Below are 144,179 nucleotides of genomic sequence, written 5' to 3' on the forward strand. Positions count from 1 at the left end.
AGTATAGATGAATATAAGAAACTGTGTAATATATCTTATCATGCCTCATTATTCCCCCCACACACACACATCCTCTCTCAGAAACTAACATTCTCTACTAACTCTGTCTTGAGACAGAGGACGAACTATCAGATGACTGAAGGGCCAGATTACAGGGTGCCCACAGAAGTCTGTGTAGAGAGGAGGGGGAGGAATGAGCTGCTAGCGGGAGACAAAGGCATCTTTCTCGTTAACTTATAATACAACATTTCTGGTTATGTGTTGTTTTTTTTTAAATGAGCCTCTAATGCATTTTATAGACAAAATGCTTCCAGAAAGTTTATTCCAAAAATGTAGTCAAAGAAACACAACAACTCAAAGTTGCTAAAGAGAAAGAACAAAAATAATTGCAGAAATTAATCACAGTCACATTGAAATATGGCTGTATTATTTATTGGGATGAAACATTTTCTCGAATAAATTGTTTTCTTTTCTGTGTAGAACTGGAAATGCTCTGTTAAAGGGAACCCGACACATTGAAAATGCAGTGCAATCTGCAGGTGGCATGGTACAGAATAGGAGCAGCCTGAGCGGATTCATAGGTAGTTTGTGGGAAAAGATTCAGTATAACTTGTATTTTAATCATTAAAATCCTTGCTCATTCTGGGCTTAGGAGTCCAGTGGGCGGTACTATTCAGTGATTGACAGCTGAGTAGGACTGCCTATGGAAATCCTAAACCCAGAATAAGTAAAGTTTTGCATGAATAAATTACTAGTTCTATTGAATATTTTCCCATATCATTCTGGCATTGACCTATTCACTTCCCTAGACCACCAGAGAAGCGAGACTTAACACCTCCACCACCCCAGACCACTGGAAAAGCTAGGATTAATGCCTATGCTACCCTAGAACACCAGAGAAGCTGGCATTAACTATTCAACTTCCTTATTCCACAATGTATGTTGACAAGATGCCAATTCTGGACCACAGAAAACTTTCCCTTTACCCCTTCGCAACCCCAGACCACTAGGCAAGCTAGAATATATGCCTTCAATATCCTAGACTATCAGGGAACATGGGATTGACCTATTCAAAGCCCTAAACCATCCTAGACCACCAGAGATGTTGTGATTAACCCCATTAAACTCAGACCAAAGAAGGCGTTAACATTAACACCTTTACAACCCTAGACCACCAGGAAATCTGAAATTAACCTCTTCTGTTCCCTTCACTACCAGTGATATTGGAATTAACCTCTTTAGTACTCCAGATTATCAGAGAAGTTAGCATGAACTCATTCGTTATTCTATACCACTAGAGATGTTTCCTTTAACCACCCAATTGTATATCAGTTTTAATACAGAAATGTTGGGCTATTGAAAGTATGTCCAGTATATGCATTCAATACTTGATCTGAGCTCCATTTACATGAATTACTGCATCAATGTGGCGTGGCATGGAGGCGAACAGCCTGAGGCACTGCTGAGGTGTTATGGAAGCCCAGGTTGCTTTGGTAGCAGCCTTCAGCTCGTCTGCATTGTTGGGTCTGGTGTCTCTCATCTTCCTCTTGACAAGTCCCCATAGATTCCCCAGACAAGTTTGCTACGCCAATTAGGCATGGTGATACCATGGTTATCAAACCAGGTATAGGTACTTTTGGCAGTGTGCCGATGCCAAGTCCTCCTGGAAAATCAATCAGCATTTCAATAAAGCTTGTCAGCAGAGGGAAGCATGAAGTGCTCTACATTTTCCTGGTAGACGGCTGCGCTGACTTTGGACTTGATATAACATAGTGGACCGACACCAGCAGATGACACAGCTCCCCAAACTATCATTGATTGTGGAAACTTCACACTGGACATCAAGCAACTTGGATTGTGTGCCTCTCCACTCCTCCTCCAGATTCTGGGACCTTGATTTCAAAATGAAATGCAACATTCATTTTTATCTAAAAACAGGACTTTGGACCACTGAGCAACAGTCCAGTCCTTTTTTCTCCTTGGCCCAGGTAAGATGCTTCTGACGTGGTCTCTGGGTAATGAGTGGCTTGACACAAGGAATGCGACAGTTGTAGCCCATGTCCTCTATACGTCTGTGTGGTGACTCTTGAAGCACAGACTCCAGCCGCAGTCCACTCCTTAAGAATCTCCCCCAAAAATTTTTGTGGCTTTTTCTTGGCAATCAAAGCTGCGGTTATCCCTGTAGCTTGTGCTCTTTTTTCTACACACGCTTTTTCCTTCCACTCAACTTTCCATTAATATGCTTGGAACAGCCAGCTTCTTTACCAATGAACTTTTGTGGCTTCCTCTCCTTCTGCCAATGACTGTCTTCTGGACAACCGTCAAGTCAGCAGTCTTCCCCATGACTGTGTATCCTACTGAACCAGACTGAGGGGCCATTTTAAGACTTAGAAACCTTTGTAGGTGTTTTGTGTTGATTAGCTGATTAGAGTGTGCCACCACGAGTCTACAATATTGAACTTTCTCACAATATTCTAATTTTTTGTGATCCTAACTTTTGGGTTAGCTGTAAGCCATATTCTTCAACATTAAAATAAATAAACTCTTGTAATAGATCACTCTGTATGTAATGAATTTGTATAATATTGAATATGAGCTTCACTTTTTGAATTGAATTACTGAAATAAATTAACTTTTCAATGATATTCTAATTTATTGATATGCACCTGTAGATCTACTCTGTAAAATCCGCTGTGTTGGCGATCTCCATTAGATGGCAATTAGTTTTATTATAGTAGATGTTTACTTGCTTTGTATGAGGCTTCACCTGGTTCGTATTATTATTATATATGAGATATTATCAGTGTAACATATCTATATTTTTCCAGCTTTCCCAATTTAGTACAAATGAGAAATGAACTAAGTGTAGACGGCTCCAGTCAGCGAGACCTAGATCGTGTCAGATGAAGTTATGTTACGCCATGCGGAAAAGATCAATAATGAGCTAATTAATTGGAGCAGCTCTTATCGCGAATCATGGTAATTACTTTAGAATTAGTATTTAGGAGCTCGTTGTGGGTTCTAATGGCAGAAGCTGGTGCTAATACGATCAGATAAGATTCCGACAGTTCTACCAATCACAGTTCATCTCATGTAGCACGGTGGCCTCAGAGACAGTTTGATTTAGTCAGCTGGTCTGTACTGGATTATTCGACAGCCATAGAAATATAATACAAAACGTACGTGTAGAGGGACATTCCAGTTAAGTTAGATTTTCTATTATGAGGCATTATTGAGAACTGGACTGGTAAAGGAGTCCTCCAAGATCGTGAGCCCCCTTTGGGATGTGCAGGCTGGGTGCAAGGTTTAAAAAAAAAGACTATCCTTTCACCGGCGCTCAGTTTCACCGCAGAGTTCTCTTCTCTGCTTCTGGTCCCTGCTGGACCAGAAGTGTGACACTATACACGGAGGTGTGCAAGCACAACACGTCACCACTGACCAGGGGCGAATTGGCCATAGACCTTACAGGGAAATTTCCCAGTAGACCGATGGCCATGGGGCCGCCTGAGCCCTCCTCATGGCCAGCCAGTGGAAGTTTTTGGGGATGTATTTTGTGCTCCTAGTAGTATGTTGGGGTGGTATAATGTGCCATAATATGGTATTGTTGGCCCTGTCTTCCATCAACCTAGACCAGACTACAACTTGGGGCCACTTTAAGTTCCCAGTCCGCCCCTGACACGGACACTGATCGGCCGGCAGTCGCAATGGGCATAAAGACTGCATGTCACACTTCTGGTCCAGTGGGGACTGGAAGCAGATGAAAAGCTTGGAGCTCGGCACTGGAAGATATTTTTTAGATTTAACCCTTGCAGCCAGTCTGCACATATCAAAAGGGGTTCCCAATGTCAGACAACCCATTGAAGGGTATATTCAGATGTGGCAGATTTGTTACAGAAATTTCTTAAAATCAGTTCCATCCTTGTGAATGTCAGTGGAGAGGATACAAGAAGGATCGTGGATACAGCGCTGCCCGTGATTGAAGGCTTTTATTTTGTAGCAAGCAGTTTTAAAAAAGTCCAATGCTAGGGATGTAGGTGGCATCAGTCTGGGGATCACTGAGAGGTCCAAGAGGAGCGCTGCTGACCAGAGCCTGCAGCTGGGACGCAGGAACCTTGCACATGGATTTCTGTAAGCCCCATTTATCTGAATGGTACAGTCATAGACATATCTGCAACAAATCTGCTGTGTGTGAATATACCGCTTCCAGTCTGAAAGATATTTGCCTGCGAGGCACCAGTGCACTAGAAGTTGCGTAGGGCAAAGCTGAGATTCTCAGGCAAAAGATCCTCACCATTTATAGTTTGTCTCCAAATAGGGAGAGTCTGTAATTAGAGGGGTCCTGGAAAAGCATCATAGGGCGGTAGTATGACACTGGAGTGGTAGATCACATCAACTGCTGATATTGAGCCCAGTGTCTGTAAATGAAGGTGCCTCTTCTCTTGATGTCCTTGGCACTTTAATATCTTGCATATAGTTCAGCCTTTATCGGCACAATGAAGGGATTTTTTATCTTTTTAAACTTACCGATCCTGTGAATTATGAACAGCACATCCTACAAATACCTGAACATGTAGTGTAGATCAATAAATGAGAAAGTTATGAAAGGCTGTTCTGCCATCTAGTGTCAAAAAGATCAACTACAGCATGCAGACCATTTATGTTGTCCTCTGCTGCCATCCTGTGGAAATTCTTGAAAATGCCGAAAGCTACTGTATATATTCAGATTCGAAATAAAATTATTTTTGACTATGTAAAGAGATTTGAATACCTGGTTAGTGATTAAGAAAATGTATCTGTCAAGGCTCCATTGTGTAAAGTATAGAAAAATGTTTCTTATGTAGTTGTTTTTGGATCAAATCCTGATTTTCTCAGTTAAAAAATCATGCTATGCGGCTGTCCGGACATGTAGGAAATTTCAGTTTTACAACAGATGGCGACTGAGAATGAAGTATTATCTGCTGGGCACCAGAACCAATGGGCTGTCTGGGTAACACTGGATCAGCCAAAGTGAGACCCTCCTTTTGAGGCTGCTCTTCTCTCTGGTTAATTATAGGGCTGTGGTAAAGTACAGGTGCATCTCAAGAAATTAGATCATGAAAAGCTTAATTTATTTCAGTAATTCATTTAAAAAAGTGAACCTCATATAATTTATAGACTCATTACACACAGAGTGTTTTTATTTTATTTTAATGTTGATGATTGTGGCTTACAGCTAATTAAAATCCAAATGTTAGTATCTCAGAAAATTTGATTATAAGGCCAATTAAAAAAAACTGATTTTTAATACAGAAATGTTGGCCTATTGAAAGTATGTCCAGTATATGCACTCAATACTTGGTCAGGGGCTCCTTTTGCATCCTTTATTGCATCAATGCAGTGTGGCATGGAGGCGATCAGCCTGAGGCACAGCTGAGGTGTTATGGAAGCCCAGGTTGTTTTGATAGTGGCCTTCAACTTTGTTGGGTCTGGTGTCTCTCATCTGCCTCTTGACCATTCCTCATAGATTCTCTATGGGGTTTAGGTCAGGGAAGTTTGCTGGCCAATCAAGCACAGTGGTACTTTGGTTATTAAACCAGGCATAGGTACTGCTGGCAGTGTAGGCTGATCCCAAGTTCTGCTGAAAAATGAAATCAGTATCTCCATAAAGCTGGTCAGCAGAGGGAAGCATGAAGTTCTTTAAAATGTCCTTCTAGACAGCTGTGCTGACCTTGGACTTGATAGAAGACAGTGGACCAACAGCAGCAGATGACATGGCTCCTCATTCCATCACTTTGGAAACTTCACACTGGACCTCAAGCAACTTGGGCTGTGCTCCTCTCCACTCTTCCTCCAGACTCTGGGAACTTGATTTGCAAATGAAAAAAAACAGGACTTCTGAGAAACAGCCCAGTCCTTTTCCTCCTTAGCCCAGTTAAGTCCATGTTCACTTAGGAGATCCAGTGCAAATGCCGACTGACAGCCGACAGACAAAAAAAAACAAAAAAACCAAAAACTGCAGGCCAAAACCCAGCATTTACTCCGAAATCGACTGGATCACCACCGAACCTCATTGCAGGCAATGTGGACCTGGTGGTGAAGTAGAGGATCTGGCGCGCTACTCTGTGCTGGATCTCCTAAGCGGAGATGTGAATGCGGCCTAAGATGCTTCTGATCCTGTCTCTGGGTCATGAGTTTTAAACTTCAATGTCGGACGTATATCTAAATTCCGCTCGGGAACGAGGGGAAGAGAGAAAGAAAGAGGGGAGGGGGCGCACAATAGGGTGGTACGTTCAATATAAATAAATGAAAATAAAAGGGCAACCCTATTGTAGACTTGTGTATTTTAGACCTTTTTACCAGGACTGCAGCCACAGAAGGAATTTCTTTGGTAGTCGGATGCCCAGTCCGCCAAAGGATACTTGTATACTGGGTCATGAGTGGCTCGACACGAGGAATGACAGTTGTAGCCCATGGCCAGGATGTGTCTGTGTGGTGACTCCACCTGCAGTCCTTGTGAATCTCCCCTCATATGAGTCAATGATATGTCTGCTGACTGCAGTTACTCTGAGGAGCGCTGTTCTTGCCTAGTGCTATAAGATAAGCGATCGGTTCAAAAAATTTATAGATTTATACTTTTTTTTTTGCTCTCTCCTGTAAGTGATTTTAGTGTCATCAATTAGACACAATTCTGATCCTGTAGAAGAGGCTTATTAATATATTTTTTTAAATGTTCCCGAGCAGCCACATTGGAGACACATCCCTGCTTTTTCATCATTGTCTGTATACACCAGGGATCAGCAACTCCGGCTGTGGTGAAACTACAACTTCCAGCATGCATACTTGCTCGGCTGTTCTTCGAACTCCCATAGAAATGAATGAAGCATGATGGGAGTTGTAGTTTCACAACAGCTGGAGTGCCGGAGGTTGCTGTCCCCTGGTATACACAGTGCACTGATAAGGCTGCAACAGCTTATTTCTTATTCCTACCAGTCAGATCACGGCCAGACATGGAGGACATCTACTTTAGTGGATTTTACTGCGAATCTGCATCAAGGCTGCAATGAAACTTCAGCAAAATCTATATTTGCAGTGCAAATGGTGAAACCGGGTGTGAAAATCCAGAACTTAAATGCCCTGGTTTCTGAGCAGATTTTGTGGTGACCCTCACCCACATGCCCTGTGCTGTACATCGCAATGGATTTCCAATCCAGAATCTCCACAGAAAACCTGCAATGTGTGAATTTGGTTTCACTTTTTTTTTTTTGTCCCATAAAAGCTGATATGGATCTACAGCATCTCTCATCCCGAACTTCATGGCTACACATTAGGAAGCAGCAGGATGAGGTTTGGAGTCTAACGAACCTTTCTCATTCTGTGATGGACCCTGTGGGTATCATAATGCTTCCATGTGTGACTGTCACCAGGAATGATAAGAATGATTGTGCTGACAGGACAAAACCTTTTCCTATGTTCTATAAGGTAAGATGGACGTCATTATGGGGGTGGCTCCTCTCTGTCCAGTAGGCACTGGCTCTCCTGTCTGCCCTGTAGAACCAGCTCTTGGTTGCAGATATTATAAAAGAGACTAGAAGTGATTGTAACAATGTTTATTACATTAAAACATTTCTGCTGATGTTTAATAGGAGCAAATGTCACATGAATACGTAGGGACACGGTCGTCCCCAATTCCCTATAAAGTGTATCCTGGACACACCACGGCCTTTCAAGGTGAGGTCCAGGAGGTGAGGTCTGAGCAATTTATTCACTATCAGATGTTCTGGTCTAAGGCATCCTCGTCCATTAATGTCCACCCTTCAGCATGGATTCCAAGTCACCGCTTTCTTTCATCTCCTGTATAAAGAAAACATGGAATCAAATTAACAGAGATCACAAAGTAAAGCAATAATCAGATCTGTATACGGGAGGTTACAGCCTCCAGAGCTGCATTTGCAATTCTGCAGCTTCAAAAGTAGAGGTTGAATTTCAGAATGAATATGTAAAGTGTAGATATCCTTAAATGGGGTTTGAGGAGACTTTTATACTGATGACCTATCGTCTGGAGCGGTCATCAGTATCTGATCGGTGGGGGTCCGACACCCGGGACCCCTGCTGATCAGCTGTTGGAGAAGGCACCACTGCTCACAGTAGCACTGCAGCCTTCTCTCAGCTCACCAAGCACAGTACCAATGTATAGCGATTATGTTTGGCATCACTTGACTGGAGCTGAGCTGCGACTAGGCCATGTGACCAATGAACGTGGCGAGAAGGCCGCAACGCTATTGCAAGTGCCGGTGCCTTCTGATCGGCAGGTGTTCCGGGTGTTGGACCACCACCGATCAGATACTGACCTATCCACAGTGCCGTACATTTACAGCGCTGGTGGGATGGAGCGGCTCAGGAGTCATTTTCATATCTTGAATTTGGGATTCAGTTTTGGACTCCAAATACTAAAAAGAATATAAAAGCACTAGAAAGGTTTCAGAGACGGGTGACCATCAGGCTTGCTCATCTCGGGGAGAAAAATAATAATAAAAAAAGACACCTTAGATGCAATCTTATTTACATGTATTAATACACGTGTGGTCAGTACAAAGCACTAGGACATGGTTTGTTCGTTCCAAAGACTTTACAATGTGGAGGGAAGGTGATTTAGACATCAATACAGGATTCTTTACAGTTAGAGCAGTCAGACAATGGAATGCCCTACCCCAGAGGTAGTAATGGCAGATACTAGGTCAGCATTTAGAAAAGGGCTAGATGCTTAACTAGTAGCAAACGACTACATCTAACAAATGTCATAATTGATCTGAGAAAGGATGAACATGATGGACCTGTGTCTTTTTTTCAAATCTATGCAATAATTAGTGTAGTGTATTACTGAAACAATCAAATGATCACAAGGCCAAGAAATGAAAAGGAATGTGCCATCAAAAAATGAACTATTGCTTAAATCACATTTTTATATTAAACATTTTAAAGAATTTTTGGTGGTGTTATTTTCATGGTCACTATCTATATTTAAAAATAAATAAATAAAAAAAAACACAGTTTTCGGATAGTCCACTAGGTCTAATAGTAGTGCCACTTCCTGTTCTGTATGGATCACTTTTCAGCAGTCATCTCCTAGTCAGGATTAGAATGACAAAGATATATATATGTCACAGGTCAGTGGTGGCGAACCTATGGCACGGGTGCCAGAGGCGGCATTCAGTGCAGTCTCTGTGGGCACCCGCACCCTGGAAAAAGTATATAGAGTACCAATATGCCTTAGACTTAGGGCGCACTATGAACAGCACAGGCAGCGCACTGATTGTAGGCTGGCTATTATAGCTAAATAATAAAGTACATGGAAGATATACTATATTGGTATTCAGGTGAAATTGACGTGTTGGCACTTTGCGATAAATAAGTGGGTTTCGGGTTGCAGTTTGGGCACTCGGCCTCTAAAAGGTTCGCCATCACTGTCATAGGGGATATAACAGCATAAGGGCTCCTGCACATGGCCGTAGCCATTCTTGCAGTCCACTAAATGCGGATCCGCAAAACACAGATACTGGCCAAGTGCCTTCCGCATTTTGCGGAACAGAACATCCTGGCTCTACAGAACTGTCCTATCCTTGTCCGTAATGCGGACAATAGGACATGTTCTATTTTTTGCAGGGGGCGCAGAATGGAACGGGTGTGCTATCTGCATCTTTTAGGGCCCCACTGAAGTGAAATACGTTCATGTGGATGAGCCCTAACAGTTCTCCTTGCTGACCTCTGCACAGGTGACAAAGCATGCCTAGAAGACTCTCCCACAGAAGTCAGAGGATCCTCCTGACCATTGTGTCTATGGCGCATGGTGGCGGCAGTGAAGAACATCTCTAAATGCATGTAACAGCAGCAAAAGCAAGATGCCTGCCCCATAATCATCTCCAGGAAATATAATTTAAAAAATAAATGTTTTTTGGTTCCATTCGCCTTCCAAAAATGGGAGTAGAAGTTGATCAAAAAGTCAAAAGAAACCTAAAATGGTATCAATACAAATTTACAAGTTCCCCTGCAAAAATCAAACCCGTAGCTCTGGGAATGGTCAGATAAATATGGTATGGGTCTTAGAATATGGCCGCTAAAAAAAAAAATTGTTTTGATTATGAAAAAAGTTGTAAAAAATGTAAACAAGACTGTATAAATGTGGCATCACTAGGGATGAGCGAATCGACTTTGGATGAAACATCCAAAGTCGATTCGGATAAAACTTTGTTTCAACCACACTGAACAGCTTTTAAAAAGGAAAAGAAAAAAAAGCTGCCTCCTTTCTTCATCTACCAGCTCTTTCCTGTTCCCAAACTTCTCTCTTGAGAGAATGAGACAGACTTAAGCTCAGTAAAGCATCAGACTCATGCTGCTTATTAAAGTCTATGGAGAAGGAATGAGCAGACAGTCAAGTTTCTACTTCTCAAGACGAATAATATTAATTTAGGGTGGAGGGAAAAAATAGCAAAGAGGCATTTTCCTCTGATAATATATATTACACATTTTCTTATATTCACCTATACTATTGATTTATGCAAAGTGGTGTGAAAATATAGTGTTCATTTAAGGGGTTAAAGTGAACACAATTAAGCAATTTAATGATCTTTCTGCTCACACATGGGCCATCTTGTATCATGTACAACGGCCGTTGTGGTATATCGTGTCAGAAGTCACATAGCCACATGGAAGGGAATATGAGAAGTTTATATGTTGCTCTGTGCTTTGCCATGGTAATGGGAGTGACTGATCTCTGTCTGGAGGGTTCCTCAGGATGACAAAACTATTTCCACAGGTTCCTTCATGGTATAAAGTTTTGGGATCACTGCTTTAATCCTTTCAGACACAATGAAAATAGTCATAGGTTACCTTGACAATGTCCAAGCCTCCTAGAAGTTCTCCATTTACGTACAGCTGTGGGTAAGTTGGCCAGTTAGAATATGTCTTTAATCCTTGCCGTACCTTATGGAGAAAATGGAGAAAACGACCATTAAGAAAATCACACACAGCGCCCACAGCCAGCATCTCAATCAATCACTGCCTTAGTAGAATCATACAGTAAACTGACATATTACATACAATTGTACGAAAAAACCCTCAGTAAATATAAGCCATCCTCTGTCATAGCAATCACGGAGAAGCATCAGACCAACAAGATAGGGACTAATAACCTGAGCAAGCAGTGGACACCTACTTCCCAGAACCTGTGTTCTTCAGGCTCCACACTTTATCATCGATGCTAACCATTGTTCAACCTCCACTGGACAAACCAAATTATACCAAGATCTCAGAGTAGTCAAACACATGTGCCCAGGTATCTAAAAGGGGTTTTTCAAGTGTTTAATATTGATGAACTATCCTGAGAACAGTTCAACAATTTTTATTTTTGGAGTCCAACTCTCAGCATCCCTGTTGAAAGTGGTCATGGCGTCCAAATTGTGTGCTGGGCCTCTTCCTCCGCCAGTGACGTCACAGTCCCATGGACTTGCGGCTGTGTAGTACCATGTATGGCGGTGTGCTCGGTCTACTATGAGCTCTGCCGACCCACTTATCTGCTGGAATGCAGGGAGTCTGACCCCCATCTACATGACCTATCCTGAGGATAGGTCATCAATATTACTGGAATATACGACCACTTTATAATCAGTCTGGGTCCAACCTGTGAGACCCCCACCAATACTGAGACTAAATGGGACACAGCATTAGTGTAGCAGTGTGAAGCCCCCAGGAGCACCACTGTGCAGGGAAAACGCAGAAGGCGATTCAGCGCTACAGCAGTTCTGTGCCCCCTTTACTCTCAGGATCGGTGGGGGTGCCAGAACTTTATAAGATGGCATTTCACTATTAAAACATATTAATGAATAGCATTTTACCATTTTTATATATAAATGATCTGTGCACCCTTTATATCTTTTAAAAAGTTTACATACACTATATAAAAAGACACATATGCAGGTTTTTCTCAATATCTGACATGAAATCAGAATAAACCTTTTCCTGTTTTTGGTCAATTAGAATTACCATAGAAACTTGGATGTGTCGGCAGATAAGAACCATTTGGCCCATCTAGTCTGCCCAATATATCTGAATACTATGGATAGCCCCTGGCCCTATCTTATATGAAGGATGGCCTTATGCCTATCCCATGCATGCTTAAACTCCTCCACTGTATTTGCAGCTACCACTTCTGCAGGAAGGCTATTCCATGCATCCACTACTCTCTCAGTAAAGTAATACTTCCTGATATTACTTTTAAACCTTTGCCCCTCTAATTTAAAACTGTGTCCTCTTGTGGTAGTTTTTCTTCTTTTAAATATGCTCTCCTCCTTTACCGAGTTGATTCCCTTTATGTATTTAAAAGTTTCTATCATATCCCCTCGGTCTCTTCTTTCTTCCAAGCTATACATATTAAGGTCTTTTAACCTTTCCTGGTAAGTTTTATCCTGCAATCCATGTACTAGTTTAGTAGCTCTTCTCTGAACTCTCTCTAGAGTATCAATATCCTTCTGGAGATATGGCCTCCAGTACTGCGCACAATACTCCAAGTGAGGTCTCACCAGTGTTCTGTACAGCGGCATGAGCACTTCACTCTTTCTACTGCTTATACCTCTCCCTATACATCCAAGCATTCTGCTGGCATTTCCTGCTGCTCTATGACATTGTCTTCCCACCTTTAAGTCTTCTGAAATAATTACTCCTAAATCCCTTTCCTCAGATACTGAGGTCAGGACTGTGTCAAATATTCTATATTCTGCCCTTGGGTTTTTACGCCCCAGGTGCATTATCTTGCACTTATCCTCATTAAATTTCAGTTGCCAGAGTTCTGACCATTCTTCTAGTTTTCCTAAATCCTTTTCCATTTGGTGTATCCCTCCAGGAACATCAACCCTGTTACATATCTTTGTGTCATCAGCAAAAAGACAAACCTTACCATCGAGGCCTTTTGCAATATCACTTATGAAGATATTAAACAAAATTGGTCCCAGTACAGATCCCTGTGGAATCCCACTGGTAACATGACCTTGTTTTGAATGTTCTCCATTGACTACAACCCTCTGTTGTCTGTCACTCAACCACTGCCTAATCCACTCAACAATATGGGAGTCCATGCTCAATGACTGCAGTTTATTGATAAGTCTTCTGTGTGGGACAGTGTCAAAAGCCTTACTAAAGTCTAGATAAGCGATGTCTACTGCACCTCTGCCATCTATTATTTTAGTCACCCAGTCAAAAAAATCTATAAGATTTGTTTGACATGATCTCCCTGAAGTAAACCCATGCTGTTTTTCATCTTGCAATCCATGGGATTTTAGATGTTCCACAATCCTATCCTTTAGTAGGGTTTCCATTAATTTGCCTACTATTGATGTCAGACTCATTGGTCTATAGTTGCTCGATTCCTCCCTACTACCTTTCTTGTGAATGCGCACGACATTTGCCAATTTCCAATCTTCCGGGACGACTCCTGTTACTAATGATTGGTTAAATAAATCTGTTAACGGTTTTGCCAGCTCACCACTAAGCTCTTTTAATAATTTTGGGTGTATCTCATCAGGCCCCTGTGACTTATTTGTCTTCACTTTAGACAGCAAACTTAGAACATCTTCCTCTGTAAAGACACATGCATCAAACGATTTAATAGTCATCCTTTCTAGTGGAGGTCCTTCTTCTTTTTCTTTTGTAAAAACTGAACAGAAGTATTCATTAACCATAATTATTATTATTTGCCAAATGCCAGAGTAATGAGAGAGAGAGAGAATGTTTTAAGGCATTTTAATTACTTTCTGCAAAGTCAAAAGTTTACATACATTTCATAAATATTTGGTACCACTGCCCTTAAACTGTGTGACTTGGGTCAAACGTTTTGGAAATCCTTCCACATGATTCTCACAATAGTTAATCGGAATTTGGGCCCATTCCTCCTGACAGAACTGGTGCAACTGAACCATGTTTGTTAGTCGCCTTGCTCGCACCTGCCTTTTCAGCTTTGCCCATACATTTTCAATCAGGCCTTTGTGATGGTCACTTCAAAACATTGACCTTGTTTTCCTTAACAACTTTGTAACCAGTTAGGCAGTATGCTTCGGGTCATTGTCCATTTGTAAGACCCATCCCACCCAAGCTTTAACTTCCTGGCTGATGTCTTGAGATGTTGCTTCAGTATTTCCACATAATCTTCTTTCCTCATGATGCCGTCTATTTTGTGAAGTGCATCAGTCCCTCCTGCAGCAAAACAACCCCACAACATGATGCTGCCACCCCCATGTTTCACAGTTGGGATGTACTCTTAGGCTTCCAAGCATCTCCCTTTTTTCTCCAAACGTAACGATGGTCATTATGGCCAAAAAGTTCCATTTTAGTTTCATCAGGCCACAGGACATGTCTCCAAAAATGTAGGTCTTTGTTCCTGTGTGCATTTGCAAACATTATTCTGAAATGTATATGTGTCTTTTGTAGTAATGGCTTCACCCTGGCAAAGTGGCCTTTCAGCCCATGTTGTACTCGTTTCCCTATGGATATTGACACAATCTTACCAGCTTCCGCAATCATCTTCACAAGGTCTTCTGCTCTAGTTCTTGGGTTGATATGCACATTGGACCAAAACACGTTCATCTCTGGGACACAGAACCAGTCTCCTTCCTGAGCGGTATGATGGCTGGACATTCCCATCTTATTTGTAGAATTTACTTGTACGACTGTTTTTACAGATGAACGAGTCACCTTCAGGTATCTTGAAATTGCACCCAAGGTTGAGCCAGACTTGTGCAAGTCCACAATTCTCTTCCTGATATCTTGGCTGATTTCTTTAGACTTTCCCATGATGCTACACAAAGAAGCAGTGTGTTTCAGGTGTGCATTTAAATACATCCACAGGTGTGTCTCTAATTAACTCAGATGTCGCCAACAAACCTAACAGAAGCTTCCAAACACATTACATCCTCATATGGGCAGTCCAGAATTGTTTAAAGGCATAGTAATCTTAGTGCATGTAAACTTTGTAGACATTGCAGAAAGTAATAAAAATGCCTAAAAACATTCTCTCTCTCTCTCATTACTCTGGAATTTGGCAAATAATAATAATTATAGTAATCCTAATTGACCAAAAATGAAAAAACATGCATATGTGTCTTTTTGTTCTGGTTTCAACTGTCCAGCATGGCTTGTACTCCAGACCTGCACTGACGCCTCTGATAGTTATCGTAAACAGCCAGCAAGCTTGTCATTAGAACTACTAGAAGACAGTGGGGGACTTACACTGGCCATACACTTAAAGGGGTTTTCAGGCTTAGAAAAACACGGTTGCTTTCTTCAAGAAACAGCGACACACGTGTCTATGGGTCGTGTCTGAAATTAGAGCCCAGCTATACTGAAGTGAATAAGGTTGTGCTGCAATACCACACAGAACCTGTAGACAGGTGTGGCACTATTTATGGAAAGAAGTAGCTTTATTTTTCTAATCTACTTATCATTCAGGCGGCCATCTTGCCCATTTTGCTAGTTTTGGAGAGAGCTGCTCCTCCTGGCTTCCCCATAGATGTGATTAGTTCAGCAGAGCAAGCATGCTTATCAATGGGGGAGGGGAATGAACTGCTGTCGGACACCTCTGGAACAAAGGATCAGGCATTATACCATCCAACCTGTCCAATCCGTCACCAGAGGAGAATCAGAAGACCTCCATACACATCTAATATGCATGGTCAGCACCACGTCATGGTTAGTTGCTATTCATACAGTGCCTGGTATAACACCGGTACTTCCCACAATAATAGTCACCAGACCAAGCTCTGTGCTGAGAAGGACTTGGGAGGTTTCAGTTTTTAAGCCTGCAGAATTATAATTACAGCTCAGGAGTATAACATAGCTTTTAAAGGGAAAGTGTCACCAGAAAATGACTTATTGTTTAAATCAAGATTTTATAATAAACATTTTTAAAGGGCATCTGTCAGCAGATTTGTCCTTATGACACTGGCTAACCTGTTACGTGTGCGCTTGGTAGCTGAAGACATCTGTGTTTGTCCCATGTTCTTATGTGTCCGCATTGCTGAGAAAATTATGTTTTAATAAATGCAAATTAACCTTGAGGAGCAACGGGGGCGTTACCATTACACCTAGTCTCAGCTCTCTCTGCAACTGTAGCATTGTCTCCACTATGATTGACAGGGCCAGGCAGAGACATCATCATAATGCCTGGCTCTGTTAACCCTTTCACGCCCGATGACGTACATGTACTTTATCGGGCGTGTGTTTAAAGATGGCGCCCGCTCCTGCCTGCTGCGGGCACAATAGTCGCGGGTGGCCGCCCGCTTCTTTTAGCAGACACCCGTGGCTCATGTCTGCAACCAGCATTAATGCCGATCGCGGATATTTAACCCCTCAGATGCCGTGGTCAATCCTGACCACGGTATCTGAGCGCGCTGGTTGTGTGGCGATCGGAGGAGTCGGAGCTTGTGTGCAGCAGCCCCTCTCTCTGTAAATGACAGGAGGCTGCTGCATAGTATTTCCTATGGAGCCCTTGCCTGTAATAGGGCTCCATAGGAAAGTACTAAAATTATCACAGATTCCAATGCAAGTGCATTGGAGTCTATGATAATAGCAATCAGATGATTGATTGTTATAGTTCCCTATGGGAACTATAAAAAATTAATAAATAAAAAAAAAACATTTAGAAAAAAAAATGCATAAAAAAAATTATTCAAATTACCCCCATTTTCCCCCAAAAAAAAAAAAATACACCATGGGTGCCGCGATGTGCGAAAAACGCCCATAGTATAAAAATAAATTCCCCATACGGCAAACAGCAAAACGGAAAAAAGCATCCAAGTGGCCGATTCGTCGTTTTTGGTCGCTTCATTTTCTACAAAAAAAAATTATAAAAAGTGATCAAAAAGTCATACACACCCCAGAATGATATCAATGAAAAATTCTGATCGCCCGCGAAAAAATTAGCCTCCATACACATAATTATAAAAAAGATATAGGGGTCAAAATATGGCGACAAAAAAATTAAACAGATTTTTTTTATCACTATCAAAATGCAAGAAAAACTATACATACAAGGTATCACCGGATTCGTACTGACCTGTACAATAAAAGTAACCAGTCAGTTTTATTGTACATTGAACGTCGTAAATAAAAAACCTGTAAAACTGTGGTGGAATTGCTTTTTTTTTTTTTATTTGCAATTTCACCCCATTTGTAATTTTTTTCCCGCTTTGAACTACATCATACGGCTATGTCAACATACAAATAAAAAAGTTATGGCTCTGGGAAGGCATGGAGCGCAAAATGAAAAAACGCCAAAAAAATACAAAAAAAAAAAAAAATAATAATCCGGGCTTGAAAGGGTTAAAGGCTAGGGGGCGTGGCAAGTGAAGAGAGAGCAGAGTCTGTCTAGTTTTAAACAAATTCTAAAATTCTGCAGTTTTCACACTGGCCACTAAAACTAATAGGCGCCACTTCTTGGTCTGTACGGGTCACTTTTTCAGCAGTCATACCATTATTATAAGAGGCAGGATTACAAATGATGGATATCACCTCTGTATAAATAACACAGGATCCATTCACAGTAGGTGATGTCACAGCTTCCCCATACCATGACCTCTGCAAGTCACAGGGCATGCCTAGAAAACTCCCATAGAACTCTATGACCTATGGAGGCTGCTTTAAAGCATAACTATAAGGGTACATTCACATGACCGTATAATTTTATCCGCATCCGTTCCGCATTTTGCGGAATAGATGCGGATCCATTCGTTCTATGGGTGAATAAAATGTAAGGACAACTGTCAGTATGTTGTCCGTATCCATGTTTCCGCATTTCTAGTCCGCAAAAATATGAAGCTTGTCCTACTATTGTCCGCACAGATCTGTCCGCAGCCCCATTCAAGTCAATGGATCCATAAATTGCGGATGACATACGGAATGGTTTCTGTATGTCATCCGTTTTTTGCGGATCCGTTTCCATATTTTTGAAGGCCTTAATAAAAAAAAAAATTCTCTCTCTCTTTTTTCCTTCCGTTTTTTGGGCAATGTAAAAAACGGAAGACATACGGAACACAAATGGAAGTCATTTGTCTGCAAAATACGGACACACGGTTCCGTTATTTGCGGACCGCAAAATGGAAAGGATTACACACGGTCGTGTGAATGTACCCTAAATGCGGTAAAGAACAGTTCAGGAAAGATGGCTGCCCAAATAATCATGTTCAGGACACAGATTAATTTTTTTTTTATAATCTACAATAAGAAAATAAAAACATAAAAAAGGATGTGTGTCGCTATCTGGTTTTAACTGGCAGAAAAAAAAAACATATAGGTGACATTTCCTTTTAACTTCTACAATGATCTTGTAAAGTTCTTTAAACTTCTGTAGAAATATAAGGTATTTAACGACAAAAATGCGTATAAAACTGTAGTAAAATAAATGTGGATCACTAGACCCAATGAAAACAAATTGATTCTGTTCATTTCTCACCTCTTCGTCCTCCAAGATGTCAAAGGTTTCATAATCCACACTGAAAGGGAGGAGAACATGTCATTACACATCAACATCTCACGCCTTCTGCTCCATGTAAGGAGTTGTAGGCTGTGTCCAATATTCTTCTACTGGGTTGATTAAAGAAGTCTAAAAAACCACCTGCCCCTATAAGAAAACTCTAGTTCTGCAAACCCCTTTAAGAAGAGCCCCCATTAGTTATATTTTGTCACATTAATCCTAAACATAAAAGGACAAATGTTAGACCTCCCTGGTGTAAATTAGGGGTGCACCGAAATTCCGGCAGCCGAAAATATGGTTGGTTATATACGTTCGGGCGGCGCCCCTCATGCTGTGCCTCCTAAACGCTTGCCGCTCTAAAGAATCTCCGGCTCAGTGCTGCGCAGCCTGCTGTGTCTGCTCTGTGCTACTGCTGTTGTTAGTGTAGCGTGGCCGAGCTCTGTTCGTTCCGCGGTACAGGAGCTTTTGTTTCCTGTACCCGGCCGGACTGACAGGAAGTGCTCACTTAGTGTGCACTTCCTTTCAGTCCGGCCGGGTACAAGAAACAAATGCTCCTGTACCACGGACCGAACAGAGCTCGGCCACGCTACACAGGCTACACTAGAGGTGACAAGGGAGGGGGAGGGGGGGGTCTAAAATGAGAGTGACAAGGGAGGGGGGGTAGAATGAGAGTGACAAGGGAGGGGGGGTAGAATGAGAGTGACAAGGGAGGGGGGTAGAATGAGAGTGACAAGAGAGGGGGGGGGAGTAGAATGAGAGTGACAAGGGGGGGTAGAATGAGAGTGACAAGGGAGGGGGTAGAATGAGAGTGACAAGGGAGGGGGGGGTAGAATAAGAGTGACAAGGGAGGGGGGAAATGAGAGTGACAAGGGAGGGAGGGGGGGGAAGAGAGTGACAAAGGAGGGGGGGAAGAGAGTGACAAAGGAGGGGGGGAAGAGAGTGACAAAGGAGGGGGGGAAGAGAGTGACAAAGGAGGGGGGGAAGAGAGTGACAAAGGAGGGGGGGAAGAGAGTGACAAAGGAGGGGGGGAAGAGAGTGACAAGGGAGGGGGGGAGAGAGTGACAAAGGAGGGGGGGAAGAGAGTGACAAGGGAGGGGGGGAGAGAGTGACAAGGGAGGGGGGGGGAGAGAGTGACAAAGGAGGGGGGGAGAGTGACAAGGGAAGGAGGGGGGGAGAGTGACAAGGGAGGGAGGGGGGGAGAGTGACAAGGGAGGGAGGAGGGGGGGGAGTGACAAGGGAGGGAGGAGGGGGGGAGTGACAAGGGAGGGAGGAGGGGGGGAGTGACAAGGGAGGGAGGAGGGGGGGAGTGACAAGGGAGGAAGGAGGGGGGGGAGTGACAAGGGAGGGAGGAGGGGGGGGGAGAGTGACAAGGGAGGGAGGGGGGGGGGAAGAGTGACATTTTTTTAAAATAACCACTTTGGGTGGCATTGTGTGTATAATATCTATGTATCTGTTTAACTTTATATTTTAATTCACTTTCCTTTTTTTTTACTTAAAAAATGTATTTTAAAAGTATTTGGGCAAAAAGGCAGTTTCGGTTTCGGTTTTCGGTCAAGGGTATCCTGAATTTTCGGTTTCAGTTTCGGACCAGAATTTTCATTTCGGTGCACCCCTAGTGTAAATCCTTTAAAGGGCATCTGTCAGCAGTTTTGTCCCTATGACACTGGCTGACCTGTTAGGCTACTTTCACACTAGCGTTCTGCTGTCCGCTCGTGAGCTTCGTTTGAAGGGGCTCACGAGCGGAGCAGAACGCTTCCGTCCAGCCCTGATGCAGTCTGAATGGATGCGGATCCGCTCAGACTGCTTCAGTCTGGCGGCGTTCAGCCTCCGCTCCGCTCGCCTCCGCACGGCCAGGCGGACAGCTGAACGCTGCTTGCAGCGTTCAGCTGTCCGCCTGGCCGTGCGGAGGCGTGCGGATCCGTCCAGACTTACAATGTAAGTCAATGGGAACGGATCCGCTTGAAGATGACACCATATGGCTCAATCTTCAAGCGGATCCGTCCCCCATTGACTTTACATTGAAAGTCTGAACGGATCCGCTCAGGCTACTTTCGCACTTAGAAATTTTTCTAAGTTATTAATGCAGACGGATCCGATCAAACGCAAGTGTGAAAGTAGCCTTACATGTGCACGTGGCAGCTGAAGGCATCCGTGTTGGTCCCATGTTCATATGTGCCCACATTGCTGAGAAACATGTTTTATTATATGCAAATAAGCCTCTAGGAGCAACGGGGGTGTTGTCATTACACCTAGAGGCTCTGCTCTCTCTGCAACTGCCGCATCCTCTCCACTTTGATTGACAGAACCAGGCAGTGAAAACATCAGCATACCTGGACCTGTCAGTGAAAGTGGAGAGGTAGCAGCAGTTGCAGAGAGAGCCGAGCCTCTAGGTGTAATGGTAACGCCCCTGTTGCTCCTAGAGGCTCATTTACATATAATAAAACATTTTTCTCAGTAATGCGGACACATATGAACATGGGACCAACACGGATGCCTTCAGCTGCCAAGTGCACATGTAACACGTCAGCCAGTGTCATAGGTAGTAAACTGCTGACAGATGCCCTTTAACCCTGTGACACCCCTTAGTGAAATTGTCCTCTTTTTATTGTAGACGTTCAATTTAGGTCTGAAAAAAATACAACTGGCAAATAATTCAGGACCCTTTAAGAGCAAATTAACACCTGAAAGATGTCACGGACTTTGGCCAAATAATAATTGCTCGCCTCCTCCATTTGGTCAGACATGAAGTTTTATTATTTTTGCGAGACGAGCTGTGAATTATTTTCGTAAGATTTTCTAAGATATATACAGTACCAGTCAAAAGTCTGAAGACACCTTCTGTCTCCACAGTTTTCTTGTGTTTTTTTTTCTACACAGAAGATTTATATTGAAGACATGAAAGCGATGAAGGAACGCACGTAGAATTACATTCCCCTTTAGCTTTGATGACAGCATCATGAGGTAGTCACCGTACGTGTCCCTTCATGGTTCTCATGTCTTCAAGAAGTTAAAAAGGAGTACAATAGTGCAAAATGGCCTTTTAGACAGTTCGCTTGTCTCTTGATGCTGAAAGACCTGCCGAAGGACCTGCGCTCAAGTGTGATGACGTCACCATGGGAGAGCATGGTGACAGCACGCTTGAGCGCAGGTCCTTCAGCATCAAAAGACAAGCAACTACCCCCCTGCGTGTGCAGGTGTATTAATGTAGTCTTTTTTTGGCTTACAAAAAAAAACATTATTACTGCTGGGGACGACTCTGGGGAACATTATTACTGCTGGGGACGACTCTGGGGAACATTATTACTGCTGGGGACGACTCTGGGGAACATTATTACTGCTGGGGACGACTCTGGGGAACATTATTACTGCTGGGGACGACTCTGGGGAACATTATTACTGCTGGGGACGACTCTGGGGAACATTATTACTGCTGGGGACGACTCTATGGGGAACAGTATTAGTACTGGAACTACTATGGTGGACATTATTACTGCTGGAGGCCATTATTACTGCTGGAGGCCATTATTACTGCTGGAGGCCACTATGGGGAACATTATTACTGCTAGGGACGACTCTGTGGAACATTATTACTGCTGGGGGGCACTATGGGGAACACTATTACTGCTGGGGGCCACTATGGGGAACATTATTACTGCTGGGGGCCACTATGGGGAACATTATTACTGCTGGGGGCCACTATGGGGAACATTATTACTGCTGGGGGCCACTATGGGGAACATTATTACTGCTGGGGGCCACTATGGGGAACATTATTAATACTGGAACTACTAGGAACTACTATGGGGGACATTACTACTGCTGGGGACCACTATGGGGGACATTATTACTGCTGGGGGCCACGTACTGGGAACATTATTAATACTGGGACTACTAGAACTACTATGGGGAACATTCATTACTGCTGTGGGTGCCCACCTATGAGTAACATTATTACTGCTGGGGTGCCACTAAGAGTAACATTATTACTGCTCGGGGGCCACTAAGGGGGACATATTCGCTGGGACAGCAGGGTTTGGTTTGAAAAAACGCCAAGGAAAGAGACAGATTTTTAATGGCCGTTAAAAACAGATGCAAAACGGCCTTTAAAAACGGCCAGACCGCCAAAAAATGAATGTAAAACTGGTTTAAAAATGGCCATGAAAAACTGAGTGTGTCCACTGTGTGATCACTATACATGGGGATACTAACATTCTAAATATGCATGTCATTTTTAAGCTTTATTACATAGTATTTTATATATTTTCTTGGAATGGAGCAGCAGGGAGACTGAATTCAGGAATTTGAAGAATACAGCAGCAAGAAGGCAAAAAAAAACTAAAAACTGGAGGAGAGTTAGGGTACTTTCGCACTAGCGTTATTCTTTTCTGGTATTGAAATCCGGTAAAGGATCTCAATAATGGAAAGAAACGCATCAGTTTTGTTCCAATGCATTCTGAATAGAAAGCAATCCGTTCAGTAAGCATCAGGACGTCTTCCGTTCCATCCCTTGTATGGTATTCGATCGGACAAAATGCCGCAGCCAAAATTCTGGAACACTACCGCACTTGCCGGATTTCCATTGAAATGTATTAATGCCAGATCCGGGACCAAGTGTTCTGGAAATTGTCGCATCGCCGCATCCGGTTTTCTGGTCTGCGCATGCGCCAGGCTTTTGATTTGATAACATTTTTTAATACCGGATCAATTATTCCAGATGATACCGGAAAGACGGATCCGGTATTTCACTGAATATGTCTAACGGATCCGTATCCGAAAAAAAAGATATCCGTTTGCATACAGATTTCTGGATCCGGCAGACAGTTCCGGCAACAGATTCTAACAACGCTAGTGGGAAAGGGGTTATTCCTACTTGCGCTGAGCTCCCGCGAGGCGGCTATTTCCTGGATCACGTGTTGTACGTTTGGCAGATGGTCCTAGCCTGGTTTTTAGAACCCACAGCGTATGCGTGAGAATGAATTGCTAGCCAAAGCACTAGTGAGAGATTCATTCTGACACATGTGCTGTGGGTTCTAACTCCAGGCTAGGGTCACATGACCCCAGAAGCAGTCGCCACACGGAAGCGCAGTGCAAGTCGGATACCGCCTTTAAGGCGATGTTGGTAAAGTCTTTTCCCCCTAAATCCCAATAGTGATAAAGAAGATTTTTATAGAAACAGTGCCACGCATGTCCATGTTTTTTTTTTTTTAACTTAAAGGGGTATTCCAGTTACCAGAAATATAACTTATGTTTTAGACTAATTCTTCATCAATATTTACCTAATATAATGTACATTTCACATATTTACCATTCAGTAGTTATAAAAGTAGTTTTCTTCCTCCGCTACCCACTGTGTTTCCTCATAAATTACCATGGCCTCGACCTGTAGTTCTGAGCCTTTGCTAGGTCGAGCATGCTCAGTGTGCTGCTATCAGTTCTCTAGCTAAATGGGCGTGTCAGTGTGCTGGTGATTACTGCGTAGACGGGGCGTGACCGGACTGTGTATCAGGCAGCCAATCAGTAAACATCAGCACTCGCAGCAGGAAAGCTCAGGATTGTGGGGATTGTAGTCTTTGAAGTTTTGTGAGGGAAGATCAGCCGCCATGATACTCTGTGTGTTGCAGGCTCACACAGGCGCTAGACAAATGGATTGCAAGGTAAGTTGAAACTCTAGTTATAGGTAGAGGTATGGGTTCTGGTTGGGTCACAGCTTGCAGCCTCAATGCAGTTTTGTAAAAATTAAGTTACTTTACTGGAATACCCCTTTAAAGTGGTTGTCAGAGTTAAATAAAAACTCGGTTAACCCCTGTACTTATGGTAAAATAAAAAATAAAAAAACCTCTTTTCGCAGCCAGGAAGATGAGGTCACTTATATGGGTCAGCACTCTGGAAGGCCGGTTTCGGAACAGAGACACGGAACCACTACGCGGTACCTCCGTGGGGTTCCGGTTTGTGCCTCCGCACCGCAAAAAAATGAGAACATGTTTTGCGGTGCGGACGGATCACAGACCTATTCTATTGAAGTTGAGTGGGCCTGGATCCGTCGCGGCAGCTGCACGGATGGTGCCCGTGCATTGAGTCCCCCCAATCCATGGAATAGCCGAACAATGGCCGTGTAAATTAGCCCTTAGAAGGGGAGAGTATCGATGCTTTTGTTACTTTACCATTTGAAGGCTGCCCAAGTTTTTGTCTAGTTGACAACCCCTTTCAAGTTAAAAAAAAAAATAATAAATAAATAAAAAATTCTGCGGAGCCCTAATACCTTCCAACACAAAAAATATGAAATGTACAACATGGAATAAAATGCAACTGAACAACGAGAGAGAGAAATCACTTTCAGAAACAAAGATGACATTTCTTCAATAAGCCGAGCAGAACATTAGTATTTACAAGGGGCAAACAAAGCCCATCAATAATTCCTCACGAGTCCCAGCATCCGGCAGCTCAGCGTCTACAACGTACCCCATGTTGTTCAGGATCTCCAGAATCTGTCTGCTGAATCCACATTTAGCCATCTGGAAAATACATTGTGGTTATCAGTCTTCTATTAACAAGGAACACAACAGTCGCACTTCCATCCGTCCTACCTGTTTGTTCCCCTTCATGAACAGGGTGACGTGGGCTTTATTAATAAGGGCTTTAAGTCTGAAAAACAAATCGTTTTAGTTATCTGCATCGTTCTTTGCTGGAGACCAGATACCTGACAACACAAGCCATGACCTGCAGGGTCTCTGGGGTGCTTTGCCCAGTGCTCCGTGTCAGCGATAGTCACTTACAGTTGAAGGGGTTGGCCAATTTACAATGTCATTCGAGTAGGGTTTCACCGGGTATCGAATAATCGATACCCAATCGAAACTTTTGTACCGTTATCAATGGCGCTACTTTCACAGAATATGGAAGGCGCCATGGTCCCTCAGTAGCACAGGGGAGGAGAAGTCACTCTCTCTCCCTCCCCCCTGTGCCGCTGCTACCAATGACCGGAGAGAGAGGCGGAGGAGGGGAGGGACAGTGGCCACTGTGCCACCAGTGAAGATAACTAAACCATTAAAGGGGTTGTCCCATCTAGCAATTTCATAATCACCAGCTGCGCTGTTCACTTCCTGGTTTCCGTCTGGCTGCTGGGCGGGCTTAGTGAGCTTGATTGAAGGCTTATCCCGGCCGGGCATCGCTGTCTTGAACGTGCAAGCCGCCGTCCAGTATTAAATCATTGGTGGTGCAGTGCGCCCCCAACCCCACCAGTATTAAATCATTGGTGGAAGTGGCCACAGGGTCCTCTCCCCTCCTCCTCATTGGTGGTGCAGTGGCAGTTGTGATCGGAGCCCAAGAAGTGAAATCGCGGGGCTCCGATCAGTTACCATGGCAGCCAGGTAATCTCCCTGCTGCCGTGTGCACAAAGCCCAGGGCAGCAGGGAGAGTGTAAAGTCCTATTCACCCTAACAGAGCTCTATTAGGGTCTATCCACACGTCCGTATGTGTTTTGCGGATCCGCAAAACACAGACACCGGCAATCTGCAAATCGCTAGCAATTGCGGACAAGAATAGGACATGTTCTATTTTTTTGCGGAACGGAAGTGCGGATCCGGACAGCACATTCCGGCCCCATCGAAAATGAATGAGTCCACACCTGTTCCGCAAAATTGTGGAACGGATGAGGACCCATTTTGCGGATGTGTGAATGGACCCTTTAGGTGAATAGGACAAGGGATCAAAAGATCCCAGGTTCTAGCCCCTAAGGGAGAAATAGTTATTAAAAAAAATAATAATAATATATCAAGTATAAATCACCCCCTTTCCCAATTTTACATATAAAATATATAAACAATAAACATATTACATATCGCCACGTATAAAAAGTCCAAACTATTAAAATATTTTAAAAAAATGTAACAGAAAAAAAATAAAAATAAACTGCGATTCGCCATTTTTTATTCACCTTGTCCCCCCAAAAAATAGGATCCGACTGTGCTATTATGGGCCGGACATTCCATAAAGTGCGGAATGCACGCAGCTTTTTTTATGTTTTATTGTTTTCGCTTGGTATTGAGTATCGCAATACCTTTTTATGGTATCTAAATCAAATCAAAATTTTGGTATCGTGACAACCCTACATTCGAGTGCTTTCCGCGTCCATATGTCCGTTCCACAAATGATGGAACATGTCCTATACTTGTCCACAAAAAGTAAACACTATGAAATTAACGGATCCGCAACAAACAAAAAAAAAAAGCGTACAGCACACGGACCGCTTCCGTGTTTTGCGGATCCGAGGTTTGCAGCTCTTTAGTCGTGTGCATGAGGCCTAAAGAGCATTTAAGACTGTTTATGACGTTTTGAGAAATGCCATTGTAAACTAGTCAACTTCTTTAAATTTAAAAAGATGGAAAAAGGGTAAGGAATTTGAATACCGTATTTTTCGCCCTATAAAGTGTGGGGGGGGGGGGGAATGTCAGTGCGTCTTATGAAGTGAATACTAATAAGGACACACAGCCAGATGAAGCGCATTTAGCACGAAACGGTCGCCGCTGTTTGGTGTGTGTAGTTGTCTGTCTGCCCCATGCCATGTCTTTTGTGGAATAAAGCATCGATTCGACACAGTACACTGGTGAGTGCCGCTGACTACTTTCTTCGTTGCCATTGTTTATGAATACTAATAAGTGCCTCCGTTATGGAAGCGCTGATTAGTACAGGAGGAGCGTTGAATAAAACGCTCCCTGTGCAGGCTCTGTACTCACAGCTTCCTGCTCTTCTCCTGCAGGGCTCCGTGTGCTATGCTGTGACCTGTGCAAAGCGTGATGACATCGGCCTGCTATATGACTTCATGCTGTCAGGTCACAGCAGAGCGTGGCAGGAAGACCAGGAAGAGCGCTGGATCTCAGAAGCAGCAGCGGCGTCCGAAAAAGGAGAGATAATTTTATTTATTTATTTTTTCTGCTCTGAGGTCTAGTTAACAAGGGGGTCTGATATGAAGTCTGAATAGGGCTCTTAGAAACATTGGGGGTCTGATCGGAGGTCTGACTGGGGCCTTAACATTGGGGGTTTGCTTGGGGCTCTAAGCTGAAGCCTGAGTAACACTGAGCTTCTGATCTGAGGTCTAATGACAATAACGTAATTCTCTTCTCTGGTGAAAAATATGGTAATAAAAAAATAAATAAATCTGAACTCCCTCTTTTCCAGTACTGTTGTGCCTATCCTATCTGCCGATGCAGCCATGACATCATGTTTTTGGCTGCAGAGGTGACATAGCCATATACTGCATAAAACCACTGCAGCCAAATCACTGGCCTGAATAGTATACAGAACAAAACTGCTGAGGCTATTGACTGGCTGCAGCAATCACAGGTAGTATACAGCACGTCACCACGGCGGTAAAAAAAAAGCAAAACCCAGCGGGAGGGATTAGGGCTGCGGAGCTGGAAGGAGAGGGTTCGGAATAGTGAACATTTTTTTATTAGTCTAATGCCTTCTCTGATTTTTCAAAAATGGAAGGTATTAGGGAATTCTACGTTAATAGTGGAATCTCTTGTCTTGTATTAAAAAGATAACCCATTGATTTGAACATACACTGTGTAATGTTCTCTTGTGGTTGCGCTGCAAGGAAACTGAACACTTCCTGCCAGGGTTCCCCCACAAATTACAGCTGATCGCTGGGGGTCACAGTAGGAGGACACTTTTTGATCATCATACTATCAAGGGACTGTCTTAACAAGCAGCGATTGTCAAAAATGGAGAACCTCTTCAAACAATAGTAGCAACTGCTACTACTTACTGTAAGCAACCACCAGAGCCAGTTTTAGTTACTATCCCTGACATGACATTTCTGGCATAAGGGGCACTATGGCCGTCATGGGGCATTAAAGAGAGGAGCTAAAGATTAGCTGTATAATCTTAAGATTCGGAAAGCATTGACTCATTGCAGGAGAATTATCAAGAGTGGCATACCCACACGCCAGTCTTGATGTCCCTGCGCTGGCGTGAGATATGCCTAATTTATTAGGAGGCAGATGCTTCTTAATAAATGAAGCGCATGTCTGCTCTGCCATTTAATAAAGGTCCCTCATTATGTATGAAAGAATTGACAACTGGATGTTCCCATTTCGGGGCATGTCCCTCCATTGTCCAATCAAAGCTGCAACTGTCACTCTATGAATCTTTGTCGAATTGAACGGTAATTCCCAGTAGTCAATTTGCGCACAAATATTCAGGAGGAATAGCAGCGGAACCGTACAATGCGAGTTATGAGAAAAGATGTCGCAGTACTGCTACTTCATGGGAGACGCTAAAACGGGCAATGTTGGGAGTGGTGACAGGACCTCTAAAAGAAGATTGGATGGGGGGGGGGGGGGACATGGTTGCCATAACAGTCAATTATGGGAAACTAATTTATTAATGTATTGGAAAATGGGCTTGTAATAGGACAACTGGATATAAAATATAACAAGTACCAAGCGCAGCTGTATATCACATTAGTAAAAGTCAAAGGTATGACTCCACTATGCTCCAGGATATGTACTGTATACGCACACATATATATATATATATACTGTATACGCACGCACGCACACACACATACATATATATATATATATATATATATATACACTGTATACGCACACATATATATACTGTATACGCACACACACACATATATATATATATATATATATATATACTGTATACGCACACATATATATATACTGTATACGCACACACACATATATATATATACTGTATACGCACACATATATATATATATATACTGTATACGCACACATATATATACTGTATACGCACACACACACATATATATATATATATATATATATATATACTGTATACGCACACATATATATATATATACTGTATACGCACGCACACACATATATATATATATATACTGTATACGCACACATATATATACTGTATACGCACACACACACACACACATATATATATATATATATACTGTATACGCACACATATATATACTGTATACGCACACGTATATATACTGTATACGCACACATATATATATATATACTGTATACGCACACATATATATACTGTATACGCACACATATATATACTGTATACGCACACACACACACATATATATATATATATATATATATACTGTATACGCACACATATATATATATACTGTATACGCACACATATATATATATACTGTATACGCACATATATATATATATATACTGTATACGCACATATATATATATACTGTATACGCACATATATATATATACTGTATACGCACACACACATATATATATATACTGTATACACACACATATATATATATATACTGTATACGCACATATATATATATATATATACTGTATACGCACATATATATATATACTGTATACGCACACACATATATATATATATATACTGTATACGCACACATATATATATATATATATATATACTGTATACGCACACATATATATATACTGTATACGCACACATCCTACCTGTCTTCCAAGCTCTGGGCCTTGGGGCACATTGTATCCAGCTCCCCTGATGCTTCCATTTCCTAGAAGTGAGAAGACTGGTTATAGACATGAAACTTGTCTCCTCGTGGTGCCCCAACGCCTGGTGCTTGCGCCAACCGCTCACCTTGACAATGTCCAGGCCTCCAATTAGTTCCCCTTTGACGTACACCTGGGGATAAGTGGGCCAGTTGGAAAAGGTTTTCAGCCCCTGCCGTACCTCTTCATCGGATAAAATATCAAAGCTGCTAAATTGGACTTTGTGTTTGTTAAGGATATCCACGATTTGTCTGCTAAATCCTGCAAGAGAAAAAAAAAGGCAGAGGTGGTGTTATCGTTACCTATGGTAGATTACTGCGTTATTCTGGCTGTGGCACCGTGTGCTTATATTTAGGGGGGGGTGGTCAGGTCTGTTCGATCCCTATTCTCCTGCTGGATACCCTTCCATCTAGCTAATCTTGGGGGTCTCATGGCTTGAACTACTGTGTAGGCTTCCCATGCAGAGAAGGACAGAACCTGTGTTAGGGTACGTTCAGACAGAGGATTTAGTGATTAGCTTCCAGAGAGGATTCGGTGCCGAAAAACCGGGCCAAATCTGCGTTGGAACCGCCTCCCACCATGATGCAGTTCATGAGGCCGAGGATTTTCACTGCGCAGTTTTCAAGATAGCGCCAAGAAGGTAAATATCATCCTTGGCGCAGTTACCGTACGGACCCCTCACAACAGCAGGAGCTAAAACTAGGGCGGATTTGCATGAAAACCCACGGCAGATAACGCAGCACATAGAAGTGGTTTCTGCTGTGGAACAGGAGGCGGATTTTCGTGGACAAAATATTTCGTCTGAACATACTCTTACACTACAAGCCATGGATATCAATAGACCACGGTATATAGAAAGATTCTCTCTCTGCAGTTGCTCCTTTGCTGTGGCTTATGGAGGCATGGAAATAAAAGCCACAAAAAAAAAGGAAAAAAAAAAAAGACCGTGCCAAAAGATAAAAGTATCACATATTTTTATTAGTACAAAATATCAAATATAAAAAAGTATAATGTTGCTGTATATTGTTGAAGACAACCCCAACAATGCAGAGTGCACACAGCAGTGCAATCCACATCATGTCACAACGGGCATGTATATGAATAATAATAATATTATAATTTTTTCATTAATAATAATAATAATAATAATAATAATAATAAGTCAAGATGTGCAGAATATAAACTATACCTAAAATAGGTGGAAGGCTATATTGCCGAAATCTGATGTATAATCAGATGGTTAGTGTATTACATCTGACAATATGAGGAATGCACATAAACTGACAGATTATTCTTGGAAATTTGAAAGTAAACAATATCCCCAAATAGAATAAAGAACGAACTCAGGATCAAAATCAATCCGAAAAACACATACCCTGCCACATGATAAGAATGTGGCGTCACACCGCTAGACTGGAAAGTCCACCTTGACACGCGTTTTACTGGCTTCGTCAGGAGGTGTGTGTTTGTTAAAATACTCAGGTATTTATAAGCCCCCAAACTGGAGTAATAAATCAAGCCCCATTGTGCTCACTTGTAGGACTACTTTCACACCAGTGTTTTTGCTGGATCCGTCATGGATCAGCAAAAACACTTCCGTCACGATAATGCAACCATTTGCATCGGTTATGAACGGATCCGGTTGTATTATCTTTAAAATAGCCAAGACGGATCCGTCATGAACTCCACTAAAAGTCAATGGGGGACGAATCAGTTTTCTATTGTGTCAGAGAAAACGGATCCGTCCCCATTGATTTACATTGTGTGTCAGGACGGATCCGTCTTGGCCCGCATCACATCGCGGACAGAAAAAAGCTGCATGCGCCACAGAGGTCTGCGCCCATGCCGCAGCGTGTTTCCGGGTCACGTGACATTGACGTGATCCAAAACGCACGCCAGCCCTGCGTGCCCCGGCCAATGGAACGCAGAGCACCTATGATGTGCATCTACACATGTAAGTAAATGAACTATCAGAAGATGATATACTCCACGTGTGCTTTTATTGTGTAAAAAAAAAAAGCAATTTGATACATATGCAAATTAACCTGAGATGAGACCTGTCCGCGAGATGAGTCTGCATATGTATCAAATCCGTTTTTTTACACAATAAAAGCACACAGAGCTATGGGGACTGGGTATTGCGGATGTGCTAGCGGCCATCTAGCAACCCATGTCCTCAGCTCTATACCCAAAATCCAGGTGACAGGTTCCCTTTAAAGGGAATGTATCCCCTATACTTGTCAATTAAAAACAAAAACGTTATTTCTTTTTCTAATGTTTATATTTTTCATTCTGTTTTCTGTACATGGATTATGGGCGCTGTCATCTTCCCCGAGCTGTTGTTAAAAGGGTTATCCAAGATTAAGACAGACCTCACAGAGAGGCCGACCCGCAGTGGAGATCCTACGTACCTGGTTGCGCAGCTGGGTTTAATGTCTAACTCACCCAGGCCGGCTCTTCCCCTCCCTGCCACACTGAGATCCACATCCGTAGATGGGATACGCAGCCGCTGCAGCCATGACCGGCTCCCCTTGCATCAGGTGACCGCTTGTTTTGACGCAAGGAGAGCAGGTCACCGCTGTGTCCTGTGTTTGCTTGAAGCAGTCACTTCTGTTTCCGTATTTACGTTCCGTTCATAGATAGAACATGTCCTATCATTGCCCGCAAATCATGTTCCGTGGCTCTATTAAAGTCAACGGTTCCGCAAAACAAAATAACTGAATAAATACGGAAGGCATCCGTATGTCTTTTGTATCCGTTCCATTTTTTGGGGAACCATCCACTGAGAATTTTATGCCCAGCCCAATTTTTTTATGTACTTACTGTTTAACCATTATTGTATGCTTCCGTTTGCGATCCGCAAAACACTGATCACAAACGGAAGCAAAATGGAAAAACTGAACGGAAGCACTGCTGAAACAAAAAAACTGAGAAACGGATCCGTTTAAAACGGACCACAAAATACAGAAAAAGCCATACGGTCGGGTGCAAGAGGCCTTAATCTAGGACAGTTTTGCAGGCATGCTCTGTGACGTGCAAAGATCATTGTGCAGGGAGGGGGGTATATAAGCTATGGCCATCACCTATTGTGAATGGAGTATCCTGTGTTATCTGTACAGAGGTGATGTTTGTCATTGTAATCTCGCCTGCTATGATAATGAGATGACTGCTGAGAAGTCATTTCTACAGAACAGGAAGTGTCAGACTAATGTGAGGTTCAGTGGTCAGTGTGAAAACTGCAGTAATTTAGGTTTAATTTTTTTTTTTTATATATAGATAGTAACATGGAAAATGTAAAAAAAAATATCACCAAGAAACACTTGTCCTAAACAACAGGTCATTTTATGATAACACACTGACTTTAACCCCTGCCCAACATCTGCTTTGATGGGAGGCCTTTAAAGCCTGCTGGCAGTGCCCGATATCGAAGGTAATTCTGAGCAGTCATTTTGAAGATGGCCCTTCTGTGAAAGGCTTAATAGGAACATAGAGATTTTGCCATATACTGTAGAAGTAAACGATAATAGTATATAGTAAATTGGAGACGTATACCACTATTAAATATCTGTCATAGCCTGCCTGTAAAGACTGCTTCAGCTTTTCCCACCACATACATTAAACAGAAAAAAATGTGGTATGAACAGGGCCTTAAAGGGGTTATCCAGTAATATATAATGGTGAACTATCCTCAGGTTAAATCATCAGATAGGCGGGGGTCCGAGTCTCTGCTCTCCCACCGATTAGTTTTTACGGGGCGCCACCGCACTCAGCAGAGCTCTGTTTAGTGCAGCCGCGGCCGGCATCTCTCCCAAGCATGGTGCATAGTGCAGAGGCTGTGCTTGGTATTGGCATTGAAGTGAATGGGGCTGAGCTGCAACTAGACCACATGACCGATGTACGGTGACATCACAAGGCATAGGAAGAGGCCGCAGCGTTCACAGAGTACCGACCTATTAAAAGAGCTGATCGGCAACCCGTGATGATCTGATATTGATCATCTATCCTGGGGACAGGTCATCAATATTTTTTTACCGGATAACTCCTTTAATGATTAGGTTAAAAAAAAAATTATATATATATATATATATATATATATACAGACGTGGACAAAATTGTTGGTACCCTTTGGTCAATGAAAGAAAAAGTCACAATGGTCACAGAAATAACTTTAATCTGACAAAAGTAATAATAAATTAAAATTCTATAAATGTTAACCAATGAAAGTCAGACATTGTTTTTCAACCATGCTTCAACAGAATTATGTAAAAAAATAAACTCATGAAACAGGCATGGACAAAAATGATGGTACCCCTAGAAAACACAGAACATAATGTGACCAAAGGGACATGTTAATTCAAGGTGTGTCCACTAATTAGCATCACAGGTGTCTACAACCTTGTAATCAGCCATTGGGCCTATATATATGGCTCCAGGTAATCACTGTGTTGTTTGGTGATATGGTGTGTACCACACTCGACATGGACCAGAGGAAGCAAAGGAAAGAGCTGTCTCAAGAGATCAGAAAGAAAATTATAGACAAGCATGTTAAAGGTAAAGGCTATAAGACCATCTCCAAGCAACTAGATGTTCCTGTGAGTACAGTTGCACATATTATTCATAAGTTTAAGATCCATGGGACTGTAGCCAACCTCCCTGGACGTGGCCGCAGGAGGAAAATTGATGACAAATCTAAGAGACGGATAATCCGAATGGTAACAAAAGAGCCTAGAAAGACTTCTAAAGAGATTCAAGGTGAACTTCATGCTCAAGGAACATCAGTGTCAGATCGCACCATCCGTCGTTGTTTGAGCCAAAGTGGACTACATGGGAGACGACCAAGGAGGACACCATTGTTGAAAACGAATCATAAAAAAGCAAGACTGGAATATGCCAAACTACATGTTGACAAGCCACAAAGCTTCTGGGAGAATGTCCTGTGGACAGATGAGACAAAAATCGAAGTTTTTGCCAAGGCACATCAGCTGTATGTTCACAGACGAAAAAATGAAGCATATCAAGAAAAGAACACTGTCCCTACTGTGAAACATGGAGGAGGCTCTGTTATGTTCTGGGGCTGCTTTGCTGCGTCTGGCACAGGGTGTCTTGAATCTGTGCAGGGTACAATGAAATCTCAAGACTATCAAGGAATTCTAGAGAGAAATGTACTAGCCAGTGTCAGAAAGCTTGGTCTCAGTCGCAGGTCATGGGTCTTGCAACAGGACAATGACCCAAAACACACCGCTAAAAACACCCAAGAATGGCTAAGAGGAAAAAATTGGACTATTCTAAAGTGGCCTTCTATGAGCCCTGACCTCAATCCTATTGAGCATCTTTGGAAGGAGCTGAAACATGCAGTCTGGAAAAGGCACCCTTCAAACCGGACACAACTGGAGCAGTTTGCTCATGAGGAGTGGGCCAAAATACCTGCTGAGAGGTGCAGATGTCTCATTGACAGTTACAGGAAGCGTTTGATTGCAGTGATTGCCTCAAAAGGTTGCGCAACAAAATATTAAGTTAGGGGTACCATCATTTTTGTCCATGCCTGTTTCATGAGTTTATTTTTTTACATAATTCTGTTGAAGCATGGTTGAAAAACAATGTCTGACTTTCATTGGTTAACATTTATAGAATTTTAATTTATTATTACTTTTGTCAGATTAAAGTTATTTCTGTGACCATTGTGACTTTTTCTTTCATTGACCAAAGGGTACCAACAATTTTGTCCACGTCTGTATATATATATATATAATAATGATATATAATAATAAAAAAAATAATATATATATATAATTTATTATTTAGCCTTTCGTTTATGAAATTTTTGTTATTATGAGGGCTACGTTTGGCCCCGAACGGTATTAGATTAATGTGTGTCTGTATCAGCTGGCCATGACCAAGGCAGAAGTCAAACCTCTGGATATAAACCAAGAAAGTTTAAATTTATTGACTACAAGCAGAGGTCTTAAAAGCAGAGAGAAACTAACACACAAAGTATGTTAGAAAGTTTTCATTACACAATAACCATATGAATAGCTTTCGGTTGATGCTGGCAGTGGAACGAACATCTGATCGGGGGTAAATCTTTTTCTGCCGGTGTAGCTCTGGTGTATATGTTACCGCTGATGACGAGTGGGCGAACATCCTCTGTAGTTTCCCCTTGTAACATAAATCAGGCATCTTCACTATGAAGTCTCCTTTGTCTGCCCGGGCCCCGCATGTGAATAGCCTCTGTGTGACCTCCCTTCCCATACTCTCAGCTATATTCTGGCTTTTCCTTCCAGCGCTGATGCAGTGCTGCCATGATCTGCATGCGGTGGAGGTGTGTGATGTGTGCGCCGTTATTTATTCTCAGCTGCTACTCAAGTGTTAAGTTCATGTACAGCCCGGAGTGAAACACTGATCCCGAAATGTGTCATTCATCTGGGAGTTCATTAGCAAATAGCTGAAGGCCGAATGCTTTTGGTTATTCTGCTTCCAATACAGTCAATCATTTTTGCTGTACCGGGCCCCACCACAAAGCTTTGTGTGTGCTTTACCGGGAAGATGGATGGCGTGGACTGCAATTTTTAAGGGTTAATGCGGCGCAATGTAAATGTTGTGCTCGGGGACAGAAATGCGGTGAAAGTAAGAAAAATGAATAAGCAATCATAATATTACATGCGTTTTCTCAGGTCTCACATATGCACTTGAAAAGAACATCTCAGATCTTTATACTGTTGTAGTCACTCAATCTCTAATCGGAATAGTCAATGGGCCTAACTTATCACAAACAGACGCCGGTTTTCTGGGGTGTAAAAAGTAGCAAACTGCGCGTTTGCGACTTTAAACAATACTTGCAAAAATGTTTTGCTTAAAGGAGTTGTCCTGGTTCAGAGCTGAACCTGGATATGAGCCCTTCCTTCCCCGCTCACCCCCTCTGACATGAGCATGGGAGTATTTCATGCTCCGATGCTCTCCCTCGCCCTGCACTGAATCGCGCAGGGCAAGGGCTTTTTCTGGAGATCCGGGCTTTCCATGGGTAAGCTAGGCGGATGCTTTCGCCTAGCAGTGAGCCCGGTGACGTCATCAGCATTAACAGGTGGGCTTTAGCGCTGCCCTAGCTTGAAAAACTGCTAGGGCAGCGCTAAAGGCGGCCCATCAGTGACGGTGACGTCACCGGGAACACTGCTAGGCGGAAGCCTCCACCTAACTGTGTAAAAATGTAAACAAAAAAGCCCTTGCCCTGCGCGATACAGCGCAGAGCAAGAGAGAGCATGAACGCTCTGTAAAACGCTCAACAGGCGAAAACCCATGTTTCCCTATGGGCATGGTTCTCACCTGCACGTTTTACAGCGCGTACGAACGCGCTGTAAAACGCCCTACGCCCAAAGTACAGGAGCTTCTTTGGGGCGTATTGTCAGGCATTCTGTACATAAACACCTCTGTTTTTCATTGAACGCCTCTGTGGTCAATCGCAAAAACGCGGGTACGACGCGCGGTTCCTATTTCCAAAAACGCACTGTAATACGCCCCGAAAGTGTCAGACAAAAACGCTTGTAAAACGTGCGTATCAAATACGCTCAAGTGTGAACCAGGCCTAAGTGGTGCTTCCCCGACACCCGGGGCTGGAGTAGATAGCAGTATAGGAGCACAGACTGCGACTCATTTATGAGGCTTCTGCCTCTTCATAAATTAGGTGGTCTCCAGCAGTGCACCCGGTTATCATAGACCAGCGTACGCAGCCGGTCTATGATAAATCTGCCCCAATAACTCTACAGCCTTTAGTAAGGGAAAAGTGTTCTCCACATACAGTACCCCATCTCACCTTAACCCACAACTGCACGACTGATCACAGAGTTCCTGGGCACAAATGGACGAACAGCTACATCCACTGAATGACACAGGCATAGAAGCTGTGCCCAGGTGTACAGCAGCGGGTGGCAGTGTAATATACAGGTATGTCCAAATGTAATCTTTCCTAAACAGCATTACCTTATATAATGTGGTATGATAATGATACCAATTCAATTATGAATCCAGTATGGAAAAAATAAATACATCTCCAAGACTTCTCCTAAGCTGCACCAGTTCTCTGGAATGCACTTTCCCAGACAGCCAGGTTAACTCCGAACAACCACCGTTTTAGACGTGCCCCATCACATTCCCTAATTTAACTCTGCTCCATTCACCCCCTTATCAATATCATTCTTCAGAACCTGATCCCTTCACCCAACAGTATCTGTCCCACCTGCACCCCATGCCCTCAAATTACACTTCATACCGGTGCATACACATATACTGGCTGGTGTCTGGTACCACACGTTTAAAGGGGTCTTCCAGGATTTTGATACTGAAGACCTATCCTCTGGCAGGCACCGGCGCTTTAGGTAGCGCCACAACCTTCTTGCAGCTTTGCCTAGGCAATGTGACACCACGGTTGTCGGTCACGTGGCCCAGCCGCGGCTCAGCCCTACTGAAGTGAATGGGGTTGAGCACGATACCAAGAACAGTCACTTTACAATGTACAGTGCTGTGCTCTGAAAGCTGCGAGAAGGCCGAGGCGCTCACAGGAACGCATGTGCCTTCTCAAACAGCTGAACGGCTGAAGTCCTGGGTGTTGAACCCCCACCGGTCAGAGACGGATGACCTATTATAAGGATAGGTCATCAGTATCAAAATCCTGGAAAACCCCTTTAAGTACATGGAAATATTGTAACGTTTGTTTTACATTTTCCCTTCATCAGCCATACAAGGGCTTATGTTTTTCGGTACAAGTTGTATTTTTTATGATGCCATTCAATACAACATAGCTCGTACTGGAAAACAGGAAAAAATTCATTGTCGGGAGCAATTTAGAAAAATGCAATTACGTAATTTTCTATTTTTGGGGGGGAAGGGGGGGGGTGTTGTGTTTATGCCTTTCACTATGTGCTCAAAAGGACATGACAGCCCTATTCCACAGGTCTGTACGATTACTGAATTTTTATACTTTCTATTATGTTTTACTGCTTAAAAAAAAAATGTAAAACATTTTTCTTTGCATAGCCAAAGAAAAACAGCCATAACTTTTTCATTTTTCCATCTGCAGAGCTGTATGAGGGCTAACTTTTTGATCACTTTTCAACAAACAGAAAATCGTTATTTTGTTTTTTTTTCTCATTACGATGTTCACTGTACACGATAAACATTGTCATATTTTAATACATTGGACATGTTTGGACAAGGCGATACCAATGGTGTTTATTTTTATATGTAAAACTGGGAAAAGGGATAATTGGAATTTTTTTATTTTTTTGTGTTTTATTCCTTCAAAAACAAAAAATGTTTTACTGTATTTTAAAGGGGACTTGAACATGCGATCTTCTGATCACTTAGATGACATAGAATACTCCTGCACTCTATGGGATTCTCACTGGCTGTCCGGCCATGCCTCGGGCAAAGCTTTTCAGGCAGCTCGCCATGACCCTGGAACCAATTAGGAACCAATTAGAGCACCACAATTTCAGAAGGCAGAGGAAGACCAATCCCCCTGTCTAACCCTACAGATGCAGTTGCTATTGAGCACGGCATCTAAGGGTTAAACTCCGATCCTGGCCCCGTAACTCCTTGCCGCAGTCAATAAGAACCTCCATATTCAGATGGTCAGACAGAGGGAGGGTGCTCTTCTTTTGTCTCCCCATCGGGAGGGCTGCCATGACCTAACAAAGGCCGTCAGGTCTGCCATGGCTATATACCATGAGTATATAGGCCTGTCAACTTGTTACTGAGTGGCAATAATGCTTTGGCATGCTATACACAACGCATTAAAGAAGCAATCAAATGACCGGATTGTGAAGTCAGTAAAGGGGAAGTTGTTACGTGTCACAAAGCTTTAAGCTGCTCCATCCATGTACTTACCACATCTGGGCTCCTGAGGAGAACCTTTTATGAATAGCATACAAGGAGCTACGCTGATCAGCTTCTTCAGCCTCACGTTGAGGTCTTCCTTAGGAGCACTGCTGGAGGTAGCTGGGAAAGAGGTGTTTGATGCATGGCGCTGGACTCGCTTGGTCAACTCGGGTGCATGGGCCCCATCCAACTTGTCAATCTTCTGAGAGTTCTGGGAGAGGAGACACAATCTGAGTGATAAGAAACCTGTACATCAAGTGCAGATACGAGGGGGAACAATACTTCTTGGGGTTACATTATTCATACTCACTTTCCAATTCGAAAATTTACTCAAACACAGAAAGTTCATTTTTAACATTTTCCTTGTGTCTACATTATGTTGGCATGATTTATGAAAAGTACCTTTTTTTTTTTTGGCGGGGGGGGGGAGAGACATTAGAGGGCTTAGTTTAGCAGCAATTTTACAGATTTTCAAAATTCTATTTTTGTAGGGACCAATTTAGTTATGAGAGGCTACTTACCAGCTACCAGGCACCCATGTCCCACCGTATCCATGCATGGCCGCCGCTAAGCTAGGGAGGCATGTCACTGTGGCGGTCTGCTATTGGCTGCTCCCCCCCCACCCCATCGCCGGATGCTTTGATCCACGCAACGGGGAGAAGCAGCAGCAGCCGTGCAGGAATCAGGAAGGATTCGGGGACCAGGGAGCAGGTGAGTATTATCCATACAAAGGGCCCGGGCATTCTGGGGGTCATTAAAGGGATTGGATAACCCTTTATGGTGTTTTACAGGAATTACCGGTAATGCAAAATGGAGGTGAAATTTAAAAATCCATATTTTTAGCACAGCAAGTGACAAAATTAAACTAATACTCAAAATGTATTACCGTTATTCTGCCGTTAGAAATATCCCATATGTCCCTAGAGTGCTACTTGACTAAAATACGGGCTTCAGAATTAATGGAGCACCTTGTGGATTTTGGAGCCCCCATTTTTTTTAGGAAGTTTTTCAGACACCATTTCAGATTACAGAGGCCTTGTGAAACATCCCCATTTTGGAAACTACATCTCTCAATATAGGGGTGTAGTAAGCAATGTAAACCCCTTTTGTGGGGTACAAGGTGTTTTATACATCTTATTTACAATTGGAACATGAAAATCTAAAATTGCATGTTAACAATTATATGTAGTTTTAACTCAATATTTTTCATTCTTACAAAAGTAGTAAAAAAAAACACCCAAAATATTGTTGTAATACCCCACATGAGGTTGTGGCACAAAGAAAGGCTCAGACAGGAAGGAACACCATTTGGCTTTTGAAACCCAGATTTTACTGGAATGGATTTGGATGCCATGTCAAACTTGCGAAACCTAATTTTTTAAACTACACCCCTCAAAGAATTAAAGGGGTTGTCTCATCACAGACCATAGGGGCATATCGCTAGGATATGCCCCCATTGTCTTTTAGGTGCAGGTCCCAGCGGGTCCCTATATCGAGAACGCATCCGCGAAAGTGGTAGAAGACACACTGCGTATGCTCAGCTGCCCTCCATTCATTTTTTATGGGGCCACCAAAAATAGCTGAGCACTGGCTCATCTATTTCCATTAGGCCCATAGAAGTGAATGGCAGCACTGGTCGGTCATCTGCCGTGCACGCCCATTCATTTCTATGGGGAGCACGTTTGGTGGTGGCCGGACCAGAGTCCTCCAGCCACCACTTTGCGGGGCTACATTCCTGATATAGGGGCAGCGATATGGCCCCATTGTCTGAGATGAGAAAACCCCTTTAAAGGGAACCTGTCACCAGGATTTTGTGTATAGAGCTGAGGACATGGGTTGCTAGATGGCCACTAGCACATCCGCAATATCCAGTCCCCATAGCTCTGTGTGCTTTTATTGTGTAAAAAAAAACGATTTTATACATATGCAAATTAACCTGAGATGAGTCCTGTAGTGAGATGAGTCAGGGACAGGACTCATCTCAGGTTAATTTGCATATGTATAAAATCGTTTTTTTTACACAATAAAAGCACACATAGCTATGGGGACTGGATATTGCGGTGTGCTAGCGGTCATCTAGCAACCCATGTCCTCAGCTCTATACCCAAAATCCCGGTGACAGGTTCCCTTTAGGCCTCTTTCAGACGGGCGTTGCGGAAAAATGTGCGGGTGCGTTGCGGGAACACGCGTGATTTTTCCGCGCAAGTGCAAAACATTGAAATGCGTTTTGCACTGGCGTGAGAAAAATCGTGCATGTTTGGTACCCAAACCGGAACTTCTTCACAGAAGTTCGGGCTTGGGATCGGTGTTCTGTAGATTGTATTATTTTCCCTTATAACATGGTTATAAGGGAAAATAATAGCATTCTGAATACAGAATGCATAGTAAAATAGCGCTGCAGGGGTTAAAAAAATAAATTAAAATAATTTAACTCACCTTAGTCCACTTGATCGCGAAGCCGGCATCTCCTTCTGTCTTCATCTTAGCTGTGTGCAGTAACAGGACCTGTGGTGACGTCACTCCGGTCATCACATGATCCATCACCATGGTGATAGATCATGTGATGGATCATGTGATGACCGGAGTGACGTCACCACAGGTCCTGTTCCTCCACACAGCAAAGACAGGCAGAAGAGATGCCAGGCTGCACGATCAAGTGGATAAAGGCGAGTTAAATTTTTTATTTTATTTTTTAACCCCTCCAGCGCTATTGTACTATGCATTCTGTATTCAGAATGCTATTATTTTCCCTTATAACCATGTTATAAGGGAAAATAATAATGATCGGGTCTCCATCCCGATCATCTCCTAGCAACCGTGCGTGAAAATCGCACCGCATCAGCACTTGCTGGCGGATGCTTGCGATTTTCACGCAACCCCATTCATTTCTATAGGGCCTGCGTTACGTGAAAAACGCACAAAATAGAGCATGCTGCGATTTTCACGCAACGCATAAGTGATGCGTGAAAATCACCGCTTATGTGAACAGCCCCATAGAAATGAATGGTTCGAGATTCAGTGCGGGTGCAATGCGTTCAACTCACGCATCGCATCCGCGCGGAATACTTGCTCATGTGAAAGGGGCCTTAAGCTAGCAGTTTTTCCAATAGCATGTTACTTTAGCCCCACATTTTTTATTTTTGCAAGGGTTAGGGTCCATTCACAAGTCCGTAGAAGGGGTCCGGATCCGTTCCGCAACGGACCCATTCATTCTCTATGGGGCCGGAAGAGATGCGGACAGCACACAGTGTGCTGTCCGCATCCGCATTTCTGGAGCGCAGCACCCAATCTTCCGGTCCGCGGCTCCCCAAAAAAATAGAACATGTTCTATAGGCAGTTCTATGGGGGTGCCAGCCGGATCTGCAATACACTACGAACATGTGAATGGACCCCAAGGCTCCATTCACACGTCCGCAATTCTGTTCCGCATAACGGAATTGAGGACCCATTCATTTCTATGGGGCCGCATGATGTGCTGCCCGGATCCGGAAATGCGGAACCGCACTTCCGGGTCCGCATTTCCGTTCCTGAAAAAAATAGAACATGTCCTATTCCGGTCCGCAATTGCGGACAAGATTAGGCATTTTCTATTAAGTGCCGGCGATATACGGTCCGCAAAATGTGGAACGCACATTGCCAGTGTCCGTGTTCTGCGGATCCGTGGATCCACAAAACACACACGGATGTGTGAATGGACCCTTAAGGGTACTTTTACACTAGCGTTTTTCTTTTCCGGCATAGAGTTCCGTCCTAGGGGGCTAAATACCGGAAAAGAACTGATCAGTTTCCTCCTAATGCATTCTGAATAGAGAGTAATACGATCAGTATGCAGCAGGACGTCTTCAGTTAACGCTGGGTTCACACCTGAGCGTTTTACAGCGCGTTCAAACGCGCTGTAAAACGCTCAAGACATGAAAACCAATGCTTCCCTATGGGAATGGTTCACACCTGGGCGTTTTACAGCGCGTACGAACGCGCTGTAAAACGCCCGACGCTCAAACAAGTACTTGAGCTTCTTTGGGGCGTTTTGACGCGCGTTTGTGGCCATAGGACACTGCAGTCAATGACACAAACGCGCGTCAAACGCGCGTTTACTATTACAAAAAACGCGCATAAAAACGCGCGTTTGAGAAACGCTCAGGTGTGAACCCAGCGTTAGGCTACTTTCACACCTGCGTTCAGGTGTCCGCTCGTGAGCTCCGTTTGAAGGGGCTCACAAGCGGCCCTGAACGCAGCCGTCTGGGCCTAATGCATTCTCAGTGGAGGCGGATCCACTGAGAATGCATCCGTCTGCCAGCGCTCAGCCTCCGCTCCGCTCAGTGAGCGGACACCTGAACGCTGCAAGCAGCGTTCGGGTGTCCGCCTGGCCGTGCGGAGGCGAGCGGATCCGTCCAGACTTATAATGGAAGTCAATGGGGACGGATCCGCTTGAAGATGACACCATATGGCTCAATCTTCAAGCGGATCCGTCCCCCATTGACTTTCAATGTAAAGTCTGAACGGATCCGCTCAGGCTACTTTCACACTTAGAAATTTTTCTAAGTTATAATGCAGACGGATCCGTTCTGAACGGATGCAAACGTCTGCATTATAGGAGCGGATCCGTCTGATGAAACATCAGACGGACCCGCTCCGAACGCTAGTGTGAAAGTAGCCTTAGTCTTTTTGACTGATCAGGACAGAGATAAAACCACAGCATGCTACGGTTTTATCTCCGGCACAAAAAAAAAAAAAAAAAGAACACTTGCCTGAATGCCGCTGAATGCATTAGTGCCGGATTCGTCCTTCCGGTCTGCACATGCGCAGACCGAAAAAAAATTGAAAAAAATAAATGGACATATTGCAACTTTGGTAACCACTGCATGACACCGGAAAGACGGATCCAGTCTTTCAATGCATTTGTAAGACGGATCAGAATCCTGATCAGTCTTACAAATGCCATCAGTTGGCATACGTTTTGCCGGATCACTCTTCCGCAAGTGTGAAAGTACCCCATCAATCTGTTTCTGAGTACAGAAATAACTCACATGTGGTGATAAACTGCTGTTTGGGGAAACGGCAGAGCTCAGTAGGGAAGGAGCGTCGTCTGGATTTTGTAACATGGAATTTGCTGAAATAGTTTTTTGTTGAATGAGCTGAGTGAGGGGTCTTTTTTTTTTTTTTTTATCAGGGTGGGCTGTAGTATTTAATGGTAACATTTTGGGGTACATATGACTGATTACTTTATATACCATTTTTGGGGGAGGCGAGGTGATAAAAACATTAATTCCGTTATTGTTTTATGTTTTTGCTTTATGGGTTTTTTTTTTTTTACACTGTTCACCACACAGGATTGTTATAGATAATGTTGTTGCAGCAATACCAATTACATGTAGTTTATTTTAATTTTATTTTTTAACTAATTATAAATGAGCAGATATGGGGAAAAAGGGCAATTTTCTTTTTATTTAAAATTTTTACTTATTTTATGTATATATTTTTTTCGTTTTTTTTAAGTCTCACTTGGGGACATCATCTATTGTAGTATATTGGATTGTTAGTTCACACTGAAACTTGGCCTCATCAGACCCTGGCAGATTTCCATACATGGCAGCCCCAGAGGTCTTTACAAAGCATCCAGCTGCCACTGTAACAATTTGGACTCTGTGATCGCAGCGTGGGGGCTCGATGAGGCGAGAGGAAGATCGCTCCCTATGCAAACCCCTGCAGCGTTTGCTAAAGACTGTGGCATCTAAGGGGTTTAATTGGCCAGGATCGGCGCTAGCACTGATACTGGCCTTTGCAGTCAGGTGTCAGCTGTATTTTACAGCTGATAGCGGCTCTGTCCTTAAGCTGCTGCCATCTCCATGATGTAGATGTATGGCATGGTGCGTTAACGTTCGGCTTGCCGTGCACTGCACTTACAGCATGGAGACAGAAGGGGTTAATGGAACGATCCAAGCAAAACTGACACCGGGAAAGATTTACTAAGCAAAATGTGCCAGAATTCTGGCTTAAATTGATCCAACTTGCATGAAATTATATCTAAGGCTACTTTCACACTAGCGTTCGATCGGATCCGTTCTGAACGGATCCGATCATAATAATGCAGACGGAGGCTCCGTTCAGTACGGATCCGTCTGCATTATTTTAGCATATAACAGCTAAGTGTGAAAATAGCCTCGTACGGATCCGTCCAGACTTTCAATGTAAAGTCAATGGGGGACGGATCCGCCTGAAGATTGAGCCATATTGTGGCATCTTCAAACGGAACCGTCCCCATTGACTTACATTGTAAGTCTGGACGGATCCGCACGCCTCCGCACGGCCAGGCGGACACCCGAACGCTGCAAGCAGCGTTCAGCTGTCCGCCTGTCCGTGCGGAGGCGAGCGGAGCGTTCAGCTGTCCGCCTGTCCGTGCGGAGGCGAGCGGAGCGGAGGCTGAACGCCGCCAGACTGATGCAGTCTGAGCGGATCCGCTCCATTCAGACTGCATCAGGGCTGGACGGCTGCGTTCGGGTCCGCTCGTGAGCCCCTTCAAACGGAGCTCACGAGCGGACCGACGAACGCTAGTGTGAAAGTAGCCTTAGGCACTTTGGGAGTCATTTATTAATATCAGCGCTTTAGACGCCGGTCATAACAACCCCGATGCTGGCGGTTGATCCACCGAGGTTATGAAGAGGCGCTGACCTCTCCATAATGTCGGTGTATCCAGCGCCAGTCTAAATGTAAGCCAGCTTCCTAGCGGTCTTACATTTAGACTATTTTCTACGCCTGCCTCCCCTTCCCCGCCATGCCCACTTTTTTAGACTTCGACTGAGAGTGGAAAAGTTGCAGATTGCGGTGCTAATAACCCTTGCTCCTCAATTTGCACCAGAATCACGCCTAATATACCGTATATACTCAAGTATAAGCCGACCCGAGTATAAGCCGAGGCCCCTAATTTTACCCAAAAAAATTGGAAAAATTAGTGACTCGAGTATAAGACTAGGGTGGGAAATGCAGCTATAATGCAGAGTGTATGTGTATATAATGCACACACTCTACATTATATACACACATCTGCAAGAGGGTGACTCAGATTGATGGGAGTCTGACTCTGACTCCCTGTATTTAATGCAAAGTGTGTGCATTATATACACACACACTCTGCATTAAATACAGGGAGCCATCCACAGATCTCCCCCCTAAACAGTGCCATCCACAGATCCCCCCTAAACAGTGCCATCCACAGATCCCCCCTCCCCTAAACAGTGCCAGGATGGCACTGCCATCCACAGATCCCCCTACAGTGCCATCCACAGATCCCCCTCCCCGACGCTCACAGCAGTATATTTAAAAAGTAGTATTTATCAGTATTCTTTATTCTTTATTTATCAGTATTCTTTGGATATCTTACTTTATCGTTGCTCCGGTAATAGCAGGCAGGGCGGGCAACGGCGCTTACTCACTGACGTCACGCGCCTGCTCCCACTAGGCGGAGTGAGCGCCGCCCCCCGCACTGCCTGCTATTACCGGAGCAAAGACAAAGTAAGACAGACTCGAGTATAAGACGAGGGGGCTTTTTGAGCACAAAAATATGTGCCCAAAAACTCGTCTTATACTCGAGTATATACGGTAAGTGTATTTCTGGACAGTAAATGGTATGTTTCACTATCTTTTAGTCCCCGGCTTATTTCTTTGGGCTGAGGTGCAGACGGGATACCGTGCGCTGCTGCAGGCAATGACCCTCAGCGGTGATAATTCCCCAAGCAGTACCTCATTGCTGGCTCCCGTGACGTTTGGGGACACGTCACCTCTGAGGTCAGTCATTGGCTGCAGCGATGCACATGATCCAGTCTGTACCACAGCTAGAAATAAGCCAGGAATTGGAAGATCGCCGATCTGAGACAGGGAACAGCATGGAAGCTGGAGGGAGCAGGTTAATAGGATTCCTTTCTTAGGTATTACATGCTAGGGGGCCTTACTAAAAAAGGGATAAAACCTCAGAAACCCTTAAGGTGTTGTGACTATACGCCAGAACAAGGAGACCGGTGGGGGACCCAGGAAGGGTGGGCACAGGAATGGAAGAAGATTGGTAAAGGGTGTATTATTCCTATTTTCTAGAATGTAAACAGTTTGTAAAAAAAATAAAAATTAATAAAAACTATAACAATTTATATGGTTGGAAAACCCCTTTAAAACGGCTTGTATCCTTAAAATATGAGAAATAAACTTCAGTAAATATCAGTCTATAGAGAACTGGGAAACAGGATGACAAACAATATCAACCTGACATCTGCAATGTCACCCAGCTGTGCCAGACGCCAGCACATAATACAGCACAAACTATCACTCATGGATCTGGCCACAACTATTAAAGAGCCGAGTGTCCTCCAGGGGTTTACAAAAAAAAAGTAAATGCAAACATTTTCAATGTATGAAAAGAAAGCACAGGAGAAAGTTATAGACAGCGACGGCCAACAGAGGGGGATCTACACCCACAAAACACAACGCTGCCGAAGAAACGAGCCCAAACTCTGACATCTGAAGAGAAAGCATTCGGCTTAGAGATTAACAAGAAAAAATACATAGTTTCAGTAAATTTACATTTGAAAAATTTTAGATAAAAAAACTTGCGCATTGTGTCAATGAAAAGTGCTACAACTTTGTAACCAGCACAATGCTGCAAATCATGTCACCCCGCCAGCTGATGTGTGTGATGTACAGACATGATGAATACACAGACCCTACACGTATGGACTCCTATACATAGACTTGTGCACACATGGTCCATAGACTCTCTGTATGGACTTGTATATATAGACTTGTGCACACATGGTCCATAGACCCTCTGTATGGACTCCTATACATAGACTTGTGCACACATGGTCCATAGACCCTCTGTATGGACTCATATATAGACTTAAGCACACATGGTCCATAGACTTTCTGTATGGACTTGTATATATAGACTTGTGCACACATGGTCCATAGACCCTCTGTACGGACTTGTATATATAGACTTGTGCACACATGGTCCATAGACTCTCTGTATGGACTCGTATATATAGACTTGTGCACACATGGTCCATAGACTTTCTGTATGGACTTGTATATATAGACTTGTGCACACATGGTCCATAGACCCTCTGTACGGACTTGTATATATAGACTTGTGCACACATGGTCCATAGACTCTCTGTATGGACTCGTATATATAGACTTGTGCACACATGGTCCATAGACCCTCTGTATAGACTCCTATACATAGACTTGTGCACACATGGTCCATAGACCCTCTGTATGGACTCTTATATATAGACTTGTGCACACATGGTCCATAGACTCTCTGTATGGACTCTTATATATAGACTTGTGCACACATGGTTCATAGACTCTCTGTATGGACTCCTATACATAGACTTGTGCACACATGGTCCATAGACCCTCTGTATGGACTCTTATATATAGACTTGTGCACACATGGTCCATAGACTCTCTGTATGGACTCCTAAACATAGACTTGTGCACACATGGTCCATAGACCCTCTGTATGGACTCTTATATATAGACTTGTGCACACATGGTCCATAGACTTTCTGTATGGACTTGTATATATAGACTTGTGCACACATGGTCCATAGACCCTCTGTACGGACTTGTATATATAGACTTGTGCACACATGGTCCATAGACTCTCTGTATGGACTTGTATATATAGACTTGTGCACACATGGTCCATAGACTTTCTGTATGGACTTGTATATATAGACTTGTGCACACATGGTCCATAGACCCTCTGTACGGACTTGTATATATAGACTTGTGCACACATGGTCCATAGACTCTCTGTATGGACTTGTATATATAGACTTGTGCACACATGGTCCATAGACCCTCTGTATAGACTCCTATACATAGACTTGTGCACACATGGTCCATAGACTCTCTGTATGGACTCCTATACATAGACTTGTGCACACATGGTCCATAGACCCTCTGTATGGACTCTTATATATAGACTTGTGCACACATGGTCCATAGACTTTCTGTATGGACTTGTATATATAGACTTGTGCACACATGGTCCATAGACCCTCTGTACGGACTTGTATATATAGACTTGTGCACACATGGTCCATAGACTCTCTGTATGGACTTGTATTTATAGACTTGTGCACACATGGTCCATAGACTCTCTGTATGGACTCGTATATATAGACTTGTGCACACATGGTCCATAGACCCTCTGTATAGACTCCTATACATAGACTTGTGCACACATGGTCCATAGACTCTCTGTATGGACTCGTATATATAGACTTGTGCACACATGGTCCATAGACTCTCTGTATGGACTCGTATATATAAACTTGTGCACACATGGTCCATAGACTCTCTGTATGGACTCGTATATATAGACTTGTGCACACATGGTCCATAGACCCTCTGTATAGACTCCTATACATAGACTTGTGCACACATGGTCCATAGACTCTCTGTATGGACTTGAATATATAGACTTGTGCACACATGGTCCATAGACTCTCTGTATGGACTCATATATATAAACTTGTGCACACATGGTCCATAGACTCTCTGTATGGACTCCTATACATAGACTTGAGCATACATGGTCCATAGACCCTCTGTATGGACTCTTATATATAGACTTGTGCACACATGGTCCATAGACTTTCTGTATGGACTTGTATATATAGACTTGTGCACACATGGTCCATAGACCCTCTGTACGGACTTGTATTTATAGACTTGTGCACACATGGTCCATAGACTCTCTGTATGGACTCGTATATATAGACTTGTGCACACATGGTCCATAGACCCTCTGTATAGACTCCTATACATACAGTCATGTGAAAAAATTAGGACACCCTTTGAAAGCATGTGGTTTTTTGTAACATTTTTAATAAAAGGTTATTTCATCTCCGTTTCAACAATACAGAGAGATTAAAGTAATCCAACTAAACAAAGAAAACTGAAGAAAAGTCTTTTCAAGATCTTCTGTAAATGTCATTCTACAAAAATGCCTATTCTAACTGAGGAAAAAGATAGGACACCCTTGCCCCTAATAGCGAGTGTTACCTCCTTTGGCTGAAATAACTGCAGTGAGACGGTTCTTGTAGCCATCTACCAGTCTTCGACATCGGTCTGAGGAAATTTTACCCCACTCCTCAATGCAGAACTTTTTCAGCTGTGAGATGTTTGAGGGGTTTCTTGCACGTACAGCCCTTTTCAAGTCACCCCACAGCATCTCAATGGGATTCAAATCTGGACTTTGACTTGGCCATTCCAGGACTCTCCATTTCTTCTTTTTCAGCCAATCTTTGGTTGATTTACTAGTATGTTTTGGGTCATTGTCATGTTGCATGGTCCAGTTCCGCTTCAGCTTTAATTTTCTAACTGATGGTCTCACATGTTCTTCAAGCACCTTCTGATACACAGTAGAATTCATCGTGGATTCTATGATGGTGAGCTGACCAGGTCCTGCTGCAGCAAAGCAGCCCCAAACCATGACACTTCCACCTCCATGCTTCACAGTTGGTATGAGGTTCTTTTCTTGGAATGCTGTGTTTGGTTTACGCCAAACATGTCCTCTGCTGTTGTGTCCAAATAATTCAATTTTGGACTCATCTGTCCAAAGAACATTATTCCAGAAGTCCTGGTCTTTGTCAACTTTATCTCTGGCAAATGTCAGTCTGGCCTCGATGTTTCTCTTGGAAAGCAAAGGTTTCCTCCTTGCACACCTCCCATGCAAGTTAAACTTGTACAGTCTCTTTCTGATTGTAGAGGCATGTACTTCTACATCAACAGTAGCCAGAGCCTGCTGTAGTTCTCGAGATGACACTTTAGGGTTTTTGGAGACCTCTTTTAGCATCTTGCGGTCTGCTCTTGGGGTGAACTTGCTGGGGCGACCAGTCCTGGGCATGTTGGCAGTTGTTTTGAAAGCCCTCCACTTGTAGACTATCTTCCGGACAGTGGAATGGCTGATTTCAAAATCTTTTGAGATCTTTTTAAATCCCTTCCCAGACTCATAGGCTGCTACAATCTTTTTTCTGAAGTCCTCTGACAGCTCTTTTGCTCTCACCATGGTGCTCACTCTCACTTCAACAGTCAGGAGCACACCAAACTAAATGTCTGAGGTTTAAATAGGGCAAGCCTCATTCAACATGCAGAGTAACGATCTACTAATTATGTGCACCTGGTGTGATATACCTGTGTGAGATCTGAGCCAATTTAAGAGGGAATACATGTGAGGGTGTCCTATCTTTTTCCTCAGTTAGAATAGGCATTTTTGTAGAATGACATTTACAGAAGATCTTGAAAAGACTTTTCTTCAGTTTTCTTTGTTTAGTTGGATTACTTTAATCTCTCTGTATTGTTGAAACGGAGATGAAATAACCTTTTATTAAAAATGTTACAAAAAACCACATGCTTTCAAAGGGTGTCCTAATTTTTTCACATGACTGTAGACTTGTGCACACATGGTCCATAGACCCTCTGTATGGACTCGTATATATAAACTTGTGCACACATGGTCCATAGACTCTTTGTATGGACTCGTATATATAGACTTGTGCACACATGGTCCATAGACCCTCTGTATAGACTCCTATACATAGACTTGTGCACACATGGTCCATAGACCCTCTGTATGGACTCGTATATATAAACTTGTGCACACATGGTCCATAGACTCTTTGTATGGACTCGTATATATAGACTTCTGCACCCACGGTCCATAGACCCTCTGTATGGACTCCTATACATAGACTTGTGCACACATGGTCCATAGACCCTCTGTATGGACTCCTATACATAGACTTGTGCACACATGGTCCATAGACCCTCTGTATGGACTCCTATACATAGACTTGTGCACACATGGTCCATAGACTCTCTGTATGGACTTGAATATATAGACTTGTGCACACATGGTCCATAGACCCTCTGTATGGACTCCTATACATAGACTTGTGCACACATGGTCCATAGACTCTCTGTATGGACTCATATATATAAACTTGTGCACACATGGTCCATAGACTCTCTGTATGGACTCCTATACATAGACTTGAGCACACATGGTCCATAGACCCTCTGTATGGACTCATATATAGACTTGTGCACACATGGTCCATAGACTTTCTGTATGGACTTGTATATATATAGACTTGTGCACACATGGTCCATAGACCCTCTGTACGGACTCGTATTTATAGACTTGTGCACACATGGTCCATAGACTCTCTGTATGGACTCGTATATATAGACTTGTGCACACATGGTCCATAGACCCTCTGTATGGACTCGTATATATAAACTTGTGCACACATGGTCCATAGACTCTTTGTATGGACTCGTATATAGACTTGTGCACACATGGTCCATAGACCCTCTGTATAGACTCCTATACATAGACTTGTGCACACATGGTCCATAGACCCTCTGTATGGACTCTTATATATAGACTTGTGCACACATGGTCCATAGACCCTCTGTACGGACTTGTATTTATAGACTTGTGCACACATGGTCCATAGACTCTCTGTATGGACTCGTATATATAGACTTGTGCACACATGGTCCATAGACCCTCTGTATAGACTCCTATACATACTTGTGCACACATGGTCCATAGACCCTCTGTATGGACTCGTATATATAAACTTGTGCACACATGGTCCATAGACTCTCTGTATGGACTTGAATATATAGACTTGTGCACACATGGTCCATAGACTCTCTGTATGGACTCATATATATAAACTTGTGCACACATGGTCCATAGACTCTCTGTATGGACTCCTATACATAGACTTGAGCACACATGCTCCATAGACCCTCTGTATGGACTCTTATATATAGACTTGTGCACACATGGTCCATAGACTCTCTGTATGGACTTGTATATATAGACTTGTGCACACATGGTCCATAGACCCTCTGTATAGACTCCTATACATAGACTTGTGCACACATGGTCCATAGACCCTCTGTATGGACTCGTATATATAAACCTGTGCACACATGGTCCATAGACTCTTTGTATGGACTCGTATATATAGACTTGTGCACACATGGTCCATAGACTTTCTGTATGGACTTGTATATATAGACTTGTGCACACATGGTCCATAGACCCTCTGTACGGACTTGTATTTATAGACTTGTGCACACATGGTCCATAGACTCTCTGTATGGACTTGTATATATAGACTTGTGCACACATGGTCCATAGACCCTCTGTATAGACTCCTATACATAGACTTGTGCACACATGGTCCATAGACCCTCTGTATGAACTCGTATATATAAACCTGTGCACACATGGTCCATAGACTCTTTGTATGGACTCGTATATATAGACTTGTGCACACATGGTCCATAGACTTTCTGTATGGACTTGTATATATAGACTTGTGCACACATGGACCATAGACCCTCTGTATGGACTCGTATATATAAACTTGTGCACACATGGTCCATAGACTCTCTGTATGGACTCGTATATATAGACTTGTGCACACATGGTCCATAGACTCTCTGTATGGACTCGTATATATAGACTTGTGCACACATGGTCCATAGACCCTCTGTATAGACTCCTATACATAGACTTGTGCACACATGGTCCATAGACTCTCTGTATGGACTCGTATATATAGACTTGTGCACACATGGTCCATAGGCCCTCTGTATAGACTCCTATACATAGACTTGTGCACACATGGTCCATAGACCCTCTGTATGGACTCGTATATATAGACTTGTGCACACATGGTCCATAGACCCTCTGTATGGACTCGTATATATAAACTTGTGCACACATGGTCCATAGATATAGACTTGTATATATAAACTTGTGCACACATGGTCCATAGACCCTCTGTATGGACTCGTATATATAGACTTGTGCACACATGGTCCATAGACCCTCTGTATGGACTCGTATATATAAACTTGTGCACACATGGTCCATAGACTCTCTGTATGGACTCGTATATATAGACTTGTGCACACATGGTCCATAGACCCTCTGTATGGACTCGTATATATAAACTTGTGCACACATGGTCTATAGACCCTCTGTATGGACTCGTATATATAGACTTGTGCACACATGGTCCATAGACCCTCTGTATAGACTCCTATACATAGACTTGTGCACACATGGTCCATAGACCCTCTGTATAGACTCCTATACATAGACTTGTGCACACATGGTCCATAGACCCTCTGTATGGACTCGTATATATAGACTTGTGCACACATGGTCCATAGACCCTCTGTATAGACTCCTATACATAGACTTGTGCACACATGGTCCATAGACTCTCTGTATGGACTCGTATATATAGACTTGTGCACACATGGTCCATAGACTTTCTGTATGGACTTGTATATATAGACTTGTGCACACATGGTCCATAGACTCTCTGTATGGACTCGTATATATAGACTTGTGCACACATGGTCCATAGACCCTCTGCATGGACTTGTATATATAGACTTGTGCACACATGGTCCATAGACCCTCTGTATGGACTTGTATATATAGACTTGTGCACACATGGTCCATAGACACTCTGTATGGACTCGTATATATAGACTTGTGCACACATGGTCCATAGACCCTCTGTATGGACTTGTATATATAGACTTGTGCACACATGGTCCATAGACTCTCTGTATGGACTCGTATATATAGACTTGTGCACACATGGTCCATAGACCCTCTGTATGGACTAGTGTATATATAGAACTGTGCACACATGGTCTATAGACCCTCTGTATGGACTCCTATACATAGACTTGTGCACACATGGTCCCCAGATTCTCAGTATGGACTTGTATGCAGGACTTGTATGCAGAGATTTGTACACAGATGGTCCATAGACTCTCATATACACAAACTAATGCAAAGATTGTCTATAGACTCTCTGTATGGACTTATATACATAGACACTTACATAGATGGTCTATAGACTTTCTGTATGGACACATATACAGAGACTCGTACACAGATGGTCCACAGACTAATGCACAAATGGTCTACAGACGCTCTGTATGGACTCGCATATATAGATTTGTACACAAAAGGTCTATAGACTCTCTGCATGGACTGTGCACCTCCTTACAGCACAGACCTCAGCTCAAGAACTGCAGTGAAAGTAAGAAGTTTCCAAGCTGACACCTAGGTGTTCTGAATGCAGTCCAGCTGTGTGAACAAAACCTTCCGGTAGCACATGGGGTCCCTGCAGTACTGAATATTCATTATTAGGGAGTTAGTGCCCGGGAGTCCTGATATTCATGAGTTCTCACTCTCTGACAGAGGACAGCTGTCACTGAGCAGCGGGGAGACGCAGGAGCTCATGGATATCAGGACTCTCGGGCTCATGCAGTGTCCTCAGCAGATTCCAGCACTTGCCTCGCACTGGGGCTGCTCAATACAGAGTTTAGATCTGATTTTACTCCGGGTCTCTGTGGCTGTATAAAACCATGGACAGATTCTATTTTTCAAAACCTGCTGAATTCATTTTAGAAAACTTGTTGCATTCTAACAATCTTTCCAAAAAATGTTCCACTTTCCCTTAAAACCGGGGCTTCTTAGTCTATGTCCCTATCTGCACCTCCATGCAGATACCTCAGAGGAACCCAAAAGACCCGCCTGTAAAGCCTCATTCCCACGTCAGTGTTTCCCGAATGTTTGCTGCAAGGACAGCGCACGTCCCCATTCATTTTAATGTGTGTATTCACACATCAGTGTTTTAGCACGGTCCATGTTTTTAGAACTGCTTTGTTCGTGTTCACGGATCCATCACGACAATTATAGTCTATGGGTCCGTGAAAGCCAAGGATGCAACATGGATGCTATCCGTGTTGCATCGGTGTTTCACGGATCATTAGGAAGAGATACTTTGAATTATTTTTTTTTCAGCTGTGCAGGGTCAGTGAAACATGGATGGCACATGGACAGCAAAAAATGGACACGGACCCAACAAGGATGCTTCATGGACAGCTTTACGGATGCATCACTGACTACCTTCTCATGGATTGGTGCACGGACACGGACGTGCGAATGAGGCTCAAGTCAAATGGGTTCCACAGGCGTCGTATCCTGCAGTTGCGGTTTCTGTTATAAACCGTAAAGCACAATGCAGGTGTGAACAGAGCCTCAGTTTATGTCAGGGTGGACATTAGAAAGATTTTCTGACATATACCGTACCTCAGACGGATGCCTCATAGACAGTGATATATATTGCCCATTGACCGCCATGTAAAAAAAATGTATAAATGTGTGTGTCTGTATATATATATACAGTCAGGTCCATAAATATGGGCTCTATACACCACCACAATGGATTTGAAATGAAAAGAACAAGATGTGCTTTAACTGCAGACTGTCAGCTGTAATTTGAGGGTATTTACATCAGAATCAGGTGAACGGTGTAGGAATTACAGCAGTTTGCATCTGTGCCTCCCACTTGTTAAGGGGCCAAAAGTAATGGGACAGAATAATAATCATAAATCAAACTTTCACTTTTTAATACTTGGTTGCAAATCCTTTGCAGTCAATTACAGCCTGAAGTCTGGAACGCATAGACATCACCAGACGCTGGGTTTCATCCCTGGTGATGCTCTGCCAGGCCTCTACTGCAACTGTCTTCAGTTCCTGTTGTTCTTGGGGCATTTTCCCTTCAGTTTTGTCTTCAGCAAGTGAAATGCATGCTCAATCGGATTCAGCTCAGGTGATTGACTTGGCCATTGCATAACATTCCACTTCTTTCCCTTAAAAAACTCTTTGGTTGCTTTTGCAGTATGCTTTGGGTCATTGTCCATCTGCACTGTGAAGCGCCGTCCAATGAGTTCTGAAGCATTTGGGTGAATATGAGCAGATAATATTGCCCGCAACACTTCAGAATTCATCCTGCTGCTTTTGTCAGCAGTCATATCATCAATAAATACAAGAGAAGCAGTTCCATTGGCAGCCATACATGCCCACACCATGAAACTACCACCACCATGCTTCACTGATGAGGTGGTATGCTTAGGATCATGAGCAGCTCCTTTCCTTCTCCATACTCTTCTCTTCCCATCACTCTGGTACAAGTTGATCTTGGTCTCATCTGTCCATAGGATGTTGTTCCAGAACTGTGAAGGCTTTTTTAGATGTTAGAATTGTGTCGATGTCCCAATATTTATGGACCTGGCTGTACATACCCACACACACTAAACAGTTTAGTATAGCCCATTCATCTATTTCATTGGGTGATCATAAAAAATATTAATGCAAAGTCGAGCATTATATAGACACAAACAAAAGATACAAAAAAGTCACATACACGCCATACACACATAATATTATGCATTTCAGTCACGCTTCTTACCTTAAAAAACAAGAACGTTGGCACAGAGGAGATCTCGTACTTTTCCGACACTTCAGGAATGGCTTCGGCTTCAAGCTTCAAATAATAAAATAAAAAAAGGGAAGAAAAAAAAATGAATAAAAAACAAAACAAAAAAAAACACAATGTTGAAGTAATTTTATTTTCATGTCCCTTTTTATGGCACGTGTTTAGAAAACCCTCGCAGGGATACTCAGGATGCTTAAAATGGACTTGAATGCAAAAACTTTGCAAGTCATTTGCATTTAAATGAGCCTCGCCGGGCTGCCCCTGTCATCCACTGAGCTTGCACTATGACAAAACAGGTTCAAGGGTTCTTATTTTGTTGCACATTTCAAGAGATGCCCCGAGGCGGCAAATAAAATTTTTGGTGCACTAGTGACCTAGTAAATTTTCAATCATATGCAGCTACTACTATATTGAAATCCATAAATCACTGACCCCAGTTATGTCATGATTACAGTGCTTATTTTCTGCCCAGAGCAATTCTCGCTGTTTGCTCTATTGACTAATTCCGAGAGGCAGTACATCAAGGCTGACATTTGCAGCTCTCTGCAAATTATGAAGCAAAAAAAAAAAAAAAAAAGGGGGGAAAGGAGTATTTCTTCAATAAGCTATTGATGTCTTGTAAATTTTACGCTTAACCCTTCGCGCTGCAGCTCGTTTCTGAGCAGAGCAATGAGCAATAACATTCGGTGACAAATGGCAGCAGACAATCGAACATCAGTCCGGGAGGGAAGGGGGGGTTTATTAAAGGAGAGAGCAAGGACAGCCTTGATGTCAAAAAGTTTCTCCATCTTTGAATCTGCCCTTGCCTTCTATGGTGTACTGAGGCGCGCTCACATTTCCATGTCCGTGAAAAAACCGTCTGTGTTTCATCCATGAACAATCAGTGTCCGTTTTTTTCCCCTGCATGTGTCAGCCATATCCCACGGACACCGCTTATTCACTTCCAGAGCATCTCCTACGAAACACGGACAGAACACGGATGCCATCCCTATTGTCAGCCCAAAGACTTCCATAGGTGTATGTACTCCGCATCAGGGACTAAAGTAGTGCACGTCTGGGATTTTTTCACTGACACTGATGAAACACAATGGGGAACATTTATCAAGCGCTATACGCCACAACTGCGGTGTAAAAAAAGTCGCACATTAAGGCGCACGCCATCTGTGCACCATAATGTATGACTTTTTGAGCTTCTCGGCACTTTCCTGAAGTGCAGCAAAAAGGGGCTTAGCGGAAGGGGGGCTGGCTTCGGAAGCTTTAGCTGAAGTGTACGCCTCCCTGTAGCTGGCGTAGACTTCACTTTATGGCGCCCAGCAGGGCAGTGATGCGCCCGATTTATTAAGAGGCTTCAATTGGAACTTCAATTAAGCTGCACAATAGCGAAAAACAGACAGACAATCTCATTATCGAACCGAACCAGGTATAAAAAGTATGGAGACTTCAATACCCACTGCATCCCTAATGACACACTGCAGATTTAACCACTTGTGGACCGTCACTAGCTTCACCCCTGGCAATCCTAAACTACATACCCCTATAGAACTAAAGAGGACACAAATGAGAGAATTAAAGAATTTTAGTTGCACTTTGTGCCTTTAACCCTTTCACCCCCGGAGGTTTTTTTGTTGTTGTTTTTTGCGTTTTCGCTTTGCGCTCCCTGCCTTCCCAGAGCCATAAGGCCCCTTTCACACGGGCGAGTTTTCCGTGCGGGTGCGATGCGTGCGGTGAACGCACTGCACCCGCACTGAATCCTGACCCATTCATTTCTATGGGACTGTGCACACGAGCGGTGATTTTCACGCATCACTTGTGCGTTGCGTGAAAATCGCAGCATGCTCCTCTTTGTGCGTTTTTCACGTAACGCAGGCCCTATAGAAATGAATGGGGTTGCGTGAAAATCGCATGCATCCGCAAGCAAGTGCGGATGCGGTGCGATTTTCACGCATTGGGTTCTAGGTGACAGTCTATTCACTGTATTATTTTCCCTTATAACATGGTTATAAGGGAAAATAATAGCATTCTATATACAGAATGCTTAGTATAATAGTGCTGGAAGGGTTAAAAATAATAAAAAAGTTAACTCACCTTCTCCTCTTGTTCGGGTAGATGACGGTCTGTTCTTTAGCTGTGGGCTGAAGGACCTGTGGTGATGTCAGATCACATGCTCCATCACCATGGTGATGGACCATGTGATTGGAGCATGTGATCTGACGTCATCTCAGGTCATTCAGTCCACAGCTAAAGAACAGACCGGCATCTACCCGAACAAGAGGAGAAGGTGAGTTAACTTTTTTATTATTTTTAACCCTTCCAGCACTATTATACTAAGCATTCTGTATATAGAATGCTATTATTTTCCCTTATAACCATGTTATAAGGGAAAATAATACAATCTTCAGAACATCAATCCCAAGCCCGAACTTCTGTGAAGAAGTTCGGGTTTGGGTACCAAACATGCGCGATTTTTCTCACGCGAGTGCAAAACGCATGACAATGTTTTGCACTCGCGCAGAAAAATCGCGCATTTTCCCGCAACGCACCCGCCTCTTATCCGGGCAAAAAACATGACGCCCGTGTGAAAGAGGCCTAACTTTTTTTATTTGTCTGTTCACATAGCCATATGAGGGCTTGTTTTTTGCGGGGCAAGTTGTACTTTCCAAGGCCACCATTTAATACTGCATCCTTAAAGTCCAAATGGGGTGAAATAGCAAAAAAAAAAAAAAAAAAAAAAATCTACCACAGTTTTACAGGTTTTTTATTTACGACGTTCGATGTGCGATAAAACTGACCGATTACTTTTATTCTACAGGTCAGTACGAATCCGGCGGTACCTTGTATGTATAGTTTTTCTTGTGTTTTGATAGTGATAAAAAAAAATCCATTTTATATTTTTGTCACCATATTTTGAACCCTATAACCTTTTTGTTATTATGTGTACGGAGCTGTATGGGGGTTCATTTTTGCAGGGCGATCTGAACTTTTCATTGATACCATTCTGGAGGGTATATGACTTTTTGATCACTTTTTATTTAATTTTTCATGTGTATTTTTAAATTGTTTTAACTTTTTTTTTGTTTTTACACTTTTTATAGTTCCCATAGGGAACTATAACAATCAATCATCTGATTGCTATTATCATAGACTCCAATGCACTTGCATTGGAGTCTATGATGATTTTACAACTTTTCTATGGAGCCCTATTACAGGCAAGGGCTCAATAGGAAATACTATGCAGCAGCCTGCTGTCAGTCACAAAGACAAGGGCTGCTGCACACAAGCTCCGACTCCTCTGAACGCCACACGGGGGTGCCGGAGCACCACCGAAAGCGCGTGCTCTCAGTTTTCAGCGCGCTCAGATGCAGTGGTCAGGATTGACCACGGCATCTGAGGGGTTAAACGTCTGCGATCGGCATTACTGCTGGTTGCAGACATTAGCCGCGGGTGTCTGCTTTAAGAAGCAGGCGGCCACCCGCGGCTCAGGAGCGGGAGCCATCGTTAAAGACCCGCCCAGAGTCATACTATTACGGCGCTGGTTGGGAAGGAATTAAAAAATAAATAGGAAAAAAATTGAAAAACAGACTGCATTTTCTTTTTTACTAAAATAAAAAACGACTGAAGCCCTATGTATCAAAAAGTATTTAAATAACTGAACGGAAAAAAAAGTTATTGCTTTCGATGCCGCATGCACTAAAGTGAAAATGGGTCTGGTCGTGAAGTTAGTTAAAACAGCTTTGAAATGGTCTCGAACTGGATAAAATCCGCACCACAAGTAAATTTGCGCTGCAGGTTTTTCTCCGCAGTGTATGGAGGAGATTCGCTGGAGGTCCAAAGTCAAACCAATAACTACTCAAAAATTCACATGAAACATGATGTTTTTTTATTGCTTCTGCAGACGCCAGGGTCAACTGAAGATGGAAGCTGGACCATAAGTATCCGGAATATATAAGGTCATAAACCTATACATAACACTATACCTTTACAAATGTGACTTCAGGCTGGATCTTGGCCAGTTCAGCCATAACTTCATTCATCTGTGAACACTGAGGAGCCCATGGTGCCCAAAAATGTACAACCAGCAAAGACCTGAAAAACAGAATTAGATCATATTAGGCAATGGGGAAAGAGTTACAAAGTGAAATGCACCAGAAGCCAATTTCATAGACCCTACATTAAAAGACAGGGGGGGGGGGGGTACTCTGTTCAGAATACTTATGTCTTGACCCTAGTGCAGAGCTGTTAAAAAGTTTGGGGGTCATTTACTATCCAGAAATACGTCGTCTATATTACGCAGATTTCTGGCTCAGATTGTGGCGCAAAGGTAATTTGCGCCGCAATCTGCGACTTTTCCCCATTCACGCCAGGTCTAAAAAAGAGGGCATGACGCGGGAGGGGAAGGGTTCAGGCCGGTAGATTCATTATTTTCTATGCCTATTTTAGGCGTAGAAAATGGTCGAAATGTAAGACAGCAAGGAGTTGGCTTACAATTAGACTGGCGCTAGAGAAGCCGAAGTTACAGTGCTGCCCAGAATTCTTCATACCCCTGGCAAATTTTGACTTAAAGTTACTTTTATTCAACCAGCAAGTAATTTTTTGACGGGAAATGACATAGGTGTCTCCCAAAAGATAATAGGACGATGTACAAGAGGCATTATTGTGGGAAAAAACATTTCTCAGCTTTTATTTACATTTGAGCAAAAAGTGTCCAAGCCAAAATTATTCATACCCTTCTCAATAATCAATAAAAAAAGCCTTTATTGGCGTTTACAGCAATCAAACGCTTCCTATAATTGCAGACCAGCTTTTTGCATGTTTCCACAGGTATTTTTGCCCATTCATCTATAGCAATGAGCTCCAAATCTTTCAGATATTATCGGCCGATATTCAGGATTTTGAACACTATCGGTATCGGCATTTATTTTGCCGATATTCCGATAGCGTATGGGGAACACAGATCGCGCTGCTGACAGCGCTCTCCGTGTTCCCTCAGCAGCAGCACAGGGGAGAAGGAAGCAGTGTCTCCTCCCCCTGTGCTGCTGCCGCCAATGAAAGGACAGGGGACAAGAGGAGGGGAGGAGCTATGGCCACTGCGCCACCAATGAAGATTAATCTCTCATTTATTCATATACAGGAGGCGGGAGCTGGCTGCGCAGGATCACATAGCCGGCTCCCGACCTCTATGAGCTGTAGCTGCGATCTGCGGTAGTTAACTCCTCAGGTGCCGAGGATCGCAGCTACTGCTCATAGAGGTCGGGAGCCGGCTATGTGATCCTGCAGCCAGCACCCGCCTCCTGTATATGAATGAATTAGAGATTAAGCTTCATTGGTGGCGCAGTGCGCCTCCCCCCCAGGCCCCCCCAGTATTAAGCATTGGTGGCGCAGTGCGCCTCCCCCCAGTATTAAGCATTGGTGGCGCAGTGCCCCCCCCCCCCCCTCCCCCTCCCCCCAGTAATAAGCAGTGGTGGCGCATAGGGCCCCCCCACCACAGTTGCAGTGCGCCCCCCCACAGGATCCCCTCTCCCCTGCTCCTCCGATCGGAGCTCTAGCAATGTAATCCTGGGGCTCCGATCGGTTACCATGGCAGCCAGGACGCTATTGAAGCCCTGGCTGCCATGATGAGCTCCATGCTGCTGTGTGCACAAAGCACACAGCAGCAGGGACAGTGTGAGCTCCTATTCACCCTGATAGATCTCTATCAGGGTGAATAGGACAAGGGTTCTAGTCCCTAAGGGGGCTAAAAGTTAGTTAAAAAAAAAAAAAGTTATAAAAATAAAAACACCAAAATATTAAATATAAATGAAAAAGAAAGATTTACAAAAAAAATAAAATACACATTAACAATAAACATTAATTTTCAGCAGATTTGTGGGAATTTTTTTATTTTTTTTCAAAAATGAAAATTCCCAGAATATCGGTATAAATTATCGGCTATCGGCCTGAAAGTTCACAAATTATCGGTATCGGCCCTAAAAAATCAATATCGGTCGATCCCTACTCCCTCCACAGATTCTCTATTGGATTCAAGTCTGGACTCTGGCTGGGCCTCTCCAAAACGTTAATGTTGTTGTCTGTTAACCATTTCTTCACCACATTTGCTGTGTGTTTTGGGTCATTGTCATGGTGAAATGTCCACTGGTGCCCAAGGCCAAGTTTCTCTGCAGACTGCCTGATGTTGTCCTTGAGAATCCTCATGTGTTGCTTTTTTTTCATGGTGCCGTTTACTGTGATTAGGTTCCCTGGTCCATTGGCTGAAAAACACCCCCAAAGCTTTAGGCCCCCTGCACACGATCAGGATTGCGTGCGGATTTTCCGCGCGGATTTGCGTGCGGTAAATCCGCACCGTAGGTCATGTCCATTGTATTCTATGAGAATTTGAAATTCTCAATGCACACGATGCGGATTTTGACCTGCGTGCGGATTTTAAAATCCGCGACATGTCAATTAATTTTTTTTTTCCTGTCCGGATATCTTGCGGATTTTCTCCATTCACTTCAATGGAGAGGCTAAAATCCGGATGGTACACGCACACAGTGCGGATTTTGATGCGGATCCGCATCAAAATCCGCATGTATGTAATAGGAAGGGGAATCAGCCACCATTTTGTGTCTGTTCATTGCAGCAAGAGAAGGAAGCAATATACTACATATAGTATATGGAGACGCAATATACGTCTCCGTATACTAGAATGTACTGTCGGATTTGAGAATTACTGTACGTTGAAATCGCGATGCGATTAATTTAACACAAAATAATCGCATGGCGATTTCAACTTAGTACTGCTATATTCCATATTCGCCGAATATGGAATATAGCAGTACTAATGGAGCGTCCCCATCACCATGGGAACGTCTCCATATACTAGAATGTACTGTCGGATTTGAAACGTTGAAATCGCGATGCGATTAATATAACACGAAATAATCGCATGGCGATTTCTACTTAGCACTGCTATATTCCATAGTAGGCTAGAATTAACGAATATGGAACATAACAGTGCTTAAGTTGAAATCGCCATGCGATTATTTCGTGTTAAATTAATCGCATCACGATTTCAACGTACATTAATTCTCAAATCCGATTCTCAAATGATGTCACAGGAAATGATGTTAAAAAAGGGTGTATTTTTGTTCTAGAGAGATGTTGAAAAAATCCGCATGCAAATCCGCATGCAAATCCGCATGCAAATCCGCATGCAAATCCGCACCAATTAATGCGGATTGACCGCACGGATTTGCCTGTGAACACCTGCGGATTTCAGTGCGGATTCTCCGCACATGAATCCTGAACGTGTGCATGTACCCTAAGGTTCCCACCACCATGTCTGACAGTGGGGATGGTGTTCTTTGGGTTGAAGGCTTCTCCTTTTTTATGCCAAATGAAGAAAACATCATTGTGACCAAACAATTCAATTTTTGTTCCATCTGACCATAACACAGAAGACCAGAAGTCTTCTTCTTTGTCTTCTCTGTCCAGATGAGCTTTTGCAAAGGTCAAAAAATTACTTGCTGGTTAAATAAAAGTAACTAAGTCAAAATTTGCCAGGGCCAGGGCCATAAATAATTATGGGCAGCACTGTATATACCCCCATAAGTGTGCCACTTGTATATACCCCCATAACAGTGTGCCTCCAATATACACCCCCATAAGGCTACTTTCACACTAGCGTTCGGGCGGATCCGTTCTGAACGGATCCGCTCATATTAATGCAGACGGAGGCTCCGTTCAGTACGGATCCGTCTGCATTAATAACTTTAAAAAAATTCGCAAGTGCGCAAGTGCGAAAGTAGCCTGCGCGGATCCGTTCAGACTTTCAATGTAAAGTCAATGGGGGACGGATCCGCTTGAAGATTGAGCCACATTGTGGCATCTTCAAACGGATCCGTCCCCATTGACTTACATTGAAAGTCTGGACGGATCCGCACGGATCCGCACGCCTCCGAACGGCCAGGCGGACACCCGAACGCTGCAAGCAGCGTTCAGCTGTCCACCTGTCCGTGCGGAGGCGAGCGGAGCGGAGGCTGAACGCCGCCAGACTGATGCAGTCTGAGCGGATCCGCCTCCATTCAGACTGCATCAGGGCTGGACGGCTGCGTTCGGGTCCGCTCGTGAGCTCCTTCAAACGGAGCTCACGAACGGAAACCCGAACGCTAGTGTGAAAGTAGCCTAACAGTGTGCCACTCCATGAGGACGAGTCAGGTGGGAGCAGGAGGTCTATGGAGGATGTGACTGGCGAGGGTGGTTGTGGTGGAAGTGATTGGACCTGAGCCTATTTCTAAGGGCTCATGCACACGACAGTATTTTGCGTTCAGTATACTGGACGTTTTTTTAGCTCAGTATGCGGAACATATACTGAACCATTCATTTCAATGGTTCAGCAAAAAATACTGAAGTGTCTCAGTGTGCATTCCGTTTCAGTATTTCAGTATTTCCGTGCCGTGAAAAGATAGAACATGTCCTATTCTTGTCCGCAAATCACGGTGCTTGGCTCCATTCAAGTCAATGGGTCCGCAAAAAAAACGGAACACATACGGAAATGCATCCGTATGTCTTCCGTATCCGTTCCGTTTTTGCTGAACCATCTATTGAAAATGTTATGCCCAGCCCAATTTTTTCTATGTAATTACTGTATACTGTATATGGCATACGGAAAAACGGAACGGAAAAACGGAAAGGAAACGGAAACACAACGGAAACAAAAAACGGAACAACGGATCCGTCAAAAACGGACCGCAAAACACTGAAAAAGCAATACTGTCGTGTGCATGAGGCCTTAATATGTGATTACTATGTCTGGTGCCCGTGTAAGAGGACTCATAATATTGTACCACAAGGCATTTCTAAAGAGAGTTTCCTGCATTCCAATCCTTATTCTTGCTATGCCCAGAGATGGGCCCCCTTCACAGAGTTGTAATGCCCAGATGGGCCCCCTTCACAGAGTTGTAATGCCCAGATGGGCCCCCTTCACAGAGTTGTAATGCCCAGATGGGCCCCCTTCACAGAGTTGTAATGCCCAGATGGGCCCCCTTCACAGAGTTGTAATGCCCAGATGGGCCCCCTTCACAGAGTTGTAATGCCCAGATGGGCCCCCTTCACAGAGTTGTAATGCCCAGATGTGCCCCCTTCACAGAGTTGTAATGCCCAGATGGGCCCCCTTCACAGAGTTGTAATGCCCAGATGGGCCCCCTTCACAGAGTTGTAATGCCCAGATGTGCCCCCTTCACAGAGTTGTAATGCCCAGATGTGCCCCCTTCACAGAGTTGTAATGCCCAGATGTGCCCCCTTCACAGAGTTGTAATGCCCAGATGTGCCCCCTTCACAGAGTTGTAATGCCCAGATGTGCCCCCTTCACAGAGTTGTAATGCCCAGATGTGCCCCCTTCACAGAGTTGTAATGCCCAGATGTGCCCCCTTCACAGAGTTGTAATGCCCAGATGTGCCCCCTTCACAGAGTTGTAATGCCCAGATGTGCCCCCTTCACAGAGTTGTAATGCCCAGATGTGCCCCCTTCACAGAGTTGTAATGCCCAGATGTGCCCCCTTCACAGAGTTGTAATGCCCAGATGTGCCCCCTTCACAGAGTTGTAATGCCCAGATGTGCCCCCTTCACAGAGTTGTAATGCCCAGATGTGCCCCCTTCACAGAGTTGTAATGCCCAGATGTGCCCCCTTCACAGAGTTGTAATGCCCAGATGTGCCCCCTTCACAGAGTTGTAATGCCCAGATGTGCCCCCTTCACAGAGTTGTAATGCCCAGATGTGCCCCCTTCACAGAGTTGTAATGCCCAGATGTGCCCCCTTCACAGAGTTGTAATGCCCAGATGTGCCCCCTTCACAGAGTTGTAATGCCCAGATGTGCCCCCTTCACAGAGTTGTAATGCCCAGATGTGCCCCCTTCACAGAGTTGTAATGCCCAGATGTGCCCCCTTCACAGAGTTGTAATGCCCAGATGTGCCCCCTTCACAGAGTTGTAATGCCCAGATGTGCCCCCTTCACAGAGTTGTAATGCCCAGATGTGCCCCCTTCACAGAGTTGTAATGCCCAGATGTGCCCCCTTCACAGAGTTGTAATGCCCAGATGTGCCCCCTTCACCAGAGTGTAATGCCCAGATGTGCCCCCTTCACACAGTGGTAATGCCCAGATGTGCCCCCTTCACACAGTGGTAATGCCCAGATGTGCCCCCTTCACAGTGGTAATGCCCAGATGTGCCCCCTTCACAGTGGTAATGCCCAGATGTGCCCCCTTCACAGTGGTAATGCCCAGATGTGCCCCCTTCACAGTGGTAATGCCCAGATGTGCCCCCTTCACAGTGGTAATGCCCAGATGTGCCCCCTTCACAGTGGTAATGCCCAGATGTGCCCCCTTCACAGTGGTAATGCCCAGATGTGCCCCCTTCACAGTGGTAATGCCCAGATGTGCCCCCTTCACAGTGGTAATGCCCAGATGTGCCCCCTTCACAGTGGTAATGCCCAGATGTGCCCCCTTCACAGTGGTAATGCCCAGATGTGCCCCCTTCACAGTGGTAATGCCCAGATGTGCCCCCTTCACAGTGGTAATGCCCAGATGTGCCCCCTTCACAGTGGTAATGCCCAGATGTGCCCCCTTCACAGTGGTAATGCCCAGATGTGCCCCCTTCACAGTGGTAATGCCCAGATGTGCCCCCTTCACAGTGGTAATGCCCAGATGTGCCCCCTTCACAGTGGTAATGCCCAAATGTGCCCCCTTCACAGTGGTAATGCTCAAATGTGCCCCCTTCACAGTGGTAATGCTCAAATGTGCCCCCTTCACAGTGGTAATGCTCAAATGTGCCCCCTTCACAGTGGTAATGCTCAAATGTGCCCCCTTCACAGTGGTAATGCTCAAATGTGCCCCCTTCACAGTGGTAATGCTCAAATGTGCCCCCTTCACAGTGGTAATGCCCAAATGTGCCCCCTTCACAGTAGTAATGCCCAAATGTGCCCCCTTACAGTGTTTTGCATTTCTTTCTGGCAAAGTTACCTGGTTCTGCCCCGCAAAATTTATACCAAGTCTAGTGCAGCCCTCAGACAAGAAAATGGTTGGGCACCACTGACCTATCCTGAGGCTAGGTCATCAATACAGGAAACCGGCTACATTAGGCTGAAGTCACACATCTGCTGGCGTTTTCCACAGTTTTGCCTTTTCAGTGGTGTTTTTTGTGGTAAAACACCAGCTCCAGATGTTAGCGGAAGGTCTTTGGGAAATAGGAAATGCAGGGCAGACAAGCGCTCTGGTTCATTAAGTGGTGGGGGGGGGTCCAAAACACAGCACGCCGGGGCTCTTGGTGGTTTTATCAGGCATTTTGATGTCCCCTTTTCTATAGGGCAGGGATGCCCAACCTGGGGGGGGGAGCTGTCGGAGGATGCGCCTAAATTATGACGAGGCGTGCATGCACCTGAGGTAAAGACTACTCCAGTTTTTACTCCTCTTTAATGTCCATTTTCATACATAAATGATAGTAAATTTGCCAGTGACGAGGACAGCTAACAACACCTGTGTGACAAAATATTGGCACATGGCCATTCAAGTTACAAAAAGGATGGCCAAAAACGAGCATAAATGTTTCCACAAAGAAGTCTAAAAAAACAAATAGCGTAGCGAAAAATAAAATAAAAATCTGGTGTTTATTCTTGCGTTTTTACAACCCCCCAAAAAAAACACCAATTCCAAATTAGTGCTTGTAGGGACCCTTATAATGTCATATACTCCATTCACAGCCACAGCTGCACCAAACAAATCCTCCTGCTGTTCTGTACCCCCCCCCCCCCCCCCCCATTATACATTGATAGCCTATGCCAAGAATAGGTCACCAATGCAGAATCCTAGAAAACCCCTGGTGTTAGAGCAGTATAGACGCACTCCAGTTACTGGCCAGCATTCTGAATGCAGCTCTGCAGGTGAATAGAGCGTAAGACATGAGAGCAGCACAAGTAAAGCGACTACAGACTTAGGCTCCATTCACATGTCCGCAATCCTGTTCTGCATTTTGCAGAACAGAATTGCGGACCCATTCATTTCTATGGGGCCGCACAATGTTGTTGCAATTGCGGACAAGATTAGGCATATTCTATTATAGTGCCGGCGATGTGCGGCCCGCAAAATGCGGAACGCACATTGACAGTGTCCTTTTTTTGCGGATCCGCAGATCTGCAAAACACATACGGATGTGTGAATGGACCCTTAGGCGTCTTGCACACGAACATGCCGTGTTTTGCGGTCCGCAAAACACGGATGCCGCCCGTGTGCCTTTCTGCAATTTGCGGAACAGAACAGACGGCCCATTATAGGAATGCCTATTCTTGTGCGCAAAACGGACAAGAATAGGACATGATCTATAATTTTTGCGGGGCCACGGAATGGAGCAACGGATGCAGACAGCACACTGAGTGCTGTCCGAATCTTTTTCAGCCCCATTGAAGTGAATCAGGTATTAGGCCTCTTGCACACAAACGTATTTTCTTTCCGTTCTTTTTGCGGAACCATTCATTTCAATGGGTCCACAATTAAAACGGAAGGTACTCCGTGTGCATTCCGCTTCCATATTTCCATATTTCCGTTCCGCTAAAAGATAGAACATGTCCTATTATTGCCCACATTACGGACAAGGATAGTACTGTTCAATCAGGGGCCAGCTGTTCCGTTACGCAAAATACGGAATGCACACGGATGTCATCCGTATTTTTTGCGGACCGCAAAATACACACGGTCGTGTGCAAGAGGCCTTAGAGGAGACACGTTCCAAGGGGTTTTCCTACTGCAGTTACTTATGCCCTGTCCTCAGGATAGGATAGGCGACAAGGGTCTGACCGCTGGGGTCCCAGCTGATCACGAGAACAGGGGCCCGTGCTCTCCGTTTGATTGGAGCTCCATTCACCTCTATGAGACTGATGTACGAGCGATCGGCTATCTCTGGCGGCCCCAAAGAGCTGGACGGTGCGGCGGTGTGCATGTTTTTTGACACCGATCCATTCAGAAGGGGGGGGGGGCATGGGCTCCCAATCTAATGATCACCGGGGCCCCAATGGTTAGACCCCTGCTGATCAGACCCATCCCCGATCCCAGGGGTTGGCAACCTCCGTCACTCGAGCCGTTCCGAAACTACGACTCCCACCAGAATCTTCCTTTCACTTCTAATGGAGTTGCAAGAACTGTCGAGTAAGTGTGCACATTGGGAGGTTGCCAATCGCTGCCCTACCCGATGCATGCATCAGGGCACGTATCCATAAGCCCCACTTTGCACCCCATTTTGTGGGATACCATGGAGTCTACGTCTTTGTTCACACTGTATTACAGAGGCTGGAAATGACGTGTCGGCGTCTGACATCCACAGGTTTTCAGGCTTTTTTTCTATTTTGCGTGTATATTTTACCGCCTGTTCGATGCCGACCATCTTCAGAGCGTGTTCCAGGCAGGACGCACACGCGCATCACTCTCATCTTCAGAGCGTGTTCCAGGCAGGACGCACACGCGCATCACTCTCCTTTTACAAACGTGTCCCTAATTTTGAAATCAGCGCCATAAAAATATGCGCCGTGTGGACGACAGCATGTACCTGCTGGTGACATCATAAAATATATGTTATGTGAACCATGGCGATCATGAGTGACGTATGCGGCACCTGTCAGAGGTAGACGATGACATACCTGCAATGTGCAGCGCAGTGTGAACAGCGCCTTATAACGCTATTGTACCCAGCGCACTGTACACATGCGGAATGGGGCACAGAGGCATGCTGGGACTTGCAGTTCCACAATACGCAAAGGCCAAAAGTCAGACAGCCCTATAGTGCCCCCCTCATGGCTGCCGCAATGATATCACAGAGGGGACGCCTCATGGTGGTCTCCCCTCCTCATACACAGTCTGCCCCATTTCCGCCGCACACGTACTTGTCACTCTTCTGTAAAAGCTCCTCAAAATGCCTCACGGAGCCGACCTGCAACACCGCCGCCATGTTGCCGGGAAGTACTGCACAGCAGAGCGCCGAGCGATCGATCCGGTGTCTAGAAGTGTCTGTGCGCCTGACCGGAGCCCCGCCTCTAGGACAGCCAGACCTTGCTGGCCGAGCGCAGAGATCGGGATGCGCTGTGTGTGCTGCGGTGCAGGGAGGTGACTTCTACCACTTCCCACATCTGAGCAATGAAATAAAGCTTGGGGGGGACTTTCTTGACACGGGGTCCTCTCCTGACACGGGCCTCTCCTGACACGGGGTCCTCTCCTGACACGGGGTCCTCTCCTGACACGGGGTCCTCTCCTGACACGGGGTCCTCTCCTGACACGGGGTCCTCTCCTGACACGGGGTCCTCTCCTGACACGGGGTCCTCTCCTGACTCGGTGTCCTCTCCTGACACGGGGTCCTCTCCTGACACGGGGTCCTCTCCTGACACGGGGTCCTCTCCTGACACGGGCCTCTCCTGACACGGGGTCCTCTCCTGACACGGGCCTCTCCTGACATGGGGTCCTCTCCTGACATGTTCCTCTCCTGACATTGGCCTCTCCTGACATGTTCCTCTCCTGACATGGGCCTCTCCTGACATGGGCCTCTCCTGACATGTTCCTCTCCTGACATGTTCCTCTCCTGACATGGGGTCCTCTCCTGACATGTTCCTCTCCTGACATGTTCCTCTCCTGACATGGGCCTCTCCTGACATGGTCCTCTCCTGACATGTTCCTCTCCTGACATGTTCCTCTCCTGACACGGGCCTCTCCTGACACGGGCCTCTCCTGACACGGGCCTCTCCTGACACGGGCCTCTCCTGACACGGGCCTCTCCTGACACGGGCCTCTCCTGACACGGGCCTCTCCTGACTTGTCTGATTTAGTAAATACTTATGGGTTTCCCATGAAATAACACTTCTATAGTATCTTTTCAAAACTTTGTGCCCTATTGTTCCTCCTGGAAATGAAATTAGATAAACTGAAAACTGGGTGTTACCATTCCCCGTGTCAATAGGGCTGAGGGTCACCCCATGTACCTGTTAGCACCGATCGGACTGCGGAGGGCTTCCTCTATTGACAAAAGTAACACCCAGTTTTCAATTTAGCTATACATTTCCAGGAGGAATAATGGAGGAACAGCACCACATTATTTCATGGGAAATACAAGTAATAAGCATAACAGACATCAGAAGGATGTGGCTTTCTTTTCTTCTTTTTTTTTTTTTTTTTTACATATCTGGAAGCTGCTTACAGGCGTCACATAGACTAGCAGTGACAGAACGGCCATTACTCCAGCCTGGTCTCCTCCATTAGGCCACCTTGTGACCCCCCCCCTTCCTTCCCATCAGATATGGATGTACCAGAGTGGAGTCCGGTGAGGTTCGGTCCACACTATTTGGGCACCACACTTGACCTTTAGGGCTCATGCCCACGAGCATAATGGCTCAGCCAGTCCACAATATACGGGCGCCGGTCGCGTCCACTCCATGATGCGGCTGCAGACCCATTGACTTGAATGGGCTCGCAATCTGCAACCTACGACCGAACATAGGACTTCACTGATGTTTTGCGGAGCAAAGGCACAGAGCGGAAGCGCTTATGTCGACTTTCGGGTCCTCCGCGCCGCAAAAACATAGAACATATTCTGTGTTTGGCCGTATCTTGCGGAACGAGAACCCATTCAAGTCAGTGTGTTCAAGTCAACACAGCGCATTGCGCTCCGCAGCGTGGGCACGGGGGCCCTTACTCTCGTGGGCATGAGCTCTCAGGCATAATACAGAACTGCATGAAATGAATACAACACCTTCAAGGCTTCAGGCCTTTTCACATTGTTATGTTGTGACCTTGTGCTAAAATAACCCCGTTTCCCCATCATTCTGCACTCAGTACTTCATGAGAAAGTGAAAACTATTTTATTAAAAAAAAAAAAAATTGCAAACAATTTCTGCTGCGCTGAAAGTTCCCAGGAGCACAGCGGCCTCCATAATTCTAAAACTGAAGAAGTTTGGGATAACCAGGACTCTTCCAAGAGCTGGCAGCCTCCCCAAACTAAGTCATTGGGAGAGAAGGGCCTTGGTGACCCAACAGTCACTCTGGATGAGCTCCAAAAATCCTGTGTGCAGATGGGAGAAACGTCCAGGAGGTCAGCCATCACTGAGGCACCAATCTGGGCTTTAGGGGCTGAGGGGCCAGGAAGAAGCCTCTTCTCAATAAAAGACGCATGAAAGCCGTCTGGAGTTTGCAAAAAAGCACTTAAGGGGGTATTCCGATAGGTAAAACTTATCCCCTATCCACAGGATAGGGGGTTAACTATCAGATTGTTGGGGGTCCTACCGCTGGGACCCCCCACCCAACACGAGAACGGGGGGCCCGTACCTCCTGCAGCTCCCCTGAAATGACTGCACACATCCAGAGATAGGTGAGCGCTGAACTCCCATAGAAATGAATGGAGCGGCCGCGCACATGTGAGACCGGCCACTCCGGTCATCTCAGGGGAGCTGCAGGGGGTACGAGGGCAATACCATATTGTGGCACATTATACCACCCCAACAGAGCCAAATACCACAGTCCATTACAAAATACTGCTAGGAGCACAAAATATATCCCCAAAAACTTCCACTGGCCGGCCGTGAGGAGGGGTCAGGCGGCCCTGGAAAAAAATACTAAAAGTGGCCCCCACTTTTTGGCCTCAATTCTAAGCGTCATGTCTGGAGGTCGTCACCTGGCTAAGACCATCCCTAAGTGAAGCATGGTGGTGGCAGCATCAGACTGGGGGGACAGGGAGACTGGTCAGTGTGGAGGGAAAGTACTAAGGCCACCAGGGATGAGCGAATCGACTTCGGATTAAACATCCGAAGTCGATTTGCATAAAACTTTGTTTCAATACTGTACAGAGAGAGCGTCCAATGTATTGGCTCCGATGAGCTGAAGTTATTACTTTGCGAAGTCTCGAGAGGCTTCGGGTAATAGCTTCAGAAATTAATTTCTGCTGTTAAAAACCTTTTACCGAACCTGGTACCTCGGAGTCGAACTTGAGTTCGGGAAATGGCTTTTAACAGCAGAAATTAATTTCTGAAGTTATTACCCGAAGCCTCTCGAGACTTCGCGAAGTAATAACTTCAGCTCATGGGAGCCAATACATTCTAACGCTGTACTGAACGCTCTCTCCGTACAGTATTGAAACCAAGTTTTATGCGAATCGACTTCGGATGTTCCATCTGAAGTCGATTCGCTCATCCCTAAAGGCCACTTTCACATCTGCCGTAGCTGTGTTCTGGATCCTGGAGGATCGTCCGGACACCAACCACAGCATGCAACGGTTTGTGTCCTAATGGGCTCTCCGCTTGTCAGCCGGAGGCGAACGGATGGTTTGTCGCACCCCATTATACTTCAGCGCCAGATTTAGTTAATTCCGGCAGGCTGTTCTCTGACTGAATAGCCTGCTGGAATGAAATATGCAGATGTGAAGATAGCCTAAGATATTCGTAATGAAAACCTGATCTAGAGGGCTCTGGACCTCAGACTGGACCGAAGGTTCACCTTCCAAAAAACCCTAAGCACACCACCAAGACAACACAGGAGCGGCTGAGGGACAACTCTGTGAATGTCCCTGAGGGGCCCGGCCAGAGCCCAGGACCTGAACCAAATCAAACATCTCTGGAGAGACCTGAAGATGGCCGTCCACCGATGCTCCCCATCCAACCTGACAGAACTTGAGAGATCTTCAGAGAAGAATGGCAGAAAATCCCCAAATCCAGGTGTGCAAACCTTGTGTCATCACACCCATTAACCCCCTCACTACAGTAAGCTACCAGGCATACATACCTTACCGCCTTCCCTGTCACCAGGGATTCTGACATTAACGTCTTCACTGCCCTAGACCACCAGGAATATTGACATTAACCTTTTCTCTGCCGCAAACCACCAGCGATACCGACAGCAATCTATTTGCCTTCTTCACTATCATAGACCACCAAGTATTCTGACATTAACCTCTTCACTGCTGTAGTCCACCAGAAATATTGACATTAACCTATTCACTGTCCAAATTCACCAGGGATGCCAAGAGTTACCTCTCCACTGCCTAGAAGACCAGGAATATGATCATTAAACTTTCCCCTGCCACATACCACCAAGAATATGTAATACCCCCAAGAGTTATTCCCATTCCTACACCCTGCTACTGTCTCTAATGGGCTAGCCATAATGTCATCTGTGTATTTATTCCAGGGCCTCTTACACTGTGTAACTGTTGTTATATTACATGTAATATGCTTGGTTCACCAGCAGGTGGCAGTGTATATGGCAAGAGATCTTTAGATAGAATGGAACTTACCGTTCCATTCTCCCCCTTTTGGGCAGAAGTGGGCCAGTCCCGTTTCCTACCAAGGGAGGGGCTGCAGGAAGTTTTCAGTCTGAGGCCTTATTCACACATCAGTTATTTTCCATCAGTGATCGTGAGCCAAAATCACGTGCGGCTCTAAGCGCAGAACAGGAACAGATCTTTCCCTTATACCTTATGTCTGTGTAGCCTCCACTCCTGGTTTTGGCTCACAATCACTGATGGAAATCACTGATGTGTGAATAAGGCTTTAGTCTAGTCTAGAGTTGGAAGGAGAGGAGAATCACCCTGACTCTTACAGATTTACAGACTGAGTATTGCGAGGGTCAACAGGCACCCCACTCCAAGGGTACAAGAACGGTCCTAAAGTCCAGCGATGAAACTAAAGCTGAGTTTAGCACAGCAGAGAGATAAAGCAGAATATTTAGGTGTGTCGGCCAGTTGATGCCCAAAAAACCTGCTGGAACCAAGAGAAACACCACTTCTTGTACGGATACAAGTTAATGCAAGTAAAGCTTTTGAACTTTATAAAAGTCTGGACTTGACTATTTCTCCACCTCCACCCGTACCCTCCCCTTTATTGCTTCGGAGCCTAACCCTGGGGAGCAATGGTATCCAGGTAGGAGCACCGTGACACACACAGAAAACTATTGAGGCCGCACCACATCACTCAGCATTCTGATAAACCTGGGACACGATCGGCCCTGGGGGGAGCGGCACAATGCTGATACAGACCTAACCTATTTGCCTGGATGTTACATGGCCCTGTATATCTGGCTGCTACATGGTTAATTACAGTGCATTCAGAAAGTCTTCAGACTCTCACTTCACTTTATATTTTATCTTGTGGCCTTGTGCTAAAGTTAAAACAAAAATTCAACTGTTTCCCCATCATTCTGCACTCAGTATCTCGTGTGCAGTGATTACAGCCTCCAGTCTTCTTGGTATGATGCCAAACGGTTTTCACACCTGGATTAGGGGTTTTTCTGCCATTCTTCTCTGCAGATCCTCTCAAGCTCTGTCAGATTAGAGGGGAACTGTCGGTGAACAACCATTTTCAGGTCTCTACAGAGATGTTCAATTGGGTTCAGGTCAGGACGCTGACTGGACCATTCAAGAAAATTCTGAGTTGTCCCTAAGCCACTCATATGTTGTCTTGGCAGTGTGCTTAGGGTCATTGTCTTGTTGGAAGGTGAACCTTCAGCCCAAATTGAGGTCCAGAGCCCTCTGGATCAGGTTTTAATTTAGAATATCTCTGTACTTTGCTCCATTCAGCTTTCCCTCAACCCTGACCAGTCTTCCTTATCCCAGCCACTGAGAAACACCCCCACAGCATGATACTGCCACCACCACCAATCTTCACTGCAGGCAAGGGATTGGGCAGGTGATGAGCAGGGCCTGGTTTACTCCAGACTTGACGGCTAGAATTGAAGCCAAAAAGTTAAATCTTGGTTTTATTAGACTAGAGAATCTTGTTTATCACAGTCTGAGAGCCCTTAAGGTGCCTTTTTTTTCATGTGTCTTTTACTGAGGAGAGGCTTCTTTCTGGCCACTCTGCTATAAAGCCCAGATTGGTGGAGTGCTGCAGTGATAGTTGACCTTCTGGAATTTTCTCCCATCTCCACACAGGATCTTTGGAGCTCAGCCAGAGTGACCATTGGGTTCTTGGCCACCCATCTTCCCAAGGCCCTTTCCCCCGATTACTTAGTTTGGTCAAGTGACCAGCTCTGGTTATTCCAAACTTTATCTATTTAAGAACTATGATGGTCACTGTGCTCTTGAGAACTTTCAGTACAGCAGAAATGTTTTTCTCCTCTTCTCCAGATCTGTGCCTCCACACAATCCTGTCTCTGAGCTCTACGGGCAGTTCTTTCCACCTCATGTCTTGATTTTTCCTCTGATATGCATTGTCAGCTGTGAGACCTTATGTAGACAGGGCTGTGTCTATCCAAACCATGTCCAATCAAGGTATAGAAACATCTCATAGATGACACCAAGAGAAATGGGGGACCCCCAGAGATAAATTTTAACTGTCATGACAAAGGGTATGAATTCTTATGTCCATGTGAAGAATTATGGAGGCCACTGTGCTCTTGAGACCTTTCAGTACAGCAGAAATGTTTTTCTCCCCTTCTCCAGATCTGTGCCTCCACACAAGCCTGTCTCTGAGCTCTAGAGGCAGTTCTTTCCACCTCATGTCTTGGTTTTTCCTCTGATACGCATTGTCAGCTGTGAGATCTTATATATATATATATATATATATATATATATGTCTGTCCAAATCATGTCCAATCAAGGTGTAGAAACATCTCATAGATGATTAAGAGAAATGGGGGACCACCAGAGATACATTTCAAGTGTCATAGCAAAAGGTATGATTTCTTATTTTACTTACGTCCATGTGAAATTTTAGTTTTTTCTTTTGAATAAATTTTCAAACATTTCTAAAATTCGGTTTTCACTTTCTCATTATGGGATATTGAGTGCACAAGGCCGCAACTAAATGTGGAAAAAAAATGAAAGGGTCTGAAGACTTTCTGAACTCATTGTAAAATAGTAATAAATTGTAAACTCTAAGCATGAAATAATTTGCTTCCTTCCACGTCTTCCCGAGCGACATTCTCCAGGATACTTCTCATTGAGCAATCTGGTGCAGGGGACAAGCCTTTCTCCGTCTCCCCAGCGCATATTGATCAAAGATGCAGCAGGGGAAGCACATCTGGCCATTCCTCAGAGGTGGGCGAAGCATCCAGACACATACCAGTCAGTAGGGTCGTTTTTTTTATGCAGACTGTGTCATTTTGATATTTTCGCAATCCCTCATCTCATTACCTAATTTATTACAGGAAATTGAAAGGTTCAGAAGCCTCTCTGGAATTAAAGTCAATTATGACAAGTCTAATATTCCTATCCAAATCTTTCTTCTCACAAAGGAAAGTGCATCCAAATTAACACTGTCTAGAAAATATCTGGGGATAAATAATATTAATCCCCCATTCCACTTCATACGGCATTCGTCTCTGCCATCACTGCAAGCTGGAAATGTCTTCAAGGTAGACTTTGAGGATATTACGATGTGGGATGGCAGTGTTTGGTTACATAGAGATTATTATGCTGATGCGCTGTTTTAGTGACAGTTATTAAAATGTGAAAAAGTCACTTTTACTTAGCTTCATGTGATTCAGCTCTTCACTATATATTTTAATTTATGAGATTATGGGAAGCTCTTAACCTCATGGCTGATCCACTTTTTAAAGGTGGCTTTCAACCTTGTCGGAAACTCCATCGTGGCCGATGGTCCCCTTTTGGCTTTACTAGGCCATAATCATGATGTGCTACGCTCCTCATAGTATACCTAGGGTTAAGATGAGGAAAATCAGAAAAATTATATTTGTAATTAGACCTCAGATCAGACCCCCAGTCTTCATCAGACCTGAGATAGGACCCCTGATCTGTATAAGACCTAAGATCAGACCCCCAATCTTCATCAGTCCCCCAGTGTTCATCAGCCCTTAGATCAGACCCCCAATCTTCATCAGATCCCCAGTGTTCATCAGACCTAAGATCAGACCCCCAATCTTCATCAGATCCCCAGTGTTCATAAGACCTCAGATCAGACCCCCAGTCTTCATCAGACCTGAGATAGGACCCCCAATCTGTATAAGACCTAAGATCAGACCCCCAATCTTCATCAGTCCCCCAGTGTTCATCAGCCCTAAGATCAGACCCCCAATCTTCATCAGATCCCCAGTGTTCATCAGACCTAAGATCAGACCCCCAATCTTCATCAGATCCCCAGTGTTCATAAGACCTCAGATCAGACCCCCAGTCTTCATCAGACCTGAGATAGGACCCCGAATCTGTATAAGACCTAAGATCAGACCCCCAATCTTCATCAGTCCCCCAGTGTTCATCAGCCCTTAGATCAGACCCCCAATCTTCATCAGATCCCCAGTGTTCATCAGACCTAAGATCAGACCCCCAATCTTCATCAGATCCCCAGTGTTCATAAGACCTCAGATCAGACCCCCAGTCTTCATCAGACCTGAGAAAGGACCCCCAATCTGTATAAGACCTAAGATCTGACCCCCAATCTTCATCAGTCCCCCAGTGTTCATCAGCCCTTAGATCAGACCTAAGATCGGCCGATATTCAGGATTTTCAATGTTATTAATATTGGCATCTATTTTGCCGATAACAAATTGGGAACAAAGATCGAGCTGCTGTCAGCGCGATCGGTTCCCTCAGCAGCACAGGGGAGAAGGAAGCAGTGTCTCCCTCCCCCTGTGCCGCTGCTGCCACCAGTGAGAGGAGAGAGGAAAGAAGAGAAGAGGAGGGGAGGGGCTGCGCCACCAATGATGTTAATTCACTCATTCATATACAGGAGGCGGGAGCTGCAGAATCACATAGCCAGCTCCCGACCTCTATGAGCGGTAGCTGCGATCTGCGGTACGGCACCTGAGGGGTTAACTGCCGCAGATCGCAGCTACCGCTCATAGAGGTCGGGTGCGGCTGTATGATTCTGCAGCCAGCACCCGCCTCCTGTATATGAATTAATGGGCGAGTTATCTTCATTGGTGGCACAGTGCGCCCCCCAACCCCAGTATTAAAGACATTTGTGGTGCAGTGCACACCCCCCAACCCCAGTATTAAAAGAATTGGTGGCGCAATGCGCCCCCCCACCCAAGCCCCCCAGTATTAATCATTGGTGGCAGTGGACACAGGGTCCCCTCCTCCTCATTGGTGGCAGTGGCAGCTTCTGATCGGAACCCCAGCAGTGTAATCGCGGGGCTCCGATCGGTTACCATGGCAGCCAGGACGCTCCTGAAGCCCTGGCTGCCATAGTCAGCTCCCTGCTGCTGTGTGCACAAAGCACCGAGCAGCAGGGAGAGTGTAAAGTCCTATTCACCCTAATAGAGATCTATTAGGGTGAATAGGACAAGGGTTCTAGCCCCTAAGGGGGGCTAATAGTTAGAAAGAAAAAAAAAGTTTAAAAAACCCCACAAACACCAAAATATTAAGTATAAATGAAAAAGAAAGATTTACAAAAAAAAAAAGATAAACGTTAACAATAAGCATGTTCATTTTCAGCAGATTTGTGTAGGAATTTTTTGTTTTTTCAAAAATGAAAATGCACAGAATATCAGTATAAATTATCGGCTATCGGCCTGAAAGTTCACAGATTATCGGTATCGGCTCTAAAAAATCAAAATTAATATCGGTCTATCCCTACTACATTCTGTGCAGTCAGGACACAGTGCTTTGTGCAGCCCAGAAGAAGACCAAGGAGCGGTGAGTACAGCCAGTGCTAGCAGCGCTACACTCACCATTCTCCACACCTCCTGCATACTAATTTGGGAAAAAAAGGTGTGTCTTATAAACCAAAAAATACGGTATATATCGCTCATCAACACTGCAGCCAGTGATCAGTTGCTGTGATGGCTACAGCATGTCACCATTGCGAACAGACCAACATGGGACCATGAAGCAGTAGGGTGGTAATGTCCAAATTTGTACTTTTGGCAAACAAAAGAGGTACCAAAAGTGAAATCACTTGAGCAACGTCATGTACAAAAACATAGGAAACGTATTAGTATACAAATAAATTCTTATGCATTAAGGGTACAGCGACACTAGTATACGGCCAGGTTCCCAGAGTAGCGGTGATCCCGCAAAAATGCGGCGTGTTGGATTTCTTGCAGTCATTTTTATGGGATCACCGCTACTCTGCGAGCCTGGCCAGGACAGCGTCTCATCTCGCATGTAGTCGTATCCTCAAAGCAAAACATTTCTATCTATAGGTGAAGAATTTCTCATTTAAAGTTATTTCGACTATTTTGATGCAAAAAAAAATTAAAATCCACTTTTATTTTAATCTATTTGAGCTTTATTACTCACCTCTCTGCAGCAGTGGTCTCTACACTTTCTGTAGAGGCAGCAGCCCTATCAGTGTGACCATCAAGTACCTCTATCTCCCAGGAGTGGTTTGTAGATGTCTCTTGCAGACCCTGCTTCCCCAGTTGATGAAGCTCTGTTTTGGGGGGTCTTCCTTCTCTGGATAGAAATAGTCCCTCCGCTCATAAATTGCACTATGGTATGCAGTCCCCCCATTTTCTTCTCCGGTAACAAGAGAGATATAACATATCCGACTCTGAAGGCAGGAGGGCGCTATCAGAGAGGAAAGTGTACATAAAAGGCCTAACAATATTTTGTAGCATGTACTGTATATTGCTATAATACATTTGAAATGTCCTGTTCGTTGCATATTAATATTTTTCCTGGGTTAACCCCTTTAAGGCTACTTTCACACTTACGTTGTTAATTCCGGTATTGAGATCCGGCAGACGATGTCAATATCGGCATTAAACTGATCCGTTTTAATTTTGCACATCAGGATGCATCCTTTCCGTTAGGACGCGGTTGTGTGAAATCAAAACGGAAAAAAACGGATCCATCACTAAATACATTGAAAGTCAATGGGTGACGGATCCGGTTTTTTAAGCTCCTAAAAAAAACGGATCAGTCATCATTGACTTATATTGCTTTTAGTGCAGGATCCATTTTTATGACCGGACACAAAACCGCAGCTTGCAGCGGTTTTGTATCCGGTCACAAAACGGAATGCTGCCGGAACGGATCTCTTTCCATTCAGAATGCACGAGATGTAAACGGAAACGTTTTTTTCCAGGTATATTGAGATGCTCTGCCGGATCTCAATACCAGAAAACTACAACGAAAGTGTGAGAGTAGCCTAACATCATCATTATGTTATTCAGTTGCACCATTGCGGTGAAAAATAGCATTCTAATAATATGTTAATCACAGAGGGGTGGTGGGTCCGAGCCCCTCAGAGCACTACAGCTCCTCCGCCCTCCTGGTCACTCCATCCATCCCCTTACAGGAGGAGGCATCTTGCCTGGACCTGTAATCTGGCACCTGCACCGTAGGTCACACTATCTACGCATGCGCTGCTTGGAAAGCAGGGTCAACCCTATTTAATCAAGCATAATGCCTAGATGGGTTGATCCTGCTGAGTAGTGTTAAGCAAACCTGTTATTTAAGGTCTGTGCCCAAAGTTCGGGTTCGGGTTATCCGGTAACGAAATCCATAACGGGATTCTTCGATAACTCGAACCCGAACTTTGGGCGCAGAACTTAAAAAACAGGTTCGCTCAACACTACTGCTGAGTAAATGATACCTGTTTTATGATATTCTTTTGCACCATTCTGGTGAAAATTAACATTTAATCGGGGGGGGTCTGAGCTGGTTCCCTTAATTGACAATGCAGGAGTGAGAATAAAGGGTCAGTCAAGATGAATGGGGACAGGACAGTGGCTTATGTAAGAGAGGAGGAGATCTGGTGCCCTCGGGGGCTCGGGCCCCTTTGTGCTCTGAAAACCGAATTAACATATAAATTAAATGTTAATTTTCAGCAGAGTGGAGCAATGGAATATGATAAGACAGGTATTGTTTTACTCTGCAGGACCAACCCAATCAGGCACTCTACCTGGTGTAATAGGGTTGATCCTGCTGACAGGTGTTCTTTAAGATTGTCCATTAAAAAATTATCATGCTGAACTTTATGAACCAGCGGTGGTGGTACATTATAAAATCACTACCTTAGGCGCCAACAGGGCTTGCCCCACCCTCGCCCCCACAGCCCATTACTACATCCAGCTGCTCAAGCGACATTACATATGGTGCATCCACACCTTTCCCCTTGTACACCCGCCATCTCTCTCCAGCTATGATCAGCCCTCTCCTCCACTCTCCACTTCAAGATGGGCTCATGGAAGTCTAAGAGCCAATCCTCAGCTAACGATCCCAAAAAATACATCGGGGTATCACCCTTTTTTGTGAAAGGGCAGTTACCCTATAAGGCTGGTTTCACACGGGCGTTGCGGGAAAAGCTGCGGGTGCGTTGCGGGAACACGCGCGATTTTTCCGTGCGAGTGCAAAACATTGGAATGCGTTTTGCACGCGCGTGAGAAAAATCTGCATGTTTGGGATCGGGGTTGTGTAGATTGTATTATTTTCCCTTATAACATGGTTATAAGGGAAAATAATAGCATTCTGAATACAGAATGCATAGTACAATAGCGCTGGAGGGGTTAAAAAAAATTAAATTTTTTTTTATCTCACCTTAATCCAGCTGCTCGCGCAGCCCGGCTTCTCTTCTGTCTTCTTCTTTGCTGTGTACAGGAATAGGACCAGTGGTGACGTCACTCCGGTCATCACATGGTCCATCACATGAACTTTTACCATGGTGATGGATCATGTGACGGACCATGTGATGACCGAATTGACGTCACCACAGGTCCTTTTCCTGTACACAGCAAAGAAGAAGACAGAAGGAGATGCCGGGCTGCGCGAACAAGTGGATTAAGGTGAGTTATATTATTTTTTAGGTTTTTTTTAACCCCTGCAGCGCTATTGTACTATGCATTCTGTGTTCAGAATGCTATTATTTTCCCTTATAACCATGTTATAAGGGAAAATAATAATGATCGGGTCTCCATCCCGATCGTCTCCTAGCAACTGTGCGTGAAAATCGCACCGCATCCGCACTTGCTCGGGGATGCTTGTGATTTTCACGCAGCCCCATTCACTTCTATGGGGCCTGCGTTGCATGATAAACGCACATTATAGAGCTTGCTCCGATTTTCACGCAATGCACAAGTGATGCGTGAAAATCACTGCTCATCTGCACAGCCCCATAGAAATGAATGGGTCTGGATTCAGTGCGGGTGCAATGCGTTCAGCTCCCGCATCGCACCTGCGCGGAATACTCGCCCGTGTGAAAGGGGCCTAAAGTGGATCAGTCAGCCTCCAGACATGGCTGCTTCAAAAAATGAAATAACAATTGTAAAGCAGGTTTTCCTAAAATTCTGTGTTGTGTTGTTCCTCTGTTATTCCTATTGTCACCATTCTCCTTGTTAAAGGGGCATGCCTCTATGCTGTCAGCACTGACAGGACAGTGTCAGGGTACACGGCATGGCTGGGTCATGTGGCACTTGTGACGTGGTTGCGATGCCCTCGTTTACCGCTGTACGGGCCGCGGCGAGCTCTAATTACTTTTAGTCGGTCTGCATTGTTAATGGCCATGCGGCACCTGCAATACCACACGTTCATTAAAAGCACAGACTGATTAAACAGTGCGGTCTGATACGTTTAATTAAAGCCCACTAGCCACGCAGTCCTTGACCACAGAGCAGCCGCGTTGCAAGAGCGACGCGACTGTGTGATCTTACTGTGCAGGGACACACCCCAAACTGGTAACACCCAGTAGGTCATTTATGCTGGTTGCACATAATTCAGTTGTGTTGATTTTTTGTGAGCCAGACACGGCTGATATATGTACTGCACCGGACGGAAAACCTGGCATGCATGATTTACCAACCAACGATATTTGACATCCAGCATCACAACTGATGCACCGGATGATTATGAATGACTCCATAGAAAACTCTGGGAACAGTTCTAAGTGCAGTTTCCCTCTGGTGATTCTGCCCCGGCCTGCTGTATGTGAGAGGGCCCTTATTCATGCATGTCTAGGAGGAATAACTGAGGAATTGCACAATGTAACAATGCTCCAGAATTATTACCATATTTTCTCAGGTTTTAGAGGAGGACAATAAGAAACAAATTGTTTTTATTAGACCTCAGATCATACCAGCAATCAGACCCCCAATGTTAATAAGACCCCCATTCAGACCTCAGATCAGACCCCATGCCACAAATCAAATACAATTTAAAAAACCAACTTACTGCTCCAGACGTCATGGGCTCCCAGGATCCAGCTCTTTCTCTTCTTCCTGCGTCGGCTGTGCCGGGGAGAAGAATATGGAGGAGCTGTGGAGTGGCGCCCCTACAGGAGAGGTAAGTATTTTATTTCACTGGCGCTGGGGACATGGTGGCACTGGGAGGCAAGCTGGTGGCACTGGGGGGCAAGCTGGTGGCACTGGGGGGCAAGCTGATGGCACTGGGGGGCAAGCTGGTCACACTAGGCAGCAAGCTGGTGGCACTGGGGGGCAGCTGATGGCACTGAGGGGACAGCTGAGGGGGCAGCTGATGGCACGGGGGACAGCTGATGCCACTGGAGGGACAGCTGATGGCACTGAGGGGGAAGCTGATGGCACTGGGGGACAGCTGATGGCACTGGGGGGACAGCTGATGGCACTGGGGGGACAGCTGATGGCACTGAGGGGGCAGCTGATGGCACTGAGGGGGCAGCTGATGGCACTAGGGGGCAGCTGATGGCACTGGGGGGCAGCTAATGGCAATGGGGGCAGCTGATGGCACTGGGGGGCAGCTGATGGCACTGGGGGGGTAGCTGATGGCACTGGGGGGTAGCTGAAGGCACTGGGGGGCAGCTGATGGCACTGAGGGGGCAGCTGATGGCACTAGGGGCAGCTGATGGCACTGGGGGGCAGCTGATGGCACTGGGGGGCAGCTAATGGCACTAGGGGGCAGCTGATGGCACTGGGGGACAGCTGATGGCACTGGGGGGACAGCTGATGGCACTGGGGGCAGCTAATGGCACTAGGGGGCAGCTGATGGCACTAGAGGGCAGCTGATGGCACTGGGGGGGCAGCTAATGGCACTAGGGGGCAGCTGATGGCACTGGGGGCAGCTAATGGCACTAGGGGGCAGCTGATGGCACTGGGGGCAGCTGATGGCACTGGGGGGCAGCTGATGGCACTGGGGGGGGGGCAGCTGATGGCACTAGGGGGCAGCTGATGGAACTAGGGCGGAGCCTGATGGCACTGGGGGACAGCTGATGGCACTGGGGGACAGCTGATGGCACTGAGGGGGCAGCTGATGGCACTGGGGGGCAGCTGATGGCACTAGGGGACAGCTGATGGCACTGGGGGACAGCTGATGGCACTGAGGGGGCAGCTGATGGCACTGGGGGGGCAGCTGATAACACTGGGGGGCAGCTGATGGCACTAGGGGACAGCTGATGGCACTGGGGGACAGCTGATGGCACTGAGGGGGCAGCTGATGGCACTGGGGGGCAGCTGATGGCACTAGGGGGCAGCTGATGGCACTAGGGGACAGCTGATGGAACTAGGGCGGAGCCTGATGGCACTGGGGGGGTTGATGAGTTTTTATAAAGAAAAACATTCTTTTAATTAGTTTTTGTTATTAGAGTACTCGAAAAATAGTTGGATTAATCAATAGAGGACTCGGTAGCTGCAGCCCTAGGGCAAAACAACACGCTGTATGGATATGACCAGGCAGGGACATAGCTATAGGGGGGTGCAGAGGTCGCTACCGGGTCCAGGAGCCTGCGGGGCCCAAAGACCCTTCTTCTGCCACATGAGAAGACACCGGTATTATAGAAAGTTCATGCAGGTCAAGTTACACCTCTGGCTGGAGGGAAGGGGTTAGGTTGAGAATTTGGCATGGGGGGGGGGGGGGTGCCGTGTTTCAATTTGTGTCCCAGGCAGCAGGAAGGCGATGTGCTTCCCTGCTCCTGGCCACAAAGCCCTGAGGGAAGGGGGGTCCAAGCTGAACTCTTGTGCCAGGGCCCCTGAGGCTTTAGCTACATCCCTGGGAGAAGACTCACCTGACGCACTCCAGTTCCAGCCCTGGTCTCCTTTGGACCTGACGTGTGATATGCCATCTACAGGAATGTCACCACTGCCGCCATGCAGTGACCTCAGCGGTGATGTGTGAAGGCTGCCTCCTCTGGGGCTATTGATTGGACAGCAGCTTTGATGGTTCAGCAGAGACCGGAAGCGGAGGAGAAGGGAGTTTGGTTTCTTTAAAGGGGTCGTCTCTCACTCCAGTAAGTGGCATGTATCATGCAGAGAAAGTTACCACAAGGCACTTACTAGTGTATTGTGATTGTCCATATTGCCTCCTTTGCTGGCTTGATTCATTTCTCCATCAAATTATACACTGCTCGTTTCCATGGATACGACCACCCTGCAATCCAGCAGCAGTGGTCATGTTTGCACACTATAGGAAAAAGCGCCGGCTTCTCTGGTGGCCGGGACCGCGGGAGGGCACATAGGAGCCGGTGCTTTTCCTATAGGCCCCTTTCACACAGGCGAGTTTTCCGTGGGGGTGCGATGCGTGCGGTGAACGTATTGCACCCGCACTGAATCCGGACCCATTCATTTCTATGGGGCTGTTCACATGAGCGGTGATTTTCATGCATCACTTGTGCGTTGAGTGAAAATCGCAGCATGCTCTATATTGTCCGATTTTCACACGACGCAGGCCCCATAGAAGTGAATGGGAAGCGTGAAAATCGCATAGCATTCGCAAGCAAGTACGGATGCGGTGCGATTTTCACGCACGGTTGCTAGGAGACGATCGGGATGGAGACCCGATCATTATTATTTTCCCTTATAACATGGTTATAAGGGAAAATAATAGCTTTCTGAATACAGAATGCATAGTAAACCAGCGCTAGAGGGGTTAAAAAATAAAATAAAATTTAACTCACCTTAGTCCACTTGATCGCGAAGCCTGGCATCTCCTTGTGTCTCCTCTGCTGAACAGGACCTGGGGTGAGCTGCTGCATTAAATAGAGGTTAAGGACCTTTGATGACGTCACTCCGGTCATCACATGGTCTTTTACCATGGTGAACCATGTGATGACCGGAGTGACATCATCAAAGGTCCTTAAAGAGGACCTTTCACTAATATACAAACTCAAAACTAACTATACCTGTGGGCAGAGCGGCGCCCAGGGGTCCCCCTGCACTTACTAGTATGCCTGGGCGCCGCTCCGTTCGCCCGGTATATGCTCCGGCGTCTCAGCTCCGTCTGTTGTATTGGACAGATTTTTTTGTAGGAGGCGTGTCCCTTGCTGCAGTGCTGGCCAATCGCAGCGCACAGCTCATAGACTGGCATTTTCCCGCAACGCACCCGCCTCTTATCCGGGCAAAAAAACTGACGCCCGTGTGAAAGAGGCCATAGTGTGCAAGTACGACCACCGCTGATGGATTGCAGGGTGGTCGTAACCATAGAATCGAGCAGTGTATAATGTGATGGAGAAATGAATCAAGCCAGCAAAGGAGGCAATATGGAGAATCACAATACATTATTAAGGGGCTTAATGCCATTTGTTAAAGTGAGACTGCCCCTTTAAGCAAAGCTCTTGGTAAAGTTGGTTTACTCAATGCACCGGAACAATAGGAAATACAGAAATGCTGTCACGCCGCCCAACTTTAGAAAATCGCAAAGAGGGACAATATATGGCGGCGCGCATCGCTGCAATCTTTTTCTAACTAGGCCACGCCTCTAACTCCGCCCAAAGCATAATTACTGACCCCCGTCACAACCGCAGCAGCCGGGGGTCGGTTTGGTGAGTGGAAGGTCCTTTATTTTTTTAACAGCATGTGAGCGGTTTTTCTTGCGCTTCAATATCTATTTAAATATTAGCACATAAATTCACACTGGCGTTTTGGTTTCCGTTTCCGAGATCCGTTCAGGGCTCTCACAAGCGGTCCAAAACAAATCAGTTTTGCCCTAATGCATTCTGAATGGTAAGGGTACTTTCACACTTGCGTTTTTCTTTTCCGGCATAGAGTTCCGTCACAGGAGCTCTATACCGGAAAAGAACTGATCAGGATTATCCCCTTGCATTCTGAATGGAGAGTAATCCGTTCAGTTTGCATCAGGACGTCTTCAGTTCAGTCGTTTTGACTGATCAGGCAAAAGAGAAAACCGCAGCATGCTAGGGTTTTCTCTCCGGCGAAAAAAAACTGAAGACTTGCCTGAACGCCGGATCCGGCATTTTTTCCCATAGGAATGTATTAGCGCCGTATCCGGCATTCAGAATATTGGAATGCCGGATCCGTCGTTCCGGCATGCGCATGCGCAGATCGGTAAAAATGTGAAAAAATGTACAAGACGGATCCGTCTGTCCGCATGACAAGCGGAAAGACGGATCCATCCTTGCAATGCATTTGTGAGACGGATCCGCATCCGGATCCGTCTCACAAATGCTTTCAGTCAGCGGCAGATCGGCGGATCCGGCGGCCAGTTCCGACGACGGAACTGCCCGCCGGATCACACTGCCGCAAGTGTGAAAGTAGCCTTAAGGATCCGCTCAGAATGCATCAGTTTGCCTCCGTTCCGTCTCCATTGCGCTCTGGAGGCGGCCTGCACTGTTTCGTTGTCTGTCTGATGAAACTGAGCCAAATGGATTTTCACTGACACAATAGAAAACGGATCCGTCCCCCATTGACTTTCAATGATGTTCAAGACGGATCCGTTTTGGCGATGTTACAGATAATACAAACGGATCCGTCCTGAACGGATGCAGACGGTTGTAATATCTGAACGGATCCGTCTGTGCAGATCTATGGCGGATGAAAGCAGCCCCAAGGTAGAAATAATGAAGTTCTGGTCTAATCTACAGCTACTTTCACACTAGCGTTCGGGTGTCCGCTTGTGAGTTCCGTTTGAAGGGGCTCACAAGCGGCCCGAACGTCCAGCCCTAATGCATTCTGAGTGGACGCGGATCCGCTCAGAATGCATCAGTCTGGCACCGTCTGTCCTCCGCTCCGCTCAGCAGGCGGACACCTGAACACTGCTTGCAGCGTTCGGGTGTCCGCCAGGCCGTGCGGAGGCAAACGGATCCGTCCAGACTTACAATGGAAGTCAATGGGGAAGGATCCGTTTGAAGTTGACACAATATGGCTCAATTTTCAAACTGATCCGTCCCCCATTGACTTTCAATGTAAAGTCTGGACGGATCCGTCTGAGTAACTTTCACACTGAATTTTTTCTACTATATAATGCAGACGGATCCGTTCTGAACGTATCCCATCGTCTGCATTAGGCCTCTTTCACACTTGCGTTGTCCGGATCCGGCGTGTACTCAACTTGCCGGAATTACACGCCGGATCCGGAAAAACGCAAGTGTACTGAAAGCATTTGAAGACGGATCAGTCTTCAAAATGCTTTCAGTGTTACTATGGCAGCCAGGACGCTATTAAAGTCCTGGTTGCCATAGTAGGAGCGGGGAGCAGGGGAGCGGTATACTTACAGTCCGCTGCGGCTCCCGGGGCGCTCCAGAGTGACGTCAGAGCGCCCCATGCGCATGGATGACGTGTCCATGCGATCACGTCATCCATGAGCGTGGGGCGCCCTGACGTCACTCTGGAGCGCCCCGGGAGCCGCACGGACGGTAAGTATACTGCTCCCCGCTCCCCACTACACTTTACCATGGCTGAACAGGACTTTAGCGTCCCGGCAGCCATGGTAACCATTCAGAAAAAGCTAAACGTCGGATCCGGCAATGCGCCAAAACGACGTTTAGCTTAAGGCCGGATCCGGATCAATGCCTTTCAATGGGCATTAATTCCAGATCCGGCCTTGCGGCAAGTCTTCAGGATTTTTGGCCGGAGCAAAAAGCGCGGCATGCTGCGGTATTTTCTCCGGCCAAAAAAACCTTCCGGTCCGGAACTGAAGACATCCTGATGCACCCTGAACGGATTTCTCGCCATTCAGAATGCATTAGGATAAAACTGATCAGGATTCTTCCGGCATAGAGCCCCGACGACGGAACTCTATGCCGGAAGAAAAGAACGCAAGTGTGAAAGAGCCTATTATATGAGCGGATCCGTCTGTGCAGACACCAGACGGATCCGCTCCGAACGCAAGTGTGAGGAACAATTTATAGTAAATGTAGTATTGCACATTTCTGCATTAATTCCCCGGGTCAAAAAGAGAGACATTTAAGGATCAAAGAGGGACGGAGGGACTTGGATCAAACATAGGGACCACTTGTCCCCAAAGAATGAAACTATGGCGCCTACAAGGACCTTCCTTGGACGGGACTCTGTTCTACAGGAGCAGCTACTTCTCTGCGCTCTCAGCCAGAGGCACGGCACACCAGGGGTTAAGTCCTCCTCTCCGCTTCCCTGTTACTAGCAGGCATTGGTTCGTGACGTCACTGGCTTTGAACGCCGCGCGCTGATTGGCTGGAGGAGGGCCGGCTGATACATTGTAGCACTGTCCACGTTCTGAGCGGCGGGTGGCCCCCAGCGGAGAGGAGCTGCTCGCGGGGTCCCCTCACTGACATCGGGACGGGCGGCAGAGTGAGCGGTAAGTGGTCCTCACGCTCCCTTGTTAGAATGGGGTTAACCAGTCCTGGGCAAAATTCATTTCATCTGCTTGTGGCCAAGGGGGTCGGATAGGAGTTGTAGTCCTCCTCTTCGATGAGAGATTGGGCACTAAATGGGGCACGGCATGGTGTCTAGCCCAGCTGATGCTGCTGACTGCACGTGTCTGCGAGCCCTGTGGCCCTTCCAGGGCTGTTATAATTAGGGTTGTACTTCTTGTGCAGGGCTGCCATGGTCTGGGGGCTGGAGCTGCAGAGAAGATCTCTAGGAACAGTGAAGGTTAGCTTCATCTTATTCTGCACTGATGCCGCTTATCCCAGGCCGTATACTATGTACACTATATAGGCCGTATACTATGTACACTATAAAGGCCGTATACTATGTACACTATAAAGGCCGTATACTATGTACACTATAAAGGCCGTATACTATGTACACTATATAGGCCGTATACTATGTATACTATATAGGCCGTATACTATATAGGCCGTATGCTATATACACTATATAGGCCGTATGCTGTATACACTATATAGGCCGTATACTATGTACACTATATAGGCCGTATACTATATAGGCCGTATACTATATAGGCCGTATGCTATATACACTATATAGGCCGTATACTATGTACACTATATAGGCCGTATACTATATAGGCCGTATGCTATATACACTATATAGGCCGTATGCTATATACACTATATAGGCCGTATGCTATATACACTATATAGGCCGTATGCTGTATAGGCTGTTAATATATATATATATATAGAATGAATAAAAGACACCGCAGCACATCCGTTTGGTGAAAAAAGTGGGACCCTTTATTCACCTGTGCGACGTTTCGGTCCGCTCACTGGGACCATTCTCAAGCAAGAGAATGGTCCCAGTGAGCGGACCGAAACGTCGCACAGGTGAATAAAGGGTCCCACTTTTTTCACCAAACGGATGTGCTGCGGTGTCTTTTATTCATTCTAGAATTTACACCTTGGTAAGGTGTGTTCACCGCTGGCACCCACACATTTACTACCAGGAGTGCCGCTTTGAATTTTCATCGCTATATATATATATATATATAGCAGAAAAAGGGATTTGGCGGCACCAGTCTGTTGGCTCAGGTGCTATGTCCAAAGGAATGAGCTTTCACCTTCTTATATATGTAGAGAATCGGACAGCACTCCAAGACTTGAAAAAGTAGAAATCTTTATTCACCCATGTGAAAAATAATTGCAACGTTTCAGCTCACAATCGAGCCTTTCTCAAGCAATGTGTTTCATTGCTTGAGAAAGGCTCGATTGTGAGCTGAAACGTTGCAATTATTTTTCACATGGGTGAATAAAGATTTCTACTTTTTTCAAGTCTTGGAGTGCTGTCCGATTCTCTACATAGATATATATATATATATATATATATATATCTATCTCGTATACTCTATACATACACTGTATAGGCTATAGGGGGGTGTCCACCCGAGCCCTCCTGGCTGCTGCTGGCCGGGTACCTATTGAGCTCTCATGTACCCGGCCAGCGACCACGTGTGCCCTCCTGAATTCAACTGCCGTGGCCGCACCTCGGCCCCCTGCTCCATGTCTTACAGAAGATGGCAGCTACTGATGGCCACCACAGAGGGGCAGCTTTTGGGGCAATATATTGCACTGCCTTGTGGTATATGGTTGTGATGGGCCGGTATTTTGCACTATGGTATTGCTGCCCCTGTACAACATGCAGCCGCTATAAGGCCCCTTTCACACAAGCGAGTTTTCCACGCGGGTACAATGCGTGACGTGAAGGCACAGCACCCGCACTGAATCCTGACCCATTCATTGTAATGGGTCTGTGTACATGAGCGTTGTTTTTCACGCATCAGTTCTGCGTCGCGTGAGAATCGCAGCATGTTCTATATTCTGCGTTTTTCATGTGAATGGGGCTTCAGTGAAGGACGCATCGCATCCGCATATAGTCCCGGGGTAATATGTTTTTCAATGATGGTTGCTAGGAGATGTTTTTGTAAGCCATAGTTTTTTTTTTGTTTTTCACGTGTGAACAACTGAACGCAATCGCAGACAAAACTGACTGAACCTGCTTGCAAAATGGTGCGAGTATCCCTGAACGCCCCGATCGCGGCCTGCCATTGGCTGCTCCCCCCCATTGCCGGATGTTTTGATCTGCACAATGGGGCGATGCAGTCGTGCAGGGATCCGGAGGAGCAGGTATAATGTATATGAGGGGCTCGGGCATTGAAGGGGAGGGGGGGGTCATTATAGGGGCTGGATAACCCCTTTAAGTTCCCAGTCCGCCCCTGGCTACATGTACGACTACCCTCTGCGTGCGCCGACACTTCACGTTGTGTAGCTTGCGGAGCGGCCACACAGATCTGCTACAAAATACGGATGTGAGTGGCCCATCAAGATGGCTACGTCCACATCGGTGGCAGGCATTACGTTTTTGTTTTTTTGTGTGGTAGAAATCCAGCAGCCGTGAAGGGAACTGGCGGAGCCCATTATAGCGATGGGGATCGTAGAAATTCGAATAGCGAATGGCTGCCGCAGATGTGGACGCAGCCTTACGTACATCAGGCCTCAGGTGCTATATTTTTTCCCCAGTCTCTGGCAAATGAAAGTGTTTTTAAAACTCTTCCGGACAGATCTTCGTTGTGTCTTGAAATTTTATAGCAGCAACTCCTGTTTTGAAATATTAGGGGCCATTATGAAGGGGGGGGGGGGCTGGTGGAGTATGGCGGCTGCAGTGATGTAGCAGAGCTCGTCCAGCTCTAGGCTGCAGTTATCATTAATAATATTAGTAACTTTAGCATAAAGTCTAATAATCTTGTCGTTACAGCAAAGCCTTGTATCAGGTTTCCACTTCTCCCAGGGAGGGTGGTTCAAATGGCTTGACCCCCCCCCCAATCCCGCGCGGTTCGGCAGGCTGTACAGGCTCGTCCTGTAATTGCCTGTGGGGCAGATTTGGCTTCTGGAATTTTGAGTGCAATTAAAGCAATCAGTGCAGAAGAGCCGGTTTACACTTTTCACTCAAGTCCTCAAATGGACAACTCGATGATCCGCAGAGAAGTTTAGGAAAGCTCTGTTAGGCCTGCGCGTCTTGTCCAGCTGAGCATGCGTGTTTATTTTGATAGACCCATTTTAACCTTCCAGGAAAACTGAGGGTACTTTCACACTAGTGTTTTTTTCTTTTCCGGTGTTGAGTTCCGTCCTCGGGGCTCAATAACAGAAAAAACGGATCCGTTCCCATTGACTTGCATTGTGGGTCATGACGTCATCCGTCTTGCTCCGCATCTCGGGACAGAAAGTAAACCGCAGCATGCTCTCCGGTATGAGAACGGAACGGAATGCATTTTGGAGTATTCCGTTCTGTTCAGTTACGTTATGTCCTCATTGACAATGAATGGGGACAAAACGTAAGCGTTTATTTTTTTTTTTCCCCGGTATTGAGACCCTATGACGGATCTCAAGACCGGAAAACATTAGCGCTAGTGTGAAAGTAGCCTAAGGATCGGGCCTTTCAAAATTGTTGAGTTTCTCCAACATTAATGTGTATTGATGACTTTGGGATGGTCATAAACTACGGAAAGGGAAATGGGGGGGATGTGCACGTCCGGCATCCGTGTTTTGCAGATTCACGGTTTGTGGACTACAAAAACGGGTACGGTCGTGTGCATTGCATGAGGCCTTAACGGCAGGTCGATTTATCTGCGGATCTCCAGGTTGGATTTCATCCTGTGCCATGGAGAGTGTGAAATACAAAGCCATTTTATCAAGAAAAAACGTACGTTATTCACTTAGTTTTTATCCGCTGCTGGATGAACCCTAACGGCTAGAATAATGAAGCCGAATACGCTAATCTGAGAGTACAGGCAACAGAATGAGGCCCCATGCACATGGCCAGAAGTGGTTTGCAGTCTGCCAAATGCATGCCGCCATGTTTTTTTTTTTTTTTGCAGGGCCACGGATGCAACACTGATGTCACACAGACGTTATCCGTATTTTTTGCGGAATGCAAAATACATACAGTCGTGTGCATGAGGCCTTTAACTGACATTCAGGGGGGAGGAAAACGTTGCTTACAACTGACGCTGTGTGTTTATGGCCATACAAATTCTTGTTACTGAAAATAAAATTCACTTCAGTTGGCCCCTGGAATTTGTAATTGGGCCCTTAAAATCCGCAGGGATTCTTGTTGTTTTCTGCCCTAATGTGATAAGAGATCTCTGAGTGAAATTAGAAAATCCAATAAAAAAAAGTTTTCATTTTTCCAGGAAAAATAAGAAAGTGGTTAAAAAAATCTGAATGTCATGAAAGTTTTATCAGTGAAAGACAAAGGTAAGGTGTATCCGAGTGATCCAAAGTGCACCCGGGCTTATCTTCAGGGCAGCGCCCGGAGATTGTTTTGTAAGAGACGATTTGATCCGGGACTTTCCAGGGAACGTGTCTGACTCTTACTCCTGAGATCCGGGAGGAGTTCCATTTTGGGACAGCAGGTGACCCCCTTATAACTCATCTCCTGACACTCATTGCAGTGTATACTGACACCCGGATTATATGACCTCCGCAGATCACTGACAGGGTTCTACTCCCAGACACCACAGCCGGACACTTGGCACCGCTCGGCTGTGGATGAAGGGGGGCTTTTATCCGTTATAACCCTATAGATGGTATGCAGCAATAAGCTCTGACTTTACTGGGATTGTATTCTTCTCTTAGGGGCCCTCTCTGAAGTGAAACATGGAGATGTGTGAAGACATGGTCATTGATCTCAACGTGGTGAACATGAGGAAGCGGCAGTGTATGGACGCGGTTCTGGACCATCCGCTCAGTGTACGTCTGTATTCATTTTATACATTTTTGGTTTTTATGCATTTAAAGGGGGTGTCCGCCTATGCCAGGCACAGTCGGGCAGCAGGCCTCTTTGCCAGCAGCTTTTAAAGTAGGCAGCTCCTTGAATTTGAAGATTTACCTTTAGGATGTGGGAAGGGCTATTTCGGTTGTCACAAGTCATCCACTATCCAAGGGCTAGGGGATAACGGTTAGATCAGTGATATCATGAGAATGGGGCCCCCACCTACCGGGGGCCTCTGAAATGAATACGATGGCATGTATAGCATGTATGATCTCCATGGGACTGCAGGAGATGGCAGAGTACTACACTGACAGTTCATATGCTCAACCTGCTGTTCCGTTCATTTTGGGAATCTGGCCCCCATTCGTCTAATAGTTCTTCTCTATCCTTTGTATAGGTCAGGGGTCAGCAACCTTTGGCACTACAACTCCCAGCATGAAAACATGCTCTTCTGTTCTTCTAACTCCCATAGAAGGATCGGAGCATTCTGGGAGTTGTAGTTTCAGAACAGCTGCAGTGCCGGAGGTTGCTGATCCCTGGTATAGATGATAACTTGTTATCTCACTTCAGAAAATGGCATTTATCTTGTAGAGAAAGTTAATACAAAGCACTTACTAATGTATTGTGATTGTCCATATTGCCTCCTTTGCTGGCTGGATTCATTTTTCCATCGCATTATACACTGCTCGCTTCCAGGGGATATATGACCATCGCTGCAGCGCACGATATGAGATGGTTGGGACGGAAGATGCACGCTCCCTCACATCTGGCCACCAGAGAGGTCAGCGCCTTTTCCCCTAGTGTGCAAGCACGACCACCGCTGCTGGATTGCAGGGTGGTCGTACTCGCAACCCCTGGAAGCGAGCCGTGTGTATAATAATGTAATGGAAAAATTAATGAAGTCAGTAAAGGAGGCAATATGGACAATCACAATACATTAGTAAGTGCCTTGGATTTACTTTTTCTACATGATAAAGGCCATTTCTTGAAGTTAGACAACCCCTTTAACTAAACAGAATATATTTGAGAACATTTGTAATAATTATCAAGCAGTAAAGCAAGGTGACCGATCCTCAGCTTCTCCGGCCCAGACTCCTCTCCTAGTAAGTTGTGTCCTCATTTACTATACGTTATGGACATGTTTGGAACCCTAATTCCCAGCTGCCTGATGTCGTGGTGGTGGTTTACATAAAAGTGCAGTGTGCTGGCCTGCCAGGAAGGCACGAGGAGGATGGGAGTGGTGGCTGCAGGGAGGATGGTGATGGTAATGATCACGGTGGCTGATCCCTGCTTCAGTGGTATGGGGGGCACAGCCTTTCCGTTCCTCGGGGCATACCCTGGGTTTTGGGGGTCTTGTGGTTACTGGGGTGCTCTTAATGGTGAATGGATAGCGGGTGCAAGGCAGGAAGGCAATGACCAAACCAGCTGGACTGTCTCGTTACTGGACCTGATGAGTGGCACGGTGCATATATAAGTAGTTCTTAAGTCAAACCTTCCCCAAAAGGTTATGTATAGGGGATAGGCAATATAATGGACCCATCTATGTCACAATCTCTAAGTATACCCTTCAATCTTCCCAATTGACCTAGATCAGGTGGTCAGTCTCAGTAGTATGGCGGGCACCTGAAGCAATGTAACCCAAACCACATACAGTAAAGTCTATAGCTGTGTCCATGCATTACCTTTACTGTCTTTAATGTCCCTAAGTGTCCTCAACCTTCTGCAAATACCCAATGCCTCTTTCTCTCTGAGGTTGGTTCTTAGTAACGTTGCTTTTCCGGCAGCTTTCGCTCACACAGGGATGGTGTCTCCCTAGAGAAGAATTCTTATTTCCTTCTTTAGCTCGTCTGGCTAAAACACCAACCGCAGCAAGCATGTCCTTCTTCTTCTTGACTGACTTACTAACAACTCTTTAGCCAGGGGAATGTGGTGTCAGCCTACCACCCGGCAACCATTACTAAGGCTGCTTGTTAACCATTTCTCACCCATACATAGCCTTTTGGAATACATAGTGCATCATAAACTTGCTTTAACTATTTGTATAACTGAAAGTGTATAGTCAAAAGGGTTATCCAACCCCTGTAATGACCCCTCCCCAATGCCCTTGCACCTCATATCGGTTCTACCTGCCCCGCTGCCTGGCACCTGCATTGCTTCTGATCCCCACACGGCTACTGCATATCCCCGTCGCGCTGATGAAAACATACGTGGAAAGGGGATTGGACAGCCAATAGCAGGCCGCGACAAGGACGAGCCTCCCTGGCGTCACCCGTGATGCTAGGGTGGCTCATTCCTGTTGCGGCCTCCTGTTGGCTGCCCCAACTGTTCCCAGCCCTCGTCGCCGGATGTTTTGATCTGCGTGACGGGGAGATGAGTCAGCGGCCGTGCGGGGATCAGAAGCGAAGCGGGTAATATAACCTATATGAGGTGCCTGGGCATTGGGGGGGGGGGGGTTATTATAGGTAGGGATGAGCGAATTGCCTTTGGGTAATAACTTCATAAATTAATTTCTACTGTTTAAAAACCTTTTTACCAAACTCTGTTTCGGTTCTAAGTGTTACCGTCTCCGTACAGTATTCTAACAAAGTTTTATGTGAATCGACTTCGGATGTTACATCTGAAGTTGATTTGCTCACCCCTAATTATAGGGGTTGGATAACCCCCTTTAAACATTTTAACAGTTTAGCAGTGAACCATAGCTTTAACCCTTTGGCAGTGAACCAACGGGTCACTGCAAAAGCGTGTTGCAGCAGTTTCCAAATGGATAGTATGTAATGGCAGCAGCTGTGGATTCAAATATGGTGCAATGTTCGTGCATAACCATCTGAAACGCATTCCTATGGGGTGACGAGGAAAGAATTTACAGCTCCCCCACTCATAAACCTTCCAATAATAGAGAGGTATTAGAGAATTGCCGTCTGAACAATTCCCTGGCATATAACAGTGTAGGGTACGAGCCTCCCTACACGTGTTTATTGAAGAACACTTGTCCTGTCTTTTATCTTCCCTTAGAACTTTCTGTGCTTCCAGCGACCTGTCAATGTCTTTCCCTCCTTAGCAGCAAGCTGTGAAGTGTGTGGTTTATTTTTTTTTTTTTTTTTTTAAGCCCCTGAGATTTTTTTTTTTTCACTTTATGGAGTATGATAAGAAATTCTAATTGCTTGGAGGTCAGGCTCAAAGTTTATACCATGTGAGATGCCTTAGCACATTGCTTTTTGGTGTGAAAAATGTAAAGTAACACCCAACATTTAAGGTGAGAACATCCTCGGATGATGAGATGGAACGGAGCAAAAATGTGATTTTTTTTTTTTTTTGGGTGGGTCGGGAATAGACAGATTTCACCTTGGTCAGTAAGAAATAGTCTGGGTATGTCCTTGCTGGTCCGGAGTGCTCCTCCATTGTACATCAGCCATAGGACATCCTCAGGATAGAACACCAATATCTAACCGGTCAGCTTTCTGAAGAGGCTAGGACAGGGATGCCCAACTTGCGGCCCTCCGGCTGTTGCAAAACTACAATTCCCAGCATGCCTGCACAGCCTACAGCTATTAGAGCATGCTGGGTGTTAAAGTTTTGCAACAGCTGGAGGGACGCAGGTTGAGCTTCCCTGGGCTATGCCCCCTCACAGCTTACCAAGCACAGCGCCAGTACATTGCATAGTGGAGGTGCTTGGTATTGCAGCCCAGGCTCATTCACTTCAACGCGATGTCTCTGGCCCAGTAAACGTCTGATCGGCGATGGTGCCGTAAGTCAGACCCCAACCAATCACGTATGGAAGACCTCTCCTGAGCCTAGGCCATCAATGTTCTAGTCCCAGTAAACCCCTTGAAATAATAGTTTTACTTTTCTCTAGCTGATCGTGAGGCCTTGTTCTATCGGACGAGGTCGGGATGCAGATTAAGTCCACATTCAAGTGCTGATTAGACGTTTTTGTAAAAGAGTTGGCAAGCGGCTTGAGAGCTACTTACATAATTGGTTTCTTTCTTTCCAAAACTGAGCAAATCGGAGAGATGAAATTCCAGTCAATTGTTATAAAAGTGGCTCTTGAATAACTCCGCGAGGTGTAAAACCGGATTTTCTACTGTGAATTCATTCTTGAGATCTCTTTGTAGTAATATGAATGAAGAGAAAATCGCAGCTCACCTGACGTAAGGAACGCGGATGTGCTGGGGCTGAGCTGAGAGTAAGGCCTCATGTACACGAAACGTTCCGTTTTTTGCAGGTCCTGAAAACTGTGGATTCGCAAAAAACGGAAGCCGTCCATGTGCCTTCCGCAATTTGCGGAACAGGCGGCCCATTGTAGAAATGTCTATTCTTGTCCGTAAAACGGACAAGAATAGGACATGTTCAATTTTTTTTTTGCTGGGCTACGGAACTGAGCAACGGATGCTGTCCGCATCTTTTGCGGCCCCATTGAAGTAAATGGGTCCGCATCCGAGCAGCAAAAACTGCGTCTTGGATGCGGACCCAAACACTGGCCGTGTGCATGAAGCCTAAAGCCAACTAAAAAGTCCAGCTCGCTGTGTCCATAAAGTCGGGGTCCTTTATTGGATCATTCAGGGTCAGGACAACACAGTGCATGTAAACCTGCGCGATACTTCCCTTCTCAACTCTGTTTAGGCTGGTGTTTATGGGAGCAGGCGCTTTCTGAGTGTCCTTTCAGTAGTCCGTTGGAAGAATGCTACAGCCTTTCTCAGGCTTAAAGGGCTTGTGCAAATTTGCTGGAGGGTTTTGAACCCCCCCCCCCCCCCCCCCTTTTTGGCTCGATCTGTGAAGGGAAGCTTACCTGTTTCCTGACTCTGGCTCCCTGCTTCTTCTCCTCCAGGCCTGGGCTGCTCCTCTAGGCTCCCTCTCTGTAAACATCTGGTTTGACATGGCTGCAGTCAATCACTGGCTGTGGCGGGGACCTTCTTCCCTTGCATCATGAGAAATGGTCACATGACGCGAAGGTAGCGGGTCACCACCCCGGCCAGCGATTGGCTGCAGTTGGATGTTTACAGAGAGGGGGCCCAGGCCTGGAAGAGAAGGAGCAGGGAGCCAGAGCCGGGAAGCAGGTAAGTAAAGTTCCGTTCACAGGTCCTACTCCCCCAACAAACTTACACAACCCCTTTTTAAAGGGGTGTCTCATGTTAAGTATCTTAAGACATGGCCATGCCATGGAGATGCGGTCACCATTTCTGGATCTTCCTTTCTCTATACGAGCAGGGAGCCTATGCAAAGAAAGGCACCATCTAAATTTTTAGTGGAAACCCCAATTTTGCTGTCCATCCACATTAGATTAAAAGAAATCCACACCTACCATTTTCTTTGTAGGATCTGCTCATGTATGGAGGGCTCACAACTCCTGGCGCCAGATGTTGGTGGGAAGAAGCATCCAGCTGCTGGATTTCAGCTTCTCGATCCTTTGTTCCTGCATAAGACAAGCTGCTTCTAGGAGGGCCCGGCAGGGACTTGGCCTCCTCTCCACACTGACATGAAATGGTGGAGTTGGTTGATGCCTATCTGATGTGTATGGACGGCTTTGTGGTAGTCAGTGTACAGCCCCTTTAAACAGCTCATTACAGGCAGCACTAGGTGCTTACTGCAGGTTAACCTCTTAACAGACCCTTTTAAATTGGAAAAACCCTCCCAAAAATTTCATTTTTTTATTATAATTTTTTTATTGTAGATTTTAAATGTGTCTGCAGTAACCTTAGCGACATAATTAATTTTAGCCTTAAGGACCGATAATATTTTCCCCCTTTTGTGTTTTTTTTTGTTTTCGCCCCAAAAAAAATATATTTTTATTTTGTGGGATTAGTTAAACCATTTTGGGTTATATATAGTGTATTAAATACTTTTATCTTTCCCCCTAAAAATTAAATAATAAAAGTTAAGATTTTTACATTATTTTGTGGAATTTTATTTACAGCGTTCACTGTGTGGTAAAAAAAACACATTATTTTATTATATGGGTCTGTACACTGATTATAATACCACATTTCTATATATATTTTTACTATTTTTCTCTCCTCCGGCAGCCTGTCAGCTCTGCAACTTCTCCCTCTCCTCCTCCACACTGACAGGGGGGGCTGCTTTAGCTGCTCATATCTCTGGTTTGGTAACAGCTAGAGAGATTATCTTTTCAGTAGATGGGAAGATATCACTGATAGAAATTGGGATGCAGTGAATACAACTGAAAGTGTAAGTAAATCAGGTTTTACCCGCGATTTATTCCCGACTCGATTTCGAACAGTGATATCTCTTCTGTTGCTTGGACTTTAGCTGTCATTTTGGTCTTGTATGAAAGCCTGGAAGACCAGGCTTCGAGCTGCTACCATTGAGGAGATAGCGGCATCTGAAGCAGCCCTCCACTTCTGCCCAAGTTCAGCTCCCACAGAACAGTTAGGTACTTTTCCCACAGCAGGAGCTGAGCTCGGGCAGAACAGTTAGGTGGTTAAAGGAAATGAGTCATCAGAAAATGACTTATTATTTAAATGCGTTTTTATGTTAACCTCCCGAAGCCTCCGCCTAGCAGTGTAAAAATGTAAACAAAACAGCATGAAATGCTCCGATGCTCAAGAGGGGCTGAGTCGGGGAAGAAGGGGTTATGTCCGGGTTCAGCTCTGAAAACTCCTTTTAAATTTATAGAACATGGCAATTTTTATTTTTTGTAGAAGATGAGCATTTTTTTTTTTCTTTTGCAGAAGGTGGTCATATTTTTCGTTTTATTTAATTTATTTTTTTATTTTTTAGAAGATCCATTGTGTTTGCTCGTAAACAATGTACATCACCCTCTTTAACAGCTAAAACTTGTGTACAGGACACAAAATTGGCCATTAAGTCGCTCATGCTTTGTCTCGTAATCCCATTTTGTTTTTAGGTCCTGGTACTAGAGGGGAGAGCGGCTCTTGGCTGTAATAAGATGTTTCGCCTGTCTCGGATACATTTCTTGTATGGTCACAGCGGTTTATTAGACCAGAATTAATGTCGATGGTATCTGGAAACATTTTCCATTGCTAAGTGCAAATGTAAAGTCCATTAGTGCTTGCTGTGGGAGCTTTAAGCCACCAGTGGATTAAATGATTCACGTCTAATCCAAAGCAGAAGGGTCACCTGTCCAAAAAAGAAAAGGGCTTCTCTGGCTAATCCTCTGAATGCATGAAGTATTAATCATATGTTTCACGTTAGTTCCGCCTGGCTGGCTACATGTGATAAATATATGAAGGAAGAGTCTTCCCTTTCACCTTCACTGTGATGCATGACAGCCGGTATACCCATCAGGACATAGGCGCATGGAGGACGTCTGGTACAGTGTGACTTGCTGAGATGACCACGTTCTTGGTAGAATGTTGTTGTGTTATCACATCTAAGTTTCGTTTGATTTCACTTGTGAGGTTTGAAGGGTACATGACGTCCACAATGAAGTGGTACAATTGTCGACACTGGTGCAATGGTAGCAAACTATCGCACTGCATGGCAACACCGCATGTAAAATATGACCCTTAAAGGGGTTATCCAACCCCTATAATGTCCCCCAATATTCCCGAGCCCCTCACACAGGTTATACTTGCATTGCTCACCGGCACCCGCATCACTTCTGTTGCCCGCACGGCCGCCGCTGCATCTCCCCGTCCTACGGATCAAAAAATCCGGCGACTGGGGCAGCCAATAGCGGGCCGCAACGGGAACGAGCCTCCCTAGCGTCACCCGCAATGCTAGGGAGGCTTGTTCCTGTTGTGGCCTGCTATTGGCTGAGGACCTTCCCACCCCGTCGCTGGATGTTTTGATCCCCCCAGCCATTAGAGGCACTCTGTAATCCCGGGACTCCCTCTTCCTCAATATGTTGTCACCATGCCTTGTAGGGCTAGATCATCTGAATGTAAAGATACCTTTCACCTAGCAATCTGTTGCTTTGTTCTGCAGAAGAAGTACACCTAATCCATATGCAAATGAGCAGTTATGTGCACTGAGGGCGGGCCCAAGCCACTTTTTGCTCTTTTTGATATAAATAATCTATCCTTAGGTTAGGCCATCAATAACAAAATATTGGACAACCGCCTTAACGGCAGGGTCTCTCAACTCCGGTCCTTGGGACCCACCTACCAGTCAGGTTTTCAGGATTTCCTTAGTATTGAGCAGGTGATATAATTAGTGTCCATGCATCAGGACTTACCACAGGTATTCATTCTGTGGGATATTCTCAAATCCTGACCGGTAGGTGGGTCCCGAGGACCAGAGTTGAGAAACCCTACTGTAGATGAACGCTGTGGGTGATGAATCCAGTTTGCGTTACCTGTGGAGTGACCACCTTGAAAAGAAGTCCTAATCCATCTGATCTGCCCTGCGGCCGCTTCAGGCTGAAGAGTAAAATTACTTGTATTGAGTTCCCTCAGAGAGAAAGAGACATGGTGGACTTCTTTTCATAGGTCATATGTACAGGGGTTGTTTCTTTTGTGAGACATTGACCATCATATTACATTAGCAGCAACGTGGATGGGATTTCCCAAAAAATCTCATCCACACGCTGTGGAAAATCTCCACAATGGACTCGGCACATAACTTCACCTGTGGTGCACATTCTAAAGGGAAGCTGTCACCTGGTCTAGATCTTCCAAACCATCAGCATCCTGCGAAAGAAAAGGAAATTCAAACTTATCGAAAAAGAGTCCATGACTCTTCTCTAATGTCTCTGGGTACATACAGTGTATGCACAGTGACGTGACATGTGCCAACCTCGGCTTCATCGGAGCGGTGTACTTGTGACCAGTGCTACTGGAGAAGAGTCTTGGACTCTTCTAATAGTAAGTTTGAATTTCATTTACTTTCTCATGAGGACAGATGGGTTTGCTATGGGGAGGTTTGGCGCTTATAACGATGTATTGGTGGTTTAGTATCCCCAAACCAGGTGACGGGTTCTCTTTAAGCCCACAGCATGTCAACTCATGTTGTGGATTTTTATTGCGGATTTCACCTTTTCCAATGCAGAAGGTGAAACCTGCGGCAAAACTTGCAGCATTTACACGATGAATTCCGCACGATTCGGTGCAGATTTTGCTGCTGGTCACTTCCGGCAGATGCAGCGCAGACTTTCTGCATCCCGTCTCGGCGTAGCCTTATTACTCTGGGATTGTCAGGAGTGGCCTGTACAGAGCCCTGATTGCAACTCCAACTAATGCATGTATATTTTCCGAATGGTTTACATGTCAGGGCGGTGGTTATGCCTATTTAGGCAGAGGAAATGCTCTTTTTCTTGAAAAAAAAATTGGTTAAAATTTTTCTTTCTTTTTTTTCTTTTAGAAGCGTACATGCCAAGGGTTGGAAAGTTTTTCAAATGCAAATGGAGTTTTGCTGAGTGACTATGACATGGTGTACTGGCAGGCGGAGGTCAAAGAACCTGCAAATGGGTTTGTGCCTAAGGATGGAGTACAGCAGAGCTGTATGGTACGACAGTTATTTTTATTCTGCTTTGGCTGGGTTCATATCACGCTTTTCCCATTCGTTTAATGTATACAAAAAAGGTGCACACGGCCGTTGTTTTGGGTCCACATCTGAGCCGGCTCAGATGCGGACCCATTCACTTCAATGGGGCAGCAAAATATGCGGACAGCACTCCGTTGTTCCGTTCCGTGGCCCCACTAAAAAAAATATAACCTGTCCTATTCTTGTCCGCTCTTTGCGGACAAGAGTAGGCATTTATATGGAAGGCTGTCCGTGCCGTTCCGCAAATTGCGGAACGCACACGGATGCCATCCGTGTTTTGCGGATACGTGATTTGCCTACTGCAAAACACACCACGGTCATATGCATGAGGCCTTAAACTGATACCTGACTGCCTTACAGTGGCATTTATTCACCATTGTAAAAATAAATAAATAAATAAAAATGGCATGCTTTTTTTTTGTATTACACCGGACGTGGATACAAGAACGTGGTGTGCTGCGTTTTTGTTCCTCTCTCTCTTTTTATTTTTATTTTTTTAATTTTTAATTTTTTTTCTAATGTATACGTCAAATGGAAGCATAAAATGTGATGTGAACCCACCCTTTATTTTACTATTTACCTGTACTTTATTATCTGCAGAAAAATCATATCAAATTTTTTCTTTCTTTTAGCCCCCACAAAATCCTCAAAATGTAACCCCCCAAATTTGCCCAAGATGTATTGCTGGAGAATCGGTGAGTGTGTGTGTGTGTGTGTATATGAAATATATATATTGTGGGGTTTCGCTCTGGTAGACAGGATTAGCGGACACAGTATAGAGGCAACAACCAGTTCTTTGAATCAAACAGTTCAGTGTTTTATTCACACTTTAGGCAAGTGACAAAACAAGCAGTCATAATCCAGCAAAAAAGTCACCTTGTGGTGTTGGTGGTAATTCACACCATGCAGCAATTTTGCCTCAGAGTCCTTGACCATAGCAGCACCAACCTGTTTTCAAGCCAAACGGGTAGCAAGCCTTCATCCAAACACAAGGCTCCCAGATCACAACACAGAGACATGGTTTCTGAGCCCAGCGTACTATTTAAGGACAGCCAGGTGCTGCCAAAGCCCAAACCGGCACTTAATATCCGGTCCGGTATTTGACCTCACCTGGCTGTAAATCAGCCCAGCAGCACATGCTGGTTGGAAAATACCTGTTTTCCCAGACCAAACCTCTCACTGTGTTACATACCCACCCCTTTGTTCAACCCTGAGGGGGCGAACACACGCCAGACAGTGTACCCGGGACAGGGCATCCTCGTTTTCCCGTAACCGGCCTGCCCTGTGTTCCACTGAAAACTTAGTTTTGTAGGGAGAGAAACCATCGGGCATTTCTGTCCTTGGCCTGGCTCATCCACTTGAGAGGGGAGTGGTCTGTCACCAGGCGTAATTTTCTCCCCAATAAATAGTGGACAGGTTCTAGTTCCCACTTGATAGCCAGGCACTATCTCTCCACTATACTATACCGGGTCTCGACTGGGGTGAGCTTACGTCTGAGGAAGACAACGGGATGCTCCTCCCCGTGGACTTCCTGAGACAGTACAGCACAGATGCCTACTTCGGAGGCATTGGTCTGTACTATAAACTCCCTTTTTGAAGTCGGGCATCACCAAAACCGAGGACCCGCACAGGGCCGACTTCAAAGCGGAGAAAGCCTCTTCCACCCGATAATCCCACCATCATTGACTTGTGTCCCTTCAAGTGCGCGGCTAGAGTAGCAAAGTGGGGAACAAACCTTATGTAATAGCCCACCATTCCCAGGAACTACTTTATTTGCCTAGTGGTGACAGGTCAGGGCCAATTCGTATCGCCTCTATTTTGTTCACTTGGGGTTTGACTCCGCACCCAATGACATACCCCAGGAACTTAGTCTCTCCTAACCCTAGCGCACATTTTTTGGGGTTAGCCGTTAGGTCAGCTTTCCGAAGGAAGTCCACTACAGCCTGCACTTTAGAAAGGTGACTTTCCCAGTCGGTACTGAAGATGACAATATCGTCCAGGTAAGCCGAAGCGTACCGATGATGTGGACGAAGTACGATGTCCATTAGTCGCTGAAAAGTGGCAGGGGCGCCATGCAGACCAAAAGGTAACACCTTATATTGATACAGCCCCTCTGGTGTGACAGTTTTCTCTTTTGTCAGCCTCCGTTAAGGGCACCTGCCAGTACCCTTTTGTGAGGTCCAAAACAGAAAAATACCGGGCTTGTCCTAACCCTCTCGATGAGCTTATCCATATAGGGCATTGGATACGCATCAAATTGGGAAACCTTGTTAAGTTTTCGGAAGTCGTTACAAAGCCGCAACATCCCGTCCGGCTTGGGTATCAATACCATAGGACTGGCCCACTCACCTTTTGACTCCTCAATGACGTCTAGCTGCAACATTTAGCTGCACCTCCTCCGATATGGCTTGTCGCAGAGCCTCGTGTACCGGTATGGTTTTAATCAGACTTTTGTCTGAGGCTCAGTCATGCTTGATTATGGAAGTTGTCCAGGGAGGTACGAGAACACATCCGGCTAACAAACTCCCCGACCTCCTGAGTCTGTTTAGAGGAGAGGCTGTCAGCAATTTTTACTGTGGCAGCCGCCTCTCTTGCATCAGACAGAGGGGCCGGTACCTCTTCTCCTAGTAAACCCGGCTGTGGGCTGTCTTCTGTACAGCTTTCCCTATCTTTCCACGGTTTGAGTGAATGCACATGGTAAACCTGCTTTGGCTTTCGCCGCCCTGGCTGGTGTACCTTGAAGTTTAAATCTCCAATTTTCTCAAGTACCTCATAGGGCCCCTGCCACCTAGCCAGGAACTTACTGTCCACGGACGGCACCAGAACCAAAACCTGATCACCCGGGTTAAAGTTCCAGACCCGAGCCTGCCGATTATAGACCCGACTCTGGGCTCGCTGAGCTACCTCCATATGCTCCCTAACAAGAGGCAACACTGTCTCTCTATCCGATCTTGCATCTGGGTAACGTACTCAATGACACTTTTATGTGGAGTGGGTTGTTGTTCCCACGCCTCTTTGGCCACATCCAAGAGACTGCGAGGGTGTCTGCCATATAGCAGTTCGAAGGGCGAGAACCCAGTAGAGGAACATAGGTTTAACCAAACATTTAAAACATTTCTACCAGACCGCCCGTTTGCGGATGGTAAACGGATGTCCGTAGTTGTTTTATATGCAGAAACTTACAGAGTTCCCTCATCCCCTTGGACATAAAAGGGGTCCCTTGGTCGGTCAGAACCTCTTTAGGTAGTCCTCCTCGGGAAAACATCTCCATTAACTTCTTAGCTATGAGTTTGGCCGAGGTATGTCGCAGTGGCACTGCTCCGGGTACCGAGTGGCATAGTCTAGAATGACTAAGATGTGTTGATGCCCTCTGGCAGACTTTGGTACTGGGCCTATGAGGTCCATAGCTATTCGGTCAAATGGTACTTCAATAATCGGGAGATGTACTAGGGGACTACGGAAATGTCTGGGGGCTATTTTTCTGGCAGGTCGGGCAAGACTTACAAAACTCTTCCACTTCTTTAAATATGCTGGGCCAGTAAAACCACTGTAGAATACGATCCTGCAGCCCCAGGTGACCCCCCGAAAACGTGTTGGTGGGCTAGATCTGACACAAGCTTGCGATAAGCCTTGGGGACCACCAACTGTTCAATAGGCTGACCCCATAGTTGGTATATCCAATACAATATATCCTGATCAACCACAAAACGGGGAAACACTGACTCTGCCCCAGGTTGTTGTGCTTCACTATCTACTATTAACACATTTTCCCAGGCGTGGGATAGGGTTGGGTCCCAACGTTGGGCAGTACCAAAATTTTCCCTGGAGACATTGGGGTTTGCCATTTTAGGACCCGGCAGGCAAGTCCACAAACGTCACCCACAATCACAATTAGTGGGGTTGTCTCCCCCTCTTCCACCGAAGTGGCGGTCACCCCCACCGCTAGCCTTTCAGTCTCAGGTTCCCAGGGTTCTGGTCTCCCCACTGAGCCAGGCCACTCTGCTAGGGTTACCCCTGTCTCATGGGTATCAGTCACTCTCATAGCAGGCCACAGTGCCAGGAAGTCTCTCCCTATTATGAGTTCATAATGTAGATTTGTGGCAACAGCCACCTTGTGGGTCCATCTACCGGCCACCATGTTTAGAGACACCAGCGCGGTAGGGTAGTCTTTTAAGTCTCCGTGGATGCACATCACCCTGACTTTCCAGCCAGTATACTCAGTGGTCCGCACCAGGGTAGCCCTTACTAGGGTCACCAGATTCCTTGAGTCCAGCAGAGCCTCCGCCGGAGTGTCTGCCACTTCCACCTGGCACAAGTGATCTAGAGACTCTGGGGTACCTATTCCACACAGCCTCCTGGCATATAGTGACTGACGGTAGCTATAGTTAGTTTCCATGGGCTCAACCCGATGGGGACAGGCAGCCCTTACGTGTCCAGGCTCCTGACACCGCCAGCAGACTATCAGAGCCAGGTCCGCCATGGGTACATCGGGCAGGTTTTATCTGCTCAAATCTCTGGGCCTGGGGTGGAGATTTATGGGGTTTGCCGACCCCCTCCCCCTACAGAATCCTCTTTTAGATTCCTGGTAGCTTCATAGCGTTCCAGCAGGTCCAACATCTCAAGGGCATTGCCAGTAGACACCTAACCGATCCAGTGCTGGAGAGGGTGTGGCAAAGCCCTCCAGAACATATTGGCTAACAGACGATCCAGCCTAGCAGTGGGACTCAGCACGTCAGGCTGTAGCCATTTTTGCAAGAGGTGAAGTAAGTTATAATACTGGGGTCTTGCAGGCTCAGCCGGGTTGAACCCCCACTGATGCAGCCGCTGGGCCCGTACCAACACATTCATCCCCAGTCTTGCCAGAATCTCACCCTTGACTTTCTGGTCGTCGGCCGCTTGATCGTCCGGCAAGTTGAAATGCACCCACTGGGAATCGGATGCCAGGAACGGAGCGACTGCCTCAGCCCACTGGTCACAGGGGGTAGCTTTTCCCTGATGGCCATTTTCTTGTACATCGCCAGGTAGGTTTCGATGTCGTCTGCGGGGGTCATCTTGGGAATCGTGGCACGGACTGCTTTTCGGGCATTGTGGACGCTCGGGGTTGCTCCTGCTGTCTGCAAAGCCATCACCTGTTGTAGCAGCAACTGGTTAGTCTCCTGCTGCTGCTTATTAGCCTCGCGTTGCTGCAGGTTTGTCTCTCGCTGCTGCAGATTAGCCTCCATGAGGGTCTTTACAACAGCCTCCATTTTGTCATGGGGCAGAAACCAAAAATATCGGCGTTCACGCCAGCCTTACTGCTCTTGCCCGCATCCTCCACCAATTGTGGGGTTTCGCTCTGGTAGATTGGATTAGCGAACGCAGTATAGAGGCAACAACAAGTTCTTTGGATCAAACAGTTCAGTGTTTTATTCACACTTTAGGCAAGTGACAATACAAGCAGTCATAATCAAGCAAAAAAGTCACCTTGCGGTGTTAGTGGTAGTTCACACCATGCGACCATTCTGCCTCAGAGTCCTTGACCATAGCAGCACCAACCTGTTTTCACGCCAAACAGGTAGCAAGCCTTCATCCAGACACAAGGCTCCCAGATCCCAACACAGAGACCTGGCTTCTGAGCCCAGCTGCCTATTTAGGGACAGCCAGGTGCTGCCAAAACTTGGACCGGCACTTAAAGTCCGGAATTTGACCTCACCTGGCTGTAAATCAGCCCAGCAGCACATGCTGGAAGGAAAATACCTGTTTTCCCCAGACCAAACCTCTCACTGTGTCACTATATAGATGATATTATATTATAGTTTTTCACATTAGTATTATTTTAGTTGTTTATTTTATTTTTAAGTTTCTGCCTTTTAAAATTGAAAAAAAGAAAAAGATCTGAAATTTCGACTCTCTCTCTCCACCGTTTCCGATCTATAAAATGTAGTTAATAAAAAACGACAATTATGTCCTTGAGAAATAAGGTCTGTAAATAATAAAGGAAGATTGATAGACTTTCCTGTGGGCAAGCGGCAGGCTTTACATATAATTACAAATGAAACGGCTTTCAATGCATTTTAAGGAGCCGGGTACATTGAAATAACAAAATCGCATTTTATAGTGATTTGACTAAATAAATATTGAACACACAAATAATGACTCGGGTGTGGGGAGACAGGCCAAGTGGATTTTTATCTCTGTACGAGTATTGATTGCATATCTTATAAATAAGACTGGAGAATGCATTATTTAGCTAACAATAATGCTCCACCATCTATTACTTTTATTGCCCAAAGTCTTCAGCATGATGAGCGGTTGGGATGGCAGAAGAGGAAGGTGATAACTGATCTCGTCTGACAAGCCTGTCTACTCGCTCCGAGCCTGAGAGCGCTTGTTTGTAGAAATTAATTTGGGCATGTATGATGTGTGTCCGCGCAATATAGAGTCACTGGCCTGAAACTATCTCTTCCCATATACTCACTTATTCATAGACTTCTGGAATTGTACTTATTTTTTTTTTTTCCTTATGCATCAGATTTATTGAAAAGGTAAAGCTAACATTAGAAAATATAATTTTAGATTTCAAAATTCTGCATAGGCTTTTTTTTATTAAAGTCGGTGAGGAATTATGCTTTTTATGTACTGGTATTTTTTATTAATAAAAAAAAAAATCTGCATCTAGGTTTTGGCAAGAAAATATTACAAAAAGATAAATACCCATATTTTTCGCCCTATAAGATGCACCGACCCATAAGACGCACCTAGGTTTTAGAGGAGGACAATAAAAAAAACTTTTTCAATAGACCTCAGACTTTAATCAGACTTCAGCTCACAGCCCCAATCAGACCCCCAATGTTAATAAGACCCTAATAAAACCTCAGATCAGACCTATAGTCAAACCTTAGCTCAGACCCCAATGTACAGAAATACAGTAATTTAACTTTTTAACAAATTGCTTTATGTTGCTGTTTTCTGACACCCATAACTTTTTTTTCTTTTGTGTGCTGAAAGCTTTAGGGTATTTTTTATTTATTTCCATTTTTTTTACTTTTTGCAGAGCATATTATTTTTTTTTTTTGGAGAGGCGGGCAATGACCAAAAAACGGCAATTCTGACACAGGCATGGCAATATAAGTCTTGTTTTTTTTTTTTTTTTTATATGGGAAAGAGGGCTTGTTTTGAACCTCTGATGTTTTTAAAAACTTTTAACATTTTGACTTTTTTATTTTTTTCCCATCTGAGACTTGAACCTGTGATCATTTGATTGCTTTTACTATACCACACTTCTATAATGATGAAACAAGTTTTACGGACAGCTGAACAGAGCAAACTACCTGCTGAGTTCACTTTTGGGGAAGGCACAACACTGCACCACAATTACCACAACTAAGTGGTTCAGCAGCGACTGCACTGCCAGCAACTTGGCCAGGTGGGAATTCAGCTTGCACACAATCTAATTGCTGGTCGCGAATAGTTTTCTTATGGTCACACATTCTGTTATGGATGCATCATGATAAAGAAGAGGCTGATGATAATTACAAGGACACTGTACTGCTTAGGGATGCAGCCTGGCTGCCAAAAAGAACACCGGGAAAAGGAGGACAGACTTGTTCCTATTCGGAATGTTGGCCAGTTCTATTTTTCCACAGGGTTCGGTGATGTTGCTACCATAGAGCCCTGGTACCTACCATATTTGTGTTTTAACGCCCATGGCTTATTTTAATCCTTCAGATCTTGCACATGGCTGTGGTTTTGTGTGCTGGCCTTGTGAAGAAAAACAATCATAAAGGAGACATTCGCATACAGCTAGCAGCCGCTTAGCTTGGTCTAGCACGTTTTGAGCCTGTGCCCACAGTTTCAGCATCCTAGCCAGTTCCGGAGCTGAGCACAATAGAAGCGGATCTGGCAGTTTTTTGGGAGGTTTTGACTGTATTTTGCATCTGCTCTTTATAGCCATTGTGGCCATCACTCTCATCCCCTGATGTCGCCTCCTCCTAAGCACACCGATCTGGCGCTGAGGTCCTATCAACACCCAACCATCATTATGGCCCTTACTCTCCCCACGACTTTGATATGTCATCATAGTCTCCTTGACCCCCTCCCGCTTCCCTGCTCTGTATTTGGCCAGAGCTTTAATGGGACTGAGCTGCACCTAGGCCATGTGACCAATGAATGTGAAGTCACTTGGCCAAACTAGAGGCCTAAGCGTTCACGGAGTGCTGTAGACTCTTCGAAACTCCTGAGGATAAGCCATCTGTATGAACATCCCAAACCCCCCCCCCCCCAACTTGTTACCTCCCCTCTGTACCCTTACTGAAAGCTAATAGCAATTCATTCATAACTTCTAGCAGGAATAATACAGAAATGGCACAACATACAGACATAAGAATAGAGGCTTTAGAATTATTACATGGGGAATGCATGAAGCTATTAAAACAGACATATCAGGAGCGGTGAAAGGTCCTCTTTAAATGTCTTGTACCTATACTCTCCCTACCACACCTAGATTAATGTGCAGACACAGCCAACCCAGATGCTCCCCGATATCAAGCTACACACAGTACGGAGGCTGAAGGACCTGCCAAATCACTGCCCCTGATTGGTTCAGAGGCTGACAGAGTGTGAGTCAATCAGGGCAAGCCCCTTCCCTCCCAGGGTCATGTGGCCCTCCATCTTTATCCTCCAAATCATTGTCCCTGACAATTTCTACTTTAAAATGGTTCTGTTTTTCAAGATTCGTCCAAAGCAAATCATCATAACTTTTTTGGCAGCATCTTTTTTTTAATTTTTATGAAATTCGCAATAAGTCCGATTCGTTCAGAATTAATTTGCTCATCTCTCTGCCATACGGACTTCCAAGCTGATTTATGATTAAATCAAAGTTAAACTTTGATGGTAAATCATTCAGCACGGGGAGAGTTTGAAGATTTTTCTGTGAAAAGCATTCTGCAGCTGCTAGGTACTATGAAGTCAATTGAAGCATAATTTGTAATAATAACCTATTACAAAAACTTTTTGTCCACTAGCATTTGATTTCTCCCCCCCCCCCCCCCCCCGAACCAGCAAACCTCTCCAGATTGCAAAAGGACCTAAAATTCCCCCCACTTGCCCTGATATTGTTTTGGTATGGTACATTTATAAAATACTTTTTTTTATTTTTTTATATTCTGGATTTCGTAAGTCATGCTAAAGTAACGAACTCTGAAAAACCAGATTTATTTGTAAACCTGGCAGCTTATTGTCCCACAACTCTGTCCCTCTTGGGGATGTCACTCTTGTGTCTGGATCATGTTGCATGTGCTGCTCTATCAAGAAAGCGCTCCGGGAGCAGCAGGGAGGCGCAGGATAAAAGGTTTGATTTGGAGTGAGACATCTGGCTTGTAAATACTGTGAATTCATAAAAGGTGGCGATGGCGCAGCGCTTCTTTTCAGTACGTTCCGCTCATCTGGGCCTCCTGCTGCCACCGTGACAATAAGTTTACATTGTAGATTGACTGAGACAACCTTTTTGCATTTCTAGAACTACAGTGAGCTAAGGAGATGATTTATAATGTAATGCTAAGAGGCTTGTAAAAAACATTAGAAATGTGCAGAACTGGTGCAGTATGAACTGGAGGGCAAACTGGTGAACACGAGGCCAAATCCTAGACTTCTGATGAGATCTGCTTGATTTTTTTTGCAGTTTTTCTGCTACAGATCTCTCTGCAAATTCTTAGCTGGCATTTGTTGTGGATTCCAGCCCTATACATAAAAAAAAGACAACTCTAGTCAGCACATCCTATAAAACAAATTGAATACGCAGGTGCGCATCACCTCAGCTGAAAAAAGAAAAGTAAAAAAAAAAAAAAACACAATGAAAAAGAACTTTGTAAACAGTTTATAAACTAATACTATATTCGCTATATAAAATGAATATGATGTACTTGGAAAATATATTTTTAACTAAATCATTTTTGTCCATCCACCACGACAAGGTGACCACTTTTGGATGGGATTCTACTCTATATGATACCTCTCCTTGTGCCAACTCTGATCAAATGAATTCGGGGAGAGCAGGCTACAGCAATATTCTGCAGTCATTAAAATCAGCCCGTGGGAAAGATGGATTTGCACGGTCCTAGTGCACAACCAAATTGAGACGGCCACACCTCCAAATGCATACAGCAAAAAAAAAAAAAGACGTTAGCACTTCTTGTAAAATGAAGTCAATGCACCTCCAAAAGAGGTCACTTTGCAGTGGTGGATGGGCACAAATGATTCTGATCGAAGTATATTTGCCAATTACCTCATATTCATTATATATAGTGAATATAGCTTTAGTTCATATATTACATGTTTGCAGAGTGAGTTGTTTTGCTTTTACTTTTGTATTTTTGGCCATGTCGATGTGCACCTGCGCATTCACTTTATTTTACAGGCTGCGATGACTAGCATTGTCTTTGTTTCTGCTTTATGCATTTGGAGGTGTGGCTGTATCCATTTTGGTTATGCACTCCCAACAAACCCACCTTTCCCTCAGGCTGATTTGAATTATTGTAGAATATAGCAGGAACCTGCTGTTCCTGAATTCGAGGCTAGCTGGCACAAGGAGAGGTATCCTATAGGGTAGGTTCCTGTCCAAAAGAGGTCACCTTTCTGTGGTGGATGGGCACAAATAATAGTGATCTAAATTATATATTAAGTACCTCATTCATTTTATACGGTGAATATAGCATTAGTTCATGTTTGCAGAGTGCTGTTTCATTTATTTATATTTTTTTCATTTTAATACATTAAAAATGTGAAATCCGTGTTGAAATGCACAACAAATTGCAGCATAATTGACCTTCCACCATTTTGAAAATCCCCAGCATGCTCTGTTTTCCATATGGATTCTCTCTGCTACATGTGGATGGCTGTTTCAAACTCCCTTCCACATGTATTATACTGTAATTTGCTCCAGATTTGTTGTGCTGAATCTGTACTGCAAATCCTGAGTTTTGGATACCAACCTAATAGTCCCTTAAATGACTTTGAGTAGAGATCTTGAAAATGATGAGATTCTACTTCAGAAAGTATTTTGGGTCTATACTGATCCAGCATATGCTATATGAACACTCTTTTTGGGATACGTTCAGCACAGTAGAAAAAAACAAAAACGCCATGAGCCCTAACTCTATTGACCAGTTTTCACCATGTAAACCAATCCCTCTGGTTTGATTCCATCTTGTAGGCAGCACTTCCTGTTGCTAAATCCGACCAAACCCATGATGCACTTCTCCTCCTTCCTCTGCCAAAGCTCCGCCCCTAACACCCAGCTAGTTTCATAGGGGCGTGTCTATCACTGCCCAGCCCATGGACATAACATTGCATGGACACAGCCCAGAATGGGAGATAGGAGCAATAAAGATAAAAAAAATACTTAACAAAATGGGAGGGATGTTGTTGGAGACCGCCAGACCCTTTTAATCCCACACTTACTGGTTATTAACGTCCGTTTTCTTTTTTTTTCATGTGTTGGAGTATAATAAATGTTCACTTTTACCGTTTCAGGGCCACATCAACCACATATTGGGACTCTAGAGCTTCAGGCGAACGGAGGACTCCATGTGCTATATTTTATAATCCTGCTTGCCGCCAAACACTCCTCTGTAAAATGATGTCCATAGAGGAGGATCTTCATTTTTACAAGACCTGCTGTGATTAATCGTACAGTACCTGAACTGTAGAAACTCCCACCGACTCGCCTGCCGCCACTTCCGCTCCATCGTCTCCATCCAAGTTGTCCTGTTTTATTCCATGTGAATTATGGAGACATTACCATCCAGGTCCTTGCCTGACATTTGAGGAGCAATTCCCAGAGTCTAGACTAAAGTAACCCTTCTAATGCCGGGACATAATTAGTTCTTTTAATATTTCATGATGGCTTCTGTCCAGTCACGGAATATGCTCTGTTGTGTTTTTTTTTTTTTTACTTTACCCTTTTGAGCGCTGCTAACCCGTATTAGTGGGTTTTTTCAATTCAAAGTTTACAAAAAAAAATTTAAACGCCTTATTACAGGAGCACTGAATATTACATGTCCCCCTGTTCATCCTAAGCTTCCTGGTTCCTGCATATAATACTAGTAATATAAACTGCTTAAAAAAATAACTTGCAAAGAAAGGACTTCACCTTCTTGCCTCCAAAAACGTTATCAAAAATGCACTAAAAATTGCCGGTGTGATTCCTGCCCAATAGTAATCCCACTAAATAGAATATTAAGACTTCATGTGAACACACAACTCAGGGGCTTATTTTACCTTCTACTTTAAGGGGGTTAATGTTCTTTAAAGACGACTCATCCACTCATTTATTTTATATTTTTTTATTTAGTGAATATTTTTTATATTTTTTTTGGTATGCCTGTATCATTCCTCTGTTATTCCTCTTGGAAATGTATAAATAAACTGACAACTGCCTGTTGCCATTTCCCCTTGTTTATGGGGCTTAGCCCTACGCATATTCTGATCTTGTCCAATGAATTATGACGGTATCAGACTGTGTAAAGACACGCGTTATTGACAGAGGGAACTGCGACACCCATTTGACAGTGTATTCCTGCATTTCCAGGCGGAATAACAGAGGGATGCAAAGCTCTGGAAAAGATGCCCTATAATTGTTTTATAGGGACATACATGTATTTACTAATAGAGAAATATCTGATAGAACTGATCATTTTAATCTTATTTAAATTAAAATGGGAAGCCACTTTAATTGTAATAGAAATTTAGGTCAAGCACCACTTACAGGGAATGTAGTTTTTTGTGTTGAACCTGTTTGCTTTAACACTTTTTGATAATTTTTACTTTCCATATCTGTACATACTTGCCAACATTTCATTTGGTAAAATCGGTACCTCGAGACCCTGCCCCTTGGAACGCCCTGAAACACCCACTTAAAGGTGGGGTTTGAGTTGGCCCCACCCACATTTAGCCCAGGACAGTGCAAATTTGCCGGTATTGTCTCTGAAAATCGGGGAGAATGCTACCAAATATGGGACAGTTGGCAACTATGGGGCACATTTATTAAGACCGGCGTTTTTAGATGGAGATCTTAAACCCCTAAGCTGACCGTGGTTCTGCCGAATTTGTGAAGAGGCGTAGAAAATAGTCAATGAGACGTGCCTGCCGGCCTGTCCCCTCCCACTTTATTAGAACTGGCATGAGCGGGGAAAAGTTGCTGATTGCGGCACAAGTAACTGTCGCGCCGCAATCTGCGCATTAAATACGTCTAATATAGGCCTGTTTCAGCTTCATAAATGACCCCCTAAGAAATCCTAAAACAGCACAATGTTAGTTTTTTAGATAGATATATACGGACGAGGACAACTAAAACAAATACAAGCAAAAAAAAATAAAAAAAAACTTTCACATAAAAACCTGACTTAAACGCTAGGTCCTTTTCTGGTGACCCATTTCTGCATTTTTTTAAATCTGATTTATGAGGCATGAACATGTGTTTGCAGTAAAGGAAAAAAAACAACTAGCTCCAGATTTTATCTGACGGTTTGTGGGCAAGGGCTCATTCAGACGGCCGTATGTTTGTTTGTGTTTGTTTAGTTTTTTGCGGTCCGTAAAAATGAAGTTCTGTTTTTTTGTGGACAGTTCAGTCTGTCTGCAAAAAAACTGAATGTGTACGGTATGCATTCCGTTTTTTTGCGGATCCATAGACTTGAATGGGGCCACGGAGCCGAGTTTTACTGACAAACATAGGACACGCTCTATCTTTTTTGCGGCGCCGTAGAATGGAACAAGGGATGTGACTGCACACTGAGTGTTGTCCACATCTTTTGCGGTCCCATTGAAATGAATGGGTCTGTACCCGTTCCGCAAAAATGCGTAACAAAACATACGGCCGTCTGAATGAGCCCTAAATGAAATGCGTGCACACGCTGGGCCGGTATAGTGTGTGCCAACAAATACCTCCATCATATGTGCCAGGAGCTTTTGCAGCGTAAGCACTGTATGTGAACAGACCCGTGTCTCCTACTCTTTTATACAGACCCTATGCAGACCATAAGAACCACTGACGAGTGTTTTTTTAATTTTTATAATGTGTTTTTTAACTATTAACATGCTGATGCTTACTGTTTTACAACTTTTGTAGAATTGATGGAATGTATTTTAAAGGTTTAAACCCCCCCCCCCCCCCCCCCCCGATTGTGTAAACCAGTGACCCCCAACCTTTGGCTGTCCTGTGGTATAGTTGGGGGCCACTGGTACGAAAGTGGTCATTTTCTTGCAGAGTTTTTTTATGTTAAAGATGCCTAATTTGTACATTTGTTTTAATGTATAAAAAATCCTTTTAGATTGTCTGAGGAATGTATGCCAAATAATATCCAAACCACTAGGGTTCAATAAAATGGCCTTTTTATTTTGTACATTTTTGGTCGGGCTCCTGTTTCGTGGTAACCGCTGTCTGAGGGGTGACAGTATTAGTTATTTGTGGCCTGGAGATTGAGAAAAAATGGTGTTGCGTAGCTTTGATCGGGTCACATTGCATTATATTGATTTATGATGCTATGTAACCCTTAGAGGTCTGGAGTGTACTGGATAACACTGACATAATGCTGTCAGTGTTATCCAATACATTCCAGAACTGTAAGGGTTACATGGCATCATAAATCACTATAATACTATGCGACCCCGGCAGCGCTGGGAGGTCAGTTCAGAGCTGGAAAAGGACGGCTATGTTAGTGCAAGGCTCCTTACTGACGTGTGAGGCGATGGGCAGAGCGCGGTTAGCTGCTCCAAAGGCACACAGGTGAAACTCGGAAAATTAGAATATCGTGCAAAGTCCATTTATTTCAGTAATGCAACTTAAAAGGTAAAACTAACACATGAGACTCATTACATGCAAAGCGAGATATTTCAAGCCTTTATTTGTTATAATTTGGATGATTATGGCTTACAGCTTATGAAACCCCAAAGTCACAATCTCAGGTCCCCTTTGCTCAGGGGGTATGGATTAGTTAGCTGACTAGAGTGTGACACTTAGAGCCTAGAACATTGAACCTTTTCACAAAATTCTCATTTTAAGGTGCATTAATGTAATTCCTTTTAATTTGTATTACAGAAATAAATGGACTTTTGCACGATATTCTAATTATTCGTGTTTTCACCTGTATGAAGTTAAAAAGAGGGATAATTTCACTAAAGCAGTCTATAAGGGGTTAAGCACAGGCTGGTTCAGCTGCCAGAGGAGGTCTCCTACCTTTCCCACACCTCTGTTTGCTGGTAGTGAATGGAAACCTTCAAGGTTGACATTCACAGACTGAATGTCCATGTCCAGCCACATTTACACAGTGAGCAGCACTAGAATATGGGCAATCTTTCCTCCCTCTGGGAGCAAAGGTTTGCATTCACTGACAGGCAAGCAGAGGTGTTGAGAATAAAGAGTAAAGCTCCTGAAGTATTATATTTATATGCCCCCATTGTAGAAACATAGAATGTGTCGGCAGATGAGAACTATTTGTCCCATCTAGTCTGCCCAATATATCTGAATCCTATGAATAGTCCCTGGCCCTATCTTATATGAAGGATAGCCTTATGCCTATCCCATGCATGCTTAAACTCCTTCACTGTATTTGCAGCTACCACTTCTGCAGGAAGGCTATTCCATGCATCCACTACTCTCTCAGTAAAGTAATACTTCATTATATTACTTTTAAACCTTTGCCCCTCTAATTTAAAACTATGTCCTCTTGTAGCAGTTTTTCTTCTTTTAAATATTCTCTCCTCCTTTACCTTGTTGATTCCCTTTATGTATTTAAAAGTTTCTATCATATCCCCTCTGTCTCTTCTTTCTAACAAGCTATACATGTTAAGGTCCTTTAACCTTTCCTGGTAAGTTTTATCCTGCAATCCATGTACCAGTTTAGTAGCTCTTCTCTGAACTCTCTCCAAAGTATCAATATCCTTCTGGAGATATGGTCTCCAGTACTGAGCACAATACTCCAAGTGAGGTCTCACCAGTGTTCTGTACAGCGGCATAAGCACTTCACTCTTTCTACTGCTTATACCTCTCCCTATACATCTTGTCTTATAGGTTCGGGTCCCACCACTGGGACCCACACCTATATCGAGAACGGAGCCACGCGAGGTGGTGGCTGGAGGACTCCGGTCCGCCCAGCACCAAGCCGGCCCCCCATAAAAGTGAATGGGATTGTACCTCGCATGACCGGCCACCGCTCCCATTCACTTCTATGGGTTTGACAAAAATAGCTGAGCGCCCTCCTTCACTTTCAGGGCTCGGTTCTCGATATAGGTGGGGGTACCAGCGGTGGGACCCACACCTATAAGACAATGGGGGCACATCCTAGCGATATGCCCCCATTGTCTGTAATGAGACAACCCTTTTATGGATTGCAGTGGGGATAGTTCATTTTAACTCATTCTGTGTTTCACACAGAAGAATACTGGTTTGAAACCCCCTTTAAAAAATTAACTCCTTAAAGGGTTTGTATACACAGATTTCTGAGACTGGAAGGACCTTTGTTGGTGATCATACTTACCTGATCCCCAGTGCTGGGTCCCGGCTCGTTTGCTCCACAGCCCCCGTTGCTTGTCTTGAGTCCCTTCATGAAAACGTCCTGTTTGACACCGTTACAGCCAATAACTGATCACTGCTTCCCTTGCATTATGTTAAATGTTCATGTGATGTAAGAGGAGCAGATCTCCACTGTGGCCAGTGATTGGCTGCAGCGGCATCAAGATAAAAGTTTTCATGGAGAAACCCAAGACGAGCAGCAGAGGCCTGGAAGCGAAGGAGCCCAGGTCCAGCACCTAGTGATCAAGGAAGCATGATCTGCAACGTCAATCTGGCTAGTCTGAGAGTTCATAGAAATTAGTGCACAACCCCTTTAACTGTGTGGGCTGTAGCCTCGGAAACCTCATGCTCCGAAGCATCACGTTTTTATTTTTTATTGGAAAACCTACAGTAGTCATGTGGGTGAGAGTAGGTGGGGGTTTCAATGGAGGGGGTGTAATGAGGGACGGTGAGCCTCAAGATTGATGTCGTTAGAAGAACGAATCAAAAGGAGAGACAAATGGGCAACTACACAAGGTAAGAAGTCTTTTTAATTTTTTATTATTAATATAATACCGTAATTATATGTATTTTAAATACTTGATATTTTTTTTAGTCTGGGGCACTGAGGCATACCTACCTGCTTCCTGGCACTTCGTCCCGGCGCCTTGGCTGCCTTGTTCAGCTCCCCCACTGTCAACATCCAGTATGAGCCAACCCAAAAACAAAACCAATAACCCCAAAGAAAAGTGGGAGACACACATAAAATATATGTAATTTATTGAGACCTGATCACATAACAAACAATATATGAAACAAAAGGCACAAGTGTACAGGGGGGGGGGGGGGGAGACCTCATGTAAGGAGGTCAGATACGACCTCTCTCCCAAACACCCAGCTGGCAGGGAAAAAGATGTCACAGCCCTAGGTATACATCAGCATGAAAATTGTGAGAACTGTAGGTTCACTCAAAGTGGTGGTTTACTGGACTAGAACAGGTGAAGTATTTTGCCTGTGTAAATGGAAGAAGCAGCAAGAACGGAAGAAGGAATGTCTGTGTTCAGTGACTACTGGGAAGAGCTGCAGCAGGAGAAGATGGATCTGTGACCGCTAAGAGAACAGACAGGGCATGGTGGAGGTAGTCTTAGCTGACACTCCCAAATATTCATGAGAAGAACGTCACAAAATGTTGTTACACACCCCACAGCTCTGGAACTGCATGTAAACAAAGGGGCCAGAGCAGTACTAGGTATGTGTGGAAATAGCATTTTTCTTTTGCTAGACCTCACTTATCTAATGTATACATTCCTGACCATCCGGTTTACAGTTTATTTTTAGTTTTTTTTAAGGGGTTGTCTGACTTAAACTCAAGCATGAATGGCTGGCAGGCCTATTGAAATGACCTCCATTCCAGCACCATGGTTCCCACCACATCAGAAGTGATAAGAAATACAATCACTGACAGCAACAGTGATGTGTCGTTCTTGCACACATGACCATTGAGGCCAGTGATTGGTTGCATTGGTATTGAGACCTCATATTTGCCGGGAACTACGATGCTGGGACAGAGCGAGTTTTTGAAGCGGAGTGTCATGAAAAGGTGACATGGATGTTTATATTTGTCAGGAGGATTTTATTATTTATTTGTGTCCAGATGTGATAAATGAGTATTACACTTACCGATAATCCAGTTTCCTGGAAGTCTCCATGACAGCACACACTGAGATTGACTTCCTCTGATAGGACAGGAAAAAGCAAAGAGAGGTTAAAAACCCCACCCCTTCCCCTTATCACCAGTGTATTTTAACTGAGACCAGGATAAAGGGTAGAACCCAACAGAATTTATCGAAAACAAAAGGGGCAGGAATATATATGCTGTCATGGAGACTTCCAGGAAACCGGATTACTGGGGGGGGGGGGGGGCTGCAAATCTACTCTAGGGAGACAGAGGCCCGGGAGGTAGACACCGCTCTCACTGAATGTGCTCTGAGAGACGGAGGAGGCTCTTTACCAGAGGCTAAATAATTCTTATGTAATAGCACTCCTTATCCACCATGATATGGAGCTCTTAGCTGCTTTCCTACGTTTATTAGGGCCAAAAAAATGCACAAATAAATTTTTATCTATCCTCCATTTCCTGGTAGCGTCAATATAACGAAGAACTGCCCTTCTTACATCTAAGTTATGGAATTTTTCTTCCTGCTCGTTCCTGAGATTGGCACAGAATGAGGGAATGACTATCTTGGGACCTGTGAAAGGTAAATACTAACTTTGGGAGGAAATTGGGGTCCAACTTAAATATTAACTTATCCTCTAAGACCCTAAGGAACGGCTCCTGGATGGATAGGGCCTAAAGCTCGCAAACTCAACTAGCAGAAAATATTGCTACCAGGTAAACCGTCTTAAGACTAAGCCACTTGATAGACAGAGAATCTAAAGGCTCAAACAGGCAATCTGACAAGCCTAAAAAAAACTCAGGTTCCATGGGGCTACCAAATTCTTAATTCTAGGCTTTAGCCTGTCTGCAGCTTTCAAAAGCCTAGCAAGGGGGACATAAATAAAGACTAGTGTTGTAGAGGGCACCCAGGGCGGACACCTGCACCCTTAGAGTGTTTGGGAAGAGACCCATATCCAACCCATCCTGGAGGAATTCCAAAATGAGAGGGATATTGGGAGTGGACTAGTTAAACCTGTTTTCCCCCAAGAGGCAAACTTTTTCCACACCTTAAGATATGCTCTGGAGGTATTGGACTTTCTGATGAGCATAAACTGAGAAACTCAGACCTAGGAGGATGGACTGTTCAGTAACCAGGCTGATAGTTTGAGAAGCCTGGGATTCGGATGGCTGATTGGGCCCTGCGTTAGGAGGTCCTCCATCGAGGCAAACAGGATTGGATCCTCCCAGCTTAGGGATCTCAGAAGGCTGAACCAGCCCCTTCTGGGCCAAAAGGGGACCACCAGGATTAGGGTACACTTCTCTGTCAGGAATTTCTGCAGGACCTTTGGGATAATCGGGATTGGTGGAAAGGCATAAACGAGGCCCGACGTCCAATCCTGAGTGAAGGCGATGCAGGGATCCCTTGGATTGAGGGAGAAGTAATGAGGAACCTTGTGGTTTTAATTTGAGGCGAACAGATCCAGACTTACACTTCCCCGCTGTACCTGGATCTTCTGAAAGGCTGTCAGAGAGAGACCATTCTCCTGGATCTAATCTCTGCCAGCTGAGAAAATCTGCCCTTAGATTGAGGGAGCCCTTTAAGTGTACCGCTGTAAGGGATTTTAGATTATTTTTTGCCCACGAGAATATCTGTCTTGAGAGACTCTTTAGATGACCGTGCCCCATACCCCCTTGATGACGGATAAAGGCCACTGCTGTGGAGTTGTCCGAGTGGACCAATACATGCCGGTTTCTTGACGGAGTCTGTGTTACTGCTGCAAGGGCACCCCAGTCCCAGGAGATGGCGTCCGTTGTCAATGAGAACTTTCTCCTGATTCCAGCAGACCCCCGTCTGTAGATTTTTGTCTCTGACCCACCACTGTAAAGAGATTTTTACGTCCCTCGGTAGAAATATCTTCTGGTCCAGTGATTGAAGCAGATCTGTACTCCCCACTACGACTAACAGATCGTCCACATATGGAACTATTAGTATTCCCTTCCGGCTTAAGGAGGCCACTACTTCTGCCATGACTTTGGAGAAGATGCGAGGGGCAGAAGATATTCCGAAAGGAAGGCAGCTGAACTGGTAATGATGAACCCTTCCTTCCAGCTGTACCGCGAATCTTAGATACTTCCTAGATTGAGGATGAATCGGGATGTGGAAGTACGCATCCTTGATGCCTTGCTCCCAGGTGTTTATGAAGGAGCTGAGTCTTCCCCCAACCCTGATGGCATCATTGCCTAGAGGAGGAAGGGGAAGGATCCCTTTTATTGGGATTGAAGAGGAAATTTCTTCCTTTCCCCCCTTTTGTATAGCTCCACCTCCCTGATGTCCCTCTATTTGTTTTGGTATCCTGAAGTTGTGGTTTGTTACGAAAAAACTGCCTCCTATTTTTAGATCTGTCTTCGGGAAATCCTTTTTTGCTGTCAGTGGCGTTTTCTAGGATTTGATCCAAGTCGGGACCAAATACATACTGGCCATGGAATGGAAGAGATATCAACTTGTTCTTGGTCATCATATCCCCCGACCAGGCCTTCAGCCAAAGGACCCTTCTAATTGTGTTAGACAGGACCACTGTACGGGCGGATAGTCTTACGGACTCTGGATGCGTCTGCTAGGAAGCTAGTGGCCATCTTCAGTAGGGGAAGGCTGTCCAAGATCTGTTCCCTCAGAGTTTTATTAGCTAGGTGTAACTCTGACTGCTTCAGCCATACTTTTAGGGTCCACACATGTCGCGGCTACCCCTGGTTTTAAAAGGGATGCCGTAGCTTACCACATCTTCTTGAGAAGGCTCTCCGCCTTCCTGTCCATAGGGTCCTTCAGCTGCGCAGCATCCTCAAAAGGAAGGATCATGCATTTTGCGACCTTGGCCACAGGAGCATCGACTCTAGGGATCGACTCCCAGTCTGTGCAATCTGCTTCGTTAAAAGGGATACCGCCTCTTAATGCCAGCTTCTGGACGTTATCCGACACCGGAAACACAGACCTTTTTGTCTTTCCCCCAGACCCCAAATATCTCCTCCTGAACTGTTCTAGGCTGTTCTAGGCTTCCTAGGAATTTCCTGTGTCATATACAAGATCTGAGGGTCAGAAAGATCAGGATTTACTGAATCTGAGTCACTTCGCACACTAATAAGCTCTCTAGACGTTCCCGGTCTAGGGGGAGGGAGCCTGGGGGCAGGGGAAGCTTCCCTTTTTTGTGAGGCCAGGGCTGATTGAACCTCCTCTCACCATAAACTTGATGTCCTCCAACAGGCTAGAGGACACAGATTTCACAACTGATGCAGTACACTCCTTGCACAGTGGTTTAGACCCGGAAGCTTTAAACACAAGCCTCACTTCTTGGCCTTAACTTTAACAGAGGAGGAAGACTCCTTTTCTCCCTGAAAATATATAACTGAGAGAAGGGTCAACCACTACAGGGCAATAACAGTACATGAAGAGTGCTACTCATTGGACCCTGGGTAGTGGGGCCGCTCCGATCCTGGGCCAGGTGTGGTGGGGGCACTCATGTTGCCAAGGTCCTGTCCACCAGAAATGCCAGAGTCACGACAGGGGTGAAGATCCACTGGGCCCCATTTTCCAGCCGGCATTGCCCTCTTTTTATTCACATGTAACGGCAAGCGCCTGCGTGATGCAACGATGCATGCCACACCTCCATGCGTCTGACGTCATCACCCGGTGGCTGGAGGGAAGTGCGTCCTAGTGTCGCTCCAGCCGCCACTACTGCTCAACATATAGTCCTCCTGGACCGCCGCAGGAGGGAACTTCACCGGGGCCCCATCGTTCACCAGGGGCCAGGGCACAGACCCCACTGGAGGAGGGAGAGTCGGAACTGACCTCCGGTCTGTAAAAGTAACATGTCCATGAATAATGCTGCCAGGAACCCCAGGCGCTCCCAGCACCCAGTGGGGTTTTTAACATCTCTGTGCTTTTTCCTGTCCTATCAGAGGAAGTCCATCTCGGTGTGTGCCGTCATGGAGACAACTGGGGAAATGTGATTTTTGTACAAGCCCTTTAAACTGCTTTTAGTGGAATTTTTACTGCAGGGTGGGGGATGTGAGCTGGAGCCCTTGATGAAGGGAGAGGGTGACTTCTGACACCTGGATCTGGCTTATATAAGCAACAATGAATGGACAAATGGACAACCACCCCCCCCCCCTGTCCCCCACCCAATACGGAGAGGTAAATTAATGAACCATACACAAATTAAGATTCCTGAGAATTGCCCCCTTATTAATCAGTTTTTTGTTTTGTTTTTTATCTTCTTTTTTTTTTTTGTCTTTTTTTTTGTCTTTTTTTTTTAAGCACTAAACCCTTTTTGGTATTGCAGTTGTTTGAAGTTATCTCCTATCCACAGGCTAGGGGATAACCTATAGTAGATCAGTGGGAGTCCTACAGCGGGACCCCCACCAATCAGGAGAAATGGGGACCTCTAACTCATGGAGTCCCTGGAAATGAAGAGAGCGGCCGGTTGGGCATGCACACTACCGCTCCATTCATTTTTACTGGAGTTCCTGCTGTCTCTGGAACTCCCATATATATGAATGGAGCAGCAGCACGCACTGGGCGCTCGGTTCATTTAGAGGGCTCCACAGGGTACATCATTCTTATGATTAGTTGGCGTCTCAGCATTAGAACTGGAATTCAGTAGGTGGCGACAGCATGTATCCGGGGTACGTGGACTTTGTTAGGGTGTGATACATGCTCAGGTTACAGCCTGGGTGGAGTACATTTAACCCGTGTCACATGCTAGAGGGTCACAAATGTGACAGTGAGTGATTTTTTTTTTAAAGACATGCTTATGATGCATGTTTATGTCAAACAACCCTTTTAACAAACACATTTTTTGCCCCCTTAGATCACTATTTCCAGTTACAAAAGAGATGATTTTTCTCATGGTAGAAGGGTGTCGCGATTGCTTGACAAGCGCTCATTACATTATTAGGGGAACACAACATGAGCTGGGTTTCCAACACACGGTGTCATTGCCGAGTTATGCATAAATGGCAGCTCCTCAGATTTAAAAAAAAGAAATATGCACCGCTTTAAATCAGGATGTATGTCTCTCCGGGGAATGCCTCTTCCTTTTGATCTATTTTTGATTAAAATCTAAAAATTAAATCAAATGGTAGTAACACTCGTAAGGGAGAACATACTTCAGTTATGAAGTATTCCCAGTAGTAACCTGGGGAATCTTCCAGCTGTATTGTCTCGTCTGTAGGTGGTCTTTTTATGTCAAACACAATTAAAATAAATTGCTGTTAGAAAGCACATACCCCTACATAGAGATTTATGACTAGCCTGGCACCTGCATTCACTCTCCTGTAAAGCTGGGAGGTAGAACGGAGCTGAGATCTGGGACTTCCTATTATCCTGTATCTAGCATGTACTGAAGAAATCGCCTTAGGCTACTTACACACGGGCGTTTTTCCTTTCCGGTACTGAGATCCGTCTTCTTAGTACCAGAGGAAAATGCTTCAGTTTTGTCACCATTAATTGTCAATGGGGACAAAATGGAACGGAACAGAGTGCACCAGAATGCATTCCGTTCCATTTGGTTGCATTCCCGTACCGGACAGAAAAACGCTGCAAGCAGCATTTTTGAGTGCGTCATGGGATGCAGAGCAAGATGGATCAGTTTTCTCGGACACGGCACGCTGCGTTTTTTTGGTTCGGCATGTTTGCCGTGCTGCGGCCTCATCTCTGGCCTGTCCCCATTACAGTGAATGGGGCCGGGGACAGCACACATGTGCAAACATTAGTACGGATCCGGCAGGCTGTTCCCCTGTCGGAGAGTCCTAACGCTAGTTTCAAAGAAGCCTAAGGTGGGTCAATTTACAGTTTGGCATGTCTCATGGCAGTCTGTGAGCCAGAATAGCAAATGTGTGCCAGCAATTACAGAATTGTATGGAAAACGCCAGAATGAAACACTAGAGTATGCAATGTTTAAAAAAAATAATAATTATATAATACACTGCAAACTGCATTTTTTTTGTCACTTGCGATTCAGCTGACTAATCTATGGAGTATAGCCTCCAAATTTTACTCAAGCCTCATGGAGCACCCCATGGTCTGTTTATCTTCTCTTGACCCAGTGTAGGGTTCCCCCACTCATGACCCTTTCCATTCTGAGAGGTGGACTAAACAGGACGTTGATTCAGCACCCTACATCATGAACAGGGGCGTAGCTATAGGGGATGCAGAGGTAGCAGTCGCTACCGGGCCCAGGAGCCTGAGGGGGCCCAAAGACCCTTGTGCCACAAAAGAAGGCACCAGTATTACAGAAAGTGCATGCTGGTCAAGTTAGGGAAGGGGATTAGGTCAAGAATTTGGCATGGGGGTGGTGGTGGTGGGAGGGGGGGGGGGGTGCTGTTTCAATTTTTGCCTCAGGCAGCACAAAGGCTATGTGCTTCCCGGTCCCTGGCCAGAAAGCATTGAGGGAAGGGGGGCCCAAGCTGAAGTCTTGCACCAGGGCCCATGAGCTTTTAGCTACGCCCCTGATCATGAAGGAGTTGTGTCCTGAAACACAAGCCACCGAGGTGAGCATACTACAGGGCCACCTACTTTTCCCCCCAATTACAACTACCATCCTTCACCTCTTAAATCTCCTTTCTTTTTTGTTAACTTCATACCACCCTACTGTCTTTTGAAATGCTATTTGAAGGACCAGGTCATCATCCATCAGCAAACATCTGGTTCTGGCATTTCTTGCTGAAGAAGGGGTCATAAAATGGCTGAAATAGCACACCATATTTGCTAAATATGCTGTGTGAAGCCACCCTAACGTGTAAGATTAATTTTATTTAAAAAAAAACCATGTAAGGATAATGGGGATCAGGACCAAAAAAAAATTAAAGGGGTTGTTGACCATTCTGGGGCATTTATGGTATATCACTAGAATATTCCATAAATGTCAGATAGGTGCGGGTCCCACCTTACTGGAATAGGACTGAGCTGCACCTCGGTCATGTGATCGATGAATATAATGTCACTGACCTAGGAAGAAGCAATGGAGCTTCAATATGAAAATTTAGGAAAACCCTTTTAATATTGCCCATGTAACCCCTGGAGGTGGCGTTTTTTTGCTTCAAAAACACCAGCCCAAAAAAACACACCAAAACCGCTAAAAATCCTATGTGCGACATGGTATAAAATCCAATGGAGCAATCATTTCCCCTCGGATGAAGGAAACAATTGTGATTATGATCCCCTCCAAATCTACAAATGAACGTTAAGCCCTCGCCTCTACGTTCTGGAGCGTCTTTCAATATTAAAAAAGGAGGAATTTGCAAACGACTTTACCTTTTTAAAACTGAGTAAATTTGTACAAGGGGTAAGTTCCCTTTACGGCTCATCAGCTGCGACAACAGATTTGAAAGCCTGAACCTCCTCACTTTGTAAGCCCAGGGCTGTTCATTAGAATATACTGCTCCCTATCTGGGGCTGGTACGCTGTCCTCTCCATTAATAATTAGAGCCGCGTCTGTAGATTATTTTGGTAATTACCGTTCATAAAAAGACTATTGAGAATGATCACAAATGTGACTTTGTCTTTTACGGCTTTTGCTTTCATAGTTCATAACAGATGTTTGAGATTCTTGACTTCAACCATTTAGATCATATTCGCTGCGGCTTCAAACACCTTAAAATAATGACTCCAGGGTAATAATCCCTAATACTCTGCAAATTGCCAGGGAAAGCGTTCAAAGTTTAGGCAATGAACAGGAGCGTGGTTCTGCTAAATTATGAACAGAATCCCCAGGAGGGTAAAACATATACCTCACATATTAATTACATTAATGCAAAGTAGCTCTCCTGCTCTGCGCCGAGCCAAATACCGACGTGAGCCGCTAGACTCCCTGATAAAGGGGCATTATTTCCCTCTCATAGACCCTTGCGTGCATTATATAGGGCGGTCAGAGTAAATACTCAGCAGTGATGCTATGACGTCTCTGTGTAAAATCGCTATGCACTTCTGGTCGCCCATGTCTTACTGATATCTGATTGGAGGAAAGTTGAGTAACAACCAATATGGCCTCTTCTCTGAATCTTGAATTATTAATTTGGAGCAGTACATCCCTTGCTCCCATACCTTGGTATAACTGGGTACATGACTTAGGAAAGATGGATGCCAATCCCTGTGGGACCTAATGAAGACCATCAATATACAGTATGTTATTGAGATGCTGCCAGGAGGCTGAGGAGCCATACCAGACCTGGCAGAATTTTCATACATGTAGCTGTGCCTGGTACTGCAGGTCATCCTACAGTACCTACTGTACTAGCTACAGCTACATGTACAGCAATGTGTCTGATCTAACAGGGTAAGTATCCCAGCCCCTCTTTTTTCTGGAACACTGGACCCCTACTGATTATACATTGATGATCTTAAAGTGAAAGGCCATACTTAAAGGGGTTATCCCATAATTAATGTATACAAAAATAATATAGTACATGACAATACCTTTCTGACAAAGCTAGAACCAGCCCTGCACCTCACATGGATCCAGAGATCTCCCCATTCATTGCTCTTCTAGATTTATATCAACCTGGCAGCTCAGGAGATGTCTTTTCTGCTGCAGCTCTCTCCCTATCACAGCTCAGGGGGCATGTCTCAGCTCTCCCTATCACAGCTCAGGAGGCGTGTCTCAGCTCTCCCTATCACAGCTCAGGAGGCGTGTCTCAGCTCTCCCTATCACAGCTCAGGGGGCAGGTCTCAGCTCTCCCTATAACAGCTCAGGAGGCAGTTGAAAGATGAAACTGAGCATGTGCGCCCATCTCAGTGAGCAGGTCAAAGAATTACGAAAAAGAACAAACAGCAGGTGGCGTTAAACAGATACATTTTATTGCTATACAAAAATTTTATTACATGCAATTACAAAAGTATTCAGACCAGAGTGCTGGTTTAAAAACTGCTGAATATTTTTCGTGGTACAACCCCTTTAATTCCATCCTGCTGTGGGCCATAATAGTAAGTCATGGCGAGAAGGTAGTTAACGCTCAACAACGTGGAGCTGTACCTGTGCCATCCCTTACAGGTGCTCCGGTCCTGTTAACTCATTTAACCCCTTAGACACCACTGTCAATTCTGTGCTATTGTGAGCGAAACTTCGTATCAGTTTTACTGTGAATGACATGACATACCGCAATGAAGAAGTTGTTAAAATGCAGAGATGGAAAACAAAAAGCGATAAAAAAAAAACTCTTTCAGCGACAGGACTTTTTTTCCCCATCTTACACAACGGAACAAGACAGGAAAAAATAAATAAATAAATATCTTCCATCAACAGGACTTTTTTTTCCGTCTCTGCCTCTGAAAGGTTCCGTTTTGCATTCCATCCTTCAATTCCATTATATTCCGTTATAACCCTGTTATAACAGAATATACAACGCATATGTGAACTCGCCCCGACAGGTATAATGCTCTAAAGTGTCCAATTACAAATGATAAATGGAAATGTTTTTTTTAGGAAAAAAAAAAAGATTTCTCACTGTTTGCAGCAGAATGTATGATGTTGGCGCTGGCAATGGAGCCTATTAACTGTAGAAACGGTGACCAGTCCTCACTCTCTTTCCCTGATAGTTCTAAATCCTACATTTTTCTCCCTATAGTATCCCTGGTAACTGGCTTGTGTATGCAGTAGATTTTTTGGCAGGCACAGCCACAACACATCCTATCGCAACCCCAGCTGGGAACAGAATGGTGTTTCTTCCTTCTGAGAAGAAGGACCTGCCCTCATATTGTCCCCTGATTGGATGATCAGGCTGTCTGTCAGCCTCTGAGCCAATCGGGGCAAGCTCTCCCCTCACTTCCTGCCAGTGTATTCATTCATCTTCTTCCTCCCTGCTGTTTTCCCCACCAATTTTCCCTGTTTTTGTGCGATTTCTCAGAAATGAATCGCTAAAACTTAGGATTCATTTGACAGACGAATTCTGGTCAAATTTGTAACATAAATCCGATTCATTTTGCATCTCATCTCTACGTTGCATCTATCACTCACATGACCAATCAGCCAATCACTGGCCTTAGCGGTCATGTGCTTTTCAGTCCATGTCTGAGTGGTCAGGTGAATGATGGATACAACTTCATCACTTACCGCTCTGATGGAGACTGTACCCGCTGGACCGGAGGGACCTTTAGCAGGTGAGTCCAGCTTCTTTGTTCTCTAAGCCTGGCTGCTCCTCTCCAGATTTTACAAAGTGTCGGACAACCCCTTTTAAAAATCATTACTGTCCCTATTAGTGATGAGCAAAGCAAGATTCGGATATTACATCCGAAGTTGCTTTGTTCAAAACTTCGGATTAATACCGTACGGAGATCCGTCTCCGTACAGTATTAAAATGTATGGGCTGCGATGAGCCGAAGTTATCTATTCGCGAAGTCGTATGTGACTTCGTTGAATAACCGGTGGAAAACCACTTTAAAACTTGAAACTGAACTCTACTTCAGTTCCGAGGTACCAGTTGGATTCTAAGCCGAGTTCGGTTTCAAGTTTCAGGGTCCATTCACACGTCCGTAGAATGGGTCCGGATCTGTTCCGCAACGTTGCCGAAAGAATCTGGTCCCATTCATTCTCTATGGGGCTGGAAGAGATGCGGACAGCACACAGTGTGCTGTCCACATCCGCATTTCCGGACCGATCTTCCGGTCCGCTGCTCCCGAAAAAAAATAGAACATGTTCTATTCTTGTCCGCAATTGGGGACAAAAATAGTCAGTTCTATGGGGGTGCCGGCTGGGTGTATTGCGGATTCGCAATACACTACGGACGTGTGAATGGACCCTTAAAGTGGTTTTCCACTTTAAAAATCAACTACCGCACAACTTCGCAAATAACCAACTTCGGCTCATCGGAGCCCATACATTTAATTTTATTAGTTATTCGTGAAGTCGCGCGGTAGTTGATTTTTAAAGTGGAAAACCACTTTAAATCTTGAAAACGAATTTGGAAGTAATGCGCGAATTTGCGAATAAATAACTTCGGCTTATCGGAACCCATACATTTTAATACTGTACGGAGACGGATCTCTGCTCGCTCATCACTACCAGTGAAGGCCTGGCTCGCCCTGTATAACCTCGTTTCCTTTCACACCAGTTCTCCCCGTCCTCTCTGACTTGTAAACTTATTAAATTATCATAATAAACTTATCGGGCTCAATTCTGAGGACTGCCGCGGTTTAGAAATCTGACTTCTGATGATGACTCCGAATGTCATTGAGGAATTAAATACAAACTCCAGGAAGCAATTGAGAACTGAAGAAGTTTCTAGTCAGGCAAATAAATTGGATTTAAGTATATTACAGTCATAATCTTTTTTTTTTCCACCTCTCTCCAGACAGACTTTGTACATTGAGAAATAAGAATGGATTCTTAGACAAATCTTGACCTGAGGGAAAAGGCAGAGGGAATCTGGGTTTTCAATAACATAAGACAATAAAGCTTATACCTCTAACCCACTGCAATATGGTAAAAGTATCAAGAGCTTAGCAACTAATAAAAGAAACAGGTTTCCCAACTCGGTATGTGAAAATTGCTACTGTACAAGGACACTTCATAAAAATGATAATGAGTTACTTACTGGAACAGTAATGCTACTTTCCTGCACTCTTTCAACCCATTTTTCTCCCGTTCGGCAGTGTTTAAGCCCCATTTAAACCAAGGACTGTCTCTTAAAAGCAGAGGACACTGCGGTTTCTCAGAGGTATTTTTAAAGGGTCGAATTAGAAGTAATGTGACTGCAATACTAGTCACATATAAGGGATGCGTCACTGAAAATAGTCTAAGTTTTTCAAACCAGCACCTGGATCTGAATACTTTTGTAATTGCATGTAATTAAACATTTTATATAGCCAGTTATTCAATAAAATGTATCTGTACAGCGCCACCTGCTGTTTGTGCTTTACCTTATTTCTCCGTCCACCTCGCTGCAGTGGTCGCACGCTCTCAGTTTAAATCTTCAACTTCAATAGATTTCCTTTAAGCTTAAAGGGTATTCTGGTAACAAGAAGTTATATCGCCTTAACTCAGGCATCCTCAAAATGCCGCCCTACAGCTGTTTTAAAGCTACAACTCCCACAATGCCCTGCTGTAGGCTGATACCTGTAGGCTGTTCGGGCATGCTGGGAATTGTAGTTTTGCAACATCTGGAGGGCTGCAGTTTGAGGATGCTTGGCCTAGACGATCGGTGGGAGTTGCCAACCTGAATTTTTAATTTTTCAGGACAACTTAATCCCAAAATCACGTACCGACAACATTTTTACGGACAAATTGGAAAACCATCATGAATGATAAAGATTGTAAATTATACATGTCTACAGCTCAATATACTGATAAGAAGAACTCATTACCAGCTGTAAAACGATGATAATTACCACCAAAATATTCTTGTCAAGTAGCACCAGCCTTAAAAAAAAAAAATCACGGACACATCTATTTTTTTTCTCCAAGGACACAGAAAAAAGTCACATTTTTACAGGACTGTCTAGAAATTACTGGACGGTTGGCAACCCTGCCGACCACTCAGAACCTCACATGATGGGGCTGTTAGATCGGTGGGAGTCCAACCATCCAGGACCCCACTGGATAGGGGCTCTGTTAGATCATTGGGAGTCTGACCACTCAGAATGGATCGGGGATAACTGTTAGATTGTGGGAGTCTGTCCACTGGGATCCTCACCAATCACAAGAGTGAGGGTTCCACCATTGGAATGGAGTAGTGATGAAGCATGCAGTATCTCTGGTAGTCCCATAAAGATGAATAGGAAAGCAGTACTCGCGCTTGACTTGCTGCGCCTTTTATACGGGGGCACCATTCATGTGGTGCCATATGGCAGGGCAGGCCAACCTGCGGCTTTCCACCTGTTGCAAAACTACAACTCCTAGCATGCCCAGACAGCCTACAGCAGGGCATGGTGGGAGTTGTAGTTTTACAACAGCTGGAGAGCCGCAGGTTGGCCAGCCCTGCCATAGGGTGTCTCTGTGAGCAGACACTGTTTTAGAGAAAGGCAAAGTAGGTAATGGTCCAGAAGCGGAATCCATTGTTTAAAGATATATTCCCAAACGTGAAGAAGAAAGCAGTGCATGCTTGACCTGCAGCACAATTTATACCTGGGCATTTAACCCCCGTTCTTGTGATAAGAGGGGTCCCAGCAGTCGGACCCTTGGTTATCTTACAGTGATCTCCTATCCAGTGGATAGAGGAACCATGTTCTAACCAGAATACCCTTTTTATATAAATCAAGTCAGCATCATTTTAGGGTCTCTGCTTGTTATGGGTAAGTTATGGACTTGTAGGTAGTTCATGTGGTGTCCTATGGTGTCTCCAATTATCCAGAACAGAAATCCCCTGTTTAAAGGGGTATTCTCATATTACAAAGTGATGGCTTATCACAAGGATACCTCTGTGTCTCGTAACAATCCTGAGAATGATGGCACCCCGGTGTTGGTGTTTTTTCCTGCTCGGCGGTCCACCTCCCCTCGACCTGTAGTGAACTACCGCACAGTCCAATTCAAGTGAAGGGGTTGGCTGCCCTGAGGTGGCCAGGGGCGCTGCTGTGCTGGGAAAACATAATTCTCAGGATTGCTGGGGGTCCTAGAGGTCGGACCCCAATGATCATAAAGTGACAGCATATCCTAGTGATATACCATCACATTATAAAGTGGGACTACCCATTTAAACTAAAACTACCCACCCAGTAGGCCAAGCCAATTTGGTGGCTTATGTTGTATAAATCGAGAGTTGAACCGCAGTATTATGTCACTCATGTCTATTGTCTGAACGCTGCATAGTATTTGCTCGCTATATTTTGGGCTGTATATTGCAGTTATATGGCATTATTATATAGGCTATAATCGACAAGAATAAATTGTTGTTCGTTGCCCAGGGTCTAATTTTCTATAAAAACAGCTCTCCATGTATGAAAGTATATCTACAAGTATATTGAGGTCATTTCTTTCTCACCCATACAGCTAAGATTTGTAATATGGCCATGTAACGAAGCTGGTAGTGAAGAAGACTGCCAGGGACAGACTGGGACCTTAAAGTGGCCCTGGAAAAAAAAAAAAAAGCTAAAAGTTGTAAGCGGGTCAAAATTGACAATGCCGGGCAACACAAGCCACAATAAGGCAGGGACAACAGAAACGGGGCCAACAACACCATAGTGCGGCACAAAATACCTACCCCGGCAAAACCAAATATCAAGATAAGTTTTAGAGGGCACCTGCGGCCATTTGCCAGGTGCATAAGTACCTGATGCTCCCAACATTAATTAATACTTAGAGCATCAGATCATTATGTACCTGACCAGCAGCCATGAGGAAGGCTCGGTGGCTCACTGGGCAATTTCCCTGTAGGGTCTATAGCTAGCCCGCCCCTCAAGACTGGGTTTTACCTATAGCAGTCGCTATTCCCATTTCCTAACTGCAGCTTGTGGTACTCGGGTACCCCCAGGACTTACAGTAGAGCTGAACTGCACAACAACCTGGACGGTCTCAAAAAACACATACCGTAAATGAATCTCTTATCAAACTGACAGCAAATGACAGGAACTGAATGCTAAGAGTCACTGAAGCCACTGCAATGGAGTGGGTGGCAGATGTTTGGCATACTAGCAGGGCTGGCCAACCTGCGGCTCTCCAGCTGTTGTAAAACTACAACTCCCACCATGCCCTGCTGTAGGCTGATAGCTGTAGGCAGACTGGGCATGCTGGGAGTTGTAGTTTTGCAACAGCTGGAGAGCCGCAGGTTTGCCATACCTGGCATACAGGTAGATAGAGGATGAATGGAAGTGAACAGAAATGGAGCAATACTGAACAGACCATATCTAAAATTCAACCCATCCAGGACAATACAACAGCACAGGAACAAACTAATTCTAAACACAAAAACACACAAAACTCTATAGAACTACAGATTCCAGTATACACACTTAGGGCTCATGCACATGGACGTAATTTCTTTCCATGTCCGTTCCAATTTTTTTGCAGAACTATTCATTTCAATGGGTCCGGGAAAAAAAAACGGGAGTTACTCCGTGTGCATTCCATTTGCGTATGTCGGTTCTGCAATTTTTTTTTAGCATATCCTATGTCGTCTGCATAACGGACAAGGATAGGACTGTTCTATTAGGGGGCCAGCTGTTCCATTCCGCAAAATACAGAATGCACATGGATATCATGCGTATTTTTTGCGGATCCTTGTTCTGCAGACAGCAAAATACATACAGCCGTGTGCATGAGCCCTTAAAGGGATTATCCAGGTCATAATTATCAGATCAGCGGGAGTCCGAGTCCCGGCACCCCCGCCGATCAGCTGTGCTTAGTATTGCAGCTCAGCCCCATTCACTTTAATGGAGCTGAGCTGCAACTAGGCCATGTGACCGATGTACGGTGACGTGGCAGGACATAACCTGAGGATAGGTCATCAATGTACAGGGTGGGCCATTTATATGGATACACCTTAAGAAAATGGGAATGGTTGGTGATATTAACTTCCTGTTTGTGGCACATTAGTATATGTGAGGGGGGAAACTTTTCAAGATGGGTGCAGACCATGGCGGCCATTTTGAAGTCGGCCATTTTGAATCCAACTTTTGTTTTTTCAATAGGAAGAGGGTCATGTGACACATCAAACTTATTGGGAATTTCACAAGAAAAACAATGGTGTGCTTGGTTTTAACGTAACTTTATTCTTTCATGAGTTATTTACAAGTTTGTGACCACTTATGAAATGTGTTCAATGTGCTGCCCATTGTGTTGGATTGTCAATGCAACCCTCTTCTCCCACTCTTCACACACTGATAGCAACACCGCAGGAGAAATGCTAGCACAGGCTTCCAGTATCCGTAGTTTCAGGTGCTGCACATCTCGTATCTTCATAGCATATGCTGTGCAGCACCTGAAACTACAGATACTGGAAGCCTGTGCTAGCATTTCTCCTGCGGTGTTGCTATCAGTGTGTGAAGAGTGGGAGAAGAGGGTTGCATTGACAATCCAACACAATGGGCAGCACATTGAACACATTTTATAAGTGGTCAGAAACTTGTAAATAACTCATGAAAGAATAAAGTTACGTTAAAACCAAGCACACCATTGTTTTTCTTGTGAAATTCCCAATAAGTTTGATGTGTCACATGACCCTCTTCCTATTGAAAAAACAAAAGTTGGATTCGAAATGGCCGACTTCAAAATGGCCGCCATGGTCACCACCCATCTTGAAAAGTTTCCCCCTCACATATACTAATGTGCCACAAACAGGAAGTTAATATCACCAACCATTCCCATTCTATTAAGGTGTATCCATATAAATGGCCCACCCTGTATATTACTGGATAACCCCTTTAGAACAAGATCAGAAAACCAGAATCTGGGAGGAAATGCACATGGCAAATAAATGTAATGGGACCCCCAGAGCGTTTAGCTTGGGGGACACATGGGGGCAATGGCACCATTATTTTAGTTAGTTTGGGTATGTATGGTTTTGTCTCCCCCCCCCCCTCCCCTTCTTTTCTGTGTCTCCCCCCTTTTCCCGCTCTTTTATTTCAGATTTACCTCAAGATGAAGTTCGGTCCAGTTCCAGCTGGAGCTACATTCGCCTTGATTTTCAGTAGCTCCACAGCTGATTGGCTGACGCTGTTGCTGTGGGAGAATACCGGGTCTTGATTTGTTGTCCTGTTTTCGGCGGGAAGGGTTTCTGCTTTAAATTCAGGTGCGTTCTGGGTCAGTCTGAAGAGGACCGGATCGTCGGCTTTTTGTCTGTCACTTGCTTTATTAGAGGGGCTGTATCACTCAGTGTGTCTGAGTGGATTCCGGTATTTGATGGTTCGTTAAATATTTATGATGGCGTTTTTTAATTATTTATTAAATTATTTATTATGGTGTTACCCTTAAGAAAGCATTGTGGTCATTTGATTCCACAGAAGTTGTTGCGTGTTTCTTTTTAGTGTTAAGTTATAGCAGGGTTAGGGGTGCCATTTGCCTCCATGAATTGAGGTCTGGATATAAATAGACTCATCAATCAGCACTCCATCCTAATCAACCACGTAAAGCAAGATGACAACTGAGCCCAGATTTAGATGCGATTCAGCTTCATAGCCACTGTCCAAACAAAGTTAGTAACGAGGCAAACCTGAAGCAACAGGTAAGACCACTGCTGCTTGTGACAAGCCATGCGCATGATTTACAGATTTAGTCCTGCCTTTTGCTGAATCTTTGCCACAATTCTGTCCAGTCTGAGCAATCTTCTGTGAGCGGAATAAGCAAGCTGTGCAGTCTCTCCAGTCTACTATAATGTGTCAGTGCAAGCTGAAACCTATCGCCCAGGCAGCTTTCAGATTGTCTAGATTGGGTGCAATTGTAGCAAACTCTCAGCTGTGAGAAGTATTTCTGCTTCCCCTTTGATTCTTCATGTGAAAGTATTTCAAAGGAATGCTATGTATACACTTGTGGGTTGTAGGTTTTAAGAATCAGATTAGTAAAGAAAATAATGTGTATTCACATTGACTTGTGTAGAATTCCTGTGTGTCCTACAGTGAAGAGCAGCGCAGCACAATCGGCTCAGTCCCGCGTCCAGTAATGTCCAGGTCTGCGCTCAGCCTAGTGCTGAATAACAGTTTAATGCTATCTTGCCATGTGGTAATTTTCCAGATAAATGGACAGTTGCTCCAATAGATACATTGCTGAAAGTCAATGATCCATATAATGCCAACAATTACAGGAGAATTTCCCTGCCCGGCTGGACTTGAAGGGAAGGTGTAAGCCGTGTAACAATTGCCTTATAGGAGATACAGATGTACTGCTATAATAAGCGGCGAGATAATGTACCGCCATTTAGACGATAAAACAAAGGGTCATTGTAAAATAGATTCACTTGCTTTAAATTAGCAAAAGGTTTCAGGCAACAGAAATGTATATTTTATACGGGATCTCTTGGTAAGTAAGGACCAAGCCAATTATGGCTGCGACATTTTCGTATTTTCATCCATGCCTTCAAAGAGACGTAACATTTCGTTTTTCCATTGATTAGCTATATGAGGTTTTTTTTCTGGGACAAGTTGTAATTTTTTTTAAATTGCATTTGTCGGCAAATTTGTACCTATGACACTGGCTGACCTGTTACATGTGCACTCGGCAGCTGAAGGCATCTGTGTTGGTCCCATGTTCTTATGTGCCCGCATTGCTGAGAAAAATGAAGTTTTAATGTATGCAAATAAGCCTCTAGGAGCAACGGGGGCGTTACCATTACACCTAGAGGCTCTGGTGCTGTCAGTCAAGGTGGATGCATTTCTGACGAATTTAACCGCCTCCGGACCGCCTAATGCAGATTCACGGTCCGGAGGCGGCAGCTCTGCGCAGAGTGACGCATATACGCGTCATCTCGCGAGAGCCGTGATTTCCTGTGAACGCGCGCACACAGGCGGGCGCGTTCACAGGAACAGAAGGTAAGAGACAGGATCTCCAGCCTGCCAGCGGCGATCGTTCGCTGGCAGGCTGGAGATGCGATTTTTTTAACCCCTAACAGGTATATTAGACGCTGTTTTGATAACAACGTCTAAAATACCTGCTACCTGGTCCTCTGGTGGTCCCTTTTGCTTGGATCGACCACCAGAGGACACAGGTAGCTTAGTAAAGTACCACAAAACACCATTACACTACACCCCCGTCACTTAACCCCTTATGAACCCCTGATCCCCTGATCACCCATGATCACCCCATATAGACTCCCTGATCACCCCCCTGTCATTGATCACCCCCCTGTCATTGATCACCCCCCTGTCATTGATCACCCCCCTGTAAGGCTCCATTCAGATGTCCGTATGATTTTTACGGATCCACGGATACATGGATCGGATCCGCAAAACACATACGGACGTCTGAATAGAGCCTTACAGGGGGGTGATCAATGACAGGGGGGTGATCACCCATATAGATTCCCTGATCACCCCCCTGTCATTGATCACCCCCCTGTAAGGCTCCATTCAGACGTCCGTATGATTTTTA

The 144,179-nt window shown here is 44.9% G+C and overlaps 2 protein-coding genes across 2 annotated transcripts; one reads left to right on the forward strand and one right to left on the reverse strand.

Moving 5' to 3' along the window:
* Positions 1-7,571: 7,571 nt before the first annotated feature.
* On the reverse strand, positions 7,572-72,318 carry GLRX3 (glutaredoxin 3). The gene is made up of 11 exons (XM_044297186.1): positions 72,202-72,318; positions 62,282-62,390; positions 58,281-58,355; positions 39,916-40,117; positions 30,128-30,300; positions 29,983-30,044; positions 25,075-25,132; positions 24,950-25,002; positions 18,470-18,509; positions 10,864-10,956; positions 7,572-7,830 (listed from the first exon to the last, which is right to left on the reverse strand). The coding sequence occupies exons 1-11, from the start codon at positions 72,264-72,266 to the stop codon at positions 7,780-7,782; spliced, it is 981 nt and encodes a 326-aa protein (XP_044153121.1). The 5' UTR covers positions 72,267-72,318; the 3' UTR covers positions 7,572-7,779.
* A 20,217-nt stretch (positions 72,319-92,535) lies between these two features.
* Positions 92,536-121,377, forward strand: LOC122940659 (uncharacterized protein C10orf143 homolog). The gene is made up of 5 exons (XM_044297348.1): positions 92,536-92,666; positions 97,405-97,518; positions 106,820-106,963; positions 107,635-107,697; positions 118,511-121,377. The coding sequence occupies exons 2-5, from the start codon at positions 97,426-97,428 to the stop codon at positions 118,538-118,540; spliced, it is 330 nt and encodes a 109-aa protein (XP_044153283.1). The 5' UTR covers positions 92,536-92,666; positions 97,405-97,425; the 3' UTR covers positions 118,541-121,377.
* The last annotated feature ends 22,802 nt before the right edge of the window (positions 121,378-144,179 follow it).

The sequence above is a fragment of the Bufo gargarizans genome, chromosome 6, assembly GCF_014858855.1.
Source record: "Bufo gargarizans isolate SCDJY-AF-19 chromosome 6, ASM1485885v1, whole genome shotgun sequence".
NCBI classification, from domain to species: domain Eukaryota; kingdom Metazoa; phylum Chordata; class Amphibia; order Anura; family Bufonidae; genus Bufo; species Bufo gargarizans.

Coding starts and splice junctions, on each gene's coding strand:
- GLRX3 (XM_044297186.1), bottom strand. CDS start 72,266: ATGGCGGCGGTGTTGCAGGTCGGCTCCGTGAGGCATTTTGAGGAGCTT. Junction 62,391..72,201: donor CTTTTACAGAAGAGTGACAA/GTACGTGTGCGG, acceptor TCTGTTTTTCAG/GTCTTTGCTGGTTGTACATT. Junction 40,118..58,280: donor CAACGTTCTTGTTTTTTAAG/GTAAGAAGCGTG, acceptor CTCCTCTCCCAG/AACTCTCAGAAGATTGACAA.
- LOC122940659 (XM_044297348.1), top strand. CDS start 97,426: ATGGAGATGTGTGAAGACATGGTCATTGATCTCAACGTGGTGAACATG. Junction 97,519..106,819: donor TTCTGGACCATCCGCTCAGT/GTACGTCTGTAT, acceptor TTTTTCTTTTAG/AAGCGTACATGCCAAGGGTT. Junction 107,698..118,510: donor GATGTATTGCTGGAGAATCG/GTGAGTGTGTGT, acceptor TTACCGTTTCAG/GGCCACATCAACCACATATT.